Consider the following 144,179-nt stretch of genomic DNA (forward strand, 5'->3'; position numbering starts at 1 on the left):
GTTCTTGTAGCTAATGCTCCCCGCTTTGCTTATGGGAAAACTCTCCTTGATTTCCTGGGCTTTGGGTTCAGGCCTCACAAAAGATGGGGTGTTAATGCCAATCCTTAACCAAGCAGGGCATCAGCCGTGAGGATATGGATCTGGGCTCAGATGGTATTTCAGGTGTTTTGACTAGGCAAGGCAGAAAAGCAGACTTGGATCTAGTCAGAGCTTAGTTCATTTCCGGCTTTATCGATATTTAACCAGTCTTGGATGCTACCCAGGAGCGACTTGGCTGCCAGTTCAGAGCATGGAGCACAGGTGTGATATGCTCCTGCCAGTTTGCCTTGCTCAGAGGATGGGCAGCTGTGCTCTGCACTAGATGATGCTTCCAAGCAGCCTTCCAGTGTAGCCCAAGGTAGGGCCTGCATCCTTAGATTAGCCTTGAAACAGCAGAGACACAGATAACCACGTGAAGGTCCCAGAGAAAGGAGGTGATCTCCTGGGCAGACCAAAATGAAAGAGAACATTTCCAGAGATTGCTGCTATTGGGGTATTCAGGGCTGGGGCTAGCTGTTCACAAATGAATTGGAGAGAAAAGGACAGAGGTCTTTTAATAGATGGAGCAGGCACCGTCTTTCCGTTCTTCAAGACTGTCTCCCTCTGCCAAGCAGCACGGCTTCTGCCTTATCTGGATTGACCTTCAGCCAGATGGCTTCCATCCACAGCTCTGTCTCAGCCAGACTTTGGAAGAGGAGGGAAGTAGCACAGTCAGGCGGGGGTAACTGGGGCACAGAGCTGGGCACTGTCAGTGGGTGAGTCTATGGCACAGAGAGCTTCACCGCCCTTTTTCAGGGAATTCACACATCTTTTGAAGAATATGAATTGCAAGAGCAAGGCTGGTGGGATGGGACAAGCTGGAAATGGAGGAGGTTCTGGTCTAGCTTCTGACAGAATGGAGAGGTTGAATCAAAGCCCCTAGAGCTCCGCTCCAGATGTCCGCATATGCACTGACACCAAGAAAAAAATCTCCATGAAACTCGATTAATTAGCAAAGAGATTTTGGTAGTTAAAAAAAACCCCAAAGATTGAAGCGGGTTGAAATTTTCTGTATTTTCCATATTTTTCATCTGCCCAAACTTTCCTGAAATTATTTCACAGCAGAAATTCAACCTTCAATAAAAAGGAAAAAATAGCATTTTTTAGAATGAGATTTTGTGCATGGATTGTGAGGACCAGCAGAGGGAGGAGAGAGTCTACCAGCTATGGTACACAGGCTGACGTTTTCCCATCATTCACATTTTCCTCCAGTGGTGGGAGGTTATTTTCAAATGGAAAGAGAACCCTTACAAAATCCAACATGTTGTAAATGGGCTTTCATTAAAAGTCTTGCGACAAAGTGGAAAATAGATACATATGTATTAAAAAAAGACTTACTCTAAGAGATTGTCAGTTAGGTAGTGGACTGCTGCAAGAATTGGTGCCTGGGCTACTCTCCTTTTTAAATTTTCCTATCTCAGAAATAACTGCCCCCCCCGTTAAACCTCTCATGTCCCTTCCTGCAGCCCCCCCCATGCACTTACTCCTATATACAGCAATTGTATAAAAGCTCCAACCTGACTCCTGCTCTGCCAAATCACTCCTGCCACCAAAGAGTCCCAGCTCTTCTAGCTGAAATAACAGCATTGCTGGGCAGAGGGTTGAGGTGAAGGCTGGCCACTTGGCAATCTGTCTTGTCCAAGGGTACTTGCAGAGGTGCAGCTTGATGGGATTTAATTGCCTGGGATCACACACAGTATTATATCACAGGTGTGAATGGAAAAATATTTAAACATAGAAGGAAACATAATTCAGCTCAACCACAGGTTCAGAGCTGCTAAGAAGACACCTTCTGCATAGTAAAAATCTGTTTTTCATGCTCTCAACCAAGCAAAGGGGATGTAATACAGAACACTGAATAACATGAGTGTGGGCAGGGGGGAGCAAAACAATTTAGAAATGCCTGGAGTAATATTTGAATTGAAGTGTTACCCTGCAAGTCACTCTTAAAGACAAAGAAACTACTTACAAATATAAAGTTCCAGACCTGTGCACATATGGCATAACTGCAGGGTAATAAAGAAATGGCCCATTAAGGAATTAAATGCTTGTTTAGCATCTACCATGCCTGATTTATCTCAGGACTTATCATAATAATTGCTTGGCAACATACTAAAAATATGTATTCCACCATAGGCCCAGGAGAATGAAGACAACAGGTTTCAATTTTAGACATAACGTCACATCCTTACCGTGTGGTCAACAGTGGTTTTGAGCCAGTAACATTTTTAGGTCTTTGAACTTTTAAGGGCAAAGATCAGAGACTTACATATTTATATTCTAGGAATTCTTATACACAATCACCCTGACAGAACTGATTAGGATTAGAAAATACCGAATGCGATGTTTAGATACATTTCAAACCAGTTTCCCACTAACCATCAGCCAAAACTGACCTGTTTCTGACTTAACTTTCAAGACAATCAGCAAATTTCAAACTGTTAGGTGAGAATTGCAAAAGAACTTTTAGTAAACCTTATTTTGAACCCGTCAAAGTCAAGAAAACATTGAGAAAATCCTATTCATAGGTAGATGTAACTTGATATAGCTGTGGAGAGCAAATAAGCATATTCTGCATGCATAGACACACCCACTTTCGTGTATATAGATTTTGAAGGTATAAAATACTCCCCCAGCAAGTCCAAAACACATTCTCCTGCTCTGCGCAAAAGATGAGAAGATCCAATCAGCCATTTCTACCTACCAACCACCGCAAAGAAACTCTGCAAGCATCTGCTCAGGCTTCAAAAAAAATCACTCTCTCAGTTTTATCTTTTCCCTGTTTTGACAAAACCCCATCCCAATGCAGTGTTGCAGTAGGTCACTGCAGAAGCTCTTTGTTCCCCTGCAGGCCAGCCCATCTGCCTCCAAGAATCTAGACTTGATCACAAATGTATTTTTAATGCACTGGTGAAAGCTTTTACTTAAAATTATCTCATTTTCCCTCAGGCAATTTTCAATTAAACAAACACATAATAATTATTTCCTTTAATTACTCATCTCTGCTTACCTGCAGCTAGGGCACCTTTGCCCTGTTGCACATCTGAGAGCTGTCAGATTGATTCATTAGTATTTATTTGTTGCTTATTTTCAAAACATACCTATGTACTAGGGGCATTTAATGAAATGTTGTTGATGTCAAAGGGAATTTTTTCTCTAGAGGTTGACAGCATAGGCTCAGTTCCTATGCAGTGCTTGGGAGCCTTTTCTGCCACAGAAAACAAGTCGGCTGCAGCAGTTATAGTGAGTTACCAGGATCTAGAGGTGGGTGCTTCGTCTCTAAAGCTTTCCCTCATTGTACCACGCTTACCAAATACCAATCCTACCCTTGTTCCATGTTTCAGCGAGACTTGCCCCAGTTGGGGGATATGGAAGGTGGGATAAGGTTTTTTTTTTTTTACAGCTGTAGTCCCAAAACAACCCACTAGCAATTCCCACTCACATCTATTCTACTTGGTGTCCCTGCTGAGCCCACCTCTGGCAAAGGGATGGGACAATACATTTCTCGAACCTTCAGCACAAAGGAGGTTTAATTCAGTTCACAAGCTCTAAAGCCAGCTGTCCCAAGCCTCGGCCAGCCTGTAAAGTTCTGTTAGTGCAGGAGCTCTTATAAATACCTCTGTGCTTGAGCAGTCCAATAGCAGAGCCTCTGCTTAGTCTCATCTCAAAATACCAAAGGCAGAGACAAGCACAGCAAGGACTACATGAGAGAGAAAAGGAGGAAGACCGTGGTCCTGAACCTGCTACCCCAAGCACCTGTCAGCCCAGGACCTTGCAAGCAACAGTCACCTCCAGGCCCACCCAAACACCACTGACGTTCTGGTGCTTTTATCCTTTTTCACATTCCCACAAAGCTTCCCACAGCTCCTGAAACCTGCTGATTTTGCCTTAGAGAGCAACACACAGTCAGCTGGGATGCAAACAAGAAAGGGATGGACAATACCTCTTAAAACAGTATTAATATGACCAATAAACTGAATTATTTTTAATGAAAACATGAATTTCAAACTGGATGTCCCACTCCCAGCCCTACCCACTGTCCTTCCAAGCCTTGCCAGGTCTCACCTGCCTCCTTCCAAGCTCCAGCCCAGACCCTGTTATGTTCTTCTTGTAAAAATGCATATTGATGCCCTAAGGAGGAGGGCAAATAAAATCGATCTTCCTTACGCTGCTGAGCAGCCTCAAGCACTGGTGAATCAGGGAAAGACTCTGTGACTTTTACCTCCCACTGAATCCCCTCAGGCAGGAAGGAGTCCAGGTTGGGCTGTTTGTTCTTTAAATCTCAGTTCCATGGGGTGCAGCCATGTAGAGAGAGCTTTCTTGTACCAAAGGAAATAGAAAATATTTTAAATCTCCTAAATATTGCCAGCCCTTCAATCACATCCTAAAATACTCCATATTTGCTTCCTGGGAAATGCAGCCCTGAAACAATCTTTCTGAGGCACCAGACTGACCTGGTGAACGAACTGTAATGTCACCATGGGGTGAAAAGCACCTTCCCATATCAATATTGTGGCTGAGCACTTTCTGGAGATGTCTTGTTAGATTTCAGTCCCAAATTACGTTTGCAGAATTGTAAATTTCTTTTGCAATGATCGCAAATAACCAGCCTGTTAAAAACAATCCTCCCACCAAAAAGGGTGAAAATGCCTCTCTGCAGAAAATTTGTAAGTTTATTCTTTTTTTTTTTCCAAGTTATTTGACTGTTTTCTCTTTAAAACAGTAACCTCAGCCTTCATTAAAGTAATGTTTCTAAAACTGTTCTTCCAGTGGAAGGTACCATGCAAATCTATACGTGAACAGAAAATATGGGCAAAGCATTGTACGCAACAAGCAGCCATCATGTTACAATATTCTTCTATGAAAAATGAAACACGCCACAAACAGAAGATTTTGAAGATTTCACAAATAAGCCTTCAGTAAACATAACTGAACTGCTCACACGTGTGAAGCTAGTCATGTACATACGCATTTGCAGGATCAGGGCTTACAGAACCAGGACACAGGGGGAGTTAGAAGATAATTATCCAAAGAGACCTACCATAAATATCTGTGGGCCAAACCGCACCATATGTACTGTATATTGATTTGGTAGTAAAGGGATTACTTGAGTGATAGTGTCTATGCTGTATATTATTCAAATACAACAGATGGGAAATTGGCATGCCATGTAAAATATGAAATTCAATATTCACCCAAGTGGGCTGATAAATTATCATAAACCATTTATGAATATCCCTCTACCATGAAGCCTAATAATAAACTTAAAAAATGGAACTCTCACCCCAGCTCTATCAAATGGCAGAGACGGAGGCATAGTCTGGAAAAAGGCCTTATTCTGCTATCCAAACTGATCCTAGGCTGTCTTCTTCTGCAGATGGTCCCATCAGACCCAATAGAAGGTACATTACTACTGATGATAAAAGGAGGAGTCCTTGATTCCATTCTGAAGAGGAATATCAATCATGAGGGAGGCTGGCATGAACCAGTAGGTTTAAAAGAAATAAAGCTGAAGATATGTGGCAGTAGTACATATTTATTACACTGTTTTTCATGAGCAGTGAGTAAAACAGGAAAACCAGAGCTGCTTGTTTGAATGAGAATGGGAAGAAGATTCAATAGTCCTAGACAAAGACATCAGCATATTGAAAGCACCATGACTACAGGATTCATGCAGAATATTTCACCTAAGGCAGCCAATACAACACAGTGCTGTCTGATCACCCCTCAGTCTGCTGAAAAGACAGAGACTTCAAAAAATAATCTCTAGCAGGGGATAGCATCATCGTTAGCCTTCTTTCCAAGCAGACTGCTGTTTTACATTGGCCATGAGGTAGACAACGGCAGTCACTGAGGTGTTTGGACATCCGGTATGTCATGAATATCAAAAACAAAAGCCAGATTAGAAACAAGCCTGCATTCCCCAGCAACCTACTGGGCTCTTCACATTCCTACAGACAAGGGGGATCCCCACGAGCGTAGAAACCAGTTGTGGACTACTTTGAGCCCCACGAGCATGGATCATACAAAAAGTAAGAATTCAGGGCAACTAAAATATTTGGAAGCCCAAAGGAGGTTGTTTTCTGATCAAAGACAACTTTTAGCCTGGCCTTTGTGGGGCATTTTTTCCTCAACAAGGACAAATTTGGGACTGGGGACACTGATGGGGAGAGAAGGGAGGCTTCGGCGTTGCAGTTTCATTTCTGCAGGAGTCCACTTCAGCAATTTTGGCTGGAAAGTAGGGGGAAACATAGTCTCTACCCAGAAGGTAGCATGCAGCATAGTCCATTAATAAGCAATTTCTGTCTCATGGAGAACAGCTCATACCAGTTCTTAAGTGGGCAGCTAAACTGATACATGAAAATTAGGACTATCCTCTGTCTTCCTTCTGTTAGTTTAGACGCCTGATAGACTCTTTTGTCTAGACTGAGTTATTGCACATTCCTTATAAACCTATCCGTAAGCTGTTAAGAGTATTGACAGGAAGTTAGCCAACATGGGGCCATCTGGACCAGGTCTAGCCAGTCTCCATGACCATGGCTAGTGATGACCGTGCCTGTCATTTTCAGAGTTATTAGTCAGAAAAGGAAAAATTACACACACACACACACACATTTCTATCAGTGAATCACTCTAGAAATAATAACAAAACTGCAGATCTCTGAAGATCTCATTCTCCAGAAGATAAGTCCTTTGGAAATGCTGCATGTTTGTTCAGCAGCATGTATAGTTGTATCCAAAAAAAGGTCTGTAGACAAAAGAAGGCTTATTGTGAATAGCTCTGCTGAGAAAAAAATTAAAGGCTTGCTTTCACCCATAGACAAGATTTTCAGAATGAAGTGGAAATAATTCAGAAGGAATTTACAGTTAGGGGATTAATCCTCAAACAACGCACAAAAATAAATTACCTGATTTTTAGTATTTCTTAGCATCCTGCAGCCTTGTTCAGCTTTCTCCTTGAAAGAAAGGCCACCTGTTAGAGCACTACAATATGGATTTATCTTTAGGTCTTTGGAAAAAAAAATCCCACTTGTTTCTGCTCTTCAGAGATCAATTCAGTGTTGTATGTCTTTGCACCTCACTCTGCTCTATCTGTAAACTGGCACATCTAGAAAGAGTCCCACTTACATGAATACAATTCCTCTGCTAAACTCACTGCACCCCTGCAGGAAAAATGTCTCTGTTACTAAATTCCAAGAATTTAGAGGATGACTAGACTGGGAGGCTAGAATGGCCTCCCTGGTTTTATCACTGCCCTGCTCTGTTAGGTGGGACACTTCGTTTCTCATGCTTTCTATTTAATTTCCTATACTTTGACTGTCTTGCCTATAGAGACCACATAGTCCTTGAGGAACTCTTATTAACAGAATCTGATACCTCGATGCCCCGGGCCCCACTGAGGCCAAAAGTCACTGTCATAAGATAAACAGTAACTGCACAGCTCATTATCAGTATGTGTGCTAGCTCCTTCAGGGGAGAGACAGAAAAGGATGGGAAAGTTGCACATGTCCTTCCATGGCTGTGTCCAAGGAAACAGGTGAAAAGACATCCAGAGTCATCTCCTGAATCCAGCTCTCGCACTAACAGTGCTGGGCAGAGCTGTGATTCAGAGCATTTCATTTGAACTCAAATACTTTACAGCCATGAACTGGACTTGACAGCAGCTTCTCACAATGGTCTGTCTTGGGGAGGAAATCTGATTCATATCTACGAAACATTTTCTCTAGCAATCGCATAAAGCAATTCTTTGGGATTTCACCCTTTTCAAGCCACTGACATCTCTTTCGTCCTTCCACTTTTCTGCTTTGCCTAGCACACGAGAATCACCAGATTATCAACACAGAACACCTCAAGAGACCCTCTTAAATCCATGGTAAATGAGTGTCCTGACTTTCAAGACCCTGCAGCTGTCCCTGTTGATCCTGCTTAGTCTAAGGCAAAGAGCTCCATGAAGATCCTCTGCTCCCCTTTTTATACACTGACTTGAACTTTGGGACCATCGGGCCATAGACTGAAGATCTGTGGTTTTTCTTGGCAATGGGGGCATTGCGTGTAGACCAGAGTAGCTGCTGGCACACTGCTGATCTCAGTTTTGCATCCTGTGCCTGTGAGAATGGGAACCTGGCCCATTCTCCATCCTTTTTGAGATAATGCCATCTCAAACCCATATTTTGGCCACTGGTTCCCCTGCCATCTTTTTTTACGAATCAGGGTTTCAGGCTCTGATCTTCCACAATCTTAGTTGCCATGCAAACTGGGTCCTTTCCCTGCTCCCAAGAACAGTAATTTCTACCTGTAGCATTCAATTTGCATTCAGATGTCTGATCACATAAATACAGGCTTTTCTTACATCTCTATTACCTTAACATTTGCTTTACAATTGACAAGCGATGCCACTTTTGTAGGTGTGTAGGTTTTTGCACCCCAAAGTAGCAGTGCACTAATGTGCCATTACTGTAATTAAGAAATACAGGACGATTCGGTAGCAAAGAGGAAAAAAGAAAGAAAGAGAAGCCCCCTGCAACATAATTGGTCACTGCTATGAATCTTTACTCAGGGGACAGATAGCACGACCAGAGGTAATAGCTTACACACGTATTCTTGAGCTGTGCAATAGATGGAAAAGTGTCCCAGATGGATTGGGCAGGGGCTTAGTTCCGGGATTATGATGAGACAGTGGGTAATTATTGAGTGGCATTGCCTCAGCGCTGATTATATCTGCAAGCTTGTTCCTTTCCTTCAGAGGAAAGCATTGATAAAGATAAACCATGCTGCTCTATGTCCTTCATGTAGCACAAAACAACACATTTCAATCTAACAGGATCAGGTCTCCACTTTGATCACAATCTGTTACCTAGATGTCTTTGCAAATTAATCAGCCCTGCTTGTTTAGCTCCAGTCAGTTTGTACTGCTAAATTAATAAATGTACTAGGAGCAACAGAATACATAATTAAATTCTACAGTTTAATCTCCACATAATAATTTTGACCTTAGTCTGGGGCCTCTGTTATAGCCAGCAACACATTGAATAGACACAGACCTTGCAATGCAGCTTACGCTAACAATCTACCTTGAACGATTACTCAGGGGCACCATAATCAAAGCCACTAAAATCAGAGAAAGCAGGATGCACAATTAGGAAAACAAAATTGTAGCCACAGCTTCTGATTACATAAAATAAAAGGGAGCTAACGCAGCATAGGCATACATCTATGTCAAAAAATATAAAAAGTTACTCTGCCTTGGTTCAGTTGACCAGGAACTGGTTGATGCAGATACTGGTTAACTGCAGTATCTGCATCAAATGCAACCCAGGAGACCAGAGGGCAACTAATGTTCTTCCCAGGAACACCTGCAAACTTTTGAGAGAAGAATGGGCTATGCCATGAAAGGATTTTCTGTGCCTGCCTTGTCAAAGGCAACACCACTGAATTAGTATAGCTGTACAATATATCTGTACACAGTGGACACCTTTCATATTACATGCAACTAACATTCAAATCTGTTATCTGCCCACTAGCAGATAAATGCCTTCCCACGTGGAAATTCAGTATCGTGTTGCAGGACCTGTCAAGGGCTTTTTTCCATGTATTTAGACACCCAGTTCAGCTGCAGATTGCCCAAAAAAGATCAAAGATGTCCATGTTGCAATAATGGGAAGAGAGGGGTAACTGTTGAACACACTGCTCACAGAACTCGATGAGGAAGGGGTAGATAGGAGGACCACAGGGAGCTTTTACCTTTAACTTGCAGTCTGCAAAGGATGTGTTCTAAGGGATTCATAGAAGAACCCCCAGAATGGAGCCAGAGGATAAACGTCAGTGTTTAGGGCTCTGCACCTCCACTGCACATTCATGGGCACCCATACTCACTGACTGAGCGGATGAGAGGAAGACAAAAAGGTAGACCCTCCTCTAGAGTTTCCATCCACCTCTGCCTTCCCTATAGGCATGGCAGTTCATGGGTACATGTGCATCTTCCTGCCTTTGCCAAGCCTCTGCCACACAGCTCCCCGGACTCCAGCTAAGGGCTCCCATTGCTGTTCTAGTCAAACAATAATAATATATGTATGATGAAGCTACTCTCTAACTTTCTCCCCAGATGTTTTGTCCCAGAACACATGAAACATCTTGACGGTCACTAAACAGGAGACAGAGCATGTAAGGCAGACTTAAAAATCTTACTGGTGATTTCAGTACTTCGCTTGAAATACCTCCCAGGACACTTGGTGAGAGCTAACAGCTTGCTGTACAGGGAGTGTCTGAAGCTGTTTCTACATAGGAATGTACAGAGGCAACATATATAATGTTACTGGGTGTCCTGAGAACCCCAATCTTGATTCTCATTTTACGGACATCACAGACAGCTAGATTTTCCTGTATCCACACACCAAAACCTAGTTGATTATTTCCAAAGAGATTAACTACCATGAATCCCTTCTTTCCACTTGCATCTTCCTGAGGTTACTTGACTAAATAATCAAATGAGTCCCAGACAATGTCTCACTGTGTTGATGGGATCAGGTCAGATATTGCTTTGTTTACTTTTTGTTTTGAGCACTAATGCTGCAACACGCAGCATAATTATGTAGGAGATATACAGAGCAATAGTGAGACACACTGGATTAAGCTCCAAGATGAACCCCCAGTCCCCGTGCTTAACTTCACCCTCACTTGCCTTGAGGAGAAAGCTCAGGGTCCCCAAGGCAAAGAGGAATTGCTGGCTGCCACACATTCAACATATTAGGCTCTAACACAAAAAAGCAGTGGAGAAGAATCAAGAGATTGCTGTAGCTTGGTTCAAAACCAGCCTAATTCATCTGGACCAATTGGTTTTGATTGGTTGTTTTGGGGCCAGCAGACTGAAGAAACCAACAATGTCACTCTACTGCAGTTGAGCCAGATCCTCAATCGGTATATAATGGATCACTAGAAGTTGTTCCTGCTGTACAGATCCCTATTGTAAATAATAAACTAAAATACTTGCTTCAGAAATCAACACATTTGAAGAAATAAAAGCAGAACAACAATGAAAGTATCTGGCAGTAATTACATTTATGCATTTTCTTTAAAATATTTAGATTAAAACCCAACTAGCTGCCTTAATGCTTTGTGATTGGAGATAGCATCAGAAGCTTAAAAACCAGTTTGGCAGCCAATATTTAGTAGACCATATGAGCAGTAAAACATACTGATGGAGCCTGGTCTCTTTGTCTAAGACCTTGACTGTGGTAGCTGGCACTAGAATCCTCTAAAAAACTGAAGGCAAATTGTAATATCATTCACTTATCTGTAAACAAATTCAGTGTGATCAGTCCAAGTGAGAGCAATACTCAGAGAATTCAAAATAATTTCACGTTGGTGGTCAAACTCTCAAACAATAGGCAATAATCACATGGGACAGCACACAATTACAGCTAGCAGTGCATGCTTCTGTTAGACTTGCAAGTTCTTTCCTCTCACCTCTGCTGTCAAGGTGTAAAGCCTCTCTGTGCACGCAGTAAAAAGTCTGTGACCACAGACTGTGTATTACGGGCACAGATTTGATTCACAGTTTATGGTGCAAGCTTGTTTACCATTTACCTCATTTACCGACTTACCAGAGTTTAGATATAACTCACTGCAGAATGGAGTAAATGGGTGAACTGGAAACTTGTTGAGTCAGATAAAGTTGTTTCTAGAAGGCAGAGTTCCCAGTCCGTAACAATGTTTTGATCTCATGGAAGCACAGCAGAGATGCAGTAGCAAGCGTAGGGGGCAGACTCTTGAAACGAATCATCTACAAAAGCAAAGGCATCACAATGCATGAGAGTTGGCAACGTAACCTGCTGAAAGGTAACCAAAAACCAGAGTAAACCACTATCACTAGGCACCTACTGCAAAGCTTGTCCCTGCCTGTGTAGAACAGAGGGAACAATGTGGAGGATTGCAGTTCTTGAGAAGTGTTTTGAATGGATGGATGGATGGATGGATGGATGGATGGATGGATGGATGGATGGAGTGAGTTACGGCACAGCACAGTAGGACTCATGAGCAAACACAGATGTCCACAATGGAGACATGTCTCTCTGAGCTGTTCATCTGCAGCTCCTGTTAATAAATGGAGTGAAACAGGCACTTTCAGTATCTGATTCTTCTGATGTCTGTCTTACTCACATAAGCTTAGATGATTCATACGTCTCTGGGCTGAGCTGTCAAACTGTTCTGTGTCCAGATTCTGTTTTGCTTGCCTATCAACTACACACTCTGCCTTATGGCAGCTCTGTGAGAGACCACGGTCCCCAGGTACTGCATGCTGGGTAGATAACAGAGAAGGACTCCATGACTGGAGAACCAAACCAGTCCTCTGCAGAGCGAACTATTCACAGCAAGGTTGTGTGGTGGCTCATGCATTCAGCCTGGTCACACAGACTAACCTCCCCCTGCACTCAATGTTTCTCCTTTACCTGTCAAGACTGGATATTGGTATGATAAATGAGGCATAAAGTGGTATCATACTAAATTAATGTGTTTTACAGCCATTTATACTACAGAGGAGTGTAGAGCACCTTACCATATGCAAGACTCAGTTTTTTTGGCAGATGCTTTATCATACTCAAGTATAGCACTTAATACACTTGCGTGATTTTTCATGTGTGCTCCATGTAAAGTGATACAAACTACCTTCCTCTTCACACTGTGTACATGCAATATTTATTTTATTTATTAAAACTACATTATGGAAGAGCAACCAGAAACACTTTGTTTTAAACACTTATAAAAATGACATTCTAACATTCTACTAATTTATAATATTTTCTTGTATTAGGGATTTATATTAGCTATTATTATTACTAATCAGTAGCAGGACACAATCAATTTACATTTTCATATCTATTAAAAAAAGGAGAAGAAATGCAAAAACAGCATTAGGAAGAAAATTTACCATTCTTAAAGAAGAATAAACAGACAGACTTTTTATACTGAAAGGACAATTCAGGCAATCAGCCCTGTTCACCATTTATATCAATTATAAATTTAAAGATCGACGGGAATATGGAAATCTCTGGAAGCCAGGGGTATTAAAAATATTATGCAGAATTGTCATGCACTGCTCTTAAAAAATAAACTCCAAACCTGTGCGTAATGTTGGAGCAGATAAGCATTTGCAGTCAGGTTGTTGATCCAAAGAGAGTAATTAAAGAAGGTGAGGTCTAAACTTGTCAAAGTCATTTTGCCCTACTTTCCTATTTATAGGTTTCAAAATGGAAAAAGCCTTCAAAAGGATTTGCATCCTAGCTTCCCTCTGTAAAATCCTTCTGCAAGAGATTTGAGAATTAGCTGCTGTGCCTGCAGTATATTAAAATCTTTGACAGCCATCCACTTGGGGAATCCCTGGGAAAAAAAGAAACAACAAAAAAATAACCACCTCACTTTGCTTCAAAAGGTTCACAGTATCACTTGAAAGTGGAGAATAAATCACCGCTCTTCACAATTGTTCCTAAGGCTTACCCATTCAGTGGGGTCCTTCAGTGGGAAGACGTGTGGCCAGGCTGGCGGTGCAGCACATGGCCCTACTGGTCCCAGTCCAGCTACTCACCTGCCACGAGCTATGGCCGAAGGTGTTTCCCTGCCCTTCGACCACAGACCGCAGCAGGGAGGAGACAGGAGGGGGCACTTATTTCTCTCTCAGCATGGTTTGGTCAGATGGGGAGTAGTTCGCGTCATCTTTTCACCCTCAGCACCACAGCCAACAAATCTGAGCAGGCACTGGAGTAGTGCTGTATAAGATGAGTCGAGAGAGAGATGGGTTTTGCTACTGTTAAAGAAAAAAAAAATTGTTTGGGTGAAATTTTCTTTACTTTTTCCTGCACCAGTTAAGCCTTCTTTAAACTCCATGGAAATATGTTGATAGAAATGTTTTACATGAAAAAGAAAACAAGTTTTTAACCTTGAAAGCTGAAAAACTCTACATTTTTGTTATTCAATATTTTTAACAAAACCCATCTTGAAAAAAATTTAAAACTACAATCCTGATGGAAAAAAAGAAAAGAAACATACAACTTCTGTGCAAATTGTTCAACTGCTGCATTCTCAGCTACAAAAAAAAATCCTTTGCATGGACACTTTAAACATCAAGTTTTCCACTTCCCACAAAAAATAAGAAGTTTGCTTTGGGCAGTTCTCCAATAGACCAGACCCACGCTTTTTAAAATTGATGACTGAGCCCTACTTTGCCCTGTAACAGTGCAGTGAAATGCAACCTCTGGCTCAAATGATATTCTTATGTCCCATAGGCAAATGAAGAAACATTCAGTGAGCAGATAGGTGCTTGTAGGGACACTGTGTTATCTGACAATATAACTTTGCACTTTCACTTCTCTTGGCTTCCTTGTGGTAGGCCATGAAAAGGCAGGGAGTTATCTAACTCCAATATCACAGCTGTGTAAGCTATGGTAAGATAAAGTTAAGGTAAGATAAAAAGGACAGCTAAAGTGATGAAAATTAAAATATTTTGGGCAAGCCAAGAAAATTGTTGACTCATTTTCAAAACCCTTGCTATTATTTGGAAAAATAAGTCAGTGAACAGTTTTGTTTCTCGCTTATTCACTCAAATTTCCAAGCCATCATTACGAAGTTTAAATGTTTCTCATCACAAGGATTAAAGGTGAGCTGACATGAGCATATATCATAAAAGAAATTGCTTCTTCTACCTTGGAACCTTACAATCCTGAGGGATGAGTAATGCATGAGGAAATGTGGCTTTTATGCCCACAATGATCTTGCTGAAGGAAACAATGTGAAAAGTGTCATTTAGATAATTAAAAATGAGAACTAGCAGAAACAGCATCCAGAGACAATCAAAACTTGCCCAGAGGCAAGCAGATAGGCTGGATGCCTCCTTTCTGTTATACTGTTTCTGATTTTGTGGACCAGATTTTTAGCTGTGTAACATGATGCACGTCCACCCACAGTCAAAAGTAAGCTGGTTTGCAACAGCTGAGCATTTAGTCCACCAGCTTTATGGCATTTTAAACTCCTTTTTATTCTCCCATTTTTCCACTGCTACCAGCCTTCCAAGAAAGCATCCATCCCACGACACCTTATCTACAAAGGGCTCTGCAGAAGACAGGACCCTGGAGCTGCTTGAGTGTCCTGGGAGGAAAGGCTGATGGCTTGCTTGCTACTGTCAAACTGCTTCAGTTATTTTTAGTTCCTTAAATCATAGCCTAAATTATCTGAGAGTGAAAACCAATGTTTTAGAAACGAAAAGCCCACTCTCCACTATGTATTGATGTTTCTAATAGGAGATACCCTCAGACCCAGTCTCTCCATTGTCAGTTTTAAATGAGTCTTCCAATGACATCCTTATTTGCTGCTTTTGCATTGCTCCCACCACCTCCTCCCCTGGTTTGCAGAGGTGCAGAGTCACTGACTTCACAAGCATGCCACATCCCTGAAATCTGGCCATTAAACACAATACGTTTTACTCCAAATATCAAAGGTATCCTGACTCAGGAGCCAAAGGCTCTGCAAGACGATATAGTGACATACCAGTGGTAATTGTTCTGACAAGGACCCTCTGAGCAGTGTCATTGGAGGTGACAGTCACTGGCAGTCTCCAGCTTAGCAGCAAGGTCACTGGGGAAAGGCAGTTTCCACTAATGCTGTCAGGCAGTGGCCACGCACAGTGCAATTGTGTAGACCTATCTTTCTGCCCATGACCAGTTCCTGAGTGACCACCATCCCAGGGGCCAAGAAATGGTAAGAAGAATGACAGATAAAGCGCAACACTTACAAATTCCTATACTTTTCCTCTCCAAATGGGAAAAAAAAAAAAGAAAAGAAAAATAGCACAAAGGAAGGAGAAAGGTATTGTTTCATTTCTACAAAGTATGTCTGCTAAGGAACTGACAAATCCATGGGTGTGGAGGACCTCTATCAGAGCAAGTGAGACTTGGATGGAGACCTCCCTCCACTTCCACGGCTTGCCCTTGTCCCCCAGGGACACAGTTCACCACTCCTGACCCTCGCAAGTGAATAGCTGGGGAAGATGGCCCATTCTCCTCTCAGGTAACTGAGCACAACTCCATTGCACCAGGCAGAGCTTTTTACTTCCTTGCACATCCAGGAACGTGGAATCTGCCTCCTACTGCAACGGCTGTATGGGCGCCAATGTCAAAGAGACATTCATTTGGAAAGAGGATACTCTGCAAACTGATATGCAAATAAAAGCCATCAGCAAGGAGATGCAACAGACACACACAAGGGCTCACACACATTGTGCTCTCAGTAAGTTCAGCATTTTACTGACCCAGCCTTCCCTGGAGGTACCACTTGCCCAACAGGTGATGTTTGACTCAGTGGTCATGAGGTGACAATGTGCTAGAAATAGGAAATTCATATCATTTGTATTCCTTTTCCTCTGCTATTCTAAGGGTTGAAAGGGCCACCATTTTAAATTTAATTTACAGGGTATACCGTCTATCTGTTGGAAACACGAGGAAGCAGACCTTGTCCTAGTATTTATCAGACACATGCCGCCCATCTGCTTGAGCTGGGTCGAGGAGGATTTGCTGTTAATCCTTCAGACCCATCTGCAGGGGGTTCAAAATGCTGACCAGAAAGCTAGACAAGATGAGGTTTATTTAATTAAAAAAACTGCTCCGGAGGTTACTGGAAATCACTCTGAAGAAGAAATAGCTTTTGATCATGTCACTTCTAGGGAAGGCGGGAGGGGAAGGGGGATGGGGGAAGCAGGCAGAGTTTGCATCAAAATAAGACTGTGACTATCAGTAAATAAATAAAATGATAGAGCTGCACCAAATAAACCTGTTCCCGTGAGGGAACATTTCTATCTACCTGTTACATCAAATACAGAAAAACTAAGCCCCCATTCCAGCTTGGATGTTTCGCCACCACACGGCAGGGCTTGGCCTCTAATCTGGGCCAAGTATGAAAGGCAGAAATTGGGTTACTCGCGTGCGCACACACACACATACACACACACACTAATCTGCAGGTTTGTTTGCATGGATCTGAAAAGAAGGCAGACACAATCTAGAAAACAACCCAAAACTGCAGCAGGTTAGCACTATAAAACCTGGCATTTATGTTTGCCTGCTCTTTGGAAGAAACACCAGTTTCACCAGTTTCTAGGGAAGATGGCTAACCTGAGCTTCATCACTTTAACATTTAATTGCAGCTTTTCATAATCAGAGCTACCACCATCCAAGATCCATTTATGTGGAAGTGAGAAACAATAAAATCCCATCTACATTTGCTCTGCTGAAAATAGACATCTGTTAGTAACGATATTATTTCTAATGAAATATTATGTACACAACTGGTTTAATGCAGTGCTGCCATTTGGGAGAAGTGGCTTTTCGTGGGAATAATCCTTGTTCTTCCAGCTCCTGATTGTTATTTTATGGCAATATAATGCATGACAATTTTCAAAGTAACTCATACAGACAATTTGCCCCTACCTCTCCCAGGGCTCTTTGAAATGCTGTGCCTGTTCCTAATCAGATTCCTGTACTGGGGGTTACACAATCATTTTCCTTTTCTTTTCTTTTGTTTTAAGCACAAACGTCCTTAGAAAAAGCAAAAGCAGAGGCAGAACTGAGCACCAGGGAGAACAACAAGCAGCAAATAGCAATAATCCTGACAATAAGCTGTGAAACACATTGCTGGTCCTATACCTGGCACACCGGTGAAATACAGCTCCATCTAGGGACAAGGTACATCTATCCTGCAGAAAAGATAAATTTTGGAAACCGTGACCAGGAACAATGGGGAGATCTTATTCTCCTGCAGAGTGGCAAGTAAAGATTCATGCTGCTCGGGATCAGATAGCAAGCCTTCTGCTTTGTGGCTGAAGATAACCTCTGAGCAAAGTAACTTTATCTACAGCAAATTATTCCTTAGCTTCCCATTGCAGGATTTGCTTCACCTTAGTCTGAAGCAAGTGGTGCAGGCTACTATCAGATAGAGGGCTAGAGGGATGTCTGCTTTGATTTAATAGGGAAGTTCCCATGGAAAGTGCTGGGGCAAAGTAAGAAAATCTCATCCAAAGATTGTGGAGAGAGAAATTCACTGAACTTCTTTTATGATGACCAAGCTAACCAACTATGCAGAGATTTGACCATATAGATATAAGGTCTCTGATGTTTAGCAGGCTACTAAAATAGATAATAATAGATAAAATAGATAGACAACACTTCTGGATGTACAGCTTCAAGTTATCTGTGAGTCTTTTGTTCCCCTGAGTCTTCCAATCCACATCTTTTTACTTGTTACTGAGTAAACTGGGCATTTCCCGTAGTTGTTTCTTCTCAGTCATGTAAATGTGACATTAACCCTTCCTAACTGTCCATCTTGTGTGCTCAGAGCCCAAGGCTGTGTGAAGGATCGGACACCCAGCCTTGCCTGGCCTTGCTACAGGGACAGAGGACATCACTGCTGCCTTAATTACCCTTAACATTTTTCCTGGCAGTTACTTCATTCATGGCAGCATTGACAAAAAGAAATATGCACTGCTACTTGCCAGGGCAAGCTTTGGATTTAAGGTACTGCTGAATTTATATTTCCAAGACACTAGACTGAGAGTCAAAGCCACCCAGGGTGACGGCATGTTTCCTTCTGCCATCTCCATCAGAGGGAGCGTGTGTGCAAGCACCTCAGGTCGCAGCAGAGTCCATCAGATCCCCTTTAATGGGTTTCAAATCTCTGCAAGGCCAGAACATCACAGGGCAAAACATCTATTTCAGACACCTCATACGTCTTACAGGGAATTCTTAACGGAAGTATTTAAAAGGTAGCAAAGCCCAATTTCCCAGTACAGATACTTAAAACGCACACAGATCCTGTGTTTACAAATGCAGAGTGGAATTTGCACATGCAATTAAGTTGATTGACATTTTCTCACTGTGTAGATACCTTCATCAGCAAACATTTGTGCAAGCAATCAAGTGAGCTATATTTTTAAATGCCCACCCTGGCATGCAGAAGGAAATGTCCCAGCCAGGCAAGGAAACAGCAAGGACGCAACTTAGATGAATTCATCGGAGCACTTGTCAACAAATGTAATGAACAGGAAACCAGAGAAGCAAATGACAAAAGCCATTGGTTCTGGGAAAAGTGCCTAAGAGACGGTGTTAAAAGTGTCTCAGGAACAAGCAAAGATCACCTGGTATGTCATTTTTGTCATAATTACTTGGCAAAGAAAACAGTGAAGTCAAAAATCACAGTGGTGCACCACAGCCCTCCTGTTAACAAAGCGAGGCTATCGATCCCATCACTCATTTATTTAGGAGATAGAATTTTAAACAGGAATGAGAACATAGTTACCATCAAATCAGCTGTCAGCTGGATGTCACCCTAGGCAATTAGCATGCTCCTAATGTGCAACAAATTCTAAGCCCAAATTATGTCCTTAGATGCCTGTGTTCAGCTCACACTGACTTTGCAGAACACACAGTTTAGAGCACAGAAACAACAGAAGATCTGCAGGTAGATATTGCAGAGGCTTTAGGCAAACAGCCTTGGCCGGGAGAAAAGAAACGGGAGAGGAGATCTACCGTGGATGCTGCTAACAGAGCAGAAAGTGTGAAAAACCCTTCCTGCCAGACTAAGTAAGCAAGCCTGCAAATGTGCTGTCTTCTGCCCAAAGCAGCACTGGAAATGGACTGTAAATACATTTGTAAGCACTACAGGTAGTTAGCTATTAATATTTCTGGGGCTGACCCGTGGCAGGTATAAGTCATCCAAATTCCACTGATTTCCTTGGTTCATACCAGTTGTGGCTCCATCTCTGTTATTAAAGACAATAAATCTCTTCTTTGGGCCAAATTTCGTCCTAGCTATGTCACTGTGACGGGATTAGCTCCACTGAAACTAATGGGGGAAAGTCTGAGCTCACGTGGGAACGGAGAACAGAATGTGGCTGCAGTGTTTGTTAAAGTAGAAAATAAGCACCTTCACACACACACATACATGCGCGAACCTATTTGTTGCATGTTGGATCGATTGAACATTTTCCCTCAGAAAAAAGAGGAAACAAGGTACTTTGCCTTCAGAAAATGATATTCCACACAAACCAAGATTTTCCACACAAGGAAAAAATGTTTCCCAAAAACGTTCCAGTCAGAAAACTGATGGTTCTTGTTTTGTTCTACATTTACCTGAGCCAGCACACTGCATGCTGGAAGACTAGCGATTCCCCCAAGTAACTCAACTGCTGGAAGAAACAGGGGCACATTATGGTAGATACAGTTTAGCCAGTGGTGGGCTTTCCTGGGATCACAGGAAACGTAGAGCTACAGCTCCTGTAAGCAAGAGGCTGTTCAGGCAGAAGCAAATGACGACCTGATTCAAGCAAAACTATTTCATTTTAACTCAAAATGTCAACATGAAACACTCTGACATTTGCAAATCAATTCTTTTTAGGAACTATGTGTTCCAATTTGAGATGAAAACAAATATGAAAATACCAGAATTTCCCATGGGACAGAAAGTCTATTTTTACAATGAACAGTAGGAGCTATCTCTATCAAGAGGGCATTTGTCTATTTCGAAGCCACTGTTTTTTGTGGCTATGTCTAAACATAAATAAAAGACAGTCAGGGACCAAACACTCATCTCAAAGCCACAGTGCACCTGGAGATCCCACAACTTCCCGATCCCCTGTTCCAGTGTACCCTCACATGGAGAATTTTTTTTTTTTCTTGATACCTAACTGGAATTTTCCATGATGCAATTTGTGGCTGTTGCCTTTTGTTCTTTTGCAGTGTGCCTCCAAGAACAGTCTCCTCTATGACCATTAATTCATTGAAGCCAACTTGTAGATCGTAGATCCCCTCTCAGCTTTCCCTTCTCTGGCTGAACAAACCCGGGACTCTCAGTCTCTCTGTGCACACCCTGTACTGCCGGCTCCTGATCGCCTTGGTGGACTCTGCTGTAGGTCCGTGTCTCATATCAAGGAGCCCCAAACTGTACACAGCTCTGCATATTTAATCAATGAATGGCACAGGTGACAAGGGGTCTGATGGCTGAACTTGCTCCTTGCACTTCCTTTCCTTAGCAGCAGTCTGCTGGATGGTTTCAATGGCATTTTCTAACTCTTAGCAGAGAGTGGCAACACTCCTGTCGACTGTAAACCAGCTCAACTCATCTTTGTTGGTGATATGAATGTTGGGATGGAGTGCACCCTCAGGAAGTTTGCAGACGACACCTGTGTCCCTGTCTGTGGCAGGGGGGTTGGAACTTGATGATCTTCAAGGTCCTTTCCAATCCAAACCATTCTGTGATTCTATGGATGAGTCTGGCTGACTCCTGCACAACTCCATTACAATTCCCATTTTAAACAGATGAAGCCATGATTGCAAATCAAATAGCTAAATACCCAATGACACAACAATGTTCCTGGGAAGAACAACCCAGTTATGGAATTTGTAAATGGACAATAGCATGTGGAACTGTAGATTGTGTGCGTTTGGGGGTGGGGGTAGCAGATCTCAGCATATGAGCAGAGAGAAATGGAAAAGTAAACATTCAAGAAGAGCAATACGTAATTCTTTGCACCAAAGCACACAGTAGCCATGCTACAAAGCTGACTGCGATGAAAATGCTAAACGTATTTTCAAGCAGTTTTTCATCATCTTGTAGTGCAAAGTAAGAGCTGGAAACAAAAGAGGGAAGCCAGCTCTGCACACCTCCAGCCAGTGCTCTGTGGAGAAACACTGACATCAGGAAAAACCATCTCAAGCCACAAGCCACCAGAAAGTGACCAAACATCCAATGTGAATAACCACCACTACATGTGACTGCTTTCTCTTGAGACCCTGATCATGAGTCTGGGCACCAACTGCTTTTCCCCATCACACAAACCATCCCTCACAAAAACAGATACCCTGCGTGGGGATACCTGCTCTTTGGGTTACCATTAACATTGCGTTTCCATGGGATGTTCCATCTTTCTTGTCAAAGGATGAGCTCCCCAGTATCTTTGGTAGTCCGTCCCCTGTTTCCTGTGCCTTGTTACCAGGGGTTTACATCTGACCAAGGGAGCTTTTCTCCCCACATACCTGTGGAAAGGCTTTCCTCAATCTAGTTTTGGAAGAGACCCTAAAATACCCAGAACATGAAGCTCTCTCCCAGTTATTCATCCTATAGTCTCACCTTCTGTTCTCTTGTCTGTTCCAAAATATTTAGCCTTTACGTTTCAGCCACACAAACTAGACACCTTTGACTAAACCTAGGCTGCCGCATTATCACGGCAATTACACATCTCCTGTCTCCAATTTCTTTATATAGAGCTGATTAATATTCAGACTTTGCAATCCCTTGATTAAACAAGACACCCACAAGGAAGACACTACTAGAGACCAGTTGCCAAACTGGAAACTCCCTGTCAAAAATTATAAAAGAAAAAAGAAAAAAACCCAGGCTCTTTCATCTGCTTCCTATGAAGTCTCCGCTGTGTCTGTGTCACTGTGCAGAAGGCAATAAGAGACGATGTCGACAGATGGGGAGCTGAGGACACAATTCACCCAGCCTTCAAGAAAGCTTACAGTCCCGTACTATACATTAATCCACAAGGTCAGTAATGGGGAGGGGGGGAGACACTAACCGTGTAAGCAGATAAAGAATTAAGATGGAGGTAGCAGACAAAGCAGGCATGTCTGCAGTATTTAGTGTGGATGGGGGAATCTGGTGGAATGTCACAGGGGGCATTTCAGCTACGGGGCCCTTTGCCAAAGGCATGACCAAAGGGGACGAAAAAAGCAGAAGGAAAGAAAAGGTGCTGGAGACACTCATCCAAGTGACAGTCAGTGCTGAACAGGGAGTAAATTAATCCAGGATGACACTGACAGACTAGGATTAAGTAGCTCACCCATGTCATTAGGTTGCATGCACATATAGATGAGCTAACAAACATAGGGACAATGCTTACCCCAAATAATTGAGGACACAAGGAAAAAAGGGTCAGGGGAAGGTTATAAAAATAGTAGATTAGGAAGCGTCCAGAGAAGGCTTTCAAGTCAGCCCTTTCCTCACTCATTCCCTTGCTAAAATATCAATTTCTATTCTGATCGCCTCTCCTGTCACCTACCTGACTTCCCTTTCTTTCTTGTTCATCTCATTCTCTTCCAGCCTGTCCAAAATATCAATTTCTTTTCTTGATTTACCACACAAGTTGTCTTGCTCTCCAGCCACTACATTACCTCCTAGCCCTCCAGTGCAATCCTATCAAGCTCCACTTCTTTCATAGAAGCCATCGCTATGGTTCAGCTGACAAGGGGTAACTTGCTAAGAAATATTAACTCAATCAATTGCCATCATGGGTCCAGAGCAGACACAACCAATGCACATCACTTTGTAAAATGGTTAAGACTTTTAGGATACATTCGCTGAGCTGAGACTGCTAAATAGTGGGCTCTGCTTCTCTCTTGCCTGCACCACTGAATTCGTGTGTGAGCAGGTGCATCACCTCAATTCTGTAGTTTAATTCCTCCTTCCCTTTGCCAAGCCACCTCACTCCTTTACCTGAAATCTGCCCAGAGAGTTCCTCTTGCTTTGGTGATGTGAAGCACACATCGCACAGCCTTTCAGGTATGGTTTCAGGACCGGTTTAAGGCAATCTACAACTGCACAGCTGCCAATAAAGGACAGGGCTGCATTTTTCCTCTTCATTCATACTGGTTGATACAGTCAAATTTTAATTATTTCTGGGGCTGAGGTACAATTCACTGCAGAGCTACAAGAACTCTGCAGCGGGCACAAGCAAGGAGGTGGACGTGCATATTTGGAGATGGAGGCAGCAAACGATTTCAGAGTCCACCTCTGAGCTCTCCTGCAGTACGGATAGTACTGACAATAAGAAATCAGGGCTTTGCATATAGTGCTGCTCTGTCCATAAGCTTGCCTGATACTGTACTTTGAGTTTCTTTAGTGCTTGCCCGTTCAGGGTCCTTAGGGCTCTCTGCCAGCAAACTTTCACACTCCCACACTAGAATAATGAAAGCTGAAGACTGGTAATACTCACATCAATGTGAAAGTGGGTTAAATCACGGCTGGTAAATTAAAAAATGATCAATCTCACTCAGAGCTGGCAATGAGATAAGACTTAACTATGTATCACCCAAGTGGGAAAAAGAAAAGAGCTGTTTCCCCTCTAAGGCCTCTGTTAATGGCATCTCTGCCCAGAGCAGGGACATTCATCAAAGACATGTGGCTATCCTTTTGTTTCAGTTTTCCTTCCTCCAGACTGTGGCAATTAGCATTTCTCAATGCAGCTCAGCTGAAACTGCCACTAATACAATCCAAAGTTGCTAACTACAATGTCATTGTGCACCATAACAAATGTTTGCTTAAAGATCAATAGGTGAGGCCAGTGTTAATTGTTAAATTAAACATAAACATTGTCAAAACACATCCATCGTTATTCTTCCACCTGATGACATGAACCTGGAGATCCCTTGGTGACCTTATATTCAGGCTCGGTGACCTTCAGGTGGTTTGCATCAGATTATCTTTACCTTATGCAAACTTAGTGTTTTAATTGATCATTTTAGAATACAGCAGATTGCAGAACTCATGTAGTCTCAGGAGGGTTTTCTTTGACAAACATTCTCTGTGGGGGTAAAAATATATATAGGGTACTTGGGAACGTTTGTAGGGTACAGGAAAACTTGGAGTTAAATATGACACAGTTTGGCTGCAGCCTTTCACGACAACATCCATTTCTAACCTGCCTCGATTACCTGCTGGACTCACCAGAGCCAAGAAGGTGTTGCAAAACAGAGTACTTCAGGTGATAATTTCCAGATGCTTTGCTGACTGGTGGGATTCAGTTCCTACTGTCTAGTCATGGCAAGAGTCACAGTTCTGAGGACGGGCACCATGGATGATGCAAGAAGCCTCTATTGGTGAAGATAAAAAATACTGGGCTCCAGCACAGCACAAGCACCATCGCTCCCAGTGAACAGGTAGTTACATTGCTTGTAGCTGTGAACAGGAACTAATTCCTGCCCTGCTCCACCTTCCTACTGTGCTGCTATTGCCAGGTAATTAAAGCTTGCTAGAGGCAGCGGAGAGCCTGAAACAATTACTCCAACATGCATTATCTGTCATATGCATCTTAGTATGTTAAATTCACTGTAGAATTTGAAGGGCTATTCTAAGTCATTGAATCTGTTTCTTTACACCACAGGGAACAGAACTGCACAGGTTTATCAAACACCATCTTAAAACTATTGCATTTTTTTGTCCCAATCACACTGGTGGGGTCTGTCGCAGAGCCCTTTTCCTCTGTCAGTTAAAAGCTTCCCTCTAACTTCCAGCCTTGATTTATTCAGAGCCAGTTCCTGCCTATTTGTTCTTGTGCCAACATTTCAGCTTATATAGCTCTTATCCCTCCCTAGTGTTTACCCCCCCGATGCATTTCTGGAGAGCAGGCCTATCTCTTCCCAGCCTTCATGTTATTAGGCTGAACAAGCCCTGCTCTTTCAGCCTTCCTTCATAAAAGAGGTTCTCCATTTCCCCAGTCACCCCCGTAACCCTGCCAGTCCGAATCTTAAACACGGGTAACCACAACTGTCCCACTCAGGTTTTCCTTCGTGTCTTCTGTTAGAATATTAGCATTACTATAGTTCTACAATACGATGCATATATTCTAGGATTGCGGTTGTTCTGTTCAGTCAGGTTGCATAGTGGCCCATCTTCATTCCCCAAGCATTTAACACAGTCTTTCGCTATGCCTGTCTTTCAAGCTGAAGAGTCCATGGTTTAAGGCAGCAACTTCTGTTATTGGTCCCAATGTGCATTGCCTTTGTACTTCACAATACCCACATTCTGTAAGTTGATATAAATCAACAGCGCTCCCAAATTTTCTATCAGCAGTGTGTTTCATTAACTTAAACAATTCCATAACCACTTTCCAGTTCTTCCTCATTTCTTCTTCCCAAGTCACCTTCCATCTTTGCCCCTTTGACCACTCTTTGCACCATGACAGAACACTGGTTTTAATCCTCACCTTCTCCATCGTCATCACAAATTCCCTGTACAGCACAATATATTCAATTCTTCAGAGCAACCCAGCTACACTACGGCATCGCACTGTTCTTGACTTCTGCTCATTGAAAGCTCTCCAAGGGGCCCAGCACAATCTCTCTCTCACAAACCCATCTTGCATTTATCCCATTTTTCATGTGCCTTCACGTGTTCAGTTATTTAAAAAGCTGCTCTAAAGCATTGCATAGTATTGAGGTACAGCCAGGAGTTTCCCTAATCACTTTTCAACAGCTGCTCCATCCTTTATTACAGGTACTGTGTTTGCTACTTTCCAGTCAAATGCTCAGGGCATAGTACTCAGGCTTTGAACAGTTTATTGAGAATCTTTGCTACGGGGATGGTGATTTCATGTGTCAGTTCCTTCTCTCTCCTGGGACTGATCTGATCCTTACAGACTTGAACACACAAAGCATTTGGAGTTCTGCATATTGCACAAGAACCTCTCCAGTTCTATTGACTCATTCCCATTAGCCATCTTCATCCCTAGGGAAAGCCGAGGTAGTGTCCCTTCAAAGTCCGGACGACACATACTAATTCCTAACCCATACTTATTGCTTGGTAGACCCATTCATTCTTTTTCTTTTCATTTATATGGCTAGTGAGCCTTTTATGTTTTCTTTTCCTTACTGTACAAGATCCTCTCAGTTCCATACCCTAACTTTAGACCTTCATCTCCTCACCTTCAAGACAGGGCTTCTTTACCTGATCTACCCCTTCTTCAGTGGCTAGCACATCCCATTTCACTCCATATACCCTTTTCAAGGCTACTATTTATCTGCTCAGGTCTAAATCCCTTCCTGACAGGCTTTCTCACTGGTGAGCAATGCAAATTCCAGATAGTTGCTACACCTTCTTTTAAAGAAATTGCCAACATTTTACATGTCCAAACCCTTGAGTTGTCCTGCCCTACTAATCTCACTTGCTCTAGACACTAGCATGAGTTACTGCTGGCTATGAAAAAGTATTTACATTTTGGGGACCTTCTCTTTGCCTTTTCTTACAGGAGGGCTGAAACCATTAATAGTGTTAACATTTGTTAACTAGCTACTCAGTGAAGGGCGAGATGAATCCTCAATGCTTGTACACGCAAGCTGTCTTCCCATCTCTAGGCAGCTTTGCAGTAACAGGGAACGTGTGAAGCTTTGTCTGTCTTGGCTCTGATATACAGCCTGCTGCTTTTTATAGTCCCTGGTTGGAGCCTAGACAACACCCCAAGCACCAGTTGAGATTTTGAACCCAGGTTAACAGGTAACAACTCTTCTGCACTATGATCATCCCATAGATCAAGTTGTCTGCCTGTATGATTGAGGCTACACATGTCTCTCTTCAAGTCTGTACTGGCACAACTGAACTGTTATCGGTGTTACACAGAAATAAGTTGCCTTCTGACGGGATTCTTGAGTGGAGCACTGCGTAAACCCTGCAGTTTTAATTTGCTGGAAGGAAGAATACCACTTTGATATTCACCCTCACTTCTGTCAAACAAGATACGTGCTCTGATGTGCCATGACTGCAATTTCATAACTTCAGAAATACACAGCCGCACAGCAGCGAGGACGTGTTTTTGCTAAAGTCAACAAACCCAACATGATACTGTTTTAGGTTTCCTGTTATTTTTCACTATGTTGTGAAGGCTGTTTGGTCCTCTCCTCACAAACACATTTATTCACATTACACAGATTTGAGATTTGATAATTACCTAAAAGCATGCAAGTCTCAAGCCTTGTAAAAGCACACAAGTCTCAAGCGTATCAGGATCCATGATAAAACAGTAATAATAAATACTGACATTTCATCAAGAAGGACACGCAGAGCTAGAATTAGGAGGACTGCTAAAAACTTGAAACAGCCTCCTTATGTCCTCTTCTTTCCGAAAAACCTAACAAAAAAGGAAGAGACAGAAAGAGAAAGAGATCTCCAGAATTCAACTTCTCCACACCATTAATTATGGCAGCTAGAAGAATCAAGCGCTTTGGACAGATTTTGCCTGGATTCAGGAAAGCGCTTTAACTTGGGTTTAAGTTTACCCTCTGTTTGGAAAGTACTTAAGTATAGGCTTAACTTCGAGCAGACGTTTAAGTCCCCTTGACTTTAACATGTGCTCAAGTGCTACCTACAAAGGAAGCATTTTCCTGAAGCAGGAGACCATCTTGGCTTAGGCACTGGATTAGCTGTCAAGAGACAGGGATTTGTTCCTGGCTCTACCCCTGGCCATCCACAGGGTGAGTCCAGGCGAATAACATCCCCACTCTGTGCTTCAGTTTCACCATCTGTAAAATGGAGCTAACAGGACTGCCCTTTGCAAAATGCTCCAACATTGACACATGAAAAGCATTATATTTAAGAAGTACACATTCATATCGTTATGCTTGGGGCTTTCTTGTACTATTCTTTCAAACAATTGGTGCTAGCAACCGCTGGACAATGAGGGATCTCGGCAGCGCATCCTCTTTATCATTCCCTGTTAATTCAGCATAAGGGCTGACTGTATCGGCCGATTTCCACTGTTTATACATCTCTTAGAAACACCTTTTTTTTTTTTTTTAGTTTTAGCATAAAAAATTCCATCGAAGTTAATGGGTTATTAAGTTGTTGGATGCATTTTACACCTTCATATGTGAAGTGAGTTTGGATTTTCATTAGTTAGAGCTAACACCAATTTTCAATAAAATATTAACCAAACACACACAGAAATAGTTCATGTGGATCTATCCACTACTTCAATAAAATTAATAGACTTAGATATTTACTCTTGCCCCAGCAGTAATATTTTCTCACATTACATTTCAAACAATGAAATGACACTAAATTCATTTAAAACAAATTTATATTATTGTTATTTTAAACAATACTTAATTCAATTTCAGTGTTTGGCGTGCAAAGTTTGAAAATATCAATATTATTGTTTAATGTAAAAAAATAATAATAATTCAGCCACAAATTATTAGCATATGCAAGCTTCCCAAATGACTTCCAGGGCTGGTATTTACATTAAACTGAAAATGAGCAAAACCAGCCAGATGTAACTGTGCCATACGGAGAATGGAGCTGCTAAGATTTAAAAAAAAAAAAAAAAAAAGAAAAAGGGCATTCAGCCCCAGTTTCCCAGTTTCAGTCCTCTCACCTGCACTTGGTGGTAGCTCATCCAGGGAAGTGTCACGGTGTCACCACACGTTTCCTATGGCTGAACTGAAGAGAAAACAGAGAGACACGAAGATGAAGAGAGATGGGGAGGCAACCTGCACGTTGCTCACCATGGAGCTTTCTGGGCTGTATTTGTCACTAGCAAACCTCTAAATATATGGCAAATAGCATCACGTCTCTCACAGATGGGGAAACTGAGGCACCGCAGCTCTTCTTACCATGGAGGACACTGGAGATACGGCCATGCAGGTGGGAGGGACAGGAGCCTGCCGCCATTGCAGACCATCCTCCATGCCACAGCCCAGCCCTCACCTCTCTGTTGTCCCCGCAGTCAGCATGGCTCCTCGCACAGCAGGATCTGTCCCTGGTGAGACAACACCCCAGCCGACAGCCTGCCCTCCGCCATGCAGGTGTGGTAAAGCCTCCCCTCAGGGCCAGGGGGTGGCGGCAGCCATGTTGTGTGTGCCGCTCCCTCCTGCAGCTTCCTGTCATGGCGGCTTCCAGTCCCTGAGGGGACTGCGCCTGGAGGGCAGCAGTATTATTACTTAGTAATAGTGTATATTATATACTATAATATAATAACCTACATTGTTCTGCCTCTAATATATTATTATAACCTTTAGATTAGCACATATGCTGCAGCAACACTCTGTGTCAGGTTCCAGCTCAGCACAGAGCTGGGCTGGGGGAGCACAGGCCATAGAGGCAAACGCTTCAGAAGGACAACTCTACCCAGCTGTTTCCTTAAAGGGTATCAGATGCCTTGTAATATCTTGGCCTCCCAATGCTCTTGTTGGGGAAAAGGCCATTTTAATCTTTTGGGGCGGATATTTCAGCTGAAGAAGAGGAAGGGGATTGGAAGTAAGAAGAGGTTAAAATAAGCCCTGGGTTTGTTTGAGCTGCCTGGAGGCTGCTGAGAGGATGGCAGTATTTGCAGAAGTGTGGGGCTGATTTCTTGTGCTTTCATCCCAGGTATGACAGGTTGGGACAGCCGACCAGCATCACCCTGTAACACCGGTGTTGCTGAGCCATGCACTGGCTGTCCCGTGGCCAGAGCAAGCTGTGGGATCAAACCCTTCTGCACGTGGGATTTAACACCAACTCATGGGGAAGCAGTGTCAGCACTGTGTAGGTGAATCCCACGTTGCACAAACTATATTTGAAACAACCAACTTTTCAAAGCTTGTAAACCATGTGGAGAGTCAAGGTAAATAATGTGCTCACGACACGTTCCCGAATGCTCCACCAACAGGAAAGAGATGCTCCATCACTTGGAAACAAGCTGCTCCCTGAAAATTGCCAGGATGGCTCTTGCTGAGCTTTCCTGCTAATGACAACATATCAATGGAGCCTGGGAATGCCCACAGAAAACCAGTGACTCGAGGCAACCTTTGAGGAAATCACAAAATATATTTAGATTCGATCTTTACCTGCTAACACGGTCCTTTAAAACGCTTTTAACAAAGAAGCATTTGCCATTTGAGGATGCCTTCCCCATGTTCAGCACTCAGAGGAGCTCTGATTCAGAATAAAACAAGTGGCTAGAGGAGTGTGTGGGTATTTAGCTAATTATATGTTTAGTAAATTTGTGTTTTAAAACAATGCTGTTTGTCTCCTCCCTTTTCAGAGTGCCAGTTCACTGGAGCGTTTCCCATGGATTGGCAATTAGATGTAATTAGGTCTTGTGATTTCCACATTTGTCTTCATGTCACAAAGTTTACTACTAAAAATGCTCATTTTGGTGGTAGGCGTTTTCTAATTGCTTACAGCCTGGAGCAGTAACAGAAACCATTGGCAGCCGCAGCACCTGAGTTTACTGTTGGATCAAGGCATTATTCCCCGCTCAACTTTTCAGGAGGATTTTGCAGCTCCAGAAGTCTCAGCCAGCACTTTGTCTGGGTCAGCTGCACTGAAGTCAAGGACAGGGGACTTAGACCTGCCTACTGGCTGACAGGGCAAATCAGCTAGTAATTTGGGAGGTGGGTATGAAGTTAAAGCCCAAGTTTAATAGCTGCTAAAAATTTAAAGAGGGGGAATTGAGCTCTTTTTTTTTTTTTTTTTTTCAGAAAAACGCGTCAGTGTTGAAGTGCTAATTTACAAACCTTTTCAGGTCTGAGACTGATGTTACCTCAGTCCCATGGAAGGCATTTTTGTGCAGTTTGTAGAAGGGACCAGTCTGCTGTGCATTTCCAAGTTAGATAGGACAAGAAGAAACAGGATTAAGATGCAAAGGAAAATACAAATCAGGCAGTAGGAAAACCTCTGCAGAGTGAGAATTGCGAAGTGGTGAACCAGGCTGGTGGTGGTACAGTTTTTTCTGAACTGAGATCTTTAAGAACAGGTTAGGGAAGTATCTAGCAGGAGTGATTTTGATTTTGTAGAGTACTGGGGCTGGGAGATGGACTAAATAGCTTCCTAAAAGCTATTTGAGCCTTATTCTTTGGTTTTACGAGTAACACAGGTCTTTCTCAGCCCACCATTGTAGGTAGCATCTCACTGTGTGTGCATTTGTCATGTAAGTCATATGGACACCAGTCCCTTCTCCTGGCTGGATCTTCTAAGCTCTTAAATGCATTCCCCTGAAGAGTGCATAGCAGAAGGGCGTATTTGACAAGCACAATTGGAGATAAGCAGCCCTGAGGAGTTTTAGGACATTGAAGAAAGAAAATAATCTTCTGGTTTCTTCTTTGCACAAAAAAGATTTAAAATTACTCCATCCCCTCTGGACGGCAGAAAGAGACGCTCTAAACCAGATAATCTCCAGCTCTTAGACAGAACATTTTCTCTGTTGATCTCAAAGATCTTTGCGAAGGAGGTCAGCAGCACGATCGTGGTTTGCTGATGCACACAGGTGTGCAGATCTGGGTTGTGGCCACACTACCAGGTAAGCAGAGACAGGAGCTGCTTTTTCTGCTTGGAGGCAGATCACCCCTTCTTGCAGACGGAGAGCACCTCCAGCCTCTGCATCTGTGTGGGCAGACCAGCTGGGCCCCAGCAGAGCTAAGCTTGCCGCATCTAAGTCCATCAGCAGACACCATAAGACCAGGTCTTTCTTACCACTCTGCAGATGCTTTGTGCCTCACCGAGTGCTTGGCAACACGGACAAGAGGCGCGTGTGCATCACAAAATATCGTGATGACTCTCTTCTTTACCACGCTGTGTAGACATATTACTAGCAACTGGCTTATGTTGACCCCACAGATCATGGGGTGGAGCAGGAGTAGAGCTAAAGGCACCATCCGGTTGTCCCGATGCTTTCCAGGCTTGTGTCTTTGCCTGGAGCAAGCACACTTATGGATGACACACGTGGTTGTGCACATTCCACCTGCAGAGACTGCAGCTCTTTGTCTAGTAAATGCTGCTGTGACAAAGCTGTTCCCTATCACTCCCTTTTATTAAATGTTTGCTACAACACTGGCGCAGTGCTTTTCTCAAACTCCACAATCTTGAATTTAGGGCTGACAATAGAGAAGAAGCACAGAAACAGTGTATGTGTGCACAGGGATAACACCTATAAATTCAAAGTCTGGCAGCCCTGACATCACGTAAGACTTTATTTGTTTCTTCAGTCAAGCTTTGGGGAAAAAAACCCAACCCTAAAACTATCTAGTTTATTTTTGTCTGGAACTGCAGGGCAGATGAGTTTTCCAGAAGGGATAGAAGGCTGCCATCGATTTTATTATTGAGTCAGTTTTAATGAGTCACAGTATTTTTGGAAGGCTTTTAAGATTACTGTAAAGTGCTTAGTTACAGTGGCTACAGGTGCCAAGGCAGGAAAAGAAATAACAAAGAAATGCACAGCAGCTGTATTGCTACGCTTCCCCTCAGAACTGGGATCAGCAGAACAACACACATGGAAAATGCAAAAGAAAATAAGAGAAGATGTAAGAGATGACAGAAGTCAGCATGGTCAGCTGCTACGCTAAAGCAAAATGTATGTTATTTAAGGGACTGTCCAATGCTCCTTAGCTGCAAGTTGGAAAGGGCCACTGACAGACTCTGGATTGCCAAACGCTCAGTGAATCACATGTTTGCCTTTCAAGCTGTCCTTTGGTTGTAAGTCATTTGCTCCCAGAGCTGCCAAGCTCGGCCACTGCCATCCTGCGTTGAATGAAACTGTGGAGACATCTCATTTAGCAGACAAGAGAAGGGAAAACAGAGAAGGGGGAAAAGCAATGGTATGAAGAGAAATAAAAATAATTATTTCTTTGTGACTTGCACAGGTTCACCTTTTCTTCGCCTGTACTATTCTGAAATGCATAGGGCACAACTTTCAGAGAGCTCACAGAGGTGTTCTCCGTGATATGGCAAAAAAATATTCAGTGGTTCCTACAAAAACGTACATTCTAAAGATCTGGGGATGGAAAACAAACAGCCTCAAAAATACGGGGCTAGAGAAAAAGCTTCCAATTGTCATATGATGTGCCAGATAGATTTTCAGATACTTCCCATGATGATCAGACTCAGAGTTAGGTAGAAGCAGCAACCACGATTTCAGCGAGCGAGCTCTGAGCAGGATCCATTAAACATGTGCACGCCTGCCTTTGCTTTGGCACAGCAAGTGCCTGAACGCACAGCTGGATACTTGCATATGCAAATACCGGTTTGTACGTGCAGATAGCTGCACGCAGCCCAGAAATCAGTTCTGACTTTGGAGGCCCGTTTTTCGCTCTCCTCCTGCCACCCCCACCCCCTTCGCCAGACGGGGACGTGCAGAACATTCTCCCGGCTGCAGCAGCATGGAGAAGGGTCAGCGCCGGCTTCACAGCATCTTCCAGCATCCTCAGTGCCGGCATTGCTCGCCCTGGAGATGCCACATAGCAACCTGGGCACCAGCCACCCCGCGTTTGCACACAAACAGCCGCACGCAGGGGAAAGGCAGGGAGAGCAAAGGGAACTACTTATTGTCTGCGGTGGAGCGGGGTGGCAGCGGATCCAGTCTTGTGTCTGCTCTTCATGCGTGACTGGCATGAGTCCCACCGCTAAGTCCTTGGCTGCTGGCCAAGCGCAGAGTGGCAGGCACCTGTCCCTGCTGGGAGACCTGGCGACCCCGACTTGCCCTAACGGTTAGTTCTTTTCTAACATCACGTCTACTCGAATTTACCTCAGGATTTCCCCCCTCTGGGTGCCAGGGAGCTAGGCTGATGCCAACTGCTTCACCATGGATAAAGCAAGGAGCGTTCCCAAGCTGCACCCGGGCACCCTTGAAGCATTCAGCTGTACTCTCCTCACTGGAACAGATGGGGCCCATCAAGGTGTTAGCGTCCTCCACCACATCAGCAAAATACCCCAGCACTGGGACAAAGTCAGGAGAGAAAAACAAACCCCAGCAGGGCTCCCTCTCGACTGTCCTGAAAATGCAGTTTGAGACATGTGCCGAGGAGCCAGCCTGGCTCTCTGCTCCCACCTCGGGGGTGGCAATGGGCCTAAGATGCCCCCCCACATCCTTCACACAAGGACACCATCTCTGTACCCTACTTTCTTCAGCGTTACAAATACAAGTGGAAATGTTTCCAAAGCGTGGAGAATTTTTGAGTGATCTTCCATTATTTCAGCTTCGTTTATAGTCTCTTCTCCCAATATAGGCACATTTCACTTATCCTTCTGAAGAAAAAAAAGAGAAGCTTTTGCGTTCTGACAAATGATCTGCATTGGAAATCAGGAAGTTCTGTGCACCTCATCCTCAATTTTAATGGCGTGAAGGTCATCAGATAGAATGACAAATGGGGTTGAAGAGACCTTATTTTGCATGGTTGGCCCTTGACAACAAAAATAGAGCTATACTGTGTGCAAGAGAAGCTGCCTGCTCTGTGATGAGGAAGAGAGGGTGTCTGAAGGCAGAGCATCCCAGCTTTACCTCCTTGTGCCAGGCACTCAGTGGCTCTGCAGCCACCTTTCTCCTCAGGCAACCATGGCCCGTGGGTTTCTTCTGTCTGTCCTGTCTCCCCTGACCACAGATCTTCACGGCCCTAGCTCTTGTCTGTAAGGGGGATATAGTACCTACAGGCTGGAAGTTTTATCTCAGCAGGCTCCACTGCAAAAGAAATAACATGAGGAAAACTAAAGATCCAAATCCTCTCTCTTAGAAATCAATGCTCATTTTGTATTTAAGTTCAAAGAGGTGCAGAAGCCAGCATAACCACGGCTGGAAAACAGAAAGAACTGAGCAAAAAGTGCTTTGTGCTAGAACCACAGACCAAGACTGAGGTCAGTAATATTCTCAGGTCTGCTCATCTGTAAAAACAGGCTAAAAACAGCCTAACAGCAGTGAGATGAAGGAAAAGCCATCATTTAGGGCAGTGGCAAGTCGTTAACCCAAATGACCTGCATCTCTGGTGAGCGCTGACCCAAGGACTTGCGAATTTACCTCCACTGCCCAATAAACTGTCGCTGCCCAGCTTCTCTAATTAAAATAGTCCTGGATTTGCAGGACCTACCCAGAGAATAAACTGGAATTTATCAGATTAGCTAAGCCAGATCATACGTAGAGCATACAGGCTGGCCAACAGCCTACTTTGGACCAGATTAACCAGCTAAAATAATTGGGGATTTTTGCAAAGTCTGCCCCTAAAGACTGGCATTAAAGAAATGCACCAAAGACTGAGCATATATTGCAGTCCATTTCCTTTTACCCTATTTAGTTCTTAGCTTGATGTTCTTTGGCAATTGCCGGGAATCAGCTTTTTATCTTTCACTGACCAGTGAAAAAAATCCTCTCCCTGCAGCTCCTTCAGGTGAGCTGTGTCAGTGGGAACTGGTGGATCTCTGAAAGGGCAGGAAGACTGTATTTAATGTATTCCTACATCAAAACTCTGTTTCCCTTATTCCTACGCTCTGGTCCCTGCATTGTCAGCCTTGTGTAAAGGGGAATGATTAGTGAGGAGTTTGTGGACTGGTGTCTGAGTGAGAGCAGACCTGCATCTTGTCCTGATCAAGTCAGGTGTCCTTGCTGGAAAAGGACGAGCAGGGAAGAAAATCCTGTGGCCTGAAAAGGCTGGAACCCAGGTGGCTGCAGAATGCCCTGGGGGCTACATGTTAAACGGATGCCTTTCTCCTGGTCTCCTCAAGGGAAATGTGGTGGGTGCAGTGGTGCATCTCTCCGCCTGCTCTCACTGGGTCATGCGCATGGGAGCAGGCAGCGACATTCTGGCAGATGTTTCTTTCAAGCAATATGGGCTTCATCGCACTCAGGCAAAACAGGTTTTGCTACCAGAGCCAAAGGACTGCAGCCATGGGGAGGAGCAGGAGGAGGAGCAGAGCCAGGAGGCACCTGAGAACTGGATTTCCTGCTCCTGTTCTCTGTTCTCACCCTCCCTCAGCAGCCCCTGCCCAAAACAAACAGACAGCAGAGCCGTGGACATCTTGTTCCCCTCTGTGGGTGCAACCACCCACTTGGCTTGCGCCTGGAGCAGGCCTTGGGCATTCTCAGCATTGCTTTAAGCCTATAGACAGCCACTGCGGAGGGAAATCAAACCTTCCAGGTCTTCCAGGACATTTCTGTGAGATTCTGCTTTTCAGTGCTACTGGTTTCAGATTGCTCCTTTCCTGGATGAACTCCTTCAACATTTACTGGTTTTGTACAACACAGAAGCCATATTTAACAAAATGTGTAAAACATCCTAAAAACAGGAATGTTGTATTCTGCTGACCTCAGCTATGAGATGTACCAGCGTTCACTCACCTCCATTCTCCGTATCAAGGATCTCTCTGAACAAAGCCAACAGGGGAACACAAAATAGCAGGTGACACGTGGGGAAATAAGATGCTGCTCTTCTGAGCCGGTGCTGGTCTGGAGTCCATGTCCCTGAACAGTGAAGCAACAGAAAGAAGGATAAGTCATTAAAGGACAGAAAAAGACCTTCTCCCCCTAGTTTTGACTTTGTCAAGGACACCAGGAGGTTTCTTTTTGTTATAAACTGAAAAGAGGAAAAAAAAACAAACGTGCAAGAGAACCACAGCGTCCTCAGAGCTGTGACTGGTTCAATCAGTGGCTCGTATCACCACGTCTCTGCCTGTCCTGTAACTCACTCCTCCGTCGTTCACCACTCTGGGCTGTTCTGATTTGAGCTCCACAGAAAAACATAAAACCCCTCACACCTCTCTTACCAGCTGGAAGCAAATTTCCTTCCTCGTGAGCCCACATCCATCCTAGCTCAAAGCAGCAAGTTTATTTCAGCCATGGCGTTCACAAAACCCAGCCCTGCATGCACAAGCTAACTCCTCTTCTGCACCTGTAATAGCCACCCACAACAATTCTACACTTCCAGGCTGAAGTAAAGGAAGCTGTTGCTTGCTGCTGGTCGGAGGATATGACCCCAGGAGTACTGCGAGGCAAGCAAACCGAATGCTAACTGGCCTGCAAATGAATCTTTACATACCCCAAACCAGGGCGTGCATCTGCTTTGCGGGCAGAGGGACAGCTGCCACAGCGGGAGAGAACAGCTCAGCCCCAGCATTCAGTCTTGGCTGCAACGACCTGGCTCCTGAATTTCCACATGTGAAATTTCTACTCGTGTAAATGAGGGAGCTCCATGTACTGGACAACTGCAAAACACAGTACAAATCTGAGCGGTAAGGTGTTTGTCCCGGGTGTTCAGAGAGCCCACCCAGCTTTAGCTAGGCTCTTACCGAGGAGTACTCAGAGGCCTTACTGCAGGATCCAGGGCTGAACCCCAAATTTTTCACCGAAGTAAGCATCTCACCCTCTTTTCTGGAAGCAAGTCCAGGAGCTGACCTAAGACACCCGCATGGAGGATATTATATAACAATGGAGATTGTGTGTGTAGTTTATGTAAAAACACTTAATCTCACAGCTGCTTCCCTCCCCTACACCCTCGGCAAAATTTCCCTTCCATCTCCCATTCAAATACCTGGTATTTGATCATTTCACAGGGTTGGCAAAACGAGCACAATGGAGGCAATGTTTGCTCAGATCTATTTTTGTGTGTATGTGCGCGTGTGAATTTTTTGGCAGAATCAGTGTTTGCAAGAAGCAGATAAAACTTTTCTGTTCGAGAACCACTGACAGCCAGGAATTGCTGCCTGCCAGCAAATCTCTACTTACCGAGGGAGATCATGTCATTGTTAGCCAGGTAGAGGGGCTGGAGACAGAAATCTAGCGAGCTTCCTTGTTAGGCTATAAATGAAATAGTTGTTTAGCAATTACTCTAAGACAGTAAATCTCTGTGTGTGAACCCACTTCAAGATAAAATCCAAACTTAGTTTGCCCTGCTTATACAGCACAGATGCATATGCATCCTGGAAGCTACATAACCCAGTAATATTTTATTCACATCACACTCCAAGGAGCTCACTGACTGGAATTCAATAGAAACTGTTCTCTGTGTGAAAGTAATTTCAGAAAGTAATCTAGTTTATGGAAATGAAAGGCATCAAAACACAAAAAACACTGTTTCTGTACAAGTGCTTTGCTTCAAATATTTGACATGGAAATTTATATAATCCCTCTGGGGCACATGGGTTTCACGAGTGTTAACATCTTTTGAAATGAATTTCACAAATGTTTATTTGGAATACCAGGCATACAAATAATTTAGAATATCAAGGCATCTTGTTGAATCAGTCTTAATGATACAGATCTCAGATGGCTGTGAAGGTTAAAAGGTATGAATTTTAATTGGGTGTATGGAAGATGTCATTTTCAATCATTGCACTGCATTGCCAAAGCTATCACTTTCCAATTCTAAGCTTCCTGCTACCTCCTCCTCGACTCCCTCTGTTACTTAAAGACCAAAATGAAACATTTTTCACATTTTTTTTGTGTGCTGGGCATGTATTAAATACAGAGTTTTGCTGCCTATCTCGGTTTATACAGGACCCCATCACCGTTGTATTGCAACATTTCTCAAGCAATAAAGAGGTTGACTTTTTCCAGACAGATAGTGGTATATTGTCATTCCAGTTTTATAAAAAGTTAAATGATTAAAGGCAAACAGTGTCGAGGCCGTCTAGAGCACAAATGGTTGCTAAGACTCTGGTCAAAGTCAGATTTTACGGCTGCCTTCTCTCTTCCCTGCTCCCATGGCGGGCCCTATTTACAATATGGTATAAATCAGAAGTGAAACTCTTTCGCTGTTTAATGTCTATCTTCTAATTAGTAGATCCATATTTACTTCTGGCTTTGGATAATGTGATGGATAAGCATGAAAAGAAAAACTAACTGGGTACCTGTTAAGAGATCTGTCTGTCCTGTGTGGCAAAGGAGGAAGGATCCTGGGGGAAAAGATATCGTGTAATTGGGTAATTAAAAATTATCATAAGCTATAGGCAGTAGGAAGACAAAGTAAGCCTGCAAAGGAAGCATGACTTCTGAGAGCGCCTCAGCTACTGAGTGCTCCATATTGCAACTTTAACACTCATTTTAAGTTTGTTCATAGCCTAGATTTGTAATCAGCCAGATTTTATCCAAGATGCTGGTTTCTCTGTATATTACCAAAAAAAAAAAAAGAAACTTGGGAGGGAAGACTAAAGAGCAGTTCATTCGTATGGAACAAAGTGGTTGGGCCCTCTGGTGGCTCACGCACTGGCCAACCTTAGATGTGCTCAGTCAACATGAGGGAGTTAAGTTGGGCATGTTCTGGGGGAAAATAAAAGTCCCTCTCCCATTGAAAAGCCTTGGGCCAGAGCAGGCGCTATGCAGACCGTGCCTTCAGAGAAATGAAGCAGCCAAATTTCAACAAACCTCTAAAGAACATGCACACTACTGATAACTTGGCCAAACATGGGTGGATTTCAAGAAGGGCATGAAAAGCACTTTGTTCACAGGCAGCATACGGCCAATTTCCTTTCTACTCCCAAGTGTGATGATAAAAGCTCAGCAAATGGCTCTGAGATTTTTTTCTTTTCACAAGCAAATTTTATTCCAAGAAATCATCATTGTTTTCTTTGAAATGTCCATTGTCAGCAGCAGGAGCAAAATGAATGTGACGCAACCATCCAACCCACACAAGTCTGAACCTTTGGCAGAAGAAAAACACTGGTCTTCTAGTAGGACACATTATAGATGCCCTGCTACAGACTGACCTGTCAGGTCTACCTACACCCAGAATGATTCTGATTCCAAACACATTTTTATTTGCTAGGATTGATGGCCTTAACTATTTAATAGCAACCATTCTGGGTCAGGCAACTGTCAGTCAGATCCATGACTTTGGCCACTATTGAGAACAAGAAGAGAATAAATAGGTAATTGTCTTTCCAGAGAATAAACCTCTACCCCTGGCAATCTGTGCCTTTGGGATTTATGGGCATGCTGGCCATAAACAGGTAGGATTGAAGAGGACTGACCCCCTGAGAGGCACAAATGTGTCTAGAACAAGTGTGGGAGATGCTGCACAGAACATCTGATGAAAGAGGAATCCATGAGCCTTTAGGGCTGGCTCAGGGTTTCAACACCTTCACGAGCAGAAGGTATTTCCCAATATCATCTTTAAGAAACTCCCATTTTAGAGGCTGCAGACTGGCCACAAAATTCCCTTTTTAATTTTGCCCTCAGTTTCCCAGCTGTCCCCACCCCAGTGGGCAGCTGGGCCCTGATGCTGCAGCCTGGTGGTGCACATCTCTTCTCCATGGCTTGTGAACACACACTCCCCACTGCCAGCCCCGAAACTCCCCCCTCGTTAAGGCAGGCCGGGAGGAACACAAAGCCCTCTGTTTTGCTTGAGTTTCTCCTGTGAATAGGCGGAACAAATGATAAGCACAGAAAGCAAGAAGAAAAGTTGTCCAAACGGGGCATCAGTTTCCCTCATGGGAAAGGCTTTCCAAGCCCTCCCCTTCCCCTCTGCCCTGCTCAGATGGGAGTGAGCCTTCTGCTGAACAACCTGGACATTGGCTCCCTCCATCGCTCCACTCGTGTCGGCTCTCTTTCCCCCTTCCATTACACTTATGTCCTCCCTTGCAGCCTTGCAACATGCACAGGCTGTGTCAGGCCATGAGCAATGACAAGGTGGTCGGGCTGGCTTCCAAAACTCCTCCATTAGCAGAGCAGTGGCAGAAGTGTTCCTTGGAAGAAAACCACCAGCAGGAGACAAGCTCTGAGGAAAAGGACTTGGGGGTGTTTGTGGATGAGAAGTTCAACATGAGCTGGCAATGTGCGATCGCAGCCCAGAAAGCCCCCCGCATCCAGCAGCGTGGCCAGCAGGGCAAGGGAGGGGATTCTGCCCCTTTACTCGACTCTCATGAGACCCCAACTGGAGTACTGTGTCCAGATCTGGGCCCCTTAATGTAAGAAGGACATGGACCTGTTGGAGCAGGTCCAGAGGAGGGCTACGAAAATGATCTGAGGGCTGGAGCACCTCTCTTATGAGGACAGGCTGAGAGAGTTGTTCAGCCTGGAGAAGAGAAGGCTCTGGCGAGACCTTATAGCAGCTTTCCAGTAAGAAAGAAAACTGGAGAGGGACTTTTTACAAGGGCTTGTAGTGATAGGCGAGGGGTAATGGCTTCACACTGAAAAAGGGTAGCTTTAGATTAGATATCAAGAAGAAAGTTTTCACTCTAAGGGTGGTGAAGCACTGGAAAACATTGCCCGGGAAAGTTGTGGATACCCCATCCCTGGAAGTGTTCAAGACCAGGCTGGATGGGGCTTTGAGCAACCTGGTCTAGTGGGAGGTGTCCCTGCCCATGGCAGGGGGGTTGGAACTCGATGATCTTTAAGGTCCCTTCCAACCCAAACCATTCTATGATTCCGTGATTCTATGAAGGGCTTTTGATTTGTGATGGCTTTTCTGTGTTACAAACCACACTTTCAAAACCACAGAGCAGGGAAGAAAAGGAGGGCAGTATCTGCCACAAAGCTGCTGGCTGTGCTGGAGAACAAGTTCCGGTTGCGGGTTGGAGAGAGTAAGAGACTTCCTTTGCTGGAAATGAGGTGGCAAAATGGATCCCCTGCAATGAAATGACTTTGCTGTCCTCCCTTACAGAAGTGAATCAGCTGGTGCTGCTGCTGGTTTTCAGTGACGGTTGGCTATATTTGCTGTCAGTAACACATGGAAGATGATTGGTCCTAAGGCCACTCAAAGCTTCGGGGTGCAAAGAGGTCCCTGACACAGAGCGGAGCTGATGCTAGATGCAAAGCAGGGCAGAGGCTGATCCTGAATCCCTTGAACTGTGTGCTTGGAGTGTGGAGCATCCTTTTTGTTCCCAGGAACATACTTATTTGTTAATATGCAGGGGAAAAATACCTTTGTACAGGTTCTTGGAGAGGGTTTCACCATTTCACAGACGCGTTCTACCCTGAGTTTTCATAGCACATGGACAGTGGTGCCATTCCAAAGGTCAGTTCCACTTTGTTCAAGTCTTCAGTGCACTACAACTGCATCTACTTGAGCATCTGCTGGGATTACAGGTGTGCTGAGAACTGCTCACACCAAACCCATGGATACAGAGGAGTTCCTTCTGAGTTCTCCTCTTTGACAACCCTATTAATAACCAAGCAGCATCTGGAAACTGAATGCTTACACAGTGCTCACTGATCCAGAAGGTCTGCTCAGGTAGTAGTAGTATAATGTGTGATGTAAGTGCCCAGAATTGATTGATGCATTATTTCGCCTACGAATGGCTGTGTGTGCAACACACTGATTTTACAGACACCTAAAGAACAGGGAAAACAGTTCAGAAAGAAATCTTTCAGGCTCAGAATGTACAAGTGTCTGTATATAGTACACTGTAGGATATAAGCCTCTTGGAAAACCCAGAGTCTTTTGGAAGAAAAAGATCTGCAAGATCCCGCAAGTGAGTGGCTTAGAAGGAGCTGAGAAGCTGACAGGCATAGGAAAAAGGAATGAGTATCTTCCTGCAAGCCCGCAGCAGAAAATGAGCATCAGGCAGGGGTATCTTTTGAGTTATCAAATCCAAACTCCTGTTCGCAGTCACGTCATATGGTCGCTTATTCAAACCAAGTGCCAAGATGCCTGTTTGTGTTACAGAAAGTACAATAGGCAGCCATTGGACTGGCTACTTCAAATACAAAATTTGAAATGCTGGAAGTGCTAAAAATGGTCTTTTGCAATGTATGTGATGTTACATTAGAGACCACAGTTCAAGGAAGGGGCTCAAATGACTAGTTGCCCGTTTTGTGTCTGTAAAGGATAGGAAAGCAGTGCAGACCACCAAGAGGTGAAGACAGAACATTTGATTATACCAAAAGCACAGTGCTTCATCTCACAAGCAGAGTGTGACAACACTTCCAGGGCATGGACTTCAACCAGGGCACACACACTTCATCCGTGTCTGCCAGAATATGTCAAAAGCCTGAAAAGCCATGTAAATTACCATGGTCATCAAAACATGACAGCAGCTCCAGGACTTTCTGAGAAGGACCTCGAGCACCAAACAGGAAACTAAAACATCCTAAAACCCATTTGAGGACAAGAAGGGTCCCCTTTAATCACCAAGTCCTTCCCGTCATATTCCCCGGCAACCAAGTCATACAATCCCATTTCACAGGCTGAACAAGCATCGGCTTCAAATGAGCTGGAGCATTTGCCTCAAGGCCATTCCCAAATCTCTGTTTTCTGAGAGTCTCAAACTCTCTTCTGATATCCAGCCTGAATATATTCTTCATCAGTTCTTGTCTCTCTGTATTTGCAGCAGCATAGTCCATTAAAGCTAGGCAGCCTCACCCCTCTCACTATCAGTCTATGCACAACCAGCTACCACGTCCCCTTCAGCACACATCAAGTCAGGAGAAATCATCCCAGCTGTGCCCATCTCCTTCTTCATTCCTGCGCCAACTTCAAAACATCCCCCTGCTCTTGTTCCCATCTGATGTCCCCAGCCTCAAACCCAGACAGTGCACCAAAGGAACCCATGCAAAGATCTACATCGAAAAAGAAGAGAGCATTGCAGCGGCCTTCCAGTGTCTAAAGGCGACCTGCAAAAGAAAGCTGGAAGAGGGACTTTTTACAAGGGCACGTAGTGATAGGACAATGGTTAACAGCTTCAAACTGGAGGAGCATAGATTTAGATTAGATATCAGGAAGAAATCTTTCACTATGAGGGCAACTAAGATGATTAAGGGCTTGGAGCACCTCCCTTATGAGGAAAGGCTGAGAGAGCTGGGACTCTTTAGCCTGGAGAAGAGAAGGCTGAGGGGAGACCTTATTATGGCATACAAGTATCTAAAGGGTGGGTTGAAGAAGGATGGAGCCAGGCTCTTTTCATTGGTTCCAAGTGACAGGACGAGGGGCAATGGGCACAAGTTAGAACACAGGAAGTTCCGTTCAAATACACGGAAACAGTTCTTTACGGTGAGGGTGACAGAGCACTGGAACAGGCTGCCCAGGGAGGTTGTGGAGTCCCCTTCCCTGGAGATTTTCAAGACCCGCCTGGATGCAGTCCTGAGTAATGTGCTCTAGGCAATCCTGCTTTAGCAGGAGAGTTGGACTAGATGATCTCTAGAGGTCCCTTCCAACTCTGATAATTCTGTGATTCTGTGATTCTGTGATGAGGGTGGTGAGGCACTGGAACAGGTTGCGCAGGGAAATTGTGGATGCCCCATCCCTGGAGGTGTTCAAGGCCAGGTTGGATGGGACTTTGAGCAATCTGGTCTTGTGGAAGGCATCCCTGCCCATGGCAGGGGGGTTGGAACTACATGGTCGTTAAGGTCCCTTCCAACCTAAATCATTCTATGATTCTGTGATTCTATGATTGTGTCTGTCACTGCAAAGATGAAGTTGGGGTGAACAGATGTCCACAAAGCCTCCAGACATGGGGACAGTTACACCAGCCGAATGCACCCTTGAAGATGTTCATTCTTTGAGAATGTTTCTACTTCCCACAGTGCTGGTACTTTTAGGAAACTCTCTTAAGGTGGGCCAGGTCATTGCTACTTTTATTGCGAATGTTTTGGAAATGAGTTCACGAGCAGTCTGGATCTGGGTTGCTCACCTAGTAACTGGGGCACATCTCTCTTTTCCTCTGCTTGGTACAAAGCCCCAAATTAGCCAGCTGCGCAGGTTAGCAGGAACTTGTGTTTCTTCTTTTTTTATTCCTCCTACTCTTTTGTTGTAGTATTGGAGGCACTGGTTAAAAATAACTATGTAAACCCACTGCAGGAAGTGAACGTCCCTCACTCAGCACTTCCAGGCAATGCTCTAGCATGCTCTGTCCAAAAGTGTTCACCAAGGCTGCGTGTACTTTGGGGTCAGCCTGCTGGCCTGGGCCACCTGTGGCACCATTCAGCACTGGGTGTAGCTAGGGCAGCACACAGGCAGGCAGGCGGAGCAGTGCTGTGCACCCCTCGGTGGCTTAGGAGCGAGGCACCCCTGGGACTAAGGGACTTGAGGTGGGAACCTGCTGTCAGGACCCATGTCTCTCCCATCCAACAATCCCTTCCCTCACTGTCCTTTGACTACCGACAGTCATAGGATAATTAGTCTCCTTAGGTGGATGCTAACCCTGGTGCCCCTGAGATGAGTTCCCAAGGTTGGAGAGGAATTTGGGATAGAGTATAGAAATCAAGATAGGCTTTCAAAGACCTAGAAGGCCACCCTAACTACTGTCCTCCTCTGTGACAGATGTACCAACAGTCAGTTAGCCAAACTACTCGGCGGGAGGGAGCTGGTCCTCAGGGCTTCAACCCTGGGACAATTCACACAGGAGAAAAACAGGACCCTTAGAAATGCAGGGCTTCGAATTAAGAAGGTGACCAAGAATCACCAAATCATCCTTTCTAGCCATGGGCTTTATTTCACTGCTGCTTGAGGTACCTTGTGGTGGAATTTCAAACCCATTTCAGTATTCGTGTCAGTTTGATCGCACTTATTGCAATCAGTATTTATTTGAATTTGAAGGATTGTTGTGAATGGTGGTAAAGGAGGATCACATCTACAGGTTGTCATCTTGCTCCCAGAAAAATAAGTTTAAAAAAACTATGATCAGCATAAAGAGGATTGCTTGGGAAATAAATTTTGTTCTAAAATGTAATCATCTATATTGGATACGATGTTTATTTGTTAAAAAGAAAATAAAAATGGAGTTTGGGAGCTCTCATATCTATAAAAAGACTACTTTTCCTGGCATTTATAAATATTAATATGGAACACCAGTGAAGAACAATACATAACAATAATGAGAATCACCAAATCCCATCATTTTTGACATTGTCATATCAACAGCTTAAGGATTAGCAGGTGAACTTTAAACATATTGCTTCCAAATAATAATAATAACAGTAATGATAATAACATCAGAATGAAAAAAAACCCTTACTGCATTATATATTCTTGATGGCTTTCTTCTTCTAATAGCGTTTACAGGATCATTGCTTTGAACGTTTGGATGACATGCTTAAAAAATTAACCTGAAGAAGGGGGAGGTCGTCTTATCTCTTCCCATTCTTGCAAAGCTTTGCTTTGCCTCGTCTTTGTTTCCCACTAACCCCTGACATTGACAGAGTCAAAGGCCTATCAACTAATACCCTAATTTCAGGAGGATTTTATATATACATATATCTATGCACGTCTGCGAATGTTTGGTGCACTTGTGTACGTATATGCATAAAATGAAGCAGTGTTTTAAAAGATAAAGTTGCAGCAGGTGTCAGTTTTCACACCTCTTACTAAATACGCATGGTAAAAAACGATGCCACAATTTCATTGAAAATCCAAGCTATTGAGATCTAATCGCTGCTTAAGCTGTGGCTTTATTCAAATCTGGATCACCAATAGGGCTCAGGATGTAAATGAAGTGCAAAAAGAAATAAAGCAAAGGAAAAAAAAAAAAAAAGAAATCTATGATAGCCCTTTCCTTCAGCCATTTGATTCCCAAGTCCTTATCAGTCAATTAATGCATACTAAAACTTTAGTGGCAGCCTCAGTTTAACAGACCTAATAGCTGCAGCGAGTCCCAAGCATTAGCCAAACAAAACACACTTTCAGCAGCCTTAATATGAGACTGAAAAAAGGTCAAAATAGACAGGCTTTACAGAATAAATCCTGAAGATCCATTCTAATTTCCACTCAAGGATCTTTTAAGCAGTTCTTGGATGCTCTTTATGGTACTTTGATCCAAGCATAGTTTCATTAAAACTTTGTGGCTTGGTATTTTTAAACCTGATAGCTTCACTAAACTAGTTCTCAAAATGTTAGCTAAGCCGCTATGCATAAAACTACTTTACTGTCATGGTGTCTTCTAATATCACCTAAGTACAGGCTGTTGCAATTTTGAAAATGAACCTTTTCTACATTCACCAGATCTCAGCTTGGGAATTTCAGCTTTCGCACTTGAAGGCTGTCTCGCAGTATAAAGGGAAGGTGCTGCCTTACCCCCTTCCTCTCCCCCTCCTTGAAACCTAAAACTAAAATTAGCTGCTGTACCTTATTTGTTCTGGAAGCAAGTTACACAGTACTTTTATCCACTGTGGTTTCCAATTGCAGGATTAACACTGGATGCTAAAAAAACACACCCTAGAAAAATAACAAAACATTAAATGGTGGTTTAAAATCCAGTTTAATGATGACAGGATAGATTCCCTAAAGACCCAGGAAAACAAATGTTACTTCCCACCTTCATAACGTGGCATGTTAATAAATCTGATTTAACTGCCACAGATAAAAACCCCTGTGTCTCCAGAGATTGTCCTTTGCTCCCCTGAAAATGAGGTTAGGCGACAATTTTCTTCCTGTCGCCTGGCGTTCACAAAAGCCGTGATTTCTGAAGGAGCTTTTGTGGTGAGTTTGCATTACAGTAGTTAAGAGAATTACAGAAAGATGGCTTCAGAAGAGGCTGGGCTGAGTTTTCGAGAGAAAATATAAACAAAGGATTATTTTTAAAAATAATAATAAAACCAAGGAAGTGGGATTCGCACAGGCACCCTGTCCAGCCCTGCCCCTACCTGAGCCGAGGGACAAATTCCCACTAACATTCATGGGAACAATTTGGCCGGAGCTGGGAAAAAAATCAGCAAAACTCACAAGAGGACCCCCAAAAAGCTCCTCTGGGCTTTTGGGTGGGAAACTACTCCTATGCGTGGTGGACATTGAAGGCCAAGCTTGACATTTAAGGCCAAAACAGAAGTTTATTTGTACAATCACACATGGAAGTGCAACTTCTGTTATCTGCATAGTCACTCCTTGGCCCTCATGGACACAAAACATCACGCTGAAATGGGCTTGATGCTGGTTTTAACCACAACACGGTGACTCTCTAGGGGCTGCCCCATCCAGGGTCTGAGCCCAGGATCCCACTCTCCAACCTCACCTCTGGCCCCAACACCACCACCAGAGGGGGCAAAAATGAGCGTGGAAACCCTTTGGCATCCAAAACCTCATGGGATATTCCCGGGTTTGGGAAAAAAAGCTGTCCCATTGGCCGCTTCTTGGGCAAGGGTTCCCTTTGACTATGCTATGGGAAAGGCCACCAAATCTTTGCTCTTTAATTCCCTCAGATGCTCTCTGAAAAAAAACCCATGAATTACCAATTTTGCAAGCAGCCACTGCCCGGTGGGTTGGGATGAGATGTCCCACTTCTCCATGGGTCCCCATCACCTGGCAGAAACGGTTTAGTTGTTTTCACTGCTTCACACACCTCCGTGGGGTCAGCAAAAAATCCTGTCAACTGAACGTCTGACAAAAGCGTCCTGATGTCAGGTATAAAGAATGCCACCTACAGCTTAATGTCTGCAAAAAACCCCTCCGACTTCGGGCAAACAATGAAGGTTTTTGTCTTCTTAATGCCCAGTATGCAATCGAGTGGAAATGCTACTTCCATCCTTAATCTACAAATGAAATTAAAGTTGTTGAAAGACACATGATAAACCAGGATCCTTTGTTTCTTACAGAAGAGGGGAAAAAATTGAAACCACTAAATATTTTAGCAGATTTACTAAATTTCCAATTAAATCTGGAATTATGGCGGAGCCTGTATCTCCCTCTCACTCCACCACACACATTTTCTGTTTGAATAAAGTAGGTTAGATGCGGTGCTCCCTCCACCCACCCACCAGCGCAGGAATATTAATGAAGCAGATCCGTCACCGGCGTGCTGGGCCAGCAGGGATGCTCCGGCATCCCTGGGCCCGAGCGTGTGGGAAGGGCTGGTTTATAGGGGAACAGTCTTGGCTATCCGGAGGGAGCGGGATCTGCTAGGCAAGAGCACCCTCTGCCCGCTGGCAGGAGGGTCTGGCTCTATTAACATGCCCCCCATCCCTCCTCCTTCTTCCCTTTGCCGAGGAAAGGTCACGGGAAGCAGCTTACACAAGCCAGATGAGGTGGAGACCAAATCAGGACCAAGATTATATGTCAGGGACTTAAAGGCAGGAGCGGAAGAACAGCGTGGAGCGCTGGTGCGTGCTTTCTGCCCGTTTCCAGCCCTTCCTCTCATCCTGCAGAGCATTGGTCGTGTCAAAGTAAGGATAACGGGTGTCCCCTCGCTCCAAGGTTTCCAGTGCACGTGGCCAAGTTGGCTCGGACTTGGCCAAAAAGGTTTGAGAGACACGGATGTGCTTAGGGCTCTTCCAGTCTGGTCTAGTCCTGTTTGAAATTGAAGGGAAAAAGGATGCAGTGGTTGGCCCTCGTGGGGGACACAACCTCAGAGTCCCCTCATCTGCTTAGGGGAAAGGTGGGGATTTCTCCTCTGCCGCAGGTCAAACAACAAGTGACACGCAGACCTAGACCGAAAAAAGGTTAACACCAGCTGTAAGAGCAGGGTCAGGTTTATACTGGGTCAGGTCTTGTGTCCAACTAGGGTGTTGTCCCACCTCCAACGCCTTACCAGTGAGGTGAGGGAAGCAGCACAGCCACATCCCTCAACTTCCAGCAATTACTGCTTTAGAGATGCCTTGATCCGTGCTTGTGCATTTAAGACCTTCCCCTCTATGTTTTGGCTCCACGTTCCCTCTGACATCTGTGGGGATGTCAACTCAGAGATATATGAACACCGAACGCAGACTCTGACCAGGAGCACTGCCTGCAGTGAGTGAGACCAGCTGCGGGAGCGTGTTGTACGGGCGGCTGCACGAGCAACGCACGGGCAAGGATGCCCACCAGCACAAAAGCAAAGCCAGACCTCCCAGCGTGGGTCCTGGTGTGGCTTGTCCTTGTGTCACCCATGCGTAACACCCACTGCATGGGAACCACTCACAGGCACAAAGCTCTGTTCCACCTCTACATCCTCAGACATCTCTTCGCATCGGCAGGGATAGCTGATGAATTCCTTCCAGGCTAATTGCTGTAAGCAACACACCTCAGTGGAAAGTAACATGCAATTTTGGAAAATGTTTCCTGCACCTGGTGAAACCTGAGCTCCAGAGGACACCAGAAGAGCATTTACCCACCCACTCCCGAGTTTCTCCTCTGTTTCTCAGCCACCAGGATGAATCAGGACGTGCCACTCACTTCTCCCAGGTACTCTGAGCTGGGTTGTGTGGCAGCGCACACCTTCACCATAGCCCTGGATGGCTCTCAGCACACCAAGCCTTCCTCAGCTGGCCCAGGAGGCAGTCGTGTGGGACAGGAGGGTCTCACAAAAATTGCCTTTGCCTCGTCACTGACCACAGATCACTTAGGTTTCTTATGCATTAGCTGAGACTTTCCCTCCCTGAACACCGTGCATCGCTCCCCGCCGCTCGGTCTCAGCTCTGGCCGCTTGCCGCAGCGCTCGGGGCAGGCACCCTCCTCCTTCTTCTGCTCTTGGGCACCATCTTGCCCCAGGAGAAGGTGCCACCGAAACAAAATAACAGAGAGGAAGATCCTTTTGTTTTGCCTTGCGCAGCAGCTAAGCCCTTGCAAAGTTAGCACAAGGCTTTGCCATGGCACAGAGCAGTTGAGAATAAGGCTGAAGAAATCAGCAATTGCGCTTATTTTCGCCTCTTAAAACCAGCTCAATTGGTCCATTGCAACTTATTCCTGCTGCCTCTATTCATATCTTTTCTTCTAGGCAGCTGCCAATTGATGCTGCACGTTTGCTTTGAGTGGAATATACCAGCAGGCCTGAGCTCTAAAATGTTGTTTCAGTCGTATTTCAATATTTAGCTTATACGGGTGTCTGTGTAAGGCCTGCTTTTTCACAGCCTTGCACGCCAAGAGAGCTAAACAGCCTTATTTCCTTGTGGTCAGAAAATGCAAATTGCAGCTGCAGAAGGGTTTGCCACCTTGTGTGGGATTTCCTACACTGCAGATGTCCGCACCTGAGCCGCCAAGCTGGGCTCCCTCCGAGATAAGGGCCCCCCCAACCGCGCAATCCCCCCCTGATCTCCCCGGGATCGCAGCCTCGGGATGGGATGGATCACCCGGCGCTGTGCCGGCTGGGATGCAGCCTGGTCTCCTTCCGGGGGGGCATCCCCTGGGCTTCAGGGGAGAAAGAAGGTTGAGCTGCAAAGGGGATCCTGCGAGGGGGATTTGGAGAGGTGCCTTCATGCCCTGCTGCTCCCACCCTGGAGACCTGGTCAGGATATGTCCCATTTGCCATGAGACATCAGTAAAGCTGTGGAAACAGAGGCAACTGCAGGAAATTCAAGGGAAACCTGCAGAGGTGTGAAGTTAGTATTGCAGGGATGTGCTGACCTACCAGAGAGAACCACCTTCCAACGTGGTGGACATGACTGTAAACCATGGAAGGGTTTCCATTCTGTACCTCACAGTCAGGGCAGGAGTGGGAGAGCAGCGACAAGGGGGGGTCCCGGCAGACAGGAGCGGTAAGGCAGTTTGGGGGAGCGTGGGCAGCAATGACAGCTCAGAGACAAACCGTGTTAGCAAAATCCTCATCTTCTCCGCCATCTCCCGGCATGATGCTTGTGAGCCTGGAGAAGACCGTAAGACAAGTAAACTCATTTTTATTCTTCCTATATTTTTGTATTTCTCTGCTCTAGTAATAAAGGACTGGGAAATATACCTGCCTGCCCCCACAAGGACCTCAAATCTTGTTTGCAGTGGTAGTAAAGGTACATAAGACATTTTGAATAGCCACTAGCTAAATCAAAAATAGTCCTGAGACACCAAAGCCATTGCTGTATTCAGGTTGATTTCAGGACATTTCAGCCAGAAGAAATGCATTAGAAATGTACAAAAAAAAAAAAAAAAAAAGGCAAGCAAACATGTAATTATTATGGTTTTATATTTTCAGAATTTAGGTCTGAAAATTCAGGGGTGGATTTTTTTTTAAAACAAAATGTATGACTTCTCATTTTGAACATGGACAGTTTCCATTTTAAAACGGACCTATAAGGAAGAAGGCTGTGAAATCAAAAGGCTCAAATAATCCTCCAAATGAAGCAAACCATTTCAGTGCTGGCTGAATGGAGCATCACAAGGAAATAATTCAACAACAGAAAAAGCATCACAAGGAAATAATTCAACAACAGAAAAACATGTAAACTGACTGCCCTCCAAACCCAATAATTTCCAGAATTCCCAGTGGGAATTTCTCCATGCCATTGCCATGTAAGTGGTAAAAATAGCCACTACTATCAACCTGACCTGGATCCTTCTGTGGGAGATGAAGAGCTCCGGACACCGGGACATTCGCCTTGGCTAATGCTAGAGGAGGAGCTGCAGAGGGAAGGTCTCCGATGGAGGATGTGGACAGGCTAATGAGAGCCCTTTGCCAGAGCAAAGGGCCCCGGTGCCGTGAACTTGTGGAGGGCAAACAGCCTCTTCTTCCCAAGGGAAACGGACGCAAAACTTCCTTGTAATGGGTTCAGCCAGTCTCCATGGCTTTTACTGCCTCTAAGGGGAAAAGGAACTACCTGGCAGTGGGCTTACAGGGAAGGCATTGCTGCATATTTCCAACATATTGGATGAAACTGCCAAAGGGAAGGGCAAGAGCAGTAGTTCCTCCTCCTTGGACCCTGCACCTCCAGTGTTGGGGATCTCAGGTCATGCACAACAGAACAGCAGCACCCATCGCTTCCCTGCCTCATTAGAGCTGTGGGTTTCCACTTCTCGCCAGTCTCAAGCTCGGTAGAAGGTGTGGGAGGCATTTGGGGTCTGAGGGACAACCTTGCCAACCCAACAACGATTGCAGAATGGCTGGGGATTGCAAGAGTTCTTGACTGCTTTCTTCTTGTAGAGATCTCCAAGTAGATCTCAGATCGTACCAGCCCCGCCTCGGGCACTTGGGGATCTCTGTCCCTAAAAACAGAGTCAACAGCGGTCTGGGACAACTTGCTCCTGCTGGTCTCGTAGGCACTTACCATGGGTTATGTGATTAAACAGCAGCACTGAGTTTGCAAAGCTGTCAATCCCATTCCTTTCATCAGCACTTAATTCACAATTATTTTTTTTTAATAAAAAAGAAAATAAAAAAGAAAAATAAAGCCACACCAGCCCTTAAAAGCTTTGGAGCTGCATTTCTCATGGCTGCAGTAATGCTTACTTACAATATGGACTCTAGCTGCTTTTTATGTAACTGCTGCTCTTAATCAGCTCAGTATTAGCAGCTCTGACCTGCTCTTGCTTGATTTATTTTATTTTATTTCTGAAACAAACATAGATTTACAAGCTCTCTGATTTCCCAGCTTTTATGCCACTCCACTGAGGCGCTTTAAACATCTCATTTATCTCCCATACATTGGGAAATTACAACCCCCTCCTCTCCAAAACAAACAAGCAAGCAATAAAACCTCCAGCTAAAATCTACACAGTTGGAAAGTGTTGATTTAAACAATAACCCTGAAACAAGATAGGGAGCGACTAGAACCTGAAAGCAGACTTTTTTTTTGCCTTGCACAGATTGAGCTCTGAGGTTGTTTGCATCCAATGTTGACTTGTTCCAAGGCAGCATCTATTTATATGTTGTGAAACTGGAAGGCAGCAGCGTGAAATATATTTTTCAGTCATTGGAGAAAGACCGCGCCATTGCATTTGTTCTAGCACACGTTTCCCTCTCCGTCCCTTCCTGCCCACTTCATCTGTACTTATGCAAAGGGGGGCTGGAAGCAGTGGGAATCATTTGAAGCACCGGGATTTCTGAACGAGGTTTGGGTGAGAAGTACATGTTAACATATTTTTTTTTCTGATTTGTATCGTTTATGAAAAAAAAATTCTTCCCTAATCAGACAGATGATTTCAGGCTTACGCTTGTTCCTGGTTGATGTGTTTGCTGAACACAAAGGTGTGTACTTAAGAAGAGTATCTACCTATTTTGCACTAGCGAAAGCAATGCTGTGCCCCAACATCCTAGTCTGTTTTGCTGATTGCATAATTTATTGAAAACAAATAATAGTGGATTCTTTTTAAATTTGTGTTGCTTTAGACTTCTCTTACATCTTTTCCCCATTTATCTCCTGCCTAATGCAATCACAGATTCTTTATGCTATAGTATGTGAAACTAATGGGAAACTTTCTCTTCCCAATTACTCCCAATTACTATTTTGTTATATATAAACAAGCAACTCACATTTCTCCATAAATAAAAGGGACAATATTCTCCTCCTTATAATTACCTTCAACCTTTTTTTTTTTTTTCCACTCTGTAAGGACATTTTTATTTACCCACAGAAAGCCATTCAAAAATACTGCTGGAAGAACACGATAGTACAAGATGCATCGCCTGCCTGTTAGCAGTCAAGGTTTGAATTTTTAATTCAAGCTATCACCCAAATACTGAACCAGTTCACTGTACTTTAACGAGCAAACCCAGCAATTTAACAAAACATAAAGTGGGCAAAACATGAATGTCTCCTATGTATTGATGGTAGGGGGGGGGAAATAGTTATAAATCTAAACCCTCCATTCCAGACCACATCCCCAAATGTAAATAGGCACACAAGCATGTTGCTACATATTTTTACAGAAATAATTACAAACAGCCTTATCAGTGGCGGCGAATTCGGCAATGCACACATCATTTATCCGTTGTGCCCTCTGCTGGATAGAGCACACAAGGCAAGCAATATTATTTCCAATTAATTTTTGGCATCATCACTTGGCATCTGCTTTAGGAATGCAAAGCGTGAAATTTGTAGTAGCAGGTTTAATATTTGATCCAGCCAAAAATATTTTTGCTACAAGGACTTACCTTTGGTAGTGTTTTCCTCCCCGCTCCCCCCTCCTCCGCTCCGTGTTGTTTCGTTGCCACCGAGCCTTGTTTACGGTCCAAACGAAAAAATCTGCCACCAAACGCCATACGTGGCAGGAATAATTTCATGCTGTGCAAAATTTGTTTCATTTCACATCCTGTAAGAATAATTACTTAGCATAATGCCACTTAAGCTGTATTTCTAGCTGCAAACATTAAGGAAATGGTAAAAAGCTAGATCCCGGTTGAGTGAAAAAAAAGGGTATTTAGGGGTCACTGGGGTTTCTTAAAACTAGTCACTTTTAACACCAGGGACAACAAGAAGAATTAAAATGTTATAAATTATGTCACTGAATTTAAAAACACAATAAACCCCAATATTTTCAGTGATATTCGAGGTCACTCATGTGCTGGGACACTGCCTTCAGAAATAGAGGACAAAACACCTGGCCCGTATTGCCCATGTGTCTCAAGTTTTCTGTAATTAAGTTTATTTGAAGGTGACACTTACCCAAACGGTCCTAAATAAAGCAGCAAGTGAAGAAGCTGGATCCTCCTTATGTCATGTCATCGACTCTGATTTTCACGTGATGGAAAACAGGACTCAGTAGGTTTGGAGGAGAGTCCATGCGATGGATGAGCAAGGTGTATTGACCAAATGTCAGCGTAAGTTGTGCAAAAAATACCTTAGCACTTCGGGGCAGTGTGATACACCGTGCCAAAGGAGGCTCCGACCTCCCTCCTGGGCCCCCATGAGAGAGAAAAATCCTCTTGCATATCTAGACAGAATTATTCATGGCTCACTCTTACCTTCTAGCAAAACCAAACTGCAGTCTTCAATCAAATGCAAGACTGGCATGGTCTAATTGACTCGGTTCAATTAAGTTTAAGGATCAAAATTATGATTGTGGATTTTTTTTTTTTTAAATCCAGTTTTCTCGATGCCAAACCACAGCTTACAATCAAGTAGCAAATTCTTTTTCTTTCCCAAGTGTTGGGTGGAAATAATCACTTACAGAGAAGACTTCTCTACCTTATCCCCCTCATTTTTTAACCAGCAATGACAACGCATGTGTACACCAAGTATCTGGGCTGCCCTTCATCTTCCTCGAGGCCATTGTATCTTGTCCTCACTCAGCAGCAAAACCCATTTTTGCTGTAGTTTGACCAAAAAGGATTTACTGATAAAATTCACTGATAACCAGTAAGTTTGCGTGGGGTTTGTTCAACCCAACAAAAGGCAAAATCTCAGATTTCTTAGAAGCAGACTGTGCAGGATCGCTAGATGGATGGAGGCTGTCAATCACAGCGCACCATCTCCAACCAGCCCTCCACCAGCACAAATTCCCCCAGCTCCACTCATCTGAATAAAGTGATTCCAATTTATACTCATTCCTTGTTTTCACTGTTTCAAAAAAGCCTATATTGAAATGTCAAGTTTGAATGTAACAGGAGTGTCAAGAGGCAGCAAGGGAGAAATAATAAATTTTAGGGAAAAAATGGCAACAATTTGGGAATGCAAGTCCTCCTTCTGGCCCGAAACAGGCAGCAGATCCTCCCTGGGGAAGCTTTATGAGCAGCAAAGTTCTTCACATGCTATTTTTTAAAGTGGCCTGCAAAACCATGCAGTGTTTTTTTTCCCCCAAAGTTCAGCAAGCTGCTGCTGTACCTGACCAGCAACAATGTGTTACAACCCTGAAATACCCAAGAGTGCTCAAACGCTCTCATAGAAGGGTCAACATGTGGAGGACACAGTGCCACCAGTGCCCTCCATCCTCACTGCATGGCCCTTCATGGCCACGAAGCAACGCCGCAAGTGCTCGTTCCATCTTCGTTGGCTAGATCCAAACCAAACAGCCTTTTGGAAGGTACTGACAATGATGTCTTCATTCCCTACCGCGAGCAGTGCAGGAGCTTTAGCTGCCTGTTTGCTCATGTAGCACCATGCCAAGCTCCCAGTCCTAGAAGTCCCTGAAAAGATGGCGAAGGCTCCAGTATGGGTGGGCATCGCCAGAGTACGCACATTGGCATCCCAGTGGGAGATGCCATCCTTAATGCCGGCACCTCCTTTCATGAGTCCCCCCGAATGCAGAGGCTGGGGAACACATCAATAGGATTTTGTGCTCTAAAACCCCCAGCTCGATGTCTTCCGGGCTGAGGTGGCCATTTTAAGACGCGTTCAAAGTTTTATTCTTTATTTAGAATATACAACGGGGGACATGGGGAGAGAGGGCAATAAGTACGTTTAAATTAATGCAGCGTTTACCCAAATCAACATTAAAAAACAATTCACGTGAGAACATTCAAGTGTCTCCACGCTGAATTATTTCCCGTGTACAAATCCCATCACCCAACTCGGGGATGACTCGAAGGCAGCCAGAATCATCCCCAGGCATCCAGAAACCTCAGCACCACTCTGCTCGACCCTTGAGGAGTTGCAAACTGTCATGAATGATGGTGCCACCCTACAGACCATCTCCCAGGCTGCTTCTGGGAAGCCTGGCCCATGAGCAGGTTTTGGTAATGCACGTGTATACATGGAAGACGTGGATTTCAACTGTATTTCAGGATGGATCGCCCTGTGCCGCGGCTGGCTCCATGACTCTCTTTTAAAGAGCAAATATAAGTTGCCAACATCCTCACGAAGGACAAGCCCAACAATTTAGCAGTTGCCTCCTTTTTTTTTATTTTTTAAACAGCGCATTGAATCCCGACGCGATTTTGGGGTTTTGTTTTAATGGCGAGGCAAGAATTTGCCGATCCTCCCCGTGGCGAAGTTACTTTCAAGTCAGTGAAAGTTCTTGGCCCGCGATGAAAAGTCTTTGCCAATTAGCGCTCAACAACTTCAATTCATCCCTCCTGGTTCAAGATGAGTAGGAACCTAATAAGGCTGCGATAAAAGGGCAAAAGGCACCGAGTACCCAAAGGGGATTAATGGGCTCTTCCATTTATTTGTCTTCCTAACAGCTGAACTGTTACAAGTATTGACGGTCTTCAAACGGCCCGGGCGCCGGGGTCTCCAATGGCCATCTCCAGCTCCCCGGCCCCGAGGGGGTGAGGGCTTCCCCCTGGGCGATGCCAAAACCAACAAAGCCCCGGGGATCAGGTAATGAAACTTCAGCTTTCCCCCCCCCCCCCTCTTCTCTTTGAGATTTATTTACTGGCAGCTGACAAGGGGCAAATTCAGCTGGAATTGTGTAGTCAAGGCCCTGTCAAGCCTTCAGAGGCACCCTTATGTCGAATCACCTTCCTGACTGGCATGTCGCTGAAAAGCCCTCGGCGCTGGTCCTTAACAGCTCCCGACAGCACAAAGGACACTCCAGACAGATGCCTACATGGCATCCTGCAGCATTTTAAAAGAGAATTAGTGGTTTTAATTATGGTCGTCGTATGAAAGGAAACCATGCAAGCTCGGCAGGAGACCTTTGATCAAACCCTTTTGCTAGCACAATGCCGCGGAACTGTGACTATTCCTAGCAAGGGGCCTTTTCTCGCTGAATGACTCACCAGTGATCTTTGAATGCAGACAAGTTCCTCGCCCTCCCTCTTCATTAGCGAGCATTTCTATACAGGCCCTATATAGTGCGCGGAGTCTCGGAGCTATACAATGGGGGGGAAAAAAGAATCCCTACAGATTCTGGCCTCTACTTAGGAAGTGCTGAAGGACTCTGAGTGACTTTATTCATTAAAACAGGTTGCTATTAATTAACTGTCATAATAAAATAAAGAACTATTATTTGCATTTCTTAGTGCGCTCCCTTTAGTAATATGTATAAAAGATGCTTGTAACAAAAATGAATTTATAAGGGAGAAAAAACCCTCAGAAGTCTTTTTTTCCTCCCCCCCCCCTTTTTTTTTTTTTTTTTTTTTTTTTTTTAAGGTCTAGGCAGCGGGAGCCTGACTAATTATTAGGACCAGTTTTGCAAGAGAACAAATAGAGGTAAAACACAAATATGAAAGTAATTAGGAAAATGCAAAATCCTGTTTACTTGGCAACGGATTCGTGCAACTGAGACTAACGAAGAGCAAATCAGCTTTGCTTGTTTGATAAACTTAAGGGTGCCACCTAAGAGGAGCTGATAAAAATTAAACTTCTGCCAGCATCCCTCAGCCAGCCTTTGAGCAGCGAACGGGCTCAGACACCTACATGCAACTGCTGCATCTACAAGCACCAGCAAATCTCATTTGAACAGATTCAAGGGGAGGAATTTTGTCTCTTCCCTCTCTGTTAAATATTTTCCCCTTTGCGATCGGCCGTTGCTGATATCCCGGAGCTGAGCGCCCACCACGGACACCCGCGTCACACCATTCACACGGAGGCGGCGCGCGTGAATGGCACGGTTGCAACCAGTTCTGCTTCGCTCCCTAAAAAAAAGCATCACGTTTCCACAGCTCTTCACACCTGGGAAGGCTTTTGCCGGTGGGAAAGTTCTCCTTGTAGTTTGCATCGCTGCTTATTACAATATATGACGATACGTTACTTGATGTGGGCTGTAGGCTGGGATACCTTTGTCCAGCCCCTCTTTTCTCCGGAGTAGATAGTGGAATCCACAAAAGCTTCCAATTATTTCAAGACTATGCAGCTAAGGAGGGGCATCTAATCAAGATAAAGAAAACCCTCAGCTCAGTATATTTGCCTGAATGGATTTTCAATAATGCAGGTAACAAAAGCATTCAAAAATTGGATTCCTAATGCTTTTCTGCCGGGCTGAAGGACTGAATTTGAGAAGGGAGAAGAAAGCCAGCCCTGAGAAAGCTGCACGGAGGAATGTATGATATTCCCCCGCTCTGTACAAACACTTCTGCGGGGATTGAGAAAAAGGAAGAGATTTAAGTGAGGCACGGTCAACCTGAAATGTAGTCAATTACAACACAAAGAGTTAAACTGACACCACTGAACCGCTCCTCTTCCTTCTCTCCCCTCCGCTTTGTGGCTTTGCAACCCAGAAGCCGTAGTTTTATTTCTTTTTACTGCTCATTTCTCGTCTGCTGTATGTATCTCTGTTCATATGGCAATTGTTCATAGAGGTAACAGGGGGAAGCGCTACGGGAATCGTACTAGACGAATAAATCAGAATGGGAGGGAGAAAAATAAACGATGTTACTTTGCAACCGGAGTTAAGAGATTCCTAGATGGCAGCTTGATTTTTATATGACCAGCACTCAATGAAAGTCAGCGTGGGAACATTCAGCACTTGGAGAGAACAACAACAAAGTACTCTATACTTTTAAAGGGATCTATTAGGATTAGTAGCCACGCCAGCCTGTGCACCTCAAACCACACAGCAACACAGCATCCAACACGCAAAACCCCTCGGTCCTGCACACACCCTGCTCCGCTCCTCCAAGCCACCGGGAAGCTTCCAGAGGTGCCACGATCTTTATAGAAGGTACTTCTTTCTTCTCTGAAAATTTTACTAGTCCAAAGGACATCCTGGCCTGGCAGTGATTTCTCTTCTATAAAACCACAGGGCTGAGATCTCACAGAATCACAGAAAAAAAGTAAGAAAATTTCGACAAACACAACTCTCCACTAACAATACTGGAGTTTTGGGTCTGTTTCAAGTATTTGAAGGACACGTCAATTGACAACATTTTGCAAGACGTGCTATTTTATGTTGGGGTTTTTTTGAAAACACATAGCTGAGCTCTTGCTAACTGAGTTGCTTGGCCTTTGGGGTAGACTGAAAAGCAGGATGGATTCACCCTCTACTCTTTCGGTTAAAGTCCCTGAGATGTCTAAAATTGCCGTTCTGGCATCCCCTGTACCTGTGAAGATGTGGCAGAGTAGATGAGCGTTATGGGCTCGCACAGAAAGAGGCCGCAGCACAGGTGCCATGAGCCACGGGCTCAGCAGGGTCCCCACTCTCGTGTCCCCACGCAGGGTCTCACCACCACGGTCCCTTTGCCCCAGGTGGAGGCAGCGCAGGAGATGCCACACGGCTGCCTATGGGCACGGTCTTCTGAAAGGGAAAATAAACAAGTTGCTTGCTCGCTATGGGAAAACCAGTGCAATGCAGTCTACCCCGGCATAAATGAAATGAAAATAATTGTCCACTGAAAGCAAGGGAGGCAGAAAGAGCTGGATTGGTCTCTACCCACCATAGCATGCCAGGAGGACATCGTGTCTGCAGCACAGGCACAGCGAATAATCACGCTCCCGCAAAGGGCACCGTCCCTCGTGCTTGTCCTGATGGAAACCTCCCCAGCCATGCTGCCCTGTGACCAGAAAGCCCCACAGACACAGCACAGCTAAAGAAAAATGCCTGTAGAAAACCTCTTGGCTCAGTAACAGAAGAAACATTTAAAGGCTAAATACTTTCTTTTTTTTTTGCATCTATAAAGGATGCTGCATTCATAAAAAAATTAAAATCTTCACAGTACAACAGATTCACAGAAAAGAAAACTCTCCTTTTAGAAACCCAGTATTTTATTTAGTGATGAGCTTCCCCCCGCCCCAAAAAAACCCCAACACAAACAGTTCATTTGGCAACAGCAACCAAAGACCAAACAACAGCACGCTCCCGCGGAGGCAATCACACTTGATTTCCTCTCCGCTGCCATTTGTGTCGCCTTTTAAAACCATTCTCACATTGTCAAGGACTAATTCCAATTTTAAGTCCAGACTTCCAAATTTCAGCACTGGAGCAGGCGGGTGGAGGTGCTACCCAGCTCCCCGCCTCTGATCTTTCATTTTCCTCAGCCCCTGCAGCTCTTTCTTCAGGTGCTTCACAGCCTGCAGAATATCCTGCCGCTGGGGATCATCCTCTGCTTTCTCAGCGTACAGAAGGAAATGTTTCACAGTTTCAGAGAGCAACGCTTCGGGATCCACATCCACCCGCTGGAGACGCAGCATCCTCTCGCAGGCGATGGCGTAGTTTTTGTGCCAGTTCACCGGGTGATTTGGATGAGAGTTGACAATTTCTTTGTACGACTGTTAAAAGGACAAAAAAAAAAAAAGGGGGACACACACACACATGCACAAATTAATTGAACGGAGGGGACCAACAGCTCTTAACAGTGCTTCAAAACTGCCCGTAAAGGAACAGATGCTTATTTAGATGGCCAAGTCCAGAGTCGGAGCATTTCTGTATCTCACTCCGTGTTTGCCATGCGACGCGCAATAGCGTGAATCAGAAATCCAAGGGGGGCTGAAATGTTTCCCTTCCTAGAGCAGCTGTGTGTTTAGAAACGTTAGAGATGATCGTGATAACCCCACCGCACATTATGCGCTTCCCCGAGAGAGGTGTCGCACCAGGCCGGGGAGAAAAAAAAAAAAAAAAAAAAAAAGAGATTTAACTGCCGCGCCTCGAAAGGCATTTACTCAATATTTCAGGAGATCAGGACGCCTTCCACAGGACTTAAGCAGTCTGTTGACTTGAGTGGGAATATTCATAAGCTCAACAGCAGGCACGCGCCCGAGAACTTTGCAGAACAGCAAAAATCACAGCCAAACAGGCAAGAGCTGAAAGGAAACTATTTGTCGACTCTTTGCTGGGGTATGAAACACTCTTCCTCTCTGCTGACACACACTGATAGTTTTGTGCATCTGTTGGCATCTCGGGTAGTCCGGTATTTCCAGAAATACCTACACCCACTTATGGGTGTTATTCTTCGGTGTGAAATGCAGCAGAATTAATTTGCGGCGAGAAGACTGTGGGATTTTACACTTGCTGGCTCAGATGCACGACTGTGTAATGACAGAGGGGACAAGTGCATAGAGGGGACTTCAGGACAAGCAATCTCTTGGCATGGGTTTGGAGCCCAGCACAGACAACATAATTATAGCAAAAGCAGGGTGTCGACCGGTTAGCTTTTGGCATCCTCCGTCACCGACGGGGCAAGTAGGAATGGATAAAATCCCCGAACAAATCTCTTTGAATCTGCCATGCTCCTGGTTTGGATGAAGGAAGGAGAATGCAGATTACAGGACTGCTGACCTGTATGAGAACACCACATTTCTATGGAATTGAGACATTAAAAAAAAAAAAAAAGACAGAGAGAAAAAAAAGGATGGAGACTGCAGGGATCATTCATAACCAAAATATATGACTTACAGTGTATGCAAAGGTGTAAAGTTGTGCTTTCATTTCTGCAGTCACGCTGGCAGTTTCTGCAAGGTCAAATATAAAGAAAGCTGTTTTCATCCTAGAAAAACAAGAAAACCTTCCATATAATAACTGCTTAACATAACCAGCTCACATCGGATGGTTACCCACATCTTCCTCATATCCCTGTAGGGGACAGTACACCAGCATCTCCATTTAAGTCATCTGTGATACCAGTTTCCCTCAGTGATATATTTTCTCACCCTCTGTCCAAACTCTCTGCTCTTTTGAGATACTTTGAGCAAAACCTTTCAGTGAAGAAAACCGCCACTTTCCTGAAGGATTTGCCAGAGGCCATGCACACTTCACCTCATTCTGCCAACCTTTTCCTTCCAAAGCTTGGCACATTTAGATCCAATAAGGCCATGCACCATCAAGCTGCCTGCTTTGGTGTGTATTTCCACGCCAGTGAGTTGGCATCGCCCACCGGCTGTTGGAAGGGAGCAAAGGAGCATCACCTGGCTTGCCACATCTCCTCGTTGGCGACGGCTTCCCAGGAAGAGGGCTTGAAACTAAATGGGAATGAGAATAAAATCCAGCCATCAGATCCACATCACTGCGTTTCACCCACCACGTAATCAACCCTTCTATCCCAAGGAGATACAGACCTCCCAGGCAGAAGAAAACCTGTCCTGAAGCCTACGGCTCGGACCGCAGGGAATTCAGCTGATCCTCAGTCATTCATAAAACTTTATTCCTCTCTCTCCATAGAGGGAGCCTCTGGTACATCAGGTGTTTCCCAGCATCCTAGCTGTCCCCAAAGTGAGAGATGCTTTTTACCATCCATCACGGTTCAGTCTATGACATTTAAAGCTTTGGGTGTCCCAGGTCCTCAATGTTTTTTTTTTTTTTTTTGGCTCCTGATCAAGTTTTAAGATCGGAATTGGACCTGATATTGACTAGAAACGTCCTCTCTAATTTTAACAGTAATAGAAATACCACATGTGGATTTATGATATGTTCCAGAACACAAAACATTATGATTACAGCTCACGTTTAATTTCTCTAACGCTGCAACGGATGTGGTTACGCTGCTGGCAGAAGAATGATGAGCAGGAAGGAGCAGAATCGTGCCTCTGCCTCGTACCTGCCGTAGTCTTCAGTCCAGTTATAGAGATTTCTTGTACGATGAATCCACTCTCCTGGGTCAAAGACAACGTCGGAAGGAACCAACTTTTCACACGTACCCCACGGCCACAGCGAATAGCTCCTTCTCCAGGTTGAGTCCCCTTCATGGAGACCTATGCAGACAAACACTTCCTTACTGCCAAAAAAAAAACAAACCCAGAGAGAGCAATCGTGAAGCCATGCCAGAGACCGTGGGCCACCTCGTGTCCTAGAGCAAACCACGCACCCCACGCCAGGGGACAGGTCTTAAGCAGCATGACATTTTCTGCGGCACGGATACCCGTCCAGAGCATTTCGCATCGGAAAGGGCATGTCTCTGCGTCAGGCTGCAAAACAGCTCTGCCGCTGCGAGCGAATACCCCATCCGGCACTGCACGTCTTGCACAGCCAGCACAGGAGACACATCCTCTCCCCTACGTGGGACCTCACAAACGTGCCAAAAGCCATAGGAGAAGTCCGTTTCTTCCCGACGGCACCTGGTAATGCTCTTCTGCCTACCCACGCTGGCAAGGCTCACCCCGGCTGGTCTAAATGCAGATGCTATTCTTATTCATGTGAGTATCTAATCCTTTCTCCACTCTTACTAAGCTATTTTTATATGATGATTATTCCTGGAATACATTCATTCTATGCTAATCGGTTGGCCACAATGTTCACAAAGGAGAAGCAGCAGCAATTTGCTCTCCAACCATAGTCACTTTGAGGACACGGGAATGTTCCTTTTTTTTTTTTTTTTGTGATGAACTGTATCGACAATGACAAAAAAAAATAATCAGTAAAGACTCTCTGCCGATCACCTTCTTATTTTGCCTTCCTAAAACCCAAACCAACCTCAAAACAACAAGCAACATTATATCCGGATGGAGTTACTTCTGCATAGATATTTGCTTTAATTGCAAAAATAATCTCACCACCGGGGAGGAAGTCAGTGGAGAAAATTGGTCTTTTGGATGCAGTACCAAGCTGTTCCATAAACAATTTCAAGAAAAAAAAGGGTCGAAGATTCTAGGAAAGCTGTTACATATGAAAGAAACGCTTACTGTTTATTTACTTTGAGGAAACGATGGAGATTAAAAGCAAGTGTCCCATCGGGTAACACTCCTTCCACAGGATTCCACCGGTTCCCAGGAAAATAAACGCCAGGTAAATGCTTTGCCAGCTTGGGTAAATACCATTCATAAGTCATCATCTATCACCGAAAATATAAGCAAAATTAAAACAAGAAACACAGTTTTCATCCATTTTACAGCCAGAAGCTGCAGAAAATGGTTTCTGCAGGAGGTATGACTCTATTTGCTCAGTAAGGTCCCCTCCCATTTCAGCAGCTGCCTGGGACCACACCACCAGACCAGGTCACCACAGGCTTCTGATCAGAGGCACGTGGTCCTCACCCCTGAGTGGGCAAAACTCTAAGGAAACCCAAAATAACTAGCACTGGTAAGAGACGCAAGAGGGCTTTGGTTTGGTTAAATACGAGGCGTTGAGGTTTGGGTTTCCCAACAAGTCACAAACTCTTGTGGCAAAGCCAAGTGCAGGGACTCATGTGGCAGTGGAAGTGTCGGTGTCCCCTTCTGTAAGGGGGACTTTTCTTCTCCCATTTCTCAGGATAAAAGGAAAGAGTGCAAACAGCACCCAGGGACACACAGCACCTCTGCTTAAATGTGAAAAAAACAGAGGCAGAAATCTGCAAAACCACCTTTGGGGGACCAAGATAGCAGAGGGGATGCAGGGGATGAGCCTCAGCGTGGTAAAGCCCTTGGGAGAAACCCCAAAGCCACATCGCCCACGGGGCAAACTGCTGACCTGCTGCCCTCCAGGCTGCTCCCAGAAGCCTTCTGCTGCCCCAACATCTGTATTTCAGGGCAAGTGCACAAAACAGCAGGGACAAAGCATCCTCAGCAAGGCAAACATCAGCCCTGTGCCACATCTGGATTATCTGCCGTGATGAAGAACTTGGGCTTCCCCTTCCCTCTACCCGCTGTTGCCTCCCTGTTGGATTTTGGGGCTTGAACGGGGCTTGCACACCACGCTGCGTCCCAGAACCACCCACAACCCTTTAAAAAAAAAATATCAATTTTATTTCTGCATCATGAATTTTATTTGAACAAAGAGACCCCCTCAAGAAAAGAGACAAAAACCAGAAACAACTAAACTTTTGCTTCCTGTTTTTAAATCCGCCTGTTGCCTCCTGTGATACTACTTCCGCAACCTACCTCCTGGTCCACTAAGGTGATATCTGGCCTCATCCCTTCGCAATAATGAACGTAACGAAGAGCGTTCCCAGGTAAGTCTCCTCTTAGCAAGATCACTGCACCCGCCGGCATAGAGGACAGCAGATTCCTTGCAAACTTATCAACAACATAGTTGTTGCTCTGATCACAAGCGCTTAAGAGAACAGATAAAAAACAGTATCTAAAACCACAGGTATTTGTACGGCTCTGCACACCTTCAGAACAATTTTGTGCAATAGGCATTGACACGCGAAGACAGAATCTTCAGATTCTGGTCAGATCTTGCTGAAAACCATTATTTCCATTTACAGAGAAACCCAAATACAGAAATGAGGCATTTACGCTACAGTCTCCCAGAAACCAGCACCAGACACATAAGTCACTACAGTTTTGCCAAAATACACACTTATTGCATGCCTTCACCTTAACTCTTGATTTTTGCTTGGGCTAAACCTAAACACTCACTAGTGGGAGCTGGAAGTGCCAGTACAACGATGGTTCTGTAAAGCATTTGAAATCCTTCCCAACCTTTCAATGCTTTTCATTAAGCACTAAAAAGCCAAGTTTTTGCAGCATCAGGCAGAAGCAGATTTACATTACCTGAGATTAGATCCTTTTTGTTACACAGTTGTGTGTGTACCTGCTCCAGGTATGGATTCAAGAAAGGGATGCTCCATGACATGGCTCAGGCCATGAGCTGTGACTGGCCCACCTACGGACCAGCCTTTGGGAAAAGATGTGTGCGAAGAAAGGATTCCCGAGTATGAAGTTCTGCGTGTTCTACACTTCACCAGTTGGTAAACCTCTACCTGAGCATCCCTACTGCTACACTGACTCCTACCCAAGCCACTGCAGTCTTTGGTGCAGTTATGGGATAAGGAAGCCCTGCACTATAGCTGTAACTCTTCAAAAAAAGGAAAAAAACATAAGAAAAAACCCAGGGCATGAAGTTTCCTGAAGCAAAGCAAGGGAAGGAGGCGACTGTTCAGGTGAAATGAATTGAGGTGGGATGTGAAAGGTGCCTTTCCCACTTCCAAGACAAGGACAGAAATCCCATGAGCAAGGGGGAAAGGGGGGGGGGGGGGGGTTTACAGCAGCACCCCGACTGCACGGCACCCCACAGCCCCACGAGGCCACAGCAGGACACGTGCCTGGGAGATGCGGTACCTGTAATTTGCCCAAACTTGAGAAGTGACAAGAGCGAGAGCGGAAAGCCACTCCATCCACAGCAGTGCCCGGCTGCCTTCCAGTACGGCATTCCCCACCGAGACGAGCGCGGCCAGCCCCAGTCCCGCCAGCACAGCCACCACGGCACTGCTCTGCAGCCAGAATCGCTCCACCTAGGGAACAAAATCCCACAGACCCTATTTCTGTGTCCCCAGCCGTCAGGAAACAGACCAAGTAGCTGTATTTTTGCACCCTACGCAGCTTTGAGATAACCACCTGCTCTCCATAAGGTGGTTTTAAGGTTTCTTCCAAAAATTAACACGCCAGAGCAATTTTTTGGAGTGCAACTTACCACGCCCAGGAACAGAGGTTTTGTAATATCCAAATTTGCCCTCCAAGCGAAGAAAAGGGAATAAAGACAGAGCATTCCAGCGAAGAGCCAGATCACGGGTGATTTCTGCTGCTTTGTTCTGTTGAAAAAAAAAAAAAAAAAAGTAGAACTCTAATGGCATGATGAAAAAGGAGACAAAAGTTATATATGCTTGAAAACCCCCCTCTCTGCATACCTAAATGCCTTTAATACAATGAGCTGATGAGCTTTTCTTTACCTTTGGAATTTATGAAGATTCTGTTTACAAAAGCACAAACCCATTAGGCTTTCAAGATTTTTAAGCTTGCCATCTACACAGCCACGGGGTTACCAGGACATATTTTGCTCTTAACTAATAGATGACCACAGTCAATTGCTGAAATTTTTGCACCAGCAAGCAGAAGGCAAAGAAAGCTGCCCATGGAGTCAGTGAGAAAGTGCACGTCAGAGCAAATATGCTCCTCCGACTTACGGCAGCGCGGTGCTCACACAGGTCACGAGCGCCAGGGCGAGGACGGGAAGGGAGAGCTCCGACTTCATCTGCGCCAGCTGAAAACTGCGGAGAAATTAGTGCACGGATGCATCATCCCCAAATCACCGCTCGCACTCAATTAAAGTGTCAAGAGAATCATAGAATCATGAAATGGTTTAGGTTGGAAAGGACCTTGAAGATCATCCAGTTCCAACCCCCCTGCCATAGGCAGGGACACCTCCCACTAGACCAGGTTGCCCAAGGCCACATCCAGCCTGGCCTTGAACACCTCCAGGGATGGGGCCTCAACAACCTCTCTGGGCAACCTGTGCCAGTGCCTCACCACCCTCACAGTGGAAAAACTTCTTCCTAAGGTTCAATCTGAACCTGCCCTCTTCCAGTTTAAAGCCATTCCCCCTCGTCCTATCGCTACATGCCCGAGTAAAAAGTCCTTCCCCACCCAGCTCTCCTGTAGGCCCCCTGTAGGTACTGGAAGGCAGCAATAAGATCTCCCCGGAGCCTTCTCTCCTCCAGGCTGAACAGCCACAACTCTCTCAGCCTCTCCTCATAGGATAGGTGCTCCAGCCCTTGGATCATCCTCGTGGCTCTCCTCTGGACACGCTCCAGCAGGTCCACATCCTTCTTATGTTGGGGACTCCAGAGCTGGATGCAGTACTCCAGGTGGGGTCTCACGGGAGTGGAGTAGAGGGACAGAATCCCCTCCTTTGACCTGCTGGCCACACTTCTTTTGATGTAGCCCAGGATACGGTTGGCCTTCTGGGCTGTTCCTGAGAAGCCAGCCCCTCTGGGCTGGCCTGCTTCCTGAGAAGCAGGGAATAAGCACAACATAAGGTATTCCCGTTCTGCTGTGATGAAGTCTACCAGAAACGGGAACAAGCTCGGTTTACACATCAGGATTTTGAATGAAGAATCACTGGGGAGGGGGATCCAGCATTTTTCCTTCAATGGGGAAGAGAGAGAGACGTGCACGCTGTCCCTGCACCAGAGACACATGGCCCCAGCTCCGGACCAAGCCAAGGAAAGGCAGGACAGGAGCTGCTTTGGCGAAAATGACAGCAGCAGCAACAGGTTTCTCTCCACTAAACGGCGCAGTCAAGATTTTACTTACACCAGCATCTCTCTCATAGTGGATCCTGTCTCGGACTTGGCCTAGAATAAAAAGAAAGAAAAGCCATGAGAAACCCACACACTGACTGCCGTATCACTGCAGCAAGGAAAAGTCATTTCGTTTTCTGTCTGCAGAGCCCTGAGCGCACAGGGCTCCTCAAAACCCCTTCAGGTGGTACCCCAAGGTGGCCACAGGGAAGAGGAATTGCTTAAATGACAAAAAGACAGCAAACTCTGCTCAAACCTTCATTGCCACACTTCCTCCCACGTTCTTGTTTTACGTTATGCTGTAACTGTGCAGGGTTTGCCACCCGGATAAGCATTTTTACAAGGTGCTGCCAACCCCTTACCCTGTGACTCAAGCACATCATATGGTTTAGCTATGATCTCCACTATATCACAGAATCATAGAATCATTTAGGTTGGAAAAGACCTTTAAGATCACCGAGTCCAACCATCAACCTAGCACTGCCAAGTCCACCACTAAATCGTGTCCCTCAGCACCACATCTACCCGTCTTTTAAATACCTCCAGGGATGGTGATTCCACCACCTCCTTGGGCAGCCTGTTCCAATGCTTGATAATCCTTTCTGTGAAGAATTTTTTCATCATCTCCAATCTAAACCTCCCCCAGCGCAACTTGAGGTGATTTCCTCTTGTCCTATATATCTGCACGGTGCAATTATTTTCTGGGACATCTCCCCACATGGGCCTCAATTCCTGCTCCCTGTCCCCTCTGCCCTGACAGAGGCAGAGCTGTATGAGATTTATATGAGAATTTTTATTGCAGAGACTTGCAATCCATGGCACAAGTCCGGGAAAGAAGACACGCTCGGTGGAGGTGAGGAATTACCTTCATAGGTGCTTATCGGAAAAGTGGTGGCTACCAGATAAAAGATAAGGTAAACGGATCCAGGAGGTCTGGAAGCAATATTTAATCTCGGTAAAAATGGAATAGTTAATTGCATTCAAGATTTAATTATGAGATAATAGTGTTAAGAGGATGGAGAGCTAGCCCACAGCTCCTGAAGCACCACTGCTACCTCTCTGTTTCTTGCAAAGCCCCACCTTTCTGCCAGCTGATGGCTTCTGGCCCCAGACACATCTCTTCGCAGGAGATGACATTTCTGATCCTTGGCTTACAGGAGGAACCCTCTCCCGAGTCTTTTCTTCGTTTTGTTTTGACCCTGTCTGCCCTTAAAACGGAGCCGTGGGACACAAGGGCTGTCTTTCCATCCAGGCGGGGCTTTGGCATTAGCCCAACCAGTGTCAGGACCAAACGCTTGGATTTTGCTGCATTTATTGCTCCTGCTTTAGACAAGTTCATCGTAAATGTGATTTGCGGTGTAGGATTACACGCAGTCCATCCCTAAGCCTCCTGAACATCAACTTGAATTCATCACATTCGATGAAGAAAGGAGTTAAGGGATTTGCATGCCTTGGGACTGCTCTGCCCAACGGAGCCTCATTCCCAGGAGACGGCTGGGAATAGCACGGCAGGGGAAATCTCTGGAGCAAGAGGACGAGGAGGAATGGCTTCAAACTGGAAGAAGGTAGATTTAGATTAGATATTAGGAAGAAATTTTTCCCTGTGAGGGTGGTGAGCCCCTGGCACAGATTGCCCCGAGAAGCTGTGGCTGCCCCATCCCTGGAGGTGTTCAAGGCCAGGTTGGACGGGGCTTGGAGCAACCTGGGCTGGGGGGAGGTGTCCCTGCCCAGGGCAGGGGGGTTGGAATTCAATGATCTTCAAGGTCCCTTCCAACCTAAACCATTCCACGATTCTATGATCTCAGAAGTCCTTCAGAGGGTGGATCTTTAGGAGTTTTGGAAAGATTAAATGGCAACAGCCAGAATTACCATCTTTTGCCTCACATCCTACAGCCACCCAGCTCTCCGAGAAGGCCGTAATGGAATGACAACAGGGCTCGCTGCATCACGTTGGCTGGATGCAAGGGCTTAATATCTGAGAACGTGGGGCTTCAGGATCCCATGGAGCGAGCCAAGCTGTAGACCATGCCTTTTTCTCTGTTGTCCCCCAGTGGTGCGACTTCCCAGCCCTCCACACTGAAATCTCTGAAGCAGGAAGGACAGAAGGGCTGCTGGGCGCTCGCTTTCCTTGGGTGGCAAAACACCTAAATCAGGGCTGGAGGAGGCAGATCAAACCCTACGGTCTGCAAGCAACCATGCAACACGTCCCTCCCTCTGCAAGAGCACAGACCCAGTCAATAACTCAAATCAGAGGTTTCTCTCAAACATACCATTCATTTAAATTCAATATTACTAAGAAGTAAATTAAGAGGAATCTTTTTTAAAGGTACAGCAATGAAAACTGCTTGCGACCTCTTTAAATAGCTGAGTTTAAAGTAAAAAAATAAGAGAATTATTTGTCTTAAAACAAGAAAAACACAAAATTGATGTCACCACCTCCCTCTAACACAGTTTGCTCTTGGGGCTCTTACAAACACAAGACACCCGTACAGCTCCCAGTTAATAACACAGCTCACCCCATAAAGGCAAAGAGAATTATTTCCTTGCTTTCCCAGCCACGTGATCCATCCCCAGAAAACCTGACAGATCAGAAGGGCAAAATCAGAAAGCAATGTTTTAAAAAGAAAACACTTTCAATTTCTCCCCCTGCAAGCTATTAATCGTCACAAATAGAAAGGTTCTGCTATTGCATGAGTTAAAAGAAAGTCATTTAGAAAATGACCCTTACGTACCAGATTGAATGTCCCATATTCTTCCCTGAGAAAGTGGGTCAAAAATCCTTGAAAAGTCGTCTGGTCTCCCCATGTCCAACGGGCTCGATTGAGGTAGGACGAAGCCGGCAGATAGAGATAAGGCAGCAAACCAGCCAAGAAGCATAAACCCAACTTCAGCAAATGGCCTAGGGACAATTCCTGCACCAAAATATGTCATATTGCATAACAATGTTTATTTTAGTTTAATCACGCTGGAACTTCAAGAACAGATAAAGAAAAAACATCAAATATATTTACACAGAGCTGATCTCTCAATTTATAGTAAGTCCCTACAAAATGCTATGTTAAACCTTACGATTTTGTGGATTACTAGGAAACTGCATCAAACTGATCTCCTTTGCATGGCAGGGTGAAATTTAAGTGAAGCAAATAATATTAGCTAGGACTCATGAGTATCATACTCATTGCATCTTTCACATTTAAATCATGGCATGACATGCATAGATGGCTGAAGCACTGCAAGGCTGAGATAACCCACTTTGCAGCGATTAAGAGTTGGCTGGTATTCCATCTGGCAAAAAAAACAAAACAAAACAAAACAAAAAACCAAACCCAAACGCTGCTCTAGTACAACTACACACATCACCACCATCATCAGGAGTCAGTTTTGCCATTTACTTTATCGTGATTACGCTGGCTAAATTGGATAGGCCAACTTTTGGGGTGGGATTTTCAAGACTGCCTAAGGGGTCAGGAAGACAAGACTTTCAAAGGGACTTCTGTGCCTAACTCCTTTAAGTGCTTTGGAAAATCCCACCCTAGAATATTGCACGCTTGCTTTATTGTGAGCCACTGCCCTGTCAATCAAAGCACCTCTTCAGCAGTTGGGGTTACGGGGAAGAGGCACCATTCAGGGCCATGATCCACAGAGCAGAAAAAGGAGATTGATAATGGTGGTGGCCACAGTTCCTTCAGAAGCAAGCTGGCTGTTTTTTACTCAAAAAGGCACTGTTTTCCATCAGCTATTCTTCTTAGGCGGTTTTCTGCAGCAGGCACCACTGGGCTGTCTAAAGGATTTCCCAGGAATATTATATTGGCACAGGATTGTCCTTGACAGAAATCACAGAGGTCTCTCTGGATCTCCGCCGTTAAAAAACCCAAAGCTCTGTTTAAAGAACACAAATACATGGCAGAAATGAGTTTTCATTGTGTTAAAGGAAATATATAGACAGACAGGGGGTTGCTTGGAGGTTTTGGATCGCGCTTGTCTAAGTTGCATCTTCTCTCCTGCAGCTCGCATGCTTCACTCTGAGCTTAGTTATACTCCGTGCCATTACCCAGAATCACATCTGATTTATCAGGTTGAGGGTGGAAAAATACAGGCAGGACTGGCCCAGCAGAAACCTGCCCAACTGTCACCTTCATGGGGACAAAAGAGAGAGAGGGGGAGTAGACGGAGGCTTCTCTGGGCCACCTGCGAAGTGATCAGAGCATCTGCATCACTGAGACGTGCAGCCATTTTCAGGGCAAAGTAGAGTTCCTCCAATACGTCTGCATCCAGCCTTATGCACTGACTCACAGAAGACCACCCACAGAAGACAAGAGCGCTGCAGGCCCCCTGAACGTCACCCGGGAGCCTCATCCAGAGGGGTGCGCATCACCTTCATAAGCCAAGCATGCAAAAAGGTGTTTTCACCTTCTTACACAATGAGCAAGTTTATTAAAGAGGTGTACAAGGAGAGATACCTTGAGAATGAGATCTCTGGTAGATGAAAGGGACATACTTGACTGGATCAGGGACTCGCTGTTTCACCAAAGGTCAGCCTTCCTTTGGTCTTTTCTAGCTGGCAGGAGCCAGGTAGAGCTCATCTCTTCTAGCTTCACCTGAGAGCTCATCTCTTCTAGGACTCTTCAAGTCCTGGCTGCATCAGAGCTGGAGGCCACCAAGCCTGGCACATCCCAAGGAGATGCTGAAGATGACTCCCCCCTAGAGAGAAGCTTCTGCACCCTTCTTGCCATACTACTTCGGCTGCACCTTCAACTATCAACAGCAGTCGGAAGATGCTCTGCAATGGGTGGCCACAGCTTTCGTTTGCTACCACCAGGGAATCAACACAGAGGAACGCATCTCCAGATGAGCTGATGGCGTGAGAAAGCCAGTGTCATCAGGCAGGAGGAGCAGTGCGCACGGACTGCGCATGCCTGTGTCTTCTCACCAACAGATATTTATCCGCTGTCCTGGTTGGTAGGTCGTTGAACGTGCTCTTATTTCCTACAGGCTGAGGAGTTTTTAGCTCCAAATGTTGGCCTGGTGGTTGCTCACAGGGTATCTGCAAGCAGCTGGGGCAGAGCGCTCCTGTGCCAGAGGACACGGGCAGGTCACAGATTGCTGGTGTGAGCAAAGCCCCTATATCGATATCGGTGGCTACGGTGTCACTTCAGTGGGTCATGACCAACTTGATTAGACAGAGCATTGACTGTCCCTGTTTGTACATCAACACAGAAGTGGCACAAGCGCTTGGAAAGAAGAATTACTCACTGCCTTACACAAATAGAGGTATGGGCCAGCAAAATACGCACCGTCTTTCTGAAAAGCCGGGAGAGAACCCAAGGCACAACACAAGCGATATAAAGCACTATGGTGTGCTGATTGCACAAACTGAGCCCGCAGCAAAAGGCACCAAGTTTAGAAACCTGAAAGGGAAAAAAAAAAAAAACAAAACAAAACCAACACCACATTGACAATTACTCTTTGCAGTTTGCAAAAACATCCAGAGACCAGAACAGTTTCAGTGCAGCCCTTACTGGAGAAAGGCAAATACATGGGTGAGCACTGGTCGATTGTAACGCAGACAACACCAGGTTATTACAGGGAGATTTCATTTGTTCAACAGAAAGCATTCTTTAAGAAGCGTCCAGCTGAACGGCTACATCTCCATGCCCACAGAGATCCTGTGCAGCGCCATCAGGTCAGAACGATGCGATGGGGTCCAATTCCCGAACCCCTGCTGCACAGGGGAGGCTGCCCAGCAGTTAACTCCGAATGACGCAAATTTTTCAGAGGCCATACCCTAAAATAATGCCATTATATACAGAGACCTCATTTTATATAACAGGAATGATTTTGTCCTCTTCTTCAGGCACAGAGGGCTAAAGTCTGGGCTACACAAACTTCCTAAGCAAAGGGAATTAAATGGGATATCCCTCAATAGTCTAAAAGCTCGTTTTCAAGCATCTTTGAAAGAGTTTTCTGATAAAATGGGAAATGTATCCCAACTGTGCAGCACGGTGCAGGGTATTTCTGGTACTCATTGAGGACTATTCACAGGTTTGTTACTGGTACCATGGTCATCCCTGGCTGATGCTAAGGAAAGCCTCTCTCCGCCCCATGCTGCCATATATATGCTCTGTTCTGTCCCAACACCATCAGATCAGTGCTGAGTCCTCTTCATATAGTGGGGGAGGACAAGGCTACAAGAGCAAATCCGTATAGAAACCTTGGGTCAGTGCCACGTACACCACTGGCCACTGCTCCTCCTCTGAATTTGCCTCCTCTTCCACCATCACTGGCCGCTTGGTCTGTGCTACAACCTGAAGCCAAGCCCCAGGGCAGCTCCTCGGTGGGCAAAAAGCCACACGAGTCCCAACAGACGTTGTTGGACAGGAGCTGACAACCCATCCTCACCTCCCCAGCCATCCCCAAGGAGGACAGCACTTCCATCTATCATCAGAGCATCGCCCCTGCTTATTTCAGTCACTGGTGAGGATGCCATAGGAGATGCCTTGGCGCAACAATGGGACGACCTGGTAATTTTTAATTGACTGCCCAGCATTCACCGTTGGACACTGCCTTGCCATGGAAACACCTGCCATAACTTCTGAAAAACATTTGTGGGCTTCAGAGCTGCCCTGCAGGACTCAGAACAATCTCAGTAATTTTCCAAGTATATTGATGAACTCCAAGCACACCCCTGAAGATGTTTGCGTGACCATCTGATTTATGAAAAACGCTGTGAGCGTGCTGTTGGCAGCCTGGCTTCTTCAAGATGTGGGATGCCAGACACCCAAAAGACACTGGAACAAGCTCCTTAACTGCATCCGAAAATCTCATCTGAAAATCCCGCTGGAAATTGGGCAGGTGAAATGTGGGAACAGGGCTGGAAAATGCCCAACTCCATCTTTGTGGAATACAGGTTGTAGAGATCTTGGGACAGAAAGGAAAAAAAAAAAGAAATCCAATGGTGAAACAAGGTCTCTATAACCACTGATAAAACATGTTATTTGAGAACCCGCAAAGCTGAGTAAACTACCACTGCGGACTCCTGAAATTCTAGCCTAGCCCGACAAAAATCCTTTTATTCACACAATTTACGGGAGTCACAGCAGGCAAGTCTGTGAGAGAAGAGATCAGATGTTCAGGGAAATAGAAGTAGCAAGAACAAGACTGCTGAGTAAAAATATCATTTGGCTGCCTAGTCTGTTTCTAAAATAGAGAATATAACGTGAAATTTAAAGTCTCTGTATTTAACAATGCCATTATTTTAGGGGCACATTTAATTTCAAAAGAACTGACTGAAAATTTGGTCATTTCTGGTTTTCAGTAGAAACCTGAGTTTGTGACTAGGTGAAGTTTTCTGTAAAATCTCTCTCTTTACCCCAAGGGAAAATATCAGTTCTGAAAACAAAAACTTGAACACCCGCAGCCGAGTTTGAGTCTTTGATGCAGGAAACCAAACTTTGCACTAAAACATTTCGATGAAAATGATTTTGCTTTTCCTGTTCCCACCCTGCGTGTATTAAACAAACCAACCCCAAACCCATCCAACAGGTCCCACTTCAACCCTTAAGCAAAGCGGGCGGGATTTTCAACGTTTGGCACTTTTGAACATCCAGGTAGGTCAGGGATGGACACCGCCCAGCGCAGGTGCTGAACCAAGTCCCCAAATTTGGCCTTCTTTATTTAAACAACACTGAGCACTAAACGAATAGGAAATTAAGCAGGCGCGTGATACCTAATTGAAAATAAATGAAGAACTATTCACTTTGCTTGAGATGTTTTACCTTTGATCTCTCTTTTGCAGTGGATGCTTCCTCAAAACGCACAGTGAGAGCCATCAGCAGCCCCACAAACAGATTGTTTAAGCTAAAAACCTCCGCCGAGATGGACCACTGCCATGTTAGACGAGAAAATGAAAACACCCCCGCAGCAAGGATTCCTCCAGCATATGAGCCAGAAAGCCTGCAAACACAGATAACATGAAATCTTCTTTTCCAACAAAAAAAGCCTACTTTATTGTCCTCTTTTTTTTTTTATTTTTTTTTTTTTAAACATACTGTAGCAGCAGCAATGATGACTGCCCCCCAGCACCCTGCCAAAACATTATATGGTTAATATCTTCCTAATAATTTCAATTAGGAAGAGCAGGCGTTAGCCAGCCTGTCTATTTGCAAGCCACCCAACACCAAAGAGGCGGCTTCTTCTCGCAAGCGCCATGAAAACTTCCAGTATTGAATTTGGTTCAGAAAACCCCGAGAAGCGATGGCCCAGTGGGTCATGGTACGCCGAGCCAGGGAGTCACGGCTCTAACGGGATACTCTCCACTGGAAGAGACGCCAGCAAGGGTGCAGCCTTAAATTCATCAAGGCGCTGAATAAAGAGCGGATTAGAGCCATTCATGATGGACAGCATTAGCAGAGCTTTCCTGGAGGGGTGTTTAGTGTTTCGGGGGTGGGTGAGGATCGCGGTGCCCGTGGTTCCGGCAGGGAGAGGTGCCCGCCAGGGTCAGGAGTGGGGAAAATGGGCGTCAGGTCCAGGAAGCAGGAGGGAGTAGAGGAAGCAGGTGAAGCACCCACCATTGGGATGGCTGCAAGCCCAAAAGCCGGGCACCTCTGCCACTCCTAGATGGGATTATGGCACACGCTCCCCATGGAGCCGCTTACCCAACTCGGCTGGATGCCCCGTCGGCACGGGGAGCCCAGGAGGTGGGATTTAGCCCAGGAAACCTATTACGCCCATTCTGCAATAGTGGCTCTTCCCACCCACTCGCATCAAGTGCGGCTCCGGCTCTGCCTCTTTGGAAGGTCACCCCTTTGGGAAGTCACCCTGAAAAGATGCTGCGTAGGGCACCACAACCAGCTCTATTAAGCCCTATCCAAAGGCCTTATCCTTTGACCAAAGCTGCGGCTATGGTCAAAGCTCCTCTCCAGAAATTCACCATCTCGCTGTAAGCCTAAGCCATACTCTACCACAAATTGAGTATTTTACTAGTCCCACCCCAGGTACGCACACTCCCACTTAGTCCTAATATTTCCAGCAGCTTTAAACCAAAAATTATAAGCTAGCCGATTTTTTCATCAACCTACATGTGTAATTTGCTCCTAAATACTGGCCATAACCTCTACCACAGCCAAAGTCCCCAGGTGGCTTGTTCTGCCCATCAGGGATTGGAGAGTGGATGTCCATGTAGGACTTGCTTATGGGGTTCCTCACGTAACTCCAAGATAAATGGAGACCATGGAAACAAAACCTACATCCCCTACGAAGAGAGATGAGGGAGCTGCTGGCAGAGCACTCTCTAGCAAGGGCTGTTCTCCTTGGTTATGCTTTCTTTCCACCTTCCTGAAGCCACCTCAGTACAGCCAACCTATTTCTGTAGATGTCAAAGGGCTTGTACAGCCAGGATGGGAATTTTTAATCCATTAAAAATGGGAAGCAGGTTTCATGGGGAAGAGAGGACTGGGATGAGGGCTCAGGAGGACCAGGTCTCTATTCCTCCTCCTGCCACCGACATCGGACAAAAGTAGGACTAATGACTTTTATCTCCTGCAGTTGCAGGGATAGCTGGAAGGTGAGAAGTAAGGCAGTTCAGTTAACACTGGGAAAAAGAAACCAACTCTCGGGTGTCCGAGGCCAGAGCGAGACAAGATCAGAGCTTCAGCATCAAGATTGTAGGAAGGGGTCTTGAAAAATCAACGGAAGGGGGAAAAAAAAGTATGAAAATTCCCAACTGACAGCAGGTGGGGCTGTTTCAGAGCGAATCTGTGTCTGCAAAGTACCCTATAAGCTTTTGAAGAAAGGTGACATGGAACTTCTTCTGTAGGAAATCAAGCAAACTACTTGTATCTACTGCTGTGTTCACTACCGCATACCACCATGGTGGACCCTTCCAACGTCTAAACTTCACTGTGGTTCAACGCAGGTCTGGGTATATGGCATGAAATTCTCCAAGGCAAAACCCGTCACTCACTGCATTAATATAACATTTCAAAATCACACAATTGCATATAGAAAAGGCATCTATAAGCATGAACACTGCTCTGACGGATTTGCTACCAAGCCAGCCCAGCAGCCTTGAGTCCATCTCCTCCAAGGGAGAGGTGGGACACACACGACCTGTCTGACAAGGTTCTCAGCCTCAAGGGTTCTGGTTGTGCTCTCCTCCTCTCCGCTACTAGAAAGATGTGGCACCCAAATAGAAAAAGAAAAGATGCAATGGAGTTTGCAGGAATCGAGTCAGGAGTGGTTTCTGCTCCTAAAGAAAAATACCAGGAAAGGTAAAGAAAAATACCAGGAAAGCAGGGCCACGTGTATTTAAAGACCGAGAGAACCCCCAACACACAAACCCCACTACACAACATCCCTAAGTTTTGACAAAACCTTTTAAATTTTTAGTTATAAAGAAACAACTTTGTAAATCCCTTTGAAATTCTTGCAGGGAAATAAGGTAAAAAAAGGTAAAACAACCTCCCCAAAAACCTTTGGATGAAAAGCAGCATTTTTGGCAAATGTCCCAATCATTTACCAATTCTCCTTGTTTTTCCCTGAAAAGACTTGAGCGTATCATTAGAGTTCAAATGAGATGAAAGAAATCCCGTCCTCTTGATAAAAAGTCTCAAACCCGCGATTCGAGTTTTATGAAACAAGGCTTAAGCAAAAGCTACTCAACCCAAAGCTTAAAGACTTATCCCAGCTATGTGGGGTAGGGGACACCTCTGCTCACCGAGCAGGGCAGGGTCAGGATCCAGCACGAAGCACAGCCCATAGATCTGTTTGTCAACAGAGACGGCGTTGCCTTTAGTTTCCTGTGGAACTGGGAAAGCCAGGCACCAGCATGTTGCATGCACGGAGCACTAAGCTCCTACAAGCATGCTAGATGCTAAAAAGACAAATGGAAACACGTTGTTTTCTTGAAGAACATCAAGACAGTAGCTTTGGGAAATGCAAGCTGGAGACCGAGAGTTATTTGCAGGTTCTGTTGCCAGCAATGGAAAGGATGGATTTACAAGTTTGCTGATTCAGAAGGAAACGCTCTTGAAGCAGATGCGATCAGAGCAGGTATCTCCAAATGAAGATGAAGACCACTTGGCAGAAAAAAAACACATCCAGCAAGTCCACCCAATGCAACAGTTCACAGTGCAAAGTCACACCAGCAGGACAAGCAGAAATGAATCCCATGCAACCATTATCAGCGTGATGCCGGGGCCTAATTAAATCAACCCTGACTTGCAGCTGGGCTAACATGGTTACACTGCTCATTTTGATCCACATGAGGATCTCCACCATCTGGCAGCTTCTTGGACTTCTCCAGCACAGAGTGTCACTGTGCTGCGTCTCTCTTGCCTTAGTGCCAAGATGGCCCTCAAACCCACACACTGTCCAAGGAGGTGACAAAGCAACTCAGGCATGGACAACACAGGTCAGCCACCTACAACACTCTGGACCAAAGAACAACTTCAAGGTGGGAAAAACATGGGTGGGTGTTTAGTCAGGCAAGGCAGAAAGAAATGGAAGAACAAAAAAGGCACAAAGATGAGAGTAAAATAGAGACAGGAAGACTTGAAAGAGCAAAGGGATTGGGCAGAGCTCTGGACCCAAGGTGAAGAAGCTTGAAGCCAAGAAAGAGGAAGAAAAGATTCGAAAAGGAGGACAGTGCAACCTACAACTGAAGATGCTGTTGGTGACATGCTGCATACGGAAGAACAACATTAGGAAGCCAGAAGATAACGGCTGCTTTAATTACAGGCATAGACAGCATTTTTGTGGTTCAGACAGAGTGTGTTGTGGAAGAAGGTTAACACAAGAGGCAAAGGAGACTTCCCAGAACTGCAGCAAAAGCTCAACAACGCAATTACCGGTGTTGAGATGGAGAGGGAACAAGGCCATGAAGCCATTTGTCACGTGGAAGGTAAGTAGGGGTCTTCTCATGGTACATAGACACGTGCCTCACCAAAGTCAAACACCAGGTCTGACACAGACATTGCAAATAATTCCTGCAGTGAAGCCTTGCTGGAAGAGAAGCAAGTACACAGCCTCTGCCACCCAGCCAGGAGACCCACACTGTTCCACCTACATTGGCTGGAGGCTTGCAGGTGCACCGTGGTCAGGAGAAGGCAACAGTTGTGGGTTTTTTTCTGAAAACAACTTTTAGCTGCTTAACACTGTCTCACCTTTTGATGGCCTATCAGGGCTCCAGAGCAGAGAGTGGCAGAGATTTATCCTCACTTGACTTCTACACATTTTTCAAATGCGGTTGAGGTGCTACAAAAAACACAGCAAAGACCCATGACAGCTGGATCCTCGACTGGCCTCACGTAAAGGCAACATCAAGGAGGGCTTTATCCCCTTGCTTCTGGGGACCAGGGAGGGTACCTTCCTGCTCCCCCAAAGCCAGCAGGTTTCTTCCAGTCTTTGGAACCGGTATGAGAAAGAACAGATGACTGGAACAAGAGGATCAATGGGTTGCCAACAATGAAGCCATGGCAATGGTAATGACCATCCAGTGTTCATCTGTCAACACAGTGTAGGCATAAAGCTACCTTGCGGTGACTCCCTCAAGAAGATGGGCTTTACAAAGAGGAAAAGGTGGGCAAAACCCCACCATAAGGCTCTGTCCAGTGAGGGGGGGAACCCTGGGCTTTGGCTAGGTAGGGACCATCTCTTGGAGAAGGCGGCTGGATCAGCTAGAAGAAAGCATTCGGAATGGTAATACCCCACTGTTGGAACAGTCTCAGCACACAGAAATCAGTCCATGGAAGAAAAGATCTGCAGCCAACGCAACAGTGGGAAAGTCTTCATGACTTCTCCCAGAGGTATTACAGCCACCACCGCCAGGCCCACTTCGAGAAGGAGCGAAGTACCGAGCTTGAATAAAAGCTGCCTCCTAGGCTTGCTTATCTTACATGGAGGAAAAGCCAAGGGAACAGCTTGTATTTTTGATTTTGCAAAATAACTAGTTTGGGGTAAGACTTGCTCGAAGCGCATGGAACACTTTTTCATAAAAAAAACAAGAGGGAAGAAGGTCCCTTCCTACGGGTTCAATAACTGCGACTTTCTGATCATTCCCATCATCTGAAAACTCACTCAGAAGGGACAGAAACCATCAGCAAAGGAGAGGTCATGCAGTCCTTTGTGGGAAATATTTTCCCATGGCATCCCTAAACATAAAAGGAAAAGACTAAAAATCCAATAATTATTATTTTGTTTTCCTTCTCAGGCACCCAAATGAAAGAACGGGCGGCTGGGCCTCAGCTCCAGGCACGTGGGCAGTAGAAACTTCCTTTAATCAGGAATATTTTAGCCACAGGGTTTTTATTAAGAGTTCGCAGGAACAATCGGGAAGACTGAAATTAGGTATTTTAATGCGGTTTTGCAATTATACTCTTTAGCTTCTCATTTGGCGGCAATCGCTAAAACAAGTCAGTATGCGATTTAAAATTTAGCCTCTCCTCTAAGTTCGGTAAAACTTTTTGTTAGCCAAGAGCACAGGTTACAGCTCTATGCACATAACAAAGGACTCGATCAACGTTTTTACTTTTTACTTAGGAAATAATGGCAGACATTTTATATTTAATAAGCTGCAAAAATGTATTAACTGATTGGTATAAAGCTATATATGGATTGGAATTGGAACTTAATTAAAATGTTTTTGTTACATGCAATCTTCAGTGCACTGGATTCATAAAAAAGTAAGATAATTGGAACGTTTCATATTTGAAGCTGATGTATTAAACTGGAAACACCTATCTGTACCTAGTGAAATAAGCTGATTATTTCTGCCTTCTGTTCCCTCCGAAACTTTATAGGTAGCAGATCGCAGCCTCGTATCTTTTATATTTTAGTCAGTAGAGTAAGAAATAACTCGCCTGCTTTTAAAATCTCCACTAATAAACTAATTAATGGATTTTTTTTTTTTTTTTTTAATTTCAGTCTCCCCCTGCAGCTGCAGATGACGACGCTGATGCCAGTGGTTCCCTGCACAGGCTCCAGGTACCGCCAGCAACTTCTGCCTCTGCGCTGCTGTAACTTCGCTTTGCAGTAGCGGAAATATACCCTTTCAATGTATTTTTATTTCATGGCATAACAGAACAGTGCATTAAAGATTTAACATTTCAAATTTCACTTAAGAGGTTTCACTTGTTTTGAGATGTAATAATTTTTTTGATGTAGGTTATGAAGACCAGAACTTAGAAGCCTCAACAACCAAGCTTTCCACAGATAAAATTTAAGCGTGCAGGCGCACTGCTGCTGAAATAGAAGAACTATTTAAAAATAAAATGCAAATAAACCCCCAAACGCGAGTTTAGGACCAAAGTAATAATAATTATCCCCCCAAAAGCCCAATCCCTCTGGGTTTGCCTGCCTCTTAAGTCACAAACACTCCATGGACAAAAGGCGGTTTCTCTTGCTCTTGGCGCTGAAGAGCCAGCGCAGGTCTTACAGGGAACAGCAAACCAGATTTTATTCTTCCTCAAGGACCCGGAGCTGAATAGCCTCTTAAGCCCTGCCCGCAGCCTCCGCTCCCGGCGCTGGAGGAGGAGGAGGAGGAGGAGGAGGAGGAGGAGGTAGGAGAACGCGGCTCAGCTCGCCGATCCCAGCTGAGTCTTCACGGCCACGAGGAGAGAACAGAAACCAAGCAAATGGGCGGGACCACCATAAAAAAAAAAAAAAAACAACAAACAACCACCCCAAAAACCAAAGCGGGCACTTTGGTTAGAACTGAGTGCTGTCCTTCGCCTCAAATGGGACTTCAGCATCACGTGACTTCAGCATTCCTGCAGACCTGTGATGTCTTGGGGTGGGGGTGACCTGGCAGCATCCTCGCCACCCTCCATCTGCATTCAGTGCCACTTCTGCTCCATACGCTGTCACATCCAGCTAGGGACTGCCACCGCTTATCTACGCTTTTGGGAATTCTTTTATCGAAACACCACAAGTTGAAGAGGGGATGCTTCAGCCTGGATAAGGAGTATTGAGCCAGTGAGGATTTTGGTTAAGGCGAGCTACTCCCTGCGCCCTCTTGCATACATCCTGCTGGACCGAATATGTCCAGTAAGGACACTACCATGGATGTGTCCAGTAAGGACATCACCTCTGTAGGATAATATTGAGACTCTGCCTGACCTCTTAGTAAATATAGGCCCATGAGTGCCACCAGCACGTACAAGAGGTGTCTTGTAGGCCACCCCTTGGGTCCTGGGGCCATGCCACCTCAGCTGCTCTCACCAGGAGGACCAAGCTACCCCTGCGGCAAGGTACCCCGGGATGGCAGCAGGGACCTCGGTGGGTCTGGACACAAAGGATAAGGAGAGCCGCATCACGAAGGTTCGGCAGGGATCAAGGAATGGGACTTCCCAACCTCAAACCTCACAAGCTTGTGGATGCTTGGCACCACGGTGGAGCAGAGCCTGCCTGCAGCAGCTCCATCCCAAGAAAGTCTGGTCATTAAATCCAACAGCTGCATGCCCAGCTCTCCTGGAGCAGTTCAACGAGTAGCACAACTCACGACAGATCAATAAAATGTATATCATAGAATCATAGAATGTTTAGGTTGGAAAGGACCTTGAAGATCATCGAGTTCCAGCCCCCCTGCCATAGGCAGGGACACCTCCCACTAGACCAGGTTGCCCAAGGCCACATCCAGCCTGGCCTTGAACACCTCCAGGGATGGGGCCTCAACAACCTCTCTGGGCAACCTGTGCCAGTGCCTCACCACCCTCACAGTGAACAACTTCTTCCTAATGTTCAATCTGAACCTGCCCTCTTCCAGTTTAAAGCCATTCCCCCTCGTCCTATCGCTACATGCCCGAGTAAAAAGTCCTTCCCCAGCTCTCCTGTAGGCCCCCTGTAGGTACTGGAAGGCCGCAATAAGATCTCCCCGGAGCCTTCTCTCCTCCAGGCTGAACAGCCCCAACTCTCTCAGCCTCTCCTCATAGGAGAGGTGCTCCAGCCCTCGGATCATCCTCGTGGCCCTCCTCTGGACCCGCTCCAGCAGGTCCATGTCCTTCTTATGTTGGGGACTCCAGAGCTGGATGCAGTACTCCAGGTGGGGTCTCACGGGAGTGGAGTAGAGGGGCAGAATCCCCTCCTTTGCCCTGATGGCCACACTTCTGCTGCAGCCCAGGCTACGGTTGGCCTTCTGGGCTGCGATCGCACACCACTGGCTCATATACAGGTGTGCTCCTTTAATACATACCGCCCCGTACTCGCACCTCTCTACTAATGAGTTGTAAAAATTGTGCTTCCAGCCACTAAAAACGAGAACTTCTCCCCCGGTGCCTTTGCAAGCAGAAAGAGTATATTAGTTAGACCCATTCTTTGATTCACAATCCTTAGAAAATAGGTACGCCTTTATCCCGGCCGCCCGTAATAACCAGCGCCTACTTCCCGAAACCCCAACCCTCGGCAGGAACTGACTTTAGCTATTTAAATGTTTTATAAGTTGGGTTTTTTTTTTTTTTTTTTGGGTAATTGCAGAAACTTTTCCTAATCTGACATTTGTTAAAACCCCTTATTAGAAATTATGCAGCGGCGGGGAGGGGGGGGGGGGGGGGGGTGGAAAAAAGAAAGCAAAAAAAAAAAAAAAAAGAATAAAATATTAAAATAAAATAAAAAAAAAAATAAAAATGAGCTGGCTTCACAATTACCAAGTCAGCCCATGCAGCCCTTCGCTATTGTACGGAGTGGCATAAACCCCCCGGCGGCCTATCAGCTCCCTGGCAGGCAGGGGGCTGCGCTATTCAAAGCGAGAGATACAAGCTGCAGGGCAAAAACCTGGCAGCTCCCATCTGACCCCCCAATCCCCGGCTGGTGACAGCTCCAAGCTCCATGGCAAATTAGCCCTTCTCACATTACAATTGCAGGAGACAGATTCCATTAGCGGTATCTGAAATTGAGTGGAGAGCTGCTCCGTTATCAGACTTGACTCATAAGCGCCGCTATTAATCAGAGCTATGATAGCATTTATATATTTCAAGCTATCTGCCGCCGCTGTGATATTCTGCTACAAAGGGTTGATGGGACTTAGGGAAGGGAACAATGGAGCTTTCTGGGAAAAGCAGAGTAAATCAAGAAAGTCTGTGACTTCCGCACATTCTGAAGGGATTGCGGTTTACATAAATTTTCTCCCAATTGGAGATTGAGCTCTTCCTCATCTTACACATGGGATTTAGTTGTCACTCAATGGTAACAGCTGTGAAAAGGTGAAGCGGCCCACCGCTCAGAATATTGCCTCCGCTTTTAAAGCAATTAACCCATGAACAGGAGGATACCTGGTGATATCAAAGGGATTAAGCCAGGCAGTGCATTATTAACATTTCCTTGAACTAATTCTAACTCTGACTAGCTGTCAGAAAAGACTCTTCAGTCTTTAAAAAAAAAAAAAAAAAAAAAAAAGAGTTTTTTTGCCCTGCTTTTTCTCCCCTCCCTTCAAAATGAAGCAGAGTTATTGCAGCCTAATGGGCCGACTTTAGAGCAAAATGCAAATGAACAGATTTGGTAACGTCTTCAAACAGACTGAAGTCACTGCCGGTTTATTACGGGGACAAGGGGGGGGGGGGGGGGAATAATATAATACATATATATATATGATCAATTAGCCAGAGGTCATGGTAGATAGTCTTCTAAACACAAATTAATACGCGAGTACCTTCCTTTCTTCTCTCCCTCCTAAAACTTCGTAATTACTTGTTATTAAGCGTAGCCGCTTTCGAAACGGCTGAGATCTTCACTCTGTGCTACAACAGCGATAATCTATGATAACCTGTAATCTGGAAAAATCCAAATATGCCCTGTAAGGAGATTCCGCCTTCCCCAAAGCCCAGTATTTTAATTTCCCACGGTGGATCGAGGGGGCACCAGCAAGCCAGGCGGGAGCGCTCCTCTCTCATCCCTCCGTTTTCCCCCCCAAAAAAGAAGTCAAACTATTTGGGGATGACTCCTGCTCCAGCAAAGCCACGTACCCACAGGACACGGATTATTTCCCCACTCGTCACAGGCAACAGACAACTTTTCCCAGCACCGCTTGGTTTTAGGGGAACATCAGCCATGAGGTCCCCCTGGGGAGGACCACGAAGGTGACCCATCCTCCTGGTGCTCCAACGCACCTGGTCCTTCTCAGGGACCTTCCCAGGAGAGCTCCAGGAACACAAGTCACTGGACCGAGAAACCTCAGTGCCGTCAGGATGATCACGGGCCATTTCCAAAACACCTTGATGACTTCAAAACGATCAAATCATTTTAATGATTTCATTATGCAACACGCCTACCGCTCCTTTTTGTTGGCGGCGAGAGAAGAGTTAGCTCCAGTTTTCATATACATTCACAGAGTGTTGCTTGGAAGGTTTGGAGGGCAAAGAATATATATATAATATATATATATACACACACACACACACAAATGAAAGTCCAAAACTTAACATGATACCCAGAACAGCAAACCAGAGAGACACGAACTGCTTAATTTAATGCAATATTTTCCCCCTTTTCAAAAACCCGTGTGCAACTCAGCCGGAATGAGGCGGGCAAAAACTTACTAGAAGTACTCGGGCAATGACACCTTCTACTCTGCTACTGCCGCTGCAATAAATTAGCTTTGTCTATTTAGATGCAGCAGAACAGCCACGCTAGGGAAGGTATACACTGAAAAAAAAAAAAAAAAAAAAAAATCCACTTAAAGCAGGGGAAAGCATCCTATTTCTCTTTGCAACAGAGAACGCAAGGAACGCGTCATCCGTGCGGAAAATGACACTTTGGCAATCATATTATAAGAAGATAATTGGTTTACTTTGTAAACTTGCTATGCTTTGCCTCCCACAGTAAAACAAATAAATAGTTGTTTAAAGAAACAATCCTATAGCCGCACTTGCCGCGTCCTGAAAACATAAAGCAGCTCCCCCCTTTCAGAGCAGAGATGAATTATTTGCCTCAGTTACAAGCAGGCCGAGAAAACTCTTTGTAAATGCCATTTTACGATAATTACTAGCGATTTATTAAGACTGTGCGGAGACGGGGGGGGCGGGGAGGGGGAACGGGAACCCAAACGTATTTGAGAACTAATTCAAAGGAGTAAACCGCTCGTTCGGCGATATCTGGATTACTGACAAAAGGGCTTTTTGCGTGAACGCCGTTCGACACAACTTTGTTTTAAAGAAGCGCAATCCGGGCTTATAAAAAATAGAATTAATAATGAATAATATAATATAATATAATATAATATAATATAATATAATATAATATAATATAATGAAAAAACAAACAAGATGTTGGGGTTGCCTCCTATGGACCCTGGCAGCGTCTGCCCAGAGCATCCCGCCAGCCATCACCTGGCAGAGGAGAAATCTGTTTAAGGAATAAATTCCATCCTAATCCCGCCTGCGCCGTAACGTCCCGAACACCACCCAGCCGCGGAGGCAACCGCCACTCTTTCCTTAAGCAGCAAAAGAAATCGCCCCGACCTGCCGAGGAATAAACTTGGGAAATTCTTCTGGAACAAACAAAAAAAAAAAAAAAAAAAAAGAATCGGGAGGGGGGGGAAAAAGGGAGAGGTTTACTGTACGGGGACGGCGGGAGGGAGAGAAAACCCCCCGCGAGGGTAAACAGCAACCCGGCCCGGCTGGTGGGGAGAAAAAGAAAGGTTTTAGAGGTTAAGTTCAGGTCAGACGACAAATGAAATTGTAACAACCCAACTGACATCGTATAATGTCTTCTTCCACTCGATCAATAGGGCAGCGTCAGCCCCATTACCATAGAGATGGCTTCCTCCCCGCTGAAGGGTGGCTATTGTTTGCCGAGAGAGATTTGCCACTTGAACCGTGTTGCTCCCGGAGGATGTGTACTTCATCAATTATTTGTATTCCTAACATCTACATATTTTCATATTAACATCCACGTTTCGAGCGGCACGAGGAGCAGGCGCTGGTTTTTCCTCTGGTACCTGGCGGGGGTCACCCCATCAGCTAAATTTTAATTAAAAGACAAAAATGCGGGGGGATTTCATAGACCGGTTTAGATCCTTTGTGAGTACAGACGAGCCCGGTTAAAACCAAAATACGTCGCCTTCAGATATTTATGGCTTTCACGCAGACGGTGCCAGTAAACACTTTCTGAAAGATTTTTTTTTTTTTTAAGTAGAAAGCGACAGAAAGGAAAAAAAACTTTTTTTTTTTTTTTACTAAATTAATGTCATAAAAAACAAATCGATTTTAAGGTGCTTAAAAAGAAAAATATAACACTATAATTTGGAAATAAAACCAACCCACAATACCTTACAATTCATTTCCCCCCCCCCCAAAAAAAAAAAAAAAATATCAATCGCTGCTAGGCTGAATAACTGATCCTGTCAGCGCCTCGTATCTACAAAATAATTTTCTAGAAGTCCTAATAGTTTCTGTCATCTCTCATTTCCAGGTTTTCCCTTCTTTCGTGCAAGTTTTAAATTTGACAGAAGCACCATCTTCCAAATCCAATTAAAAAAAAAACCCAAAGCAAATCAACCCCAAATTGTTAAACCTCTAGAAGGGTAAAAAATAATTCCCAAATTTAGCCTGCGATTTCTCTCCTGCATTCCTCCTTCTCTACCGCGACGAGCGCATCACTTCGTATGCGCGAAATGGGCACGTAAAGAACGGTCATGTTGGAGTTAAAACGAAAAAGCAGGGCAGCTCTTGAGAGTAACTGTAATAACGGGAACAATCATAATGGAAAAAAAAAATATCCGAACCCGATATTCTAAATATTTAACAACTCCTTGCGGGAGTTTTTAATATAATCAAAAGGAGTTGGGGGTCAGACGCTGTGCCCGGCACTGTGCGCCGGAGGGCAGCGCCGCTTCCAGCTCCCCAAATACGCTCTAAAACACAGGATATTAAATTAAATTAAATAACGCCGACTTAATTACACATATTACCCAACTGTAAAAGCCATCATTTTAAACGTTTATAGAAATAGTCAGGAATTACTTAAGCAATTCCAGTGGGTGCGCTTTGGAGCCGCTGCGCGGCTACGTGAAAGGGGATGTGCAAAAAGCGACTCCTCTTCCGCAGAGGGAGACGCACCCGGACAGACGGACCCCCTGGACTGAAGTTAAAGTGATGTCGGGGCTCTGGGGCTGTGCAGGATCTGGTCGTGTCCCCCCCCCTCCCCGCTTATTCCTGCTTTTATTTCTCCGAAAGCGAGGGCAACCGAGGTTTCCCCGAGGGGCGACGCGGCTCCGGAAGCGGGTGGGAGAAAAGGGCTTTTGTCAAAAATAAGCTCAGCGAGGCAGCGCCCCCGTCTCATCCCCCGATATCATTTCGGATTTCGCTGTTTGCGGCCTCGAAACGTGCCCTATTTTCCCCGCCAAAGAACACCAGAAATTGTTTGTAGGGGTTTGCCATAATCCTCTCCAATATGGGTCAGGCGGAGGTTAAGAGCAGCCCGAACTCGCACATCAAAGATGAGCGGGGTTAACAAAACCCCCAACCACGTGCGTATCCCGATTGTTCCCTTCTCCCCCCCCCCCCCACCTCCCTCCCCGAGGTCAGAGCTCCGGAGAAAACGGATGGGCTCCGGCCGGTGCGTCCCCCCACCCCGGCAGCACCTCCGGCGGGGGAAGGCGGCCGGCAGCGATGCTCCCCCCGGTCCTTGGGTACCGCCGGCAGGCAACTGCCCCTCCGCCTCCGCCGGGAGCTGCAATTAAACCAAGTTCACGCTTTCCCGATAGGTGAAGCTCATCCTGTTAATTTAAACAGACCATCTGCATCTTTCGAGAACGACAAACTTCATTAGTTCTGGTTAGTTAAACCGAGCGGTGATTTGTGATAATGAGCCCGAACAACCTGTCACGTCTGCGGAAGGGAAAGGGCGCACTTTTTATTATTACTATTATTATTATTTAACAGAAAGAAAAAAAAAAAGAGAAAAAAAAAAAAAAAAAAGAGGGTCCTTTTGTGCAGGGAAGAAGGTCAAATTCAGATAAAACCGCTGTTAGGTTAATCAGAGGAACTAATTACAGCTGGAAAGGGAAGGCGAGGGGGAGGGAACAGCAGTCCGAAGGCCGGAGAGGGAAGAAGCCTGCGGGAACGTCCCGAGCCAACGGGGGAGAGCCCCGCCGGGGGCATCACGCCAAGGAGAAAACGCCCCCAATGACTTTACCTGAAAACCGTGTAAAAAAGGGAAGAGGCGGCAGCTGCTCCCAACAAACCGCAGAGGAGGTTGACCCGGTAGGCGGGAGAGCCCAGGGGCAGCAGCCCCGTCGCCAGTTTGGCCAGCAGCGTGAACAGGGGGTAGCCGGGAGGGTGGGCGACCTGTGGACAGAGATCAATACGGAGCTGTTAAAAAAAAAAAAAAAAAAAAAAAAAAAAAAAAAAAAAAAAAGGTGGGGGGTGGGTTGAGGGGGTGGCAAATTGGACGAAATCCAAAGGAGAACGGCACGCCGGGGTCCGGCGGCAGGAGCCGAGGAGGAGGGGGGGGGTGGGGGGGTCTCCCAGCGGCGCCTCTCCCCGACCCGTCCCTCCGTCCCTATTTTTAACTCCGCAAATATATTTTTTTTTTTTTTTTTTTCCCTTAGTGGATTTGGCTCCACGCCTCGCCCGTAATAACGAGGCGGCGAGAAAAGGAGGTGCCACGTTTCATTAGCGTGCCTTAAAGGGCTCCTTGTTTGGGTACGCAGTATATTAGGGTCATTCAAAAGGCTGTGGTGGTTTTTTTTTTTTTATTATTTTATTTATTTTATTATTTTTTTTTTTTTTTAAAAAAAGCAGCAGCTTCTCAACTATTTTATTGGTTAGCAAGTTGAAAGACCACACTGCTATCGGATTACCACCGCGCTGACAGTCCTAAGGTCTTGCCTAAAGGGATCATGCACCATAATAAAGTTTATTAAATAATAAAACTTATTAAAATTGTTAACCCGATTTATTTTATTCTCCCCAGCTTATACAAAATTTGGGTTGATAATAAGCCAGCTACTGTATATACAGTAAAGCCTTTGCTTTATAATTTAGTTTAATTGGATTTAAAACTTGAAGTAAATTGTCGCGTGCTGTACTTATAAGTTAGTAAAAACTGTGGTTTGAAAATAAATTAATCTACTTTACTCCATGCTTAATTAAACTTCCTTAATTCCTAAAACTGTTAATGAGAGCATTGATTAAACAATAAAACTAATACTTACTCCAAGCTCATATGCGGCTGTGATCAGCTCCCCTGTGAAAAAATAATGTAAAACCAATAATTACTATTAGGAAATGACACTCCTCCAAAGTTTTCAAAATCCAAATGCTTGCATTGGGGTTTTGCATTAATTTGACTGGATAAAACTGTAAATCTGTAGAGATTTAACAGCATGAAATTTTCTAAGAATATTTTCTCCCTCTGATGTCATTGCACAAAATATCTTTTGTTATGTTTTCGCGAGACTTTTATGAACAGATAAGTGAAAGCATAGGTAGGCTCGGGTAAAGAATGGCCCGAGATATTCAAAATGCAGACATTTGTGTGTGTGTGTGTGTGTGTGTATTTTTAATTTAAAACCAACTGACTCCATAACTTTCAAGCACTACAGCCTGCAACGCTTAAGCTGCGTTGTCTCTTAAACAACCCCGTCGTTTCTCATTAAAAAAAAAACAAAAAACACAAAACAACAAACCCCACAGCTTTAGAGTTTTCAAGAGGCAAAATATAACCACTGATCGTGCAAATCTGCATCCCCGGATCTGGGGACACGGCTCTCCCTTGATGCTAAAGCGATTCTTGCAGCATCTGCTTCGCGAGTAACTCTTTTACAGACGCTGCAGCCAGCGGCCGCCCCCGTCAGAAACACCATTTAGACTTTGTTTTTCATTTCTGTTTTACGCCAGGACACATAACTGCCGCAGAAAAAAAAAAAAGAAACAGACCCACGTTAGCCTAACGGTTAACAATAGTCGATATTTTTAGAGCGTTTGACATGACGCGTTTTGCGACGCTCCCGGATGGCGGATATTAAATATATTGAAAAGGCACAACACGTTCAGGGACGAAGGGCGCAAGCAAGGGGCGGCAAAATTAAAAATTACAGCTGCTTTTCCTTCTTTGCCTCAAATTTCATAATCCAATTTTGCACAGCCTGGTCTTACTGGGCCTGCTAATTTTGCAAGTGCCGAGGTCACGGCAGCGCCGTCCCATCATTAGATGGCAAAGTGAAGGGCACTGTTGGCTTTAAATGCTAAATTAACAATATTTTCAATTTCTCCACATTATTACCGGGCGACGCAAAGGAGGAGGATCGTACAAACGGCGCCTTTGAATCTCGACGTTACAGTACATAATATGTTTTAAAAGGAAGATGCAAGTCAAGCCACTGCTGCTGTTGGCAACTGCCGTAAAATTCCAGCTGTGGCCCCGCGCGACGCCCTGCCGCCTTCTGCACAAAAGCCTCCCAGATGTGGATTTTACCATGCTTGCAAACACCGGCTATATTTACTGCTACCCTGTTTTAGGAAAGTTTCAACCTAGTGCAAGACAGCCCCCCCAAAAATCGGATGCAACGGGGAAAACCATCCATCCCACGCAGAGCCCTTTAATTTCCAGTCATTCCCATGTTTCCAGGGCTGGGATGCAATCGATCCCCCTGGGTGCAGCAAAAGATGATAAATAAAGTAAAAAGGTGATGATAAAGGAAACCCTAAATTCGGCATGGCGGGGGTTCCGCCGTGCTACCGGTGGATGCCCGTGGCATCGCGGGGATGCCGCTCCCGAGCCAGGCAGGGCTGCACCTTCCTTAAAAGTCCTTGTGGGATACAGCAATACGTGCATCTAAAAAGCTTAAGTTCACGCATGCGGCGCCGATACTGGTTCATATCACGGGCAAGAATAACCCCCAAAGCAATACAGGCACAAACCAAAGGGAAAGCTGCTAAAAAAAAAAAAAAAAAAAAAAAATTAAAAAAAAAATTATAAAAAAATAAAATACCGGTGCATGGCATTGCCAAGTTCTAAAAGCCCCCAGCACAACTCTGCCTCCTGGGAATTAAAGGAAGAAAAAAAATAAAAAGTAAGGAAACCTGCAAAAATAAGCTCCCAGGCTGGCAGGACTGTTGAATTCCAGCGGGAAAAGCAAAAGGAGCGCGTTAACACCCAACACTTCAGGTGAGGTTAATTCTCCGCCTCCCACCTGCCTCACTTCCAGCCCCCGCGGGAGACGGAAGCGCGGCTATGGGCTCTCTAACTGCAGAGCGCTAGGATTACACGGCAAACCAGAGAGGAAGACTACGGCACCCACAGACTTGCTTTCAATAGATTTCCAGCGAGGGAAAACAACCCGCGGCATCTTCAGATGCTGACTCAAATTGGAGAGTTTATTCCTGCATGATCATAATTACACCAGTAAATACATTTGGGACCATCCGGTTTGATTCCCCCATAAAGATGTTCAGGCCCAACGCTGCCTGAAAACGGATTTATCCCCAGCAAGGTTGGGAGCTGGTGTCGGAAACATCATAGGGAAGGTTTGGGTTGGGTTTTGGGTTTTTTTTTTGTGTTTTTTTTTTTTTTTTTCTTTTGACCTGAGTTTATTTGATCCCTTTTTAAGCTGTTTTAACATCTGTGGAGGTTTCCGAATTAGCTCTTAAAATTCATTCTCTCATTTCTTTATTAGAACTCCTAAGTAACACGAGAAAGCTGCCAATGAAAATACCTATTGCCTTTTACGTTTTTACTGCAAACTTCAGAAACAATTAAAAAATATACGGATAGCTTAAAAAATAAAAAAAATATAATAATAGTCTCCCTGCCTGAAAGCGGGTACAGCAAATCCTTAAGCACCTCTTTACTCACACAAGTAGCTTCCGCGCTTTCGGGGGCGTAAGTTTGAGCCCCGTGCTCAGGGAAGTTAATTGGCTCCAGTGGGGCCATGCAGAGACCTCCCAGTGGGCTCCGGCCAGGCGGCAGCGCTGGAGCATCCCGTGAGCTGCTGGAGCCACGGGAAACCAGGGGAATAACCCCAAAATGTCTTCGCACGAGGCGATGGGGTGGCTGCTGGCTGGGACAGCCACAAGAGGACAGCGGGGACGAGCCCACCTCTGTTTGGCTCCAGTAAACACATACAACTCGGGCAGCCAGATTTAGAAGAAAATGCAAAAAAAAAAAAAACCCCAAAAATGTAACGAGAGAGAGGGAGCGAGGTCCTGGAGCCAGCCGGGGGACACGGCGCCGAGAGAACTCCTCTAATATAATTCCCTCTATCCTCTAATATAATTCCCTCTAATGTGGGTTGCTGGAAGCCAGTTAAAGCATCCAGTCTCCCAGTCCGGCCGCTCCCGGGACGTCTCTCTGCTCTGCCCCTGTTTGCAGTGAGTGTCCTTCATACCGCCGACCAACGTTGGGAGGAGAGATGCGCACTGAACGGACATATGCGCATTTCTACAGGCGCAGCTGCTGTGCTAAGAAGAACCAGGGTGCCTTCAGAAATTAGGGAAAGAGCAACCCCCCTCCTGCCTCCGAAACGGGATAAAATAACCACGGACACCCAGGGGAAGCGGGGGGAAGCGCTGCCCGTGCTGCTCGCCTGCATCTACCGCCATAACTCGCGTGCAGGGAGGGACGAACCCCAGCACCGCCTCATCCGGAGAACCCGCACCCCGCTTTGTCACGGGTGCTAATGGTTATTTGCATCCCGCAGGCAAAACCCAAGCTCAAGGACAATTAAAAACCAGGTTCCCCAGGATTCACGCAGCAGGAACAGCTCGTGGCCCCTGCGGGTTCGTACACACGCGTTTCCCATCAGGCGGCACTTTAAAAAAACAAAACGGTAATAACTGTCAATATATAGATCATCGTGTATCCGCTGACACAACCCGAAGGAGCAAATCCATCTTTTTTACAAACTCGGGAGCAGCAGAAAAAGCCCTGATGGCGCACACCAGCCAGCCTGGCAAGGCTGCGCTCCCACACCTCGTCCCGAGCACGGGATGCAGGCTCTACGGAGAAGGGATTTAAAAAGAAATTCTTTTAATACAGCTCCGACAACACGATCCCCCCGATCCAAGCATGGGACCAGGGAAAACAAGAGAACACGAGGTTGCACCAGTGTCCATCTGCACGCCAAAATCCCTGCTCGGGGGGCCAGCTAACCAGGACCAGCTTGGGGTAATGAAAACACAGTTCCGTCCTCTTATCTTTAAGTCAAATCACCCTCACTTGAATCACTGCTGAACTTCACATTTGCGTGTGAAGAAGAGCCACGCTGAACACGTGCTGCCTTAAACCCAGCTAGACAAAATCATCCTGCTTTTTACCAAGCAGTTGAGTAACTCTCAACAAAAAATAACAGCAAACTTTAAAAGAGTTGTAGTTAAAACACGTATCTCCCTCTCTCTCCACACATACTGAAGCTGTAAAATATATGCACCCATTAAAAGCCTATTTATTTATAGGGAATTTTATGCACTGGTTGGGTCTGAAACCAGTGACAGCCAAGAGGCACAAAGATAAACAGATCCACTCAACGCTCTTCTGGGATAGGAGAGAAGGGAAGTACGCTGGGTATCTACTCCATCAAGAAAAATCAAAGCATCACCCAGAAAAATCCAAGCTCTCCTATCCCCAAATCACAGCTGCACACATGCTACAGAACGAAGGTGTTCAAAAAACCAGATTAAACCAACAAACCCAGCAAGACCAGGTTAAACCAGCAAAACCGCAGAAGGACCAAACAGGAGAATTTTGTCCCATCTGGTGGGATCAGCGGCACGAAACACAAAACATCGGCTAGTTTGTCACTGTCAGCAAGTGGCACTTCCAGACAGGCAGACCCAGAGATTTCACTGCTGCATCGGCTGCGGCCGCCCAGGCCAGAGAAAGCGACGGCCCGAGCAGTGATACCACCACATCTGGCAGGATGACACATCTGCCTTCTGACGCCACCAGCCGTCCCCAGGGCTCCTAACTAAATCCAGGTAGAGACAAACTATTGGCTGCAAAGCAAACAGGTGGGGGGAGAGGATCAGGTCAACAAGGAGTGGTGGCCAGAAGGCTCCAGCCCCAAGGGGTGACCACGCTGCACCGACCCCAGGGGATGAGCCCCCCGAGGTGTGACGGCGATGCACCAGGCTCGGTGGGGCAAGCACCCCATGGGGGGAGGGCAGCACCCCAGCTCTGGGGGTGTGCACTCCCGATATAAGGCGTCCACAATGCACCAGCCTGTGGGGCCAGTGCCTCTACGGGGAGGTTGCAATGCACCAACCCGAGGGGGGTGAGCAGCCCATACGGTGGCTGCAATGCTGCAGTGCCTATGGGGGATGAGGCCCTACGGAGTGGGCAATCCTATGGGGTGACAGCAACACACCAGCCCCTATGGGAGAGAAGCCCTATAGGGTGACAGCAATGCACCAGTCCCTAAGGGGCAGCAACCCTATGGGGTGACAGCCACGCACCAGCCCCTATGGGGTGACAGCCACGCACCAGCCCCTATGGGGTGACAGCCACGCACCAGCCCCTATAGTATGAGCAACCCTATGGTGTGACTGCGATGCCCCAGCCCCCAAGGGCTCAGCCCCACCTCCCCGAAGGGTGACCGCGATGCACCAGCCCCTACAAGGCCCCTACAGTGCCACCTCCCCGGCGGGGTGACCCCCCTGCCCGGCCCCACGGGATGCCCCGCCGCCCTTCCCCGCCGGCGGGCGGGCTGGCGACGCTGGGTACGTTACCCGCATCCCCGCCGGGCAGGGCGGGCGGCAGCGTAGCCGTGTAGATAGCAGCCACGGCAGCGCCCAGCGCCCCGGCGGCGCCGCCCGCCCCGCTCCCGGCCCCCATGTGCGCCGCCGTGCCCGCCACTTCCGGGTTCGGCCGCGCCGGGCGGGCGGGCCGTACCACTCCGACGCCCCTCGGGGGGAGCATCCCCGCCCCGCCCGCATCCCCGCTCCCCCCAGACCGTCCCTCCGGGAACGTCCACCGTCCACGAGATTCAGATAGAGAACAGGTAGGACCGCGGGTCTGGTGGGGCGATTCAGCGGGGCCTCCCGCCTTCTTCTTGCAACCCCCCCCTTCGCCGAGAGGAGTTAGTACAGCCGGAGGGGCGGGGCGGAGGAGCGCGCCGCTCGGTGAGGGCGGCCGGGCGGGACCACCGCGCGGGGGGAGGCGGGACGACGACGAAACCACTGCGGCGCGGCGGGGTGGGGGGCGAGGGGGAGTGTGTGACACAGGGGACCGGGCCGCGGCCTTCCCGGGTCCCCCCCTCAGCGGGAGCTGCCGCCGGTACCCCGGGGTGTTCGTGGCCGAGAAGGACCCTGGCCCTGTGCTGGGCCGGGCGCGCTGAGGAGGGTTTGCCGAGGTGATGGTGCCTTGGTGCCCATGGGCCTGGGAGTTGACTGGGCCTGGGCCTGGGCCTGGGCCTGGGCCCGGGCCCGAGGCCTCCCGAATCACCAACTTTAAAATGTATTTTAAATACCCAGCTCCCAGGCTGGCTCAGCGCCTTCTGTCCACGCTCAGCCCCGCTGCAGGCCCAAGGCGAGCGGCTCCTCTTCTGGTGGGGTGCGAGGCCCAGCCCAAAGGGCTGCGCTTTAACTGCCTCGCAGCTCCGCGTGCGTGTGTGGCAGTACACAGAGAATAAAGGTTTATGCCCTGAACGGGGCTGCGCAAGACACTGGTGAAGAAAAGGATTGAAGGTGTCAGCATATAGAATATTAAAAGCAGCGATTCCCGCTGCGGGAGTAGTTAAGGAAGGCAAATATCATCCGGAGACCTATGGATAGAAGACTAAAACACATCCATGGAAATCATTATGGGATTGTGCAAAAGAGCGGCGAGGCCATACCTGGAGAATTGAGACAAATTAAAGAGAGGCTTTTGAATACAAATGAAAAAGGTACATAAGAGGGTAACTAGGATAATAAACAGTCCTATGGATTAGATCGAAGTGGAAACGGTAGAAAATTAGGTTTGCATTTATTAAGAAAAAAGAGCAGGATTAAGGGTTGACATGACTGAAAAAACAGACATCAGGTTGTGGGTACTGGAGAAGCTGGTGCCGAAGCAACATTCTGAAACTGCCACCACAAAGCCTGCCAAAGGGCATAAGCCAAAACCAAGAAAAGTGTTAAGGGAATTGAGGAAATGTCTTTTTACACACTCCAGCCAGTATGTACATAGACAGCAAAAGAAGCTGAAGTTGCAACCCACTCAGAAGTTAATCGGGTTGCTTGAAGGAACTGGTATTTGAGGGTATAAACACTGGCTGAATAACAGCTGGGCCCACGTGGCTGCCTTCTATCCAGAAGGCAACTGCTTGGCTCTGTGGTGACCAAGTGAGCTTCAATATATTCAACTGGTTGGCAGGTTTCTGCTGTTATTGGCTGAGGTTCATCAGGGAGAAGAAAAAGATATGTTGCAATCCTCCGCCAGCCATTGTCACTATGGTAATGAGAGGGGTCATTGTTCCCGCACCCGTTGGGGCTGCTAAAATGTAATTTTAGCAGCAAAGTGCACAGTCTGTGTGTGAAAGCAAGCTGGTGGCGAGGCTCTTTATCCGAAGCGTGGCTTTTTTCTTTGCGGTATTTTTCTTTCTTTGTATTTAACTTGGAAAAGGCATCCAAAGACAAATGTTAACCGTGACTGATTACAATTATATTGATGGGGGAGGTAGCAATTTAAAGGCGAATATCGAAAAGTAGAAGAATGGCTGGTAATAATATGGTAAGGACAAACTATTCTTTAATTGTCCTGCAAGTTGTTTTATATCTTTGTCATGCAGAAACTGGAACTTTTAGGGTGCCAGTGACAAAGTACTTTGCTGTAATATGGTAGGGCAGGCTCACAACAGCCTTTATCTTACTGAATAACTACCACCATTTCAAAGGCCAGGATTACAGACACACTTTATGTCGGCACAAACGCTTTGGAGGGTGCATTTACATTTTTCTTCTGTAAGCAGAAATCTATTAATTCAGGAGATTTGACTCCCCTTTCTTCACCAGGCACGACCCAGGGGTCTGAGCAAGACAAGAGGAACATGCGGACCCTCATTTTTTCATTTTGTTGGAGCCAGGCAGATATTTTTTAACTGTTTTCATTCATTCTCTGAAAGTTGAGAGTTGTCCAAACCCAAGTTAGATTCACCTCACCGCAGAGCAGCACACAGCGACCCTCTGGGCTTTCTCAAAGCCTTGAGGGTGGGCTCAACAGCAGCAAAAAAGTATTGCTTAGGAAAAAACCCCACACTAGGGCAAGTGGAAAGCATGTGAAAGATGGCCTTGTGGTACACATATTGTTTTATTTTAAAAAAAGCCCTGGAACTTGTAGCACGAGAGCATACTCTAGTGGCAACTGAGTAAAGAAAGTGCTGGTGGTTTGTGCAGTGTCTTGATGGTGAGATGCCTCCCACCTTTCAATGGGAGGCTTATTCTCTCCTATCTCCTGCTTCATGCTCTGCGCTCAGCCTGACAGGAAATACCCAAGGCAGGCAGAGAAAATAAACAGGAACTTCTAAAGTAATTTAAAAACACAGCTTGAGAACATATCTCCCCCAAATGGCTGTGTACTTAGAGAGGTGTCTTTTCACCAGGCTCTATTGCAGATTTTCTCCTGAGAGACACAGTTTAGAGGAGGCAGGAGATAGGAAAAGGGAGAATAATACTTAAAGCAAATTCTGTTCACCCATGGCAGTGTCATTACAAACTTGAATGAGCACAGTTATTGCAAATAAATAAAAACAATAGACCAGAACCAGTTTTACATAAGAAAATACTGAAATACTGTTCAATTAGTCCTAAGCTTTAGTTAAACCTTTTCTTTTGCCCATCAGGTGATAAAGTTAATACAGAAAGCACTCAACTGCTGTACTTGTGTAACAACAGTCAGCATCCATTTAATGAACTTACGTGTATACACATTTAGCAAAGCTTTAATATTGTCAGCACTGGGCTGACACAGAATTTTAATGGCAAAGTAGCCAGCCCGGTCTTCATCATAAACAATATCCCCGTGTAAGGAAAGCAGGTCCTCGTGGGGACCATTAACAGTACAAATAAGCAGCGCTTCTATATTTAAACAAGAAGTTTGGAAGTATTTCCGCTGATGATATATGCCCGTCTGCAAAGCATGAAAAGGAAGATTACTCTACTTTTATTTGTTCTTAAGTGGCTTGAATAAGCTGCATTTTATGACTTCTTGGTTTTTTTTTTGCAGGGGGAAGACCAGGCTCATACCCGACGTTTACAGCAACATGACTGCAGTAGCTAGTCATGGTGCAGAGGGAACTTCCAAGTGGAATAAAAGCGCACTTGGTCCACTGAGCATCCCTCTGACTCTGCTTATGGGTCTCTCACTGCCCCATCCTGCAAGTGCACGTGTTCGGTATTGCTGAAGTGAGCGGCCCCTGGCTGCACCCAACTGGGCTGTGAGCGTGGCCCAGGATGACCCAAAGCTGGTGACATGTGAGGACGTGTGTGCCTGGGTACACCCCCGAGGTGGCTCCTTGTACTCATCCTGGTCATCTAAGGGACCGAGCTTCATGCGATCGCACTGTACATCCTCTGTGGTAGCCCCAGTGCCTTGTGAACCCGTCAAAATTGAAAATAAAGGTAAAGGTCTCCCAGATGTTATTATAGTCGCGGCCATTTTGTGCAAAGCTGGGCAGAGGGGAGATACCCAAATCGGTGTGTGCAGTGGGAGGAAGGAGGAACACAGCTCTAGCTGGGGCTGCTGGCCAGGCTATCTGCAGAGCCTGGCTGCTAGCATCACGCTGGCTGTCGTCTGGTGTGGGGAAGCGGACCCAGGGATGGTTGTGGTTGGAGGGCTGGGAGAATCTGGCAGCTTACATCCATGGGAAAACAGACTTGGTTCCACCACCAACAGGTCAGCTTGTTCATTATTTCAAAAATCAGTTGCATTTTCTTCCCCAACTAAAAAAAAAAAAAGAGACTGAACTAATTTGCCCATGCAGATCTTGTTTCCCATGATTTTGCAACTTTGTAAGACAGGCTTTATTGTCTTGCAGACCTCCAGTCCCTCCCTCCACTGGTCTTAGAGGCCTTCCAGCTGATTTTCTGACACACCGAGCAATCACAGATCCCATTTGTCTCAGCTGGTTTTCCCAGAACTCTGACAATCAGCTCTATGTTTTCACACCTGATTTCCTTAAACTAATATTATTTATTTATCTGCATGCCTTACGGGCAGACCCAGGTCTGGTGTCTGATCTGCACAGTGACTCCACAATTGTGTTAGAAGCTATCTTCTCATGAGTGCGGCTGATGCACCACATGAGGGCCCCGTTCCCTTCATGCCCAGACCGCTGAATTACTCCGTGATTAGTATTTGCAAGAAGGGAGCACTTTTTACCACCGCAAAACACATTGAAATGCTTTTCATCCGTCTTTTCATTACAGGTGTGGGACATCATTTGCCATCTTGTGCCTTGGTGACCAAACTCACAGCCTGGCCCAAGAAATGCCCAAACCCAGCATGTAGCTGAAGACCTGCAACAGCAGACAGTGCTTCAGGGATCTCCAGTGGTTCAAACTCTCCTTTCTTCACCTGTGTTCGCAGTTCCAGTAAAACTCATCGGGTAACTCACGTAGGTACGAATTTTTCACGTTACATCCAATCCTCTCTGTTTCATTCCTATTTATTAAGCTGTGATCAGACTGTATCAGCTGAGGGTCATGCTCAGGGAATTTAAGCAAAGAGTGAGTGTCCAGCAGGACAAGAATTTCACCCTCCATAATCACTCTCCTTACCTGGGTTTACCAGTACCTTTTTACCTGGGCCTGCCGTATCTTCATTGTGCTCTTGCATTGAACAAATCTCTGGTGCTGCTACCGGTGGTTAAGCTACCACAGGTTGTCTTTTAATCTAGTTGGAAACTGATGGAACTCCAGAGTCAGTTCAAAAATCTGTGTTCTCCCATAAGATTGTTGTGTTCGTCTCATTATGGTATGGTTATGGTAGGAATGTTTTCTCCTCCAAGCTGTTCTGCAGAGATGAGGTTACTGGCCAGGACTGTGATATGTTGATATATGTCCAAAATGAACTTGTGAAGATGCTGAACAACAGCAGGTACTATAGAACAGCGGGAAAGAAGGTGATCTAAGATGCATTTCAGCCAAGGACTCCCTTCTTTTCATCAATAGACTGCTCCACAAAGAAGAGGTTCGTGTCCTGTTGCCAGGCATGTGCCTCCTAGGAGGAAGGCATATACATAAGGCTTATACATAAGAAGCCTTATGTATAGGCAGAGCTAGGAGTGTGCTTATAACCAGTCTCTGGAGGCATATAGCCCTGCCTGCTCCTGCAATTGCAAGTTAGAGCTGCTGCAGCTTTGAACTCTGCGGAGACAATGTTGTTAAACCTTCAAGAGAAGGGACTTGCAAGGGACTCCCATTTTCCCCATACGCAAGCAGCCCTGCTGATGTGGGGTCTGTTAGAGGTGTGTCAGCCTGCAGAACATGCCATTTCTGGGATAGTTTGGGTTACCTGGGGAGTTTTAATGTTTAATCCAAATTTAATCCAAATTTTGGGGGAGAGAGGGCTGGAGAGTTAGCCCATGGGCAGGATTTTGAGTTTGTTAGGCGGAGTGGACTGGTTTGCATTGCCTAGGCCAGTAAGGGGAAATCTCTGGCTCAGCCCTCTTAGTCCTTGCTCCAGTAGGTGGCAGTCCTGGAGACGGTATTTTTATTACACAGGAGCAAAAAACCAGTATTTTTTTCTCTTATGTTCTCAGTAATGGCTGAACCATTTAAGCATAAGTATCCTATAAAATTCGGTCTAGGACAGTGAGGTTCTCTGTAGCTTAAAAAAACAAGCTTTTACCAAACCTCACCCGTGTTTCCTTCAGCATGCTGGTGGCTGAGATGAGTATGTCTGAGCTCAGCAGATACATATCTGTGGGTAGCAGCAGCAGCCCCACAGCCCAGACGGACCTCTACCCTCTGTATGCGGTCTGCCAAGCAAAGCTCCTGAACATGTGCCATCCACTTGTTTCAAGGTCTGTACAGGTCTTGCAGTTGTTCTCCTTAGAGGTCAGGAAGCACAAAAACAGAATCAAGATATTTTGGCTCCGTCTCCATTTCCTGTAGAAGGCCAGGCTAGGAAACAGATTAAATGGATTACATTAAATCCAGATTAAATTCTGGCATATACCCAGACCCGACTTGCCCATTCACATTGCCAGTTGCTCAATGTCCATGTGGCCGAAGCATTGCACGAGCAGTCCATGTTCAACCTAGCTGCCTTGTGGAAGATGTTGTAGGAAGGACCCCAAATTCAATTTGACTGCTGGACCGCAGCTGTGGGATGTCAGGACAAGGAGCCAGGGCCTGACAGCAAAAGACCAGATGAGGGAAGTGCACTCTGCCCAAGATGTCTACATCACAACTGAGCACATGTTAAAACACAGCCCAAACCCAGGTCTCTCCTGGCACGCCCCAAAGCTGAACATCAGCTGATAACTTTAGAGGATGATCTGGGGTATGGGCCCAGGTTCAAATACAACCTACATCACAGGTGCATTCAGAGCTTTTCCTGCTGAGGCTGAAACAGAGGGACGCTCCAATTTCTGTATGTCAGGCTCTCAAGAGTTAAAAAACACCAGCACAAAACCTCAATGCGGCCTCAGTGTTAATGAGTGGACACAGTGGCATGAGTGTTAAAACAACCTTTACCCAAATGCCTGTGGCTGGATGTGTTTTTTTTTTTTTTCAACAGGTCATGCCTCACTTGATGCCTGGGATGGATGGTGATTTGGAAGTAAATCAGGGACCATTTTCATAATCAAATGATGAAGATGCTGGAGGCTCTAAGATGGCTGAGACATGGGGCTGCAGACTGTGGAAGTGAAAGGGGGACCAAAGGCAGAGTCACAGTAAATTGTCGTGTGAATGTGGCCTTCCAGGAAGGGAAGTGGGACACTTGGACTGGTCCCATTAAGACAGAAAACTGCCCATCTGGCACTGTCTAGTCTTGGATTTGAGGTAGAATGATCGTGCCCTGAGCATCTTTCTAACACCAAATAGCTGTTGACAATCACATGAAAACAACATTTCATATAAAGCAAGAAACAAAGGTCTTTGCAGAATATCATGTTTCCTAAAACCATTATTTCAGGGGTGGATAAAAAGAAACAATATGTACGTAGGGCAGTTCTTGAGACCTTCAAAACCTTCGTGTTACATTAATTGAAGGGGAACAGTTTCTACAGCCTCCTTCTCCTCTCTGTTGCATCTAAGAGCCCAGGAGAGGGTGATCACAGCATTACATGGTCAGTAGTCACAACAATGTCTGCTTTTATGTTAATGCACCTGATGTTGCCACCGCTTATAATTTAGAAGCCTCAGCCTTTTCCTCCTCTGCTTTCTGTGGCCTGGTATTTTCAGGCTCTTCACAAGTCAGAATGAGAAAAATGCATCTAATTTTCCAAAGGCCAGAACTGCTGGTGCAGAAAATAGCTAAGTGCTAGGGACTGAGCTCTGCTTCTGCCTTTCACTGGGAGAAATCCAGCATCCCTCACTGCCTTCAGCTGATTTACTCCCCAGTTGGTATAAGCGAAAGGAGAATTTGCCTCTTGCTGTTTTTCGATGGCATTAAGGCCTTTAAAGAAAGTCCTACAAAAAGATTTAGGCACAAACAAAATCTCCTGCTTTCCACAAATCTGTCTGAACTTATACTGCGAAAGGAAACACAGAGGAACTGAAGCCTCTTGCAGGGGACAGGGGACTCTCTAGCAGGGTCAGCTGTGCATATATTTACACATGATATTAGCAGGAAAAAAGACAAAATGGGTGCATCGTGACCCAAGGTGGTCCAAATGTTCTGTGCTATCATTACTGCTGGGGTCAAAGGCGTTGCCGGTTGCTGACTTGATAAGCATGATGAGCTAACGAGCGACAGCTTAATCAGCACAGATAATTCTTCTGCAATATATGAGATAATTACACCCTTTTTTCTGATTTTTAGGAACCTTGTGGATTTTTTCACTCGTAAATATGAGATAATGCCATATAACTTGACCTTCCCAAACAAAGCTGTTGCAGAAAGCAGTGTAATATCCACAACCACCATTTGTTCATGAATATAGCTATTGGCTTATGCAGGCTGGTTTTTGTGACTGCAGCAGACTGGAAAGAACACCAGGAAAACTGCAAGGAAAACCTTTAAAATTCATTTTATTGTTATACACATGGATAAAACCCATCAGGTTCTGAGTTCAGGGAGTTGCTGCTGTTACTTTCTGGGAGACAACAAGGGCAGGGTGGAGGCATTTGCAGGGTTTTATCTTTCATCTTCCCAGAAAGGACCCAGCTTTGCAGCACCTCTGGGGAAGGAAGCTGTGCGCTAAACTCCGTAAGCCTTGCATAACCCATCCCTTCACCTGGCACTTCCTTCCCCTGCCCTGGCCAAAATCACATCTCAAGAGGCTGCCAGTAAGGCCACCCGAAACAGCCGTTCTACCTAGAGGCTGGAGACAAAGAGCCACTGTTCAGACAGCCCCTTGGTGTTAAAAAAGGCCATAACAGAGGAGGAGGAAGGCAGGACAGTCTGCAGACTCCAGGGAGGCCGCCTTGAACCGCCGCATTAGTCCTGTACTCCAGACAAGATGTGTCAGAAGTCCAGATTGGAGGGTGGGGGATATCCTGTCTCCCACCTCCTTTGGCTCTCTTTACTTTCTCCCATCTTGGGCCGGCTGGAATTAAAATAGAGTCAGGACCGCACGCTGCCAAATTCCCTCGGTTGTGGTCAAATAGGAACGGCTGCCCATCTCCGCCCCTCGCTCATTTGTTTGTGCCTGCAATAACTGGATTTCCCAGCTGGTCTCCCAGCCCAGGACCTGCTTAACTCCAGTGAGCAAACATGAGTAAGGGAATTCGGTCCAAGCAGGCAGGTGCAGTGGCTGGATAGCTTGTGGATTTCCCTTCTGCCACAAAACAACAGTTACTGCACATATGTTGCAAAGATAAGCATTGTTTGCCATCAGTAGAGGAAAAGCCAGAAGCTCACTGCAATTTGGGAGTCTTGCTGTCAAAGAGATGCACGAGCGAAAGGTGCATGTGAGAATAAGGGAGGATGCTCTCTCAGCAGCCGAGGAGTAAAAGACGAAGCGTTTTGGCTTCGACTTCTTGCAAACAGGGAGTGCATCTGCCCTGGAGATAGCGGGTGTGGAGTTCTATCTGTGTCCAGCACTTGACGGAAGCATTTCTGGAGTGTTAGGCTCAGGTTAGGCTTCCGAAGGAGACTTGGTAAAACATAGGAGAGGTCAAAAAATTGCTGTAAGCACCTGTAGGGGTGCAAAAAACCCCTTCACAGTTCCATTTAGCAATCTACAGCTTAGCAGAGAGGAGAGTAGGCGGTAACTTGACCGTGGTCTGTAAGTACCCCATGAGGAGAAGATTTCTGACACTGGAAGGCTGATTAATTGAGCAGACAAAGGCAAAGTGAGCCTGAAGTGCTAAAAGCTGCAATTAGATAAACTACACCTAGAAGTAAGGTGAGTGGTCCTGAGTGAAGGGAATTAAACACTGGGGAAATTTGCCCAGGGTGGCAGGCCCTAGTTTGCTCCTTTGTGTGGTGATGGCCGCACACAACACTTTCTCCTCTTGATGTTCCCTGTTTATTTTTTAGCTCCCTCTTGTCTTTTCCAGGGGATGCAGGGGACATTAGGGCTCCAGATGACTTAAAAGTCCCTCAAACCCCGCGTGGAGATAGAGACAATAACAAACAGCCCAACAGAAGGTCCAGGCCAACGGGGTTCAGTGTTTACCTACCAGGATACCCCAATTCCCAGACCAGTCAGGAAGAGCTGGCTTTCCACAAAAACATTTGCTTTAGGGGTGGAGACTCCGGATTTCCTCCCCTGTCCCATGCAATGTTTCTGAGGGACTAAAACAGGCAGAGGTGTCCAGCCCCGTAGGTAACAGATGATCTGTACATATGACCAGTGCCACCAGTGGCACTGGCCTTATTCCACCCCATAAAGCAGGATCCGCTCTTGAAGTCCATGGAGTTCCAGGAGGCCAAGGCTGGGAGGAGAATAAGACAACCCGTTTCTAACAGCCTCTAATCCCTGTCCTCCATAATCAGTTTTAAAATGGCCATCAAATCTTCCCTCTGCCTCTAATTGAAAAAGTGATGTCAGCAGTAATCTCCTGCCCCAATTTATCCTCATATATTTGGGCAGTTTGGGCTAATGCATTGTTTCATAAACATATGTTTTAACGCAGCCGTGCGCGCACACACACAAAGAGAAAGCTCTGAACGCGCTGCACTAGTTACGGAGACTAATGCCTTAAATATTACTTTTAATACTAATGTCAGATTATTAAAAACATAATCCATTCTCCTGATTGGACCTAATGTAAGCAGGAGGATAAGAGGGCTTCTATCCATGCATTAACACATTTCCTGGAGTGTAAAGCCACTTTCTTCCTCTTAAAACATAAGGTCAGGAACTAATAGAATCTGTACTTCGAGTGGGTTTTTAAAACATATTACAGAGAAAGTTTAGTGAAAGTTAATCTGTCGATAAGTGTCAGCTGGAGCTGTGTGGGTAAACAAGAAATAAATGTAATTCACATGCAATTTTTTCCTGTTAAAAACCTATCTGTGCACTTTAAAACATTTATGTTTAAATAGAACGGAGACCAGCGCTAAGAAGCACTCAACCCAAAGCAGCTTTATGTAAATGTGTTGTGAGGGACTAAAATAAAGTAAGCTACCCAAATCTCCCAAAGATAAAGGGAGAAGGGCTCTGACCCTGCGTGAATTCTCCCCTCATCCTGACCACATGCCGTTCCTGGGCTTCGTTCCCGTTCCCCCTTGTGCATCTCTACGTGGCGGCATTCCTCGTCTCCCTCCGGGCTTCCCCACACATCTGCTTTGTGCCCGGGCAGCACTGGGGCTCGCGGATGGTTTGGCAGAGGTGGTGGCAGGGCAGCGTTCCTGGCGCCCCGGTCCCAACCAGCAGGTCTGTCACCTCTCCATCACGCTCAGCCTCTGCCAGCCTCCTCCTTGCCAACCGCAGGACCTCCTCAGCCACACATTCCCATTGTGGCGGGCTGGATTGTCTCCAAAACCAGCCCCCTTTGCCCATTTCCTTTACACGACCTCTGGAAAGCAATTTGGAAAGCCCAAACCGGGTGCTGAAGCAAAGACAATATCCACAAAGGGCTGATTTTTGCACAGGACCCGCAGATTTGGCAAAAGCGTCATTTTAAAGCAGTCTCGTCTCTCCGACGTTGGTGGAGGCCAGGCGGCTGACCCTGCTGCAACTCATTTAATTGCTTATCTGGGGGTTTGGGGGGGGGGGGGGGGGGGGCTGGCAGGCGATTCAGCAAGCAGGCTTTGGAGCACAGAGCCGGGGTGACATTGTTCCCCGGGGGAAGGCACACCGCCAGCTGCTCCTCCTTGCTCCAACAGCGCGTCTTCTGGGCTGCTCCACCACCACCCTGTTTAAAACAGGAACCATTTGGTTCCCCTAAAATGGAACTAAGAGTGGCTGCGGGGGGTGCCGACTGCCAAGAGAGGGAGACGAGAGGGCAGCGGGAGAAGCAGGAGGTGGAAGCTTGCGCTGGCAGGCGCCGGGACTTGGCCCCCGTGCTCCCAGCCACATGCCAGAGATTTAAGCTTCATAAACAGGCTCCAGCCACCAGAAAGAGATTGATGACATATGGATTTCATACATTCAGCAAATGAAAGAAAAGCTCTCTACGGCTACATGGGATTAGCAGAATTTATGTGCTCTTCCGTATAGCAAGGGTCCTGGAGGAGGGCTGCATTGCTGAGACGCCGGGGAGGGTGCGCGTTCAAATCTTTGCACCATCGCTACAAGTCACATGCGGTCATACTTATCTTGATGGTATTGGAGAGGAGTGAAGCCCTCCAAGAGCCAGGCAAGAAGCGTAGGGAAGGCATTGCATGGCTGGGGCCGCCCACAGGAAAGCAATAGAGACGGGGACCTGGAGAGAATTCAGGTCCGAGTGGGTCCAGACCCTCCCTATAATGGAGACAAGCAGTTCCCCTCCTCTGGCTTTCCAGTGGCACATGCTGTGACATGTCTTTCAGGCAGGTGCCCAAAGGTAGTTGGTAGGTGGCACAGGTCCCTGAGTGCAGCGCAGGGGTCTATGTGGTGCTGGTGTGTGGCTGTGGGGCTTCTGCTCCATTGCCAAAATGAAGGGGGTGCCATGTGAGGAAAGGCAAAGTGTTTGCTCGTGTGGCTGGAAGCTGTGCTGGGACTCAGGGGATTCAGGGTGTCTCCCTGGCTCTCTCTTTCTTAGGATCCCGCTGTCCCATCCCTACAGAGCATCATGCAAAAGCACAGGGAGGTGGCTTCCACGCACATGGATGGGGACAGAAGCTGTATGGTCATAGCAAAGGGGATGAAGGTCCACCCAGTCTGGCACGGCCTGCTTCATTCAGGGCTTAAATACGCTCCGTAAAGCCTAGAGAAGAAATAACGGCACAGAGTATTGGAGGAAGGGACAGATAGATAAGAATAAGTGTCAAAAGTGTCTTTCATTCAGTTCCAGGGAAATGTGGAACAAAGTGATTTGGCATTTCCCACCCTGTCAGACAATTTAGGCAACACTTGCCAGTATGGAAATAAGTTTCGACCCAGCAACCTCGGGCTGCTACAAGTCCTTTGGCCAACTCATCGAGTACCACCAAAATCAAGCAGCAGGACCTTGCACTCAAGAGGTTCAGTTTCCAGAAAAAAAAACCTTTAACCTTCAGATACCCTCTGGACATGACTGTTAACCCTGTCAAACATCATGCACCAGTTCATGAGCAAAGTCACTAAAGAAGGAAGAAAAAAAAAGTAAAAGAAAAAGCTGGGATGCTGGGTGGTGAGCCCCAGCCATCACATGGCCATGTTATTTTTGTAAAACAGTAAGACAATGCTTTGAAATAAATGATAATTGTTTCATGAGTCTGATGGTGGCACAGAGCAGGAGGGAGCTGTCATCTAAACCCCTTATGTGGCTTGTGTCCTTAGCAGAAGCCGAGCACGCCTCGGGGGATCAAAAATCCCTACAAATGGGAATTCCTTGGCCATTTTAAGGCTATGATTTTGTCATGGCAGCCAAAGGAGCCATGAATTTGAATTAATTCCATGAAATCTTACAAATGGATGGAGAAATACCTCTAATTCGGCAGATTCTTTCTTTCATTTCCAAAAGATGGTGGTGTGCCATGAGCTGACGGCAATTCAAATCGGAGGAGATATCACTCAGCAGGGAATTAGCTCTTGTAGCTGTGCCTGTGTCCAAGACACGTGGCCGAGTGGGGATGTGGAAGGAGTGGGGGAATGCGACCAAGGTCAGAACGAGACGTGGAAAATTTGAGCAAGAGGTCGCCTTGGGCAGAGCCACGTTTCGGCAATAACAGATAGGTGACAGTGCTGGCTCTTGGCACCAATGAAAGAGAAAACAGAAATTGGAGGTCACGAAGTGGCTGGTCTGGCACTGCCAGATGGGCAGTGTCACCAGTCACACACAGAATCACAGAATCACAGAATGATCAGGGTTGGAAGGGACCTCTGGAGATCATCATGTCCAACCCCCCGCCAGAGCAGGGGCACCTACAGCAGTTGCACAGGACGGCGTCCAGGCGGGTTTGGAATGGCTCCAGAGAGGGAGACTCCACCACCTCTCTGGGCAGCCTATGCCAGTGCTCTGCCGCCCTCACGGGAAAGAAATTCCTCCTCATGTTAAGATGGAACTTCCTGGTGTGTGCTTTTCTGTATTTGAAAATTTACCACGTTTGGTCAAATTCAGAGACTTCATGGGCACAATTTTCAATTAAACACTTGAAAATCTCTTGAACCTTGGTGCCACTGAAGCCATGGTGTTCCCGCTGTGGCTTCTGCCCTCCGAGACGTTGGTGGGTAACCATCAGCCGTGCTCTGGTGAGACGGTGATGGGTGTGAACTCACAGATGGCAGCTCCAGCTCAAGGTCACACCTCTACCAACTTCTCTGCGGAGTAAATTAGCACCTCATCGTGCTGTTAGCAAAGGATGTAGCTGTCTGTCTGTGCATGGGCATGTGGCTCAGGCAGGTGTTCGTGACAGATATTTTACCATTTAAAAGCACTTTTAAGCTAAGTGCCTCATTGGTGTCATTCCAGGGACTTTCCCCCCTCCTCTTATCTCCTCCAAGACATAAGCTAAGATTTACTGCTCTGAACCTGTAGTCGCATCATCCTCTGGAAACTCCCTTCTTCTTTACATTTAAGTGTCTCTTAAACGGCGTCACCGGTGTGGCAAACAACTGTGGGTTTCATTTTCAGCTGGCCTCACTTTTGGGATTCCTGGCACCACAGACAACATCACAACTTCTATGCCCTCCTGATCCTTCAGCAAAATCTCCTCTATTCCCACACAGCTCAAATGGAATTTCCCTTAGGAGAGCACAGAATAAGGGGAGTCAACAACTTTATGTCCCATATTTATTTCAGCAAGAGCTTCACAGCAAAGGCACGAAGCAGGGGCATGGTGGGACTTGTCATCCTCGCAACAGACATCCCATCCCTAGGCAGGCCGAGTGGGGCTAGACTGATGGTTAGATGCCCTGAGGGAATATATTACCCATCTGAAGGGAAAGTAAGGGGTTAAATAACGATGAATAAAACCATGGCTGCCTCCTGGGCAGCCAAGGGCACAGGAGTGGGTGTGCAGAAGGGAAAACTCAGCACTTCGCCCTTCTGGAAAGACCAACAACTGCTTGGCCATGTTTGAGCCCTTTAATCCAAACCTTTTTAATTTTCAGGTCACAAAGAGAAACTGATTGAAATATGTTTTCCTTGCAACGTATGTAAGTGCATTGAAATATTACCCTGTTACTCGAGGACCAGCTCTTGAATTCCTCATTTGGTTTGTGTTTAGCCCTCCTTTGCTTGCCGCTGGTTCAGTTTGGCTTCCTGACTGTTGCATCAATTAACGTGTATCCTGTAAAGACTTGGCTACAGCATTAATCAGAGTAGCCTGATGGAAACCATGACTGATAGATGAATGACCTACAGGAGGCCAAGGTGGTGACAGAGGACAAACTGCCCCACAAATGTCCAAGAGGGGTGGGGAGGAAGGGAGATCTCTCTGCCAAATGCAGGGTGACCCTATGCCCTGTTCAAGGAGGTGGGTGTAAGATAATACGTCTTTGTTTTGACCGCTGTATAAAAGGAGAGTCAGGAACCGTGTAAGCCTCGTACTGACCCAGCAGGATCTGCATATCCTTGTGCAGAAGCAGATGTGTTAACACCTTGTCCCATGGATCTGTAGAGGGTCAGGATCAGGTCCTGAGTCTGGCTACATCACTGCCATCCTGCAGAGCCTGTGGCTGGTATTTAGGCTTGCATTGGGCTTTCTGGACAGCCAGAGGATTCACCAGCCTGCAGGTCTCTGAGGTGGCACCACTAGGACCTACCACAGAGGCAGCCCCGTGGCTGCACTGTACCTCCCAGGAGCGTGACAGTGGCCCCAACCACTGTGTTGTCCCTTGGCAGTGGCCCCAACCGCTGTGTTGTCCCTAGGGCCAATTCACCCTTTGCTTGTGGTCCTTCAGAAGAGTCCTCGCAGTGTTGCCCTCCTGCCATGACCATGGCTTTCTCCAGCAGACACCTAGATCCTACTCCCTAACTTATCTTTCGGGCTTGGAAGGTCTTCCCCATCTGCCCCTACCATGGTAGGAGTGAAAAGAAGAGAAGCAAAGACACTGCCCATGAGAGGAGGCAATTTGGGAAGGCTGTCAGGTGAGGCAGAAGGTAGACATTGCATTAAGGAGTGGTCTGTGTGACCGTTACACAACTAAATTATGGCAACTCATTTGCACATAGCGTAGGGAAGGAGGCAGCTCGTTTATCAGGCACGGGAGCAGCATGCTGGACGATACGAGGAGAAGAGGCTAAAAATCACCTGAAGACACAGGAAGCTGAAGTTTAAAACATTAACGAATTTGGCAATGTCTCCTGTTTAGCAGATCAGTGAGTATTGAAACAAAATGGGGCCAGAAGCTAATTATATGGAAATATTTCTATTTGCACATTTCACTGGAAGGCAAAGCGGAGAGTATAATATATCTCCAGAACTGACAGGAATATTAAGTTTTCTGTCATATTGCTACCACGGCTACCTTTCTCAGCATGCATTCTGGCCTAGTTCCTATTGAGGTGAGAGCAGAATCAAACTCATTAATTGTCTGCATTTTAGATATGATAAGAATTTAGTGGTTGGTGTTAATTAAACTACAAAACAACTCCTCTTGCTGCGGTGTGCATTCCAAGTTGGAGCAATTAATTCACTCACTTAAACTGATCAAGATTTAATTACCATCACTCTGTGCAATTACTCCATAATTAAAGTAATTTGGTTCATTCCACTCGCTGACAGTGTCATTGAACAGCCATTCATAGCACCAAAAGAAGTGATAATTAACTTAAAGAAGAGCTCAAGGCAGTTTTACACAGACTTTTAGTTATTCCTAAACTCACCTATATGGGAGAAAGAAGCCTATCACATAATACAGGTGCTTCCTTAGTAAAGGGTTTCAGATATTTTGTGTTCTTTTTTTTTTTTATTTCACCCCAGCACACTGTAGCAAACCCAATTTTGGGTAAGGCTTTGTAGTTGTCACCAGACAACGGGCTGTTTTGTACAGGCAAGCACGATAAAACCTGAATCCCTCCAGCAGTACAGACATTCCCTGCCTGTTTCTGGAGGTTCCTCGTTAGGAAAGAAACAAAATTCTCAATAAAAAAAAAAACGCCTCCACCCAGATAGCGCTGCCAGCTCTCAGATCTTATCAAGTATCTCATGACAGAGCAAGTCCCCAGCCGCTGGGACCAAGGGACGGCAGCGGAGTCTCAGTGTTTTTCATGGTCAATGTTCTTAGTCTCCAGGTTTGTTGACAATAGTTTGAAAGCTTGATGTAAACGTACTCCAAAAACTGAGACAACTGAAGACAAGTTAAAAAGAAAAAAAAAAAAAAAGCATGTGACTATGTGACTCTGAAGCCAATCTCATGTTTAGAGAGTGGTGGAGCCTGACTCAAGAGGGTTTTTTTTTTAACTTGGAGGGTTGGAGACACTACAAATAAAACCTGATGGCCTTAGAGCTCACCAAGAGCATCTCCCTGAAATCTCACCTACCGCTGTCACCGTCTATCAGCCCACCCGCTTCCCCCTTCGCTCTGTGCAGCATCTTCCCCTCCCGTGGGGTGTCAATACTTACAGCAGCTACAGGCACAGGCTATCAGGGTGCTTCACCAGCTGCCCTTGGTCCTGTCGCAGGAACATTGCCGGTGGCCGCAAGGGCTAAATCAGTTACTCACATATTTTCAATGGGAACTACAGCAGACACCTGCTTTACCTTGTGTAAGGCACTGAACTCAGCGCAGATGCAGGGCTAGAGCACTCAGGAGTATTTTTGTATGTACCAATGTCATGTTTAAAGCGATGTTAAATATCTGGTCTTGGTTGTTCATGGCACATCGATTCAGAACTCCATTTTTTGCTAGTAGAATTATTCCTCAAGAACTGGAAGTGAATATTGCTGCCGGTTTTCAGAAAAGGGTGTTTGTACTCCCAAGTACGAAGTTGGTACCAGAAACCTCTGTGCTGAGCCACCTTCTAAGAGGTCAGACTTATTAGACCAGTCTAATCTTTCCCCAGTAACCTTGTAAAATTCCCACGCCAAGCTCTCTCCAGGATGGGCAGAGAAAGAGGCAGACATAGCCATCTGTCCGTACTTTGAAGAGTGCTGTGCCTGGTGTGGCAAAGAAGACCTTCAACAGATTGTCCCCCCCATTTCGAAGTTAAACCTCCTCAGCCCCCCCACAGAAATTCAAAACGTGACCTGTCACAGCCATTTGGACATGAATCATAGAATCATGGAATCATAGAATCATAGAATGGTTTGGGTTGGAAAGGACCTTGAAGTTCATCTAGTTCCAACCCCCTGCCATAGGCAGGGACACCTCCCCCCAGACCAGGTTGCTCAAAACCCCATCCAGCCTGGCCTTGAACATCTCCAGGGATGGAGCTTCCACAACTTCTCTGGGCAAAAATTGCATGAAGTATGCAAAATTTATGCTGAATTTTTTTCCCCATCGCAAAAGTGATGTTAATCTAGAGAATCATCTCAAACAACTGGAAGAAGCACACTACCTATCCAGGGTTCATGAGTATCAAATCAGTTGCTGCTATCAGCCTTTGCCAGGCTCTCTACTGTCTCCGTCCAGGCAGGATACATATCCATACAGGATAGATGTCACTTAATTTGAGCTATCTGAGAATTAGGGCTCTGTTTTTTGTTGAAAGTACAAATTTCCTTTCCTGGAAAGAGAGAAACACCTTTGGAGAGCATCTCCTGCCTTTCTGAGTGAAGCTTAAGGTAGCTGGGATGTGTCATCTCCTCAGAGCCCATCTTTCCTCACCATCATCATGGGGAAGCCAGCCCAGCTTGAGCTGACCAAGATGAATCCACCCCACGCTTTGATAGGACCATCTGTCCATGCTCAGCCCCATCCTACAGCAAACACAACATCCTTGGTTTTCTCATTCGCACATCTCACGGGTGCCGAGATGGATGTTGAGGTGAACAATGGTGGTGGCACTACAAGATGGAGGTTCTTACCTCGTAGCCTGCGCACGCCCTCCTGGAGCACCTGTTCCCTTGCAGGGCACCTCAACCTGCACAAGGCACAGGGAGCAGCATCAGGTTTGGAGATCTTTCTTGTGGGAAGAGATGAAAGGAGCTGGACTTAAAACAGAACAGGAAAAAAACTGTCAGAGGTCTATGATTGCATCTAAACCCAGGTAAATATTAGGTGTCCTGGATCTGATGGACAACATGGAGCCCAAACACGCCAGGTTCAACTGATCATGAATCAGCCCGGAGAAATGAAGTTTTGTAATTGTCAGGGCCAGCTGATCCTGATCAGAGCAGTGGGAGGAAAACAAGGTGGTTTAGAGCAGAAGGTGAGCAGCTACTAAAGGGGATTATGGTCCCTGGCTCCATGTGGCAGCAGGTCCCTTGTGACCCCGCACCCCTGCGACCCACTTTGGAGGTGGCAGGGGCCCTGCAACTCCTTTCTTGCTTGGTGCTTTTCCATTAAAAGCACCATTTCAGCCATTAAAGCTGCAATTCTCAGCGGTGCAAGACCTCCTCAGAAAGCTGAGCTGTGCCACGAGTCGTTCTTACACCTGCAGCATCCGTAAAGCGGAGCCGTTTGGTTGGGCTCCCAAATGCTCGTTAGCCTTCTGTGACTCAGCAGTGGCTAAGTTAATGTCAGCTCTACCCAGGGGAAAATCTTCAATATTTCTTTTTACTTAAAAAGAAAGAAAGAAAAAAAACCCCAAACGTTATTTTTAAGCTCCTGAAAGAGCATTACAAAAGAATGACGAGGAAGAAAAAAGAGACTGTGTAAAGATTGCTTACCAGAGTCCTTTTACAATAGTCAGCCACACAACAGAAATAGGTGGACATTAATTCATGCTAACCTTGCACACCTAAATACCATTAATTCATCAAAACTAATAACATTAATTCCTTCCAAAATGAGATTAAAGACAGGCACCCCTTGCAGTCATAATCTGTGGCTGATGACACTAAAATGAAACCCCCGGTATACAAAGCTACCAGCAGAGCTTGCAGAATCTCATAAATTACAGCCGGCAGTACATAAATCCTCGAGACAATATACATGATTTTCCAGGGAGCGGGTGTTTGCACGCCAATCGCCGGGAAAAAGGAAAGCAAAGCCGTATAACTTCTCTCCCAATACAGGAGCTGTTGTCAGAGAAGCATGATGCCGCTCGCACCAACGCTTACCTAAATCTGTCAGGCCAGAGCAGGATTTAGGGCACACGTCCCGGGAACCACATTTGTTTTAAGTTTGCGAACCCAGCTAGCAGAAACAAAGCGTAACTCAGAGCTGGAGGTGCTCTGAGCTTCTGGCAACGGGTACACGACTTTGGGTACACCACCTGCCCTCGCTGGTGGATATTTGAAGAGCTGGAAAAGGTCTTTCGCAGGACCTGCTGGTGCCCCTGATGGGTGCTGAGATGGCGTGAGGGTGGATGAGGGCTCGGCTGTACGTTGCTTTCTCCCCGGGGCTGAATCCAGAGGCAGCTTTAAGTCAGATAATAGCTGTCCTTTTGATTTCAGTGGGTTTGGGTCACTGGCCTGGCAGCGGAATGTGAAGTGGCACACTCTAGGGGCAGGCTTGGGCGGTGGTGGGTGAGAAATATTAGGTAAGGTTAGCCCAACTCCTACGTCTCAAAGCAAATCGACATCCGAGAGTTCAGCTCCCGTACTCGGGGTCAGAGCTAGCTCTGCTCGCTTGCCATGCCTCGTCCTCTGCCTCATCCTGTCCCCAGGGGCATGGAGGAATGAGGGTGCTGCGTGTCCTGCCTGTCCCTTTCTCCCCCCTTTGCTTACTCCTTGGGGGAGACGTCCCTTTATGCTTGTCAAGGGCAGTGCTGACCAGGGCTTGATGTGGTTTTGGTGATGGGAGAATCCCTCATCTGCTCCTGAAACATCCTTTTGCTACTTTTACTACTCATATTTCAAGTGCAGGTATCTGATCCCAGTGCCTGGCTGAGCATCACCTGGGTCCTGTTTAGCTTGGGTCGCTGGTGTGACCCTGCCCCTGAGGTCTGTCACCATCAGACATCATTTCTGCTCTTTCTGTTGTACCCATCGCATTTTTCTTTTCTTCCAGACTCAGGCAGAGGGTTTCACCTGCATCCAGAAGGATGGGCTACTAGACCACAGCCTTTGCCCCAGGGCTGCCAGTGACAGCAACAGGGAGGGGATCCCCCAGAGGGGGATCCTGACAGTCGGCGTGTGCCATGTCCAGCACACCTCCAGGTGCTGGACCTACAGCCGTGTGCTACCTACAACTGCGTCTGCACTGGTCTAGGACGCTCACTGACTCCACTTGGAAAAAAAAACGGTGCCTACAGGTCACGACCAGGTTGAGAACAAGATCACCTACTGCTGCTGGTGGCCACAGAGACCCAGAGATGTTTGCAGGAGGCGGGGGGATGCTGCATGCACCGCTGGCTTGTCCAGCAGCGCTACCCAGGGCTTGTGAAGGACCCTTTGAGGCAATGCCCATACATCCAAAACACCGGAGGTATTATTTCAGATTAAGCCCAGATTAAGCCCATTTAATTTTAACTCAGATTAAGCCCCTATTTAGAACCTGGCCCCGTTTCCAATGCAGCTGGGCTGACACCCCCCCCCCCCGCCCCCGAGGGGCTCTGAAGCACCGCGGCCGGGTGTTGGGTACCAGTTAAAACACTGAGTTGCTAAAATAAGGCTTCGCTTGCAAAAACTCATTTAAGAGTAGAGCCACACGTGGCTTTTGGGATGGGGTTTAATGCTTCGTGGCTTCAGGAGGGACCCCAACGCCTGCTGAAGTCCACGGGGGCTTCGGGCGGACGTGAGCACTGAGGAGCTGTGCTGGTTTAATCTCTAAATAACGATGGAAGTGCAAGTGTGTGTATTACTCCAAATGAATGTATCACCCACACATGCTACGCTCTCTGCATATTTAATTACACAGCGCTTTCTCCTGCCCTGCTTTTTAAGAAATACGCCACAATCCATCAGTGCCTTTCAAAGAATAACTGATTTCAATGAAATTTGGGGAAAGAATAGTTTTGGGCTCGTTCAGACTAGCTGGAAAACAGCAGCGGGGAGAACATAATCAGTCTCACTCATTTTGTATTCCTATTTGTGTTACCAGGGCATCCAAATGGTCCGAGTCCAAACCAGACCCGGCTGTGCGAGGAGGTACACAACCCCCAAGAGAAGAAACAACAACAAAAAAAAATCTCTATTTCTGAGATGTAACGGTGAAGCGCAGCACGCGAGGGATGCGCGTGAATGTGCACAGCAAAAGACCAAGACGCTTTTTCTTTGACTGCAGGTCTTCCAGGTTTCTTACAAACCAGGCACCGCGGCAAAGGCAGGCTTTGCAGCTCTTGCTTTTTTTTTTTATTTGATAGATTTCTGGAGTAGCTCTTCTTCTAACTTGCCCAGCACCACCTTCATCCTAACCCTGCGCTGGGCTGGGATATTAGGCGGCTGTGCGGAGTGTTTTCACTTCCTATTGACTGGTTGTGTACTTCCCTCCCGCTAATCCCTTGTTAATGGACACTTTCTTTGAGCCAGCTGAGATCTGAGTTATGTTGTCTCTGTGCTTCTTGCGGATTTTATTACTTGGATATCTTTGTTTTCATTATTTTGAGATTTGGGGATTTTGTCTCTTTCCTTCAGATTGCTTCGCGCGGTTAGAGACGGGCTGGCCTCCCACGGCTCCTGTGTGCGTTTGATCCAGGAGCGGTGGGAGAGCAGCTCCTCGGCTGGGAATAGCACAGTCCCGCACTTCGGTCTCCAAAGCCGAGAGAAGACCCGCTTTGGGCTTTTATGGGAAAGGGCCTCCTGCTTGCAAAACAAAAAATACAGCAATTCCCCTGCCCCCCTCGCTGAACTGGGGTGCGCTGGTTTTAACTGGGCTCTGCTTGCGGGTGCACACCCAGCAACCGAGAAACCACCCGCAGCGGCAGCTTGAGTGAGCAGGAGAGGGGAAGCCCCCTGGCTCTGTCCCCGGGATGCCGGCAGACCCTGGGGACTTCCGAAATGTGCAGTTGAGGCTGATGGAGCGTGTCTGGGTGCAAGGTGGTGTGATGTGGGGAAGCCAACGGTGACATCCCTGGACACAGTACCTGTGGTGGTGAGGATAGACGTGCATGGCAGGTTCAAAGACACCACTGAGACCTTCAGAGGAGGGGAAAAAGCACAGCCCATGGGGCAGGGAGGAAGGATGGAGAGCCCAGACAGAGTCCCCCAGCAGCAGGACAAAGCAGGGTCCCTCCTCTGGGAGGGACGTGAGACCCGCTGGGCGAATCCAGGGTTGCAGTGGAGGGCAAGGACAGGCTGTGGTGGGAAAGCAGCGAGGTGGAGATCCAGCAAAGCCACCAGCAGAAGGGAGACGCACACAATTAAAGACTTAGTCTTCCCAATCAACTTTTCTCCTTCTGACGCAGCCCTGGGCAAGGAGCAGAGCTGTATGACCCTTTTGTCATGTGTATGTAGTTTAGCCCCATCATCCTTAGGAGGGGCACTAAACCGGTCCAGGGAGGAAAGGCAGAGCAGTCGGTGTTGGCATAACTTGTGCGGTCCCTGGAGAGCTGAGACTGCCCATGAGGACCAAGACATGCCACCGAGGGCAGGAGGGAACCGAAGCAATGTTGCATCAGCTTTTCAAGCCAAGGCAGGAAGGTGTTTTCTGGTGCAGGACTCAGAAACCTGCCCAGAGCTTCCAGAGATGAGTGAAAAATAAAAAGCCTAAGAGTTCAGCCAAAGGGCAGAGCCTGGTGCTGGTCACAGCAGAGCTGTGGCCACTATGTCCCTGGAGCTGAGGACCTGCCGTCTGCAGACCGGGAGCTGCTTCCAGCCAAATGCCAGAGCCCCGAAAAGTCCTGGCATGTTCGGCATGCCCACTTTGTCTTCTTAGTGCCCTCTCCTTGAAAAATCAAAAACAAATCTGGTATTTTGATGCTTCCCGATAAAAGTTACATCTGTCAAAATGACCTTTTGGTTAAACAGCAATATCTTGCATTAATCCTATTATTTCATCGCGATTATTATTGTTTTATCAATCCAATGCAGCTGCCATTTCATCTTGCACTAAGTGAATTGAAGTTCTCAGCTGGGGCACACCGCGCTCGCAGATGTGTGAAACGCTGATAGCCACAACATGAATCACCCCTCCTTTTCCCTCCTGGGACCCCACACTTGACTCCAAGTCTACATTGAGATGGTCAGAAAAGTCAGCTCAGCATCAAGAAAAATAATCTCTTTCCAGATAGGGGAGATGCATCAGATGAAATTCGTGGTTATCTTTTATGGTGCCCACGGCTCTTCGCGGCTGGGCGACGCGAGGACGTTTGTTAACTTCTGCAAAAGGAAGAAACATGATATAGAATTGCTGATGTCTTAAAAAAAATAACAAATGAATACGACAGTCCTATCCCGAGACTGATTTTAAGGCAGTTAAGGATGAGGGCTAAAGCATTTCCAATCCAATCCCACAAAGTCCTTAAGCGCGTGCTTTAAGGCAAGCAGAGGAATAATGCCGTGGACTCGAAGAGGTTGTTTATCTGGTTGTATTTGTGAGGGCGCTTTGCTGGATCACGGTGTCAGGCGTGAGAGGCAAAACACCCCTCTCGCCTGCCTGTGACGGCCTCAGCACACACGAGCGTGCTGCTTTAGGCTGCTCACAAGCTTCATGGGGAGATGCACCCAAAGGAAGGTACGGCCGTGACACAGTTAATTATAAGGACAGCAGATCCCGAATAGATGGCCAGGGAAGGTGGTGGGGTCTCGTAGGAGGTCTTTGTGAGCCAGCTAGACAAACGTCTGTCTGGGTTTAGAGATCGCTGACCCCACCTGAGGGCCAGGCATGGATTAGATGGTCTTTTGAGGTCCCTGCTAGCCTTAGTTTTGGTTTCTAGGGACGGGTTGGATTCACAGGAGGTGGTCGTGCTGAGCTGGTCCTACTGAGCCCTGCCTCTGTGCTGCACTGATCATGGGTAGACATGAGAATGGGTATGGGTATGGGCACGAGCACAGGCATGGACACGGACATGAGAAAAGATGTTAGGTCTGAATCCCCATAAGGGCCCCCTGGGACCCACCAGATAGCAGGTGCCCGGTGGTGGTGGAATCACATGCTGGGACTGGGAAGGTCCCAGCCCACACAGTGAAGAAGTGACAATTATTCACCAGGGCAGTTCTCTTCCTCAGGGCTTCCCAAGGACCTCCTCTCCAGAGCCAACGCGACAAGTCCTTTCTCCTCTTGCAACCCTGCGCCTGGACGCCAAATGAACCGAGGCTGAACCCATCTCCCAGGACCACGGTGAGAATCCCAGAAGAGGACGAGTCTTAGAGGATCCCTCCGTATTTAGGATGGTGCCTACTTCTTCCGCAACTCTTCATTTGTCCTTTACAAGGTTCTGTGATTTAAGAACGTGTGTTAAATCTTCTGCAACAATCAATTCAAATATACAAGTTTGGCTATTCAAATTACTTTTCCAAAAGTACTTTAAAATGCATTAAGTTATTAATTGCCTGCTGGCACTTTAATCAAACGGGAAAATTGACATAGCCAGAGGCATGTATTTTTGTGGAAAGGAAATTTATTTAAGAAGAAACAGCGGCTCTTACTGCTTAATTTAAACTGAGAAAACTGTGGAAAATCAACTGCTATGGAAAATTAATAAAACATTTCCAGCTGCAAACAGTGACTAATTGTACAAGATGAAGACTGCCTGGAATTAATAACTTGCAATCTTCTGTGTGAAGAACCCCCTACCAGTTCAATTTACTGGGAGATTAAATTACTTCTAAGTTTGCCATATTAAAACAGAACATGAATAAAATGTTAGTGAAAGCACATCTATTATTTACTGTCTGTGATATGGATATAATTATTTCCAAACAACCACAATGTGACGTGACTGGCAATATTTAAATTATTTGCTAGCGAATGTAGTTATACCACCTCAGTTCCTATAAAAGCAGCCCAAATGACTTTTTACAGATGGCGTATTCCTGCCACGGGGAATTATCTCCCCACCCTCTGCTCTGCGGTGCCCAGCATCCCCTTTTTACTGCTTTTTTAGCACCGCCACCAACACCACCATGCTTCCCCCACTGTCACACGTCGTATGAACTCCACGCCTCCGTCGCTTTCCTCTGGTTTTACATTTTTTTCCCTCTTTTTAAAGTTGACTGCACCGAATGCCTGGTGCAAACAAGAGCTTCGGCGGTGGTAGCGCATAACCAGGCGAATGCTTTCCCCGCGCGCGAGGGCTCCTTGCGGAACCCGGCGCAGAAATCTCACCTGCGGAGCCGGCAAACTCCCGCTTGTCTTTTTCAAAGCATGCCGAGTTCGCCGGGCGCCTAAGCCCGTTTGAAGGGAGCAGAAAATGGGAAGGAGAAAAAGAAACAAATCAAGGCCAAGGGGTATATTTGCTAAAACCCAAACAAAACCCAGCGGGATTTCGAAGCACCCGAGAAGGAGCAGGAGGTGGGAGAGCCGCGGAGGGCGGAGGAGTTGCCAGCCCTCGGGGACACCCGCTGGGATGCCGTGCTGTGGCCCCGGTGCGTCGATGGGTGCTGAGATAAAGCAAAGAAAGAGGTTGTGCAATGTGTGGTTTAGGTGGAGGAGATTTTCGAAGCACCAAACGAGCGGGGAATGAGGAGAGACCACCTGGAACATGTACGGGGCTGATGTGGTTTTCCACACGCCCACTGCCCCACCATGAGATGCAAAACACTTCTAGGACCTTATCATAAAATTGAGACCCCTAAAAAGACCCCAAAATATGAAATGTTGCAGAGGGAGGGCATGGGAGGATGTTAATGGGTTGTGGGGTGTCATTCCTTGCCCCTCCGCTTGGAGAAGACAGGGAGAAGGACTGTGTGGTGGAATCCCTGCTTTAGAGGGGGGAAACTGAGGCATGGAGTGACCTGGAACAGCCCATCTCTGGACATCAGGATGGGTTGGGCATCTTGCAGTCACAGCCCCCAGTGGGGAGACCCACTCCATGTCTCTCTCTATCCAGGGGGCCACTGAGGGATGCCCAAGCTGACACCCCCAGCGAAGCCTCCTGACTGCTCGGGGATGTCAGGGCAGGTCGAACTGCTCTCAGGAAGCAATAAAAAGGGATGAGAGTGACGGAGCTGGACGAACCACAGCAGGAATCACTCAACAACTCATTCAAATAGAAATAAATTATTTACCATTAAATGGGACTGTCTTTAAAGCTTTGCACAGACATTATTAACTACAAGTGCAATAAGCCAAAGCCATCTGAGCAGTGGTGGTGGAGAAGGACAGGACCAGCCACACCACGCTGCCCCAAAGCCCACCTCACCCTGAGGCTCCTCTCCAGCACTGGCGGTCACTGCTGCCTGAGTCAGAAGTTAAGCATGGAGCGGTACCTTCACATCTTCTCCTCACCTCCACTGGTCTGCCATACCACTGCTTCCAGCCAGCAGTGGTCCTATAGACCTACATGGGCTCTTGCAGTGAAGACATCCACAGCTTCATTGTGTCCTGCAAGGAAGGGCTTCCTTTGGCTACTTGGAAATGATGTGCTAACCTGTGTGAGGACCCTGCTAGTCAATGAAACACTGTACCGTCCTCTGCCATCCCCACCTCTCGTGGCTCTGCAGACGTCTGGCACCTCCCTCTTCTACTGACAATTTTCCCATGGGGCTCTTGCTGGGACGGGATCTCAACAGGAACCATTTACACTTGTGTTCAAAGGGATTTGGGCATGCACTGTGAAAATAATGGTGCTGCAAAAAAGGGAAAGATGCTCTGTGATTACTGTGATCATCCTTATTTGCCGTTTATTAGTCCTAATCAGTCCTCCACTGTCCTTCCCAGCTAGAGGTGAGATGGTCCCTCCTGCTCTTTGCCGAGGAAGGTCTCATCAGGAGGGTGCTGAGCCCAAGCAGAAGGCCCTGCACAGAAGTCAGCTTGCTCCCAGCTCCTCAGCTTGACGCTTGGTGAAAAGCAGCTCGTGTTCAGAGACAGCCTTTTGCAATGTGCTTTCAAGGCCTGTGTACCATAATGAGCCTAATTATGGGTATAGGGCATTGAAAGACAAGAAGTCCTTCTTCTCTGTCCACAAATAAATGAGTGGCTCAGATCTGTAAGTTAATATCGAGAATGTGTACAGATGGAGGTGGAGTTTCCCTAAGACACTTTTCCATTTCAATAATTGAGTATGTCACATTTAATTGCCACAGACCTGTCACTGTGCAAACCTGGTGACCTCTCCTCTTGATGGCAGCTTAGACACGATTGCCTAATTACATTACCTGGGTAATTAGATAGAAATATAGTAGGCCTGCGCTGCACGATAGTGAGGATCCACCTCCTAACAGAATTAGGCTGGCTTTAATGTGGAAAACTTGTACACACACAGGTGCACACAGAGACATACAACGTAACCCAGCTGTAGTCACAGATTAGACCCAGGGGCTTGTTGGCTTACAAAAGTCGTAGAATCACAGAATGGTTTAGGTTGGAAGGGACCTTGAAGATCATCCAGTTCCAACCCCCCTGCCATGAGCAGGGACACCTCCCACTACACCAGGTTGCCCAAGGCCACGTCCAGCCTGGCCTTGAACACCTCCAGGGATGGGGACTCAATAACCTCTCTGGGCAACCTGTGCCAGGGCCTCACCACCCTCACAGTGAAAAATTTCTTCCTAATGTTCAATCTGAACCTGCCCTCTTCCATTTAAAGCCATTCCCCCTCGTCCTATCGCTACATGCCCGAGTAAAAAGTCCTTCCCCAGCTCTCCTGTAGGCCTCCTTTAGGTACTGGAAGGTCACAATGAGGTCTCCCCACAGCCTTCTCTTCTCCAGGCTGAACAGCCCCAACTCTCAGCCTGTTCTCACAGCAGAGGTGCTCCAGCCCTCAGATCATCTTTGTGGCCTCCTCTGGACCCACTCCAACAGGTCCATGTCTTTCCTATGTTGGGGGCTCCAGAGCTGGATGCAGTACTCCAGGTGGGGTCTCACCAGAGTAGAGTAGAGGGGAAGAATCGCCGCCCTGTTAAATAGTTAAAAATGGTTCAAGTTTGGTTCCAAAGAGCCTCCTTTGTGCTGTAGTTTGGATCCCAGCAACTAGAGGTATCAGAGACCATGGGAGCCACTGTGCTCCCACCTTTGCAGGATCACCCAAGAGCTCAGTCCATCCCAGCTTGAGATGCTCCAGATTTGGATATACCAGACACAATAGTGCATTTTAGGCTTCCACGCATGGTGCTGGGAAAGGTTTGAGGTGTTACGGGCTTCCTTGGTGAGTCATGTGGGTGTTTGGTGCCAGGGTCATAGCAGGTCCTCTGTCGTGGTAGTAGGACCTGGAGAAGATGGAGGGAGCGGTAATGCCAGCAGCAAGACTCACTGCAACCATGACTTTTGCCACCATGCCTACTGCCACTGTGCTTTTTCTCAGGAGGGAGGAGAATTAGTTTTGCTCTGGAGTAGGTTCAAGAACAAGAAGAAACCAATAATCCCACCACGGCAGGGTGCAAGTCTCATAAAAGCAAGGGGCTGTAATGCTCACCTGGAGACCTGGAGACCTGCAGAGGTTTCTTTGCCTGAAGGTCACCTTTCTTCCCCGTAGGCGCAGAGCTGGGGATGTGCCAGCCCACAGCTGCATTTCCACTGGCCAGGGACAATCTGCACCAATGTTGGCTATGGTGTGACCAGTGAGGAGCAGGAGGAAAAAGGCATCTCTCTGCGGACAGTGGCTGGTATTTAAGGCAGGATTGGCCCCTTTTTCAGCCCTCACACTGCCCTTCACCCCTGGCTGGGACAATTTGGTCTTTGCTTTGAAGGGCCCATTCCCCATCCCATCTCATCTCTGCTTGTACTTGTCCCACCCACTCCTACCACCCTCAACCATCACGTTTCTCTCTGACGTGCCACCAACCCTCTCTTTCTCCCTGCCTTTTGTTGCTTTCCCCCCCCCTTTCTTTTTTCTTCTTTTTTTTTTTTTTCCCCCTTAAAGAGTGAACAAAACAAAACAAGAAACAGCAGTGCCAAGCCGATCCTCTTAACCCAACGTTCTTACCCCGGGGAGGGCTCCGGCAGCGCCGAAGCACACGGCAAAAACCCCTACGCATTTTGTCCTGTTTCTTCATAGCAACTCGAGCAAATTGAAAGCCGCGGAGGGGTGTGCCCCCAGGCACTTGGTAAATCCACTTCCTTTGTCATAACAAGAACAAATCCCACCTTTGAAGTTTTTCCTTCTTGTTACAAGGGGAATGTCTTTTGTTTAATCCATTTTAGCCTTTAATGCCTGACCTGGATCAATCCTGTTGGGTAGATTACACACTACTCACGATGACTTTAAACTACCCTACAGGGATTTTTATTCCCCCCCACCCCCTCCCTGCCACATTGGTGTGAGAATCTCAGCAATAATCGGCATTACGACTTTAGACCATCACTCACTTTGAAGGAGGAGACTGTCCTTTAACAAAGGGGAGGGGAGGGGGAGGAAGCCCTCAAATATCAAACAGATTTAATCAGCTTTGAGGTCTTTCCATCTCATATTCATACTGGATCTTTATTAGTTATGAAAATCAGTACAGAACTTGGCTGGGCTCTGTGTCTCCAAGGCCTCCTCCTCTGTTCGGGACTGAACTCGCTCACCCTCGCAGCCTTCCCAGTGCCGATTTGGGGGCAAGACTGGGAAATATTAGTCCAGGACTGCTGTAAACAAATTGTCAGGGTGTCCAGCCCCCGCACCACTGCGCTGTCCTCCTTCATCCCATTGCTCATCCAAGTGGAAGACGTTGAAAACTGCTACCAGGTGCCCTCCTTGATGACCCAGACATGTGCAATGCCACACGGAGGACGAATCTATACGTGAACACATAACGTCCATCTCATTAAACCTTATATTAGGACTTGCTGTAAAGAGGGGTGACTTCAGCTCTTGCCAGCCCTTATTTTGCAAAAGAACCTGTAGCATGGGCTTCCTTTGCTCTCTAATAATTACTTACAGCAGATATGTCCTGTCCTGAAGCCTTCTCTCACCTGCAGCATCCCTCCTCTTGGTAGCATGGAAGCATCGGCTGTGCTGTAGGTCTTGTTGGCAGATTAACCTTGACTGCGTTGCTTTTTCTTGTGGTTTAAGGCTAATCACCAGCCTTGTTCTTGAAGGGGTACAAAGCAACGGTGCTCAGGCACATTATGGGCTTCAGGGGACCTCCAGAGGTGATGGCAGGCAGCATTTCCCAGTCATCCCCAGCTCCGGCACCAGGATGGAGCTAATAACGTTCCCCTCAGCCTTGCTTTGCTCCTGGTGGCCACGGAGTCAGTGCTGGAATGACCCAGTCCTTCCCCAGGAGCTCCCTGTCCTGGAAAGCTCCAAAACAGAGGCTCCGCATGGTCCCTTCATCATGTCTTTGCTCTTCCAACTCAAACCAGTTTTGCCTCAAGCGCAGTGGCTGCTGCTTTGACCTTTCCCCAAGGAACAGGAGAGCCTGCTCCAGGAGGCTCGTAGCCCATCTTCCCTCACCAGTCATGGCCGAGGATCACTCTGTTCCTCCCCTCTGGGCCCTGTTCAAGTTGCTTACAATGTTTTGAAGCCCCAGTTTGGACACAGTGTTTCCCCTCATGCCTGATGGGAGCACATGAAGCAGGACAAATCTCTACCAGGGCTCACATGTGACTCTTTATAATAAATACCCAAATTCAGGTTTTTTTAGTGCCACATTGGCCTTAGGCTGCGATTTGCTCTGCTTTTGCAACCTGGTCCCCAAAGCTGCTGCTTCCCCTTCTCTTCTCCATTTTACACCTGGGTGCCTAATCTTTCCCTCCTAACTGTACCCAGAAGCCCTGGCCCTTGAGGATCTGCTCATTTCTGACCTCGGTTCATGAGGGTCGTTTTGGATTCCTGTACAAAAGCTCTGATCTCTCCCCCTCTCCAAGCTCCACAGCAGGAAGCATACCAGCTTGGTGTCTCATCCTATGGAGCACCAGAAGGCAAATGGAAGAGCGTAAATGACCCGAATATGCCAGAGACATCTTGTATTACAGCCCTTAAAAACCCCCAAACCTCTTGAACAGACGATCCTGCCCCACGGGTAGATGCCCTATTGCCCCAGGGCATGTCTGAGACAAGGCCAAGACAGAATGTGGGACTTCCCCATGTGTTGGGATAAAAGGAAGACTTGTCTACCTCCTGGGTAGTCTACCACCAGACTCTGTGTCACTAAGGAGACCCTTTTTAGGAGCTGGGAAGATTGGGAACATGAGGACATTGAGGATGCAGGACTCCCATCAGAGACCAATGAATACCAACACAAGATTTTGCTGAAGTTGGGTGACTCAGGGACGTCTTCCACCCTCACTCCTCCAGCAGCTCACAACCAGCGAAGATCACCCCAAGCACCCATCCAACAGGAGGTGGGAACTATCTGCTCATGCCACCACCAGTCAGTTGGGGACTTGTCTACAGGAACCACAAAACACCCACCAGGACCCTGCTGCACCACCCTAAGGGAAAAAGCAAAGAATAGGATCATTTTACAGCAAAAATACCCCCCTGGGTTAGAGTGGCCATGGGTTAGAGCACATGATTTTCCATCCCCGTTCCTGACAGCATCACCCTGGGGGATAAAGTGGCTTTTCCTTGGCTTTCGTAGGGCCAAGCCCCAGGGGTGGAAGTGGCAGAACATTTCGGCACATGGAGCCAGTGGCCAGCTGGGGAAGGGGCCGGTTAGCCCCCAGACATACCTCAGGACAGTCGAGTTAGGAACCATCTTCTTATGCTTTTTGTGAGATTGATATGCTTTGAAATTAGTAACCCTCCATTAGTTCTCCAAATAGCCCCGAATCATTAGGGTCAGTACGGCTGCACTCTTCAAAATGAGCTTTTACCTGAATTAGCATCTCAAAGACGCAGGACTCCCTTCCCCAGTTTTAATTCCGGCGTCTCGCTGCACATCAGGATGGTTTTGGTGGCCAATCCAAGCCCTGCATCCCAAATACATTCGGGGAAACCTGCTGTCTTGTTTAAAATGTTCTTTTTCCTTCCCATTCTTTACTAAATGCCTATTATATTAATGTTTAAAATCCATTTAAGTTCATCATGGGTGGCTTTGTGAAAAGACACCGGCTCCATCATTGTAATTAGATGATTTATTGCCCTCTCGTGGTGACACACGCTAACTAGAGAAGCTGTGATTTAAATTGGATGATCCTTCCAAGAGTGTTTGAGTGAGAAATAAAGGGAGAATTATTAATACTATTAGAAAGCAGCAGCGTATACGTGCGAGGGATATACTGTGCTAGGAGAGGGATTAGCCAAAACTTGCTGTTTTGCAGCTGAGCTCTGCTTTGGCGGGTGTCCGACCTGACGTGGGACCAACATCTCCCATCAGCTGGAGCTGTGAGTGGGGAAAGATGCTGGCACAGCAATGGGCACATCATAAAAATCAACATGTTAGCCAAAATCACTGGGTTTAGAGTGGGAAACCAGGGGGAAACCACCACCCTGGGATTTACTGCTCCAGCCCAGCCAAGTGTCCTGGGTTGGCCCCACGAACGGGGCCGTCTCTGCCCTCTCTCCTTTTTGGAGGCTGCTGACCAGAGGAAGAAGTGAAGGAATTTAAATTTTTTTTTTTTTTTAATTGAAAATTTGGTTACTCTCTTATCCGCATTGATTAAAATACCTGGGTTACAAACCTTCTTCCCTTCAAGCATGCAACCCTCCTCGTCCCCACTCTTGGGAAAGCAAGTTGACTCCCAAAGTTAACCCTCTCCAAGATAATTTCCCATCAGTGTAAGCGAATCCACATTAATATTTTTCTCCGATTTAATTAAAAAATTGGGCAGTTCTGAACTGCGATAATTCGGTATAAAAACCAAGTATAGACCTAGCCTGGAGCTGTTCTTCAAACGCCTGGGTTAATACAGTGTAAACCCATGAGCACATCCTCTTACGATGGGGCTTAAATCTTTTAAGAGTGGCTTATATCAATCTAGTTTAAGTCATTTCCTCGCCAAGTTAAGCTAAATTGAAAGAAGCACTCAGACCCAAACACAGAGCTGGTATTACCTAATCTCTTTGCACATAGAAATGGCTTTGGCCCGGCGCCTGCCGGCACGGTGGGAAAAGACAGGGTACCAGGGAGCCTTGGCCAGACCCCATTGAGCACCAGGTCGGAAAGCTTCCCAGTTTGATCCCTCCTGCTCTTTGCAAACACAACTGGCCCCTCTCAAAGGTCCCCTTTGCTGGAGACCACGGTGTGACCATGGCCTTGCAGAGGACAGGGTTCTCCAGTTGACCACGCCTTTGCAATGAGCCTTCATCCACAAATCACAAGCATCTGCTTTTCAAACTTTGGAGAGATTCTTTAATGTTGGGCTGTTCCAAAGCAGGGGGCAAGGCTAAAAACCAGTGAGAAATGGTTTCCTTGCAGGAGGTAACTGCTACAAAAGAAGTGCTAGAGACAGTGGATGGATGCCCTGTGACCACCAAACATGTGCGTGCAGATGGGGACTTTCCAGTGGTAAAGGAAAAATAAAGGAGAAAAGCTTTTCTCCTACCTGACACAAAGCCGAGAGGCCACACACTGGTCCCATGCCCAATTGCATGAGCTTCACTATCAAACTGGGGTCATGCTGGCTGGCAGGAGGCCCAGGAGCTCCTATTGGGAGCGCTGTGACCTGCACAGTAAAATCACGCCTTAACTTTAGGCATAGGCATAGCTCCTTGGTCAGGTCCCATGAGCACATGGGCCATCAGCCTCGGGTGCACCAGCATCCTTCATCTCTGCCCTCCTCACCACCCAGAATCTCCACCCCTGTGCTGAGCAGCACCTTCCCAAAAGACAAAAGCAACCCCAGATGTTGTGACCTCCAAATGCTGCCTTTACTCATGTTCAGCCACATAGACCTCCTGCCCTCTGCATCCCTTCCCAACAGCAGGAAGGAAACAAAGTCACCACTGGTGAAATCATCAAAATCTCTTGGAAGATCCTCAGGACATGAAATAGACACCACTTTTAGGGTCTGTTTGGGCAGAAAAAGAGCTGTTTTTTAATCCATTTCACATGCATTTATGCTCATTTAGGCAAGCGATAATTGTGAATATAAAGCCATATGGAAAAAAACAACCCTCTGCAGAAGTGATGCAGAGTAAGGAACCTGCCATTAAGGACTTCAATGAGTACTAAATAAATAAAAAAGTCATTACAGGCAGCAACACTACTTAAATACAGAGATTAATGAACCCATAAGAATTCACTTGAAGAAACTCCCCTGTCCTTCTGCAGCCCTCCCTGCCAGCCCATCATCCCAGCTACCCAAGAGACCAACTCCTTTACCTCCATGGCAGAAAAAAAGCCAAGGAGAAGCAGTTTTGGCAGGACCAGAGTCCTGGCCATGGTGAGCTGCAAGGTGGTTTTCCTGCAAGTTTTGGGTGTTCTCAGCCAAAAGGACCAACCTGTGACTAAAAAGCATTCAGGGCTACCCTGCAGCCCTGCTCAGGTGCTCCCACTGCTCACACTTATCCATATGGTTCTTCAGGCTGGTGCTTGGGAAGGGAAGATCATTCACCTGCAGAATCATAGGATCAGAGAATGGTTAGAGTTGGAAGGGACCTTAAAGATCATCGAGTTCCAACCCCCCTGCCATGGGCAGGGACACCTCCCACCAGAACGGGTTACCCAAAGCTCCATCCAGCCTGGCATTGGACACCTCCAGGGATGGGGCAGCCACAGCTTCTCTGGGCAACCTGGGCCAGTGTTTCACCACCCTCAAAATAAAGAATGTCTTCCTAGTATCTAATCTAAACCTTCCCTCTTCCAGTTTAAAGCCACCCCCCCTCGTCATATCATTACCTGCCCAAGTAAAAAGACCCCTCCCCAGCTGTCCTGGAGCCCCTTTAGGTACTGAAAGGCCCCAATAAGGTCTCCCCGGAGCCTTCTCTTCTCCAGGCTGAACAACCCCAACTGTCTCAGCCTCTCCTTACAGCAGAGGTGCTCCAGCCCTCGGATTATTGTCGTGGCCCTCCCCTGGACCCGTTCCAACAGGTCCATGTCCTCCTTATGTTGGGACCCCCCGAGCTGGAGGCAGCACTGCAGGGGGGTCTCCCCAGAGCGCAGCAGAGGGGCAGAATCCCCCCCTCGCCCTGCTGGCCACGCTGCTGGGGATGCAGCCCGGGACGCGGGGGGCTTTCTGGGCTGCCAGCGCACATCGCCGGCTCATGGTGAGCTTCTCATCCACCAACACCCCCAAGTCCTTCACCTCGGGGCTGCTCTTAATCCATCCCCTGCCCAACCAGTATTTGTGCTTAAAGAAAGGGGGTTATTCTGTTTCTCTCTCAGCACCCAAAAGGTGTCTTATGTTTTTTTTTCCCGGGTGATGGTGTCTGGCCGTACCATGGCCGAGCCTCCCTGCGCCGGCTGGGCTCGGGCATTAGATGGCAGCAGCGCTCAGGGATGGAGGGGCCTGGGCAACCGCAGCCCCCCCGCCCCTTCCCCCGCGCCAGCCGAGGCCATAAATACCCGCTTTAGGTCATTTCTGCAGAGCAGAGGGTTTTGCTCGTATTGTGCGTTACAGAGCGGCAGCGAATAGTGGACATCGGCAGTGAATACGTAGGTATTTTGAAAAGAAGCTTTGGGTTGTCAGCGTTATCCCGGATGCGTTGCTGACCATGGCCTCCAGAGCATCTTTGGAATTGATCCCAAAGCAGCTCTACCTCCTTCCCAGACGGAGGCTGGGAGAGAAGGGACTAACTGCAGGAGCTTCAGGGTGAGAGACGGTGCTGAGCACGTGAGTGGTGGGGGCAGAGAGCCGGGAACGGCTCCCGCAGGTTCTCCCTCCGCCGATCCATAAAGACATGCAAGGTCACCTCCTTGCTCCACTGAGAGGTCATCTGCTGCAAAAAACCCACAGAAGAAGATCACTTTTGATAGCACAAATTAGGGTCAACATGCACTTTGGGGTGGTGGGGTGCAAGGGCATTGGGATACCCTGCCTGACTTTCGGAAGAAATTTGCAGGAGGAAAAATGATGCTCCACCTCCAGGCATGATTACGGGCTAATCGGTCTGGATCCCGCAGCATTCTGATATCACCAGCACTGACACAGCACAAATACCCTCATCCCCAGAGACACAATGGCAGCAAAACCGGGAAATTCCCTTAAACCAACCGGCCAAAGAGGGATGCTCTGCAAGGGCTCAGGTGTGAGTTAAGAAAGCCCCATGGCTTCTTGGCTTCATGGATGGTGTGCAGGAGATGCTGGGGATCCTTTTCCCCGGGGTAGGGCGCTCAGCCTGCAGCAGAGGGGACGTGGCCACCAGCCCGGGGTGACAGCAGTATGATGTTCAGCCACTGCACCATCCAAAGCACTGGAGCGTGGCCCGGCTGCTGGGAACCGGCTGTAGACTGCAATGCAGTCCTCTGCCAACGAGCACCTTCAGCCCCGCGCCCAACCCCACTGGGCGGGAGTCGGAGAGCAGCTGTTTAATGGGTATTTTTATAAACAACAATATTTTCAGCCCCAGCGCTCTGATTTTGTTCCCATCAGGAACAGACCATTACTTCATAAAAGAATTGGAGACGGAAAAAAAGCTTCCTTGCTGTTGCTGCAGCAAATTCATGGACACATGAGGAGACTTGTAAGGCACAGTATTTTTTTATCTGACGTATCCACTCGCTCAGTCTCACATTGTCTTATCTACCATCCCGATAAGAACCCCCGAGAAAAACCCAGCAGAGAAATTAGCAATCAAGAGCTGTTTTATCAGGTCAGTGTGACAAACACGGGGACAGAGAGCAGCGTGTCCTTTGGCCCCTCGGCGATAGGGCTGCCTGGAAACCAAAAGGCTGTTTAACAACACAGGTCAGAAAGATGACGCAACTTTGGGGTGGGTTTGTTTTCATCCTGGTACCACTTCTGCAAACGCCCAGCACACCCATCCCCACACCCCGCAGGGAGCGGCAGGCTCAAGCCCTGGTAACTGGAAGGTGCTTGACCATGAAGTGACTCTAGAAAGTCTTTGCTTCAGCAAAAAAAGGCTTTTTTTTTTTTTTTTTTTTTGGTTGAACCCTCAGCTGGTTTTGGTCCAGAGCCGAAGGAAAGATGCTGATCCCTATCTACACTACCGGCACGTCAGCACATGGAGCGACCCAGATGCCCCCCCCCAAGCGGCATCCCCCCAGATCTCTTTTCTGCAAATGCAAAGCCCTTATAGCAAAAAACCCACAACAGACTGGAGATACTACAGAGAAAACCACAGACGAGCTGACTGTGGTCTCCAAACCTGGGCAACAGCCCTTTGCCAGGCCAGTTTGGGGTCTGGCACCATGTGCCCCCACCCCAAATATTCCTGCTATAGCCTTGCAAAGGGCAAAAGCAGCAAGCTGCAGATAAGCGAGTTAACCAGATCAATATTATCCAAATTTCTATTTAAAAAAAAAAAAAAATGGAAAAAGAAAAAAGAAAAAAAAGAAAAAGATTGCCTATAACCTTCGGCTGTAACCTTTCTGCGTCTCGCTGATGAGATTCAGCAGCCTTCCTGCCAAGAAGGAGGCGCAGGACTTGCCAAGCGCTATCGAGCAGCGTGCCCTCATGACTCAGGGGGATTTCGTGCCTTATCACATGTGCACTGCAGTGATTTCCACCGTCGGGGGCGGAGGGGGGGGGGGGGGAAGCAGGAGGTCACATTCACAAATGTTGTGAAAAATTCCTTAATTACTCCCCCAAGGGCTGCTTCGGAACTACTGTAGGGCCAAAAGCGGGATTGAAAAGGTTCATTAAGGAAGTTGGCAGACAGATGTGCCCGAATCACGGAGTCGCAATATGGTCCCTGACCTTAAAACGGGGAACCTGACCACCGTGTAATGAAAGCGGAGGATGGAAGAGCTTTAAACCAGCCTTTCTCATCAAGCATGGTGAGGGAGGCAGCCGTCGCGGGGAAGATGCTGTCTTGAAACACAGATTATTTTTTTTCCGGCTGGGGATTTTGCTCTGTGCAAGATGCAGCAATGCCAAGAGAGGGCAGCCCAAGCCGCCACATCACCGCCTGCCTTTCCCAAATCTGTACACCAAGCTATTAGGATGCTGTGAGCAAGCAGAAGAAAAAAAAAAAAAAAGAGAGAGAGAGAAAAAAAAAAAGGCATTTCCATCTTAAAATCCCAGACGCAAAAGTCCTGGGAGAGAAAATACAGGGGGAAGCCAGAAGGAGACCCCAACTTTGGAGGGATGGAGAGGCTGAAGCCCTTAGGTTGCCAGCTGCCTGTGGGCAAGAAAATCTTAAAAGCTGTGGGGTTCATCCGTACCCTGATAATAAGGGACCATGAGGGGGACATGAGCTGAAGCGAAGTGCCCCGATGCAGCGGTTGGTTTCACCCCACGCGAGGGAAGATGAACCAAGGGGCGCGGGGATTCAGGTGCTCTGATGCTTTGTTTTCAAAATGTTTTTAGGGGGGAAAAAAAAAAAAAAAGAAGGAGGGAAAGTTTCCTACCCAGGGTGTAATTCAGGCTCATGCGCCCACGGGAGAAGGTCTCGGCTATCTCGCCCCTTGGAAAGGGGGGGCAGTGATTTTTCATGCAGGCGGTTGGGATTTCGGTCTCCCCCGAGCCCATAAAAGGCCTCGTCCTTGCAGAAAGAGGCGGCTTTGCACATTTCCAGAGTCTTTACTAAATAGTGACAATAAAACCGGCGGAGATAGGGTAATGGACCGTATCGAGGTGCGAACACGGCTTCGGGGCATTTCCAAGCAAGCGGCTTTAGCTCCAGCGGCCCTAATTGTGGGGCAGAAGCAGGTGGGGTGCAGCGCGCTCCCCGGGCCATTCAAAACGCGTATTATTCCCAGCCCCGACCGAAACACTGAGCTCCTTTCTTCCATTTCAATGCAGATTTGGGCAGTCTTAGAAAGCCAGCATGTGTGCCTCGGGGGTAGAGAATAGCACCTCCCAAGCTATTGCTCCCCGAGGGGTTGAGGAAGGGTTTTATCCCTGTTCGTGGCACTGGATATTTTCCTTTCTGAAAAAGAACAAAACCACAAGACCACTTTTTTTTTTCTTTTTTTTTTTCTTTTTTTTTTTTTTTTCCCCTGGGCTACATCCAAGCCAGCGCTCGGAGATGGGGCGGGTGAAAATCCAGGCCATCGAGGTGAGGATCTGCCCCTGAAATGTCTGAATTTTACATGGATAAAGTAAATTAATCAGGAAGAAAAAGAATTACCCAGCGAATTCCCTCGACGTGTTGTACCAATTTAAAGCAATGTTAATGTTGATTTATTGATTTGGAAAGGTACTTACATTTATAAAAGCAGCAAGGGCTTGTCTATAGTGCCAATAATGTAACACAGACCTGCTGGCTCTAATCCTGCGAGTCCCTTATCAGTGCATAAAATTCACCATGTGAGAAGGATGCAAAGGGGAAAAAAAAAACAACAGGAAACTTTATTTTTCCTGGAGGAAAAAAAAAAAAAAAAAGAAAAGGAGGCTAAGCCACATTTCCAGTAAAGGCCAAGATAATGTATAACGAGCCAACTATCCTGCAAAGAGCCAAGGAGTTAACTGGGCTGGAAATCAAAGCAGCTATTGGGATGGAGCAGCGAGATCACTGACACATCTGAGGCTCAGGGATCGGTTACTTGAACAACACTGTAAATCCCTCAAACAGCCCCAGAAGCAAAAGGCGGTTCCCTCAGGGATTTAGCTGAGCAGCTGGAAACAGAGAGTATTTCCCAGGCGTTCCCGGCAGGAAAGGTGGGAGCAGTTTATAGGGATGTCATGGTATTGTGTGAGGGATGATGCTTTAGGGCTGGCTGAATAAGAGCACGGAGGATGTATGTATAAACCTGGAACGATTTTCCCCAAATCCAGGGGTTTTTCTCTGTGCGTGTTTAATGGGGGAATTTGGTTTCTAAAAGGCCTGAAGGCGTTAGGTCAGAGTTTCTCAGAAAAAAAAAAGATACTTTTCAGTAAGAAGGGCTTTTCAGGCACGGGTTTACTCTGGGCAGCTCGACAAAGCATCATGCCAAGTGAGAAAAGGTTTCAGGAGGAAAAAAGCTGGGAGATGCTGGGTGCCAAGAGCCTGGCAGCGGCCATGGACAGGCGTCCCTGGGGACACCGTGGGACAGGGCTGGCCGTAGCTTTTTCTCAGGTCCCTGCAGCTCTCTCTGCTTGGTGGCTGATCCAGAAGAGATTCATCAATGGGACAGAGGCCGGAAGAAAATCCCGTTACACGGCAAAGGCAAACCAATAACCTGCTCCGGGCTCGCTGTTAGGAGAGATGTGGGAATAAAGACCTTTTTCAGAACAGGAGGCAGAAAATAAATAATTTCTCGTGGATCCAGCACAGCCCAGGTCAAATAGGCAGTGCAGAAGGGACTTGCTTGTTCAAGAAAATCCATATAAGCTCCCCCCAGTTTGATCAAACTCCTCACCGGCTTTTCAAAGGAAGGGGGAAATTGAGCTTCTTGCACAAATTCTACCCTTGGGATTATTCCAGGCTGGACCAACCCAGAGAGGATAGAAAAGCAAGAAAAAACAGTCAATTTTCTCAGCCTGGACATCCTCCTTCTGCATCCCATGGAGCTCCTGGATGGAACCCCATGTCCCCCCCTGCCCAGTTACATCCTCGGAGGATGGGGGTACCCTGTCTGCGGTGGAAAAGAGAGAGGTTGCTCTCTCAGCAGACAAATTATCCACAAATTGTACAAGCCACAGAGGTTGCTTCAGTTACTAAATGATTAAAGCATCTAATCTCTGGAGCCATGAGGATGAATATGGTTTGAAAAACGGGATATTTGGGGAGGGGAGAGGGCTCCTCTGGCGTCTCTCTGGGGGCTGAGCCGTAGGGGCCCTCCGAAAGAGCCCCAGATAAGTAAGACATCATTAATAAATCAATGACAGGGAAATGAAAATGGAAGTAGATGAATCAGCGAGCTGATCGGGTCACAGATGAAAAATAGCACATCTGCTGCTGCTTTCAGTGCATTAACAAATAAGGCCACTGGCTCAGACACACTAATGCTTGGAATAATGAAGCTTCAAGACCGATTAGAGCATAAATCACTTTTTTAAAAATGTAGCAGGTCCCTCCCTGACCATTGGGAGACATATTTGCTGTAGCCCACACGTTGCCGGCAGCTGCCGGCTGGTGCAGCGGGCGACGCCGCTGCCCCGTTCTGCTCCCGGTTTCCATAGGGTGGACTCCCACCGGCTGAAAGCACCGAGCCACAGCTAATCCATACGTTAAACCCATGCCAAAAAATGCCTGCAACCACTGCACCGACCCGCTCGCCGGCTGGATGGGACCCAAACCCCTTCTCCTCTTCCTTTCCCGCTTGCACCGATTTGGGATCTTATTTGGATTGAAGAGGGCAGCGACCGCAGGCTGCAAATTTATCTGCTCTGTGTTAGCGGTTTGGATTTTGGGAAGGGAGGTGAAGCGACTTTTGCCTGGTCACATAAAAAAGCGGACAGCTGGGAGCAGCCCCGGCCGTTATCCCCCCCAGGTTTTCCCTGGGGACACTGGGTTTGGGTGCAGGGACAGGAGCCCGACACACGCTACGTATCGCACATCACGACCTGACGCTGAACAGCCACAGCTCGCAAACTCCTACATTTTTCATCCTTCTCCCTGTTCGTATTTCCCCGTCTCCCCGCTATCGATCACGGTGCCACAGCCCGGCGCAGTGCCCCAAAGCCCCCCCTCACCAGGCTCATCCATCAGCTCCGCACCAGCCAAAAACCAGCCTCCGAGCGTGTTTTGGGGACACAAACCCGCAGACACTGGCTCCATCCGGACACCCACACTACAACCCACAGACACAGCCAGGGGGTCTCCCCTCCCAGCTGCTCCCCAGTTTCTCCCTGCGCATCCCCACCTCCTCCATCCCCTTCCCTGGACACCGCCCGCGGTCACTCGCACGTAAATGAGGAGATCCATAAGCTAATCAAGCTGCTTCCCCTCCGGGCTTGATAGAGAGACAGATCGTTACTGGTGTTTCTATTTTTAAATACACGAGAAGTGCTGGGATATTATAGCAATAGGGTCATCTGTGTCCCCGGTGTCACCGAGGCGTGACCCCCGTTATCAGCGACCCGGCTATGGAAAGAGAGGCACAGCCTGTACGTGGAAATTCGGCACCCAAAATATCGATGGGAAGAGGCGGTTCTTCAGCCCCCGAGGACAACTGGCGTGGACAACTAACCAGGCTGTTAAAAATAAAAGGGGAAAAGAGAAAAAGAGAAGCCCCAGGCTCCTGGCATGGGGGGCTCCGGCATGGGGGGCTCCTGGCATGGGGGGGTCCGGTGTGGGGGTGTCCAGCATGGGGGGCTCCGGCATGGAGCACCGAGCTGCATCTCCCTCCATCCCATCTGGGGACATGCTGGGGCTGACCTTGGGGATCATCCTGACACCGAGCTCCTCCGCTCAGCCCCGGCCCAAGGAGACAGTGTGGCATTCCCAAAAATTATTATTATTCCGCAGCAGCAGCTGCACCACCTGCCTGTAAAAACCGGAGCAATCAGAGCTTGCTCTTCCAGCCTCGTTAAATCGCATTTAAATGAGGGCAGCGCTCTGCTGGGGGGTCGGGGGGAGCCGCGCTCCGCAGCCGCGCGCGGGATTATTGTAGGACAAGATTACAGAGCCATTACGACTTTATACGCTGCCGCTATCCAATTACTTAAGTACAAATGCCTCTCCCGCGCACCGAATTGCAACCCTCGGTCCTACCAGCAAATGCGATCCCGCAGGCTGATTGCCACGGGTTGAAAGCAAACTGGTATTATCAGTTTGCAGGGAAGGCTGGAAGGGCCAAGGTGGCTGCAGGATGAGGGGGTGGTGATGGGAGGATGCTGGGCTGGGGGTCTGCAAGGGGACGGTTTAAGATCAGGCCGCGGCGAAAGAGCTGCTGGGGAATATCAGGGAGTTCCTCATCCTGAATGAAGAGGTCTGCTCTCGCCGCGAGATGCTCTATTTATTCCAGCGGCAGCTGCCACCGTTGGTATTCGTACTAGAAGGCAAAGGACCCAGCCAGCCTCATTCACTCATTAGGAAAAGCGTCGCAAAGGAGCCTGCTCGGGCTGAGATTACCTGTTTGCAAGTGATATTAATCACTGAAGCAAAAACTAATTATGTGGTTCACTAGTTTTCCCTTTCCCTTTGACGGCTCTGCTGTGAAACCCCGGGCCTGATGGGCAGGGAGATGCGCTCTGCCATCGCCATGGCACAAAACGCCTCCTCCTCCCAAAAAGGACAGGGCGAAGTGATTTAAGGGGAGCCTGGCAGGGATGCAGGAGCATCACGAGGTTCATCTGTCAAACCCAAAACTCGGCTGTGATCAACCAGGAGATTTGCACCTGGAGCCGAAGGGGGTTTGCACATCACGAGCCTCCAAAGTGAAGCGCCGTATTGGTGTAAGACATCGGGGCTGTGCAAAGGGGTCTGGGAGGGGGGAAAGACCTCTGCGCCCCTTCCCCACCGCTCTCTCCCCTTTGGGGGAACCCCTGAACCATCCTCCCTGCGTCCTCTGCCCTGGTTGGAGGGGGTTCAGCGTACATGCACCCCAGGACAACAGCTCTGGCAGCACCCGGGCACACGTTTGCATATTTTTTGAAGGAGAAAAAGTAAAATTCATATTTTTTTAACGGTCATTACAGACACCCATCGCAGGGCAACGTGACAGCAATTCTGAATTTTTTAAAGGCACACTTTCACGTTGGGAACTGTTTAAAAATGCAAATTTTGACCTAAAAAGAGCACCTTGGGTGTGCTTCCAAAAAAAAAAACATCTGTCCTTCAAGTCCAGAAGACCCCTCTACTTGCCTGGAAAAAGGAAAAAGAAAAAGAAAAAAGGTAAAGGAGGGGAAAGGCAAAGGGAGAAATAGAAAAGGAAAAAAATGAAAAGGGGAAGAGAAAGGGAAAGGGAAAAAAGAAAAAACGAAAAGGAGAAAAGGAAAAAGAGAAAAGAAAAAAGAAAAAGGAGAAAAGGAAAAGCTCTGCAGAGAGGGACCTGGGAATCCTGTTGGAAAAAAGTTGCCCTTGAGCCATCAATGTGTCCTGGTGGCCAAGAGGGCCAGTGATATCCTGGGGTGCATTAAAAAGACCTTGGCCAGGGGTTCAAGGGAGGTCATCCTCCCCCTCTGCTGTGCCCTGGTGAGGCCACATCTGCAGTACTGTGTCCAGTTCTGGGCTCCCCAGTTCAAGAAGGACAAGCAACTACTGGAGAGAGTCCAGCAGAGGGCTACGAAAGTGATCAAGGTACTGGAGAATCTCTCTGATGAGGAAAGGCTGAGAGACCTGGGTCTGTTTAGCCTGGAGAAGAGAAGACTGAGAGGGGATCTCATCAACGCTTATCAATATCTCAAGGGCGGGTGTCAAGAGAATGGGGCCAGACTCTTTTCAGTGGTGCCCAGTGACAGGACAAGGGGCAAGAGGCACAAAGGGGAACACAGGACATTCTGTCTCAATGTGAGGAAAGACATCTTTACTTTGAGGGTGACAGAACGCTGGAACAGGCTGCCCGGCGAGGTTGGGCAGTCTCCTTCTCTGGAGATGTTCAAACCCGCTTGGATGCATTCCTGTCAAATGTGTTCTAGGTGAACCTGCTTTGGCAGGGTGGGGGGTTCGACTGGATGACCTCCGAAGGCCCCTTCCAATCCCTACCATTGTGTGATTCTGTGAAGAGCTGGTGCAGTTGGCCCTGCGGTCCTGATTCATTTGGTGGCCGGTCACAAGTGGTGTTCCCCAGGGCTCAGTACTGGGGCCTGTTCTCTTCAATATCTTTATCAACGACCTGGACGAGGGGATGGAGTGCAC

The 144,179-nt window shown here is 46.7% G+C and overlaps 1 protein-coding gene across 1 annotated transcript; it reads right to left on the reverse strand.

The window, feature by feature from the left end:
* Positions 1–61,669: 61,669 nt before the first annotated feature.
* Positions 61,670–98,688, reverse strand: TMEM260 (transmembrane protein 260; the record flags this gene model as incomplete). The annotated part of the gene is made up of 16 exons (XM_082485793.1): positions 61,670–62,185; positions 63,309–63,399; positions 63,818–63,871; positions 64,447–64,623; positions 65,528–65,676; positions 66,701–66,872; positions 67,886–68,058; positions 68,238–68,355; positions 68,728–68,811; positions 69,857–69,897; positions 72,360–72,422; positions 72,576–72,755; positions 75,138–75,251; positions 77,619–77,796; positions 91,966–92,117; positions 98,494–98,688. 16 exons carry the CDS (start codon positions 98,686–98,688, stop codon positions 61,916–61,918), a joined length of 2,211 nt encoding a protein of 736 aa, XP_082341919.1. The 3' UTR covers positions 61,670–61,915.
* Between the last annotated feature and the right edge of the window lie 45,491 nt (positions 98,689–144,179).

The sequence above is a fragment of the Vanellus vanellus genome (genome assembly GCF_965231255.1).
Source record: "Vanellus vanellus genome assembly, chromosome: 6".
Lineage (NCBI taxonomy): Eukaryota > Metazoa > Chordata > Aves > Charadriiformes > Charadriidae > Vanellus > Vanellus vanellus.